Here is a 123,464-nt window from a genome sequence, read left to right on the forward strand (position 1 = left end):
AGCAAGAGGGCACTGACCCCCCACTCCCTCCTGCAGGTGGGTAGGGGGTGTCAACATGAGGCTGCCTCCTCCATCACCTCAGTCAAGTCCTGGGCTGCAGCCACAGGCCCTGGGTGTGGGGCTCCCTCCAGCCTCTCTGCCAGGCTTGGCAGTTTCTCCTCTGGCTCTTCAAGGACTGGGGTTCAGCTCCAAGCCACCCCACCTCGGTTCTATCTGCCCACAGCAGCTGGGCTGGCAGCTGGGCCCAGGGCCAGGCCAGGACTGTGGAAGGGACCCTCCGCAAGCCATTCCCAGCCCTGCCTGTGCCTCCGAGAACACCACCTCCATCCTGATTAATTAGTGCTCCCAGGCTGGGCCGTGGGATGCTGCTCCGCCTTCGTCCTCACGGCTCCAGCTAGGACGTGCTCCCAGACGCGCCACTCCTGGCTCTCCCCTGGAAAGACTGGGAGCGGGCCAGGAGGACACCAGAGCCCAGACAGAGGCCAGCAACTCAGGAGGAAGGCTGGAAGCTGCCGTCAGTCTGCATGCTCCGCCTGCCCACCTTCCCAGCAGTGGGCCTCCCGCATCCCGGGGACTTACAACACCTATTTACAAGGCTGCTGGCCAGGACATCAAGTGCAGCCAGGAGAGCATTTTGTGAAGCTGACCGGCCTAGGTAGCCTCGGAGCATAGCTTACACACACACACACACACACACACACACACACACACACACCTGAAAACAGCTCAAATGTCCGATGATGGATGACTGGCTAACCAAATTATGTATCCAGTCTGTGGAACACCATGTGGGCATGGGGGGTCAACACTGTGTTGACCTCTAATAACATCAGTAAGATAATGTCAAGTGGAGGAGCAAGTTGTACCCCAGTATAAAGCATATACCCATTTTTGTTTTTAAAAATAGATATTCTAGCCATGTTGATATAAATTTCCCCGTTTACACAGCCTTAGAACTTGACTGAGAAAGCACCGGAAATTGTTGACAGAGGTTAGGAGGTTGGTTGTCACACTGATGAGGCAGACCAGGAGGAAACAAATGCATCTTACTTTACATGGTCCACACAGAAAACTGATGACATCAGGGGTTATTTTTTCCTTCTCACAATAAATAACACAGGAAGAATTCAATATGGTGGGCACATTCATGCCCTTCAGACTCTCGCAACTACTGTGCCACAGTCGGGCTGCTGCAGAGTAAGTGCCAGTGTCCTGCCTCAGAGTAGTGTCCCTCTCCATGGCGTATCGGGCTCACCCTTGGCAATTGCTGGCCAGCGGGCATTGCGGCCAGGTGGCTCTGGGCTCCTTTGCAGAGTCACAGGACTGGTCTCTGCTCTGGGAAGATTCAGTCATTCATTCAACGATTGTGTCAGGCACCTCCTGTGTGCCCACCTCCCTCCCTGGATCCTTCTGTGACATTTCCATCCTGTTCCCTACGAGATCCATGCTGAAGAGGGACCTCTGACCTAGTCCTTGTAGGAGACTAAGGCCATGCCTTCTTCCAGCTTAGCAAGTCCCCAGTGTGTGCCAAGGCATTATGTTAGGTGAGTCACGGCTCCCTCTTGACATGGTTGTGAACTTCTCTGGGCAGAAGGATGGACAGGTATAGGAACAGCCAGGGGTGGGATAGACCAGTCTAATCTGGAAATGCACACACAACATGCCTGTTGTTTTTGCAATAACTGCACCAAGTCAGGTCAAGGCCATCTGGGCTGACAGGAGCCACAGAAGACAGAGGGGAGAGTGAGGGTGCACTTGAAAGGGCTGGAGGGACCGGTCCAGTCAATGTTTGGAGCTCACAGGACACCATCCAAGCTCACGGGACAGAATGAGGCAATAAATCTCCCAAGGGGAAGAAACCGAAGGGCAGAGAGAGCTGGTCCTTCTTTCGATGGGGAATTAACAAAGGAGGCACTAGTGGTGACGTGGGAGCCCATACATATGATATAAGGGGCCACAGATCCACGCTGGGTTGAACGTGGAGGCCACAGGAGCAGGCCCTGGGGCCTGGCTGAGCAATTCTCCAGGTGTTAATAGAGGCGGTTGCAGGTGTGTGCTGGGTTTGGCAAGTCCACCCTGCTGCCCTCCCAGAGGTCACCGTCTTCAAAGAATGACGAGATCCCACTGGGCAGATAGAACAACTGGAGGCCTGCAGAGGCGGGGCGGCCCGAGCTAGTCGATGCCGGGCGTTCTGGGTAAGCAGTGCCCTCTCTGGGTGAGCCTCTGCCTCCGGGAGCCCCGCCCCCGCCCCAGCTGCTCCTCTTCCTGTTCCTGGTCCAGCTTTCTGAAGAAGGGGAGCAAGGCTGCGTGGGGCCCCCGCCCACGGCAAGGCCTGGACAGCCCCAGAGAAGGAGTCAGAGAGGCACCGGCGTTAGGTCCTGGAGCGTGGGGCTGTATCCGCCTCGCGGCGCCCCTGGCCCGGCTCCAGGGGGGTGAGGGGCAGAGGCAGAGGAAGAGATCTGGGACAAGGGGAAGGTGGGTCTGGGTTCCATTTCTGCTGCCAACTTCCCACCTGGTGACAAATGGCCCTCACAGGCAGTAGGGACAGGAAATGAAAGTAAGGGACTCTCAGGGTGGGGTGCTCATTCCTGACACCCCTGCTGGTGGGGTCTGGGGCACAGGGTAGGACTTAGAGGTGTGGACAGGAGGGGAGGGCATCTTGGGGAGGAGCTGGCTGAAGGGACAGGAAGGTGGGGAACTGGGCCCACTGAGGAGAGGCTGCAGGTGACATTTAAGATGGCCGTCTGGATCCATGCTGGCCACCGCGGCGGCCACTGAGCACTTGAACTGTGGCTGGAGTGACTAAGGAACTGAGATTTTAGTTTTAATTTTTTTAATTTAAAACTAATACTTTTGGAAAACATTTTGGTATGTTTAGAACAACATGGGTACTTTTGTCCTGTAAATTTTATGATACATATTTCATCAAATTTACAGCAGAAACACTAAGTATTTCTGATGAAAACGTAGCATCCAAATTGAGACGTGCTTTAAATGTAAAATACACACCAGATTTTCAAGATTTAGTATTTTAAAAAGGAATGTAATAACTATTAATTTTTATACCAATTACATGTTGAAATAACATGTTGGGAATTTGAGTTAAGTAAAATATACCAAAATTAATTCCAATTTGTTAAGGTAGCTGCTAGAAAATTTTAAATTACATATGTGGCTGGTGTTATATTTCAACTGCACAGAGCTAACGGTTCTGAATGCTGGCCTACATTTAGCCCTAGAATATGCATTGTCCATGAAGTGACTCAGGTATCAGTGGCCCTGGGATCTGTGTTTCCAGAGTATTCTGTTTTCATCTCAACACTGAAAACAAAGCACTCAGCCCTGGCCGGTTTGGCTCAGTGGTTGGAGCATCGGCCTGCGCACCAGAGAGTCCTGGGTTCGGTTCCCGCTAGGGCCACGTACTAAAAAAAAAAAAAGAAAGAAAGAAAACAAAGCACTCTGACACTAAGAACATTATGAGTGCATTTTATTCAGGGTGCCCCGAGTCTGTGACTGCAGCGTGTGAGCTGGGGGCCTGGTTCTAGGCTCTGGTGTCCCTCACCATCCCCCTGAGCTGTCATTCCTAGAGGTCCTAAATCCAGTCAAGTGTGAAAAGCAGGCATCACCTACCCCTCCAACCTCCCTGCCTGTCACCTAATTGCAGCACAGGCAGGCCTGGGAACACATTATGAGCCCAGGCCCCTGCAGGCCTCCTGCGGCCGAGTGCCAGCCGGGGGCTTCCAGGGGACCAATCATGACACACGTCAGACCTGTTCGCTCTGACACTGTAGAAGGGATACCCAGGCCGCTGAAATACAACACCATTTCTTTTTGTGTTGTTTTTAAAGACTTTTTATTGATTTTTAGAGAGAAAGTAAAAAGGAGAGAGAGAAACATTGATGTGAGAAGGAAACGTTGATCAGCTGCCTCCAGCACAATCCCCACCAGGATCAACCCCACAATTTAGGCTTATACTCTGATTGGGAATTGAACCGGCAACCTTTCAGTGCATGGATGAGGCCCAACCAACTGAGCCACATCAGCCAGGGCTAACCACAGTTCTTGGTTCGTCATGTCTAGGCTTGGGCCACCAGCATGCAGGGCCACCCAGGGTCCCATGCCTGCCAGAAACTCCCTAGTTCAACACCGATCTGCCGGAGGGGGAGGAGGCTGGGGCCCGTCTTCCCCAGCCTGAAGGAGGAACCAGGCTGACTTGCCTGTCCTGTTACATTTCTCTCTATCCCTAGTTTCTCTGGACCCTTTGCATGAAGCAAGTTTTCACTCAATCCTTAAAATCACCTTTGACCTGGTCCTTGCCCCAGGGAGAGAATCTAGAAGTAAACATTTTGGACAAGGCAGTTTCTAGAGGCCGCAGCACTACACTGAAATTGCTGTGTGATCTTGGGAGAGTCACTTTGCCTCTCTGTGCCTGTTTTCCCGAGTGAGACGACTCTCCCAGAATCCCCTCTTATGTCCCACACCTGATGTAGACCAGACCTTCAAGGAGGAGAAAAGCTGGGGAAGAAGTCCTGCAAACGTGCACAGACAGGAGACCCACCACACCCGATACCCAACAGGAAGCAACTACCCTCCGAAGGGCTGGGTTTGCAGTCTCAATGGTAACTGAAAGCCCCAAACATCCGGCTTCCCATCTCTCTGCAAAGATGCCTCTCTCTCTCTCTCTGAACACTTCGGGCACCGCACCTGCCTCTCAACAGGAACAGGCCCACCTTGTTCATTTTTCCAGCCAACAAACACCAATTTAATATCTATTATGAACAAGGCCTGGCCCAATGCTGAAAACACACTAAAATGTGTTACTATTACAATCAACATCTTCTTCTATGCCAGGTGCTGACGTCCTCTTTCCCTGGAGAGCACGTGCTTCCTTGAGGACTGTCACCAACCAAACATTCTCTTCCTGCCCCCGCTGTCCCAGGGATGGTGCAGATGGAGCTGTGCAGCCTTGCGAAGGGGCAGCCTCCTGCCACTGACTTCCCGAAGTCTCCATCCACTCATGCCCCTTACCAACCAGGACCAGTGGTTTCTAGACAGGTTTCTTCCTCTTTTTTTCTTTGTTTTTTTTTGGGGGGGGTTTTTTTTTTTTGGTATATGCCCCTAGCGGGAACTGAACCCGGGACTCTCTGGTCCACAGGCTGACGCTCCAACCACTGAGCCAAACCGGCCAGGGCTTCTTTGTTTTTTTTAATCCTCACCCAAGGATATTTTTCCATTTACCTTCAGATAGAGTGGGAGGGAGGGGGAGAGAGAGAGAGACATAGATGTGAGAGAGACACATCGAGTGGTTGCCTCCCGCTGGACTCTGACCAGGGCTGGGGACTGAACCACAACCGAGGTCCGTGCCCTTGACAGGAATCAGACCCGTGACTCTTTGGTCCGTGGGCTGACACTCTATCCACTGAGCCAAACCAGCAGGACTAAACATGTTTCTTTTAGTAGTGGATCCTTTTCTTTACACAGACCCCCTAATGTGTAAACCAGCTACTCTTAAGGGGGGGCGGGATTGTGAAGTCCTACTCAGTAACCCTGCACCATCCCACTCGGTGGCGGCTTCCCCGCAGACCCTGGGACTCCCTGGAACACAGATGGAAGCCACTGAGCAGGAGAAAAGCCTGGAGTCAGGAGGATCGGGCTTTAGGCACAGGCCATTATCTTGTTATGTGACTTCAGGCAAGTTACGAGCCTCTCTGGGCTTCAGGTCGGTTTGGTTGAATGAGGAGGTGGGAATGGGGGAGGCTGAAGAGATGACCACCGTCTACAGTAAGGAGAACGCGGAGAGTTACTGTTAGCATGGGTGAGACCACTGCCCCACCCTTCCCGAGACCTGGGAGCAGCCCATCTCTCCAGGTGGCAGCACCCCCCGGAGTAAGTTCCTGCACGCCAGGAAGGCTTGGAGGTTTTGCTTAGTCACCAATTTCCCCAAAATATGTCTCCTCTGGTCTTTCACCATGTCTAAAATTCCACCATTAGCACTTCGTCCCTCTGGAGCCCCAATATTTTATGTTCCACTGAGATCTTGTGAAAATACAGCCAGCTGTATATGAGACCAAAACAGCTCATCAACTAAGACCTTGGCGACAGTGAGCTGGCATCTGGCAGAGCTGGGCTTGGGATGACAGTCAAGGGGTTCAGCCCAAGAACCAAAGACCAACTCCACCAATGTCATCATTTTCTGCAACTGATACTCAGGCAGCAAAACTTGAGATTCTAACCAACTGCAGGACCAACCCAGTGCAGCCAAGCTCCCTCTACAAACCCACCTCCCACCTCCCAGTCCATTCCTGCCTCTCAGCCCAGCCACCATGCTTTGCTGATTCCATTGCATCGACAGCCACTGCCCGAGCACCTGCTGTTCCCCAGGCACTGTGCTCTGTGCCAAGGATACAGCCGGGAGAGGACAGACAAAGACCCAGTCCTCATGGGAAGACACACAATAAACAAGTAAACAAGTAACAAAGCCCTGCAGACTGTGCAGTGGTATGATCTGGTTTATGCCTTCAAGGGTCACTGGCCGCTGGATGGAGAAGGGATTTTTAGGGGACAAGAATGAAGCCACTTGTCCACGAAGCTGGAAAGGGACTAATAACCATCTAGTCCAATCCCTCATTCACAACTGTGAAACTGGGACCCGGGAGAAGGAAGTAGCAGCAGTATGGTGTACTGGAAACAGCCCGGGCTGACTGGCCTCTTCTTAAACCCCAGCCTTGACATTATTCAGTGAGGGGCCTCACCTCTCACATCTGGGAGTGTCCCCACCCATCCCACCTCATAAGGGTCTATGAGCATGGATGACATCACTCCTGCAAAAGCCCAGAGCATAGCAGGTGCTCAGTAAACAGAGCCATGCCCAGCCAGTGTGGCTCAGTGGTTGAGCGTCGACCCCATACACCAAGAGGTCGCCGGTTCGCAATTCCAGGTCAGGGCACACGCCCAGGTTGTGGGCCAAATCCCCAGTGGGGGGCATGCAGGAGGCAGCCAGTCCATGTGCTCTCTCATCGATGTTTCTCTCTCCCTCTCCCTTCCTCTCTCTCTAAAAAAACAAACAAAACCAGAGCCATCATGATTGCCCTCAGCATCACGGTGAGTTGCCAAGGTCACATAGGGAGTGAGGGGACAAATCAGAACTGGACCTCAAGCCTCCAGCACCCATCAAGATCCAGTCAGCTATTAGCGTAGTTTCCAGGTCAGTTAATGGAGGATGAAAAAAAAATTAATAGGATGTTACGCAACTGACTAACATCAGGTTAAGTGATTTAAAAAAAAAAAAAAAAGAAGGAAGGAAAGTGCTTAAGAGAACTCACACAGGCTGCTACTCCGTTTCCTAGCATGTTTTCCTCTGAGGTAAGCTCAGTGGGAGACACAATAAATTACTGTTCAACAGGAAAAGACCATCCCAGCCCCGGGGAGCCCTCCCGCCCAACCAGCACCACCAGGAAGGAACTTGCTTCTGTAGCAAGCCTGAGACTGCAGGACTGTCCTCCAGCAGCAGGCCTGCGGGCCAGCCTCGTGGGAAACAGAGGCCCAGCGCGGGCCAGCCTGCGCAGGACAAAGAGGAAGGCTTTGGAGCACTAGAGTCTGACTCCTGCCATTCTGCTCGGGTGCCACCCTGCACTGGGCAGGTTAGCCAAGCGCTGTGAGCCTCAGTGTCGTCACATGTAACCACAGGCCTGGCGGCACCCTTCTTGTAAAGGGGGGCTGCAAGATCCCCAGGACCATGTACTACAGAGCTCAGAGCCTTGCTTGCTTCCTGTGGGTCCAGGTCCCCACTTTGGAGAGTGAGGGGAGGGGTGGTCTCTGGAAGATGAGAGCAGGGTGAGACTGGGGGCAAAAGAAAGGGCAGAACCAGTAGTTTCTTCTCCAGGTGGGGCAAGGGCAGTGGAGCTCCGGCGCCCCCACTAGGAGGGACTCAGAGGACGCAACTCTGATATCGAGGGAGCACGGGGGGTAGGGGGGATTGTACTTGGCTGTATGTAGGTCAACAGAGTAACACCCTCTAAAGGGGCATGAATTCTTTTCCTAGACCTGCCACAACCAAGTGCCACAACTGGGTGGCTTGAAACAACAAACATGTATCCTCCTGCAGTTCTAGAGGCTACAAGTCTGAGATCAGGGCCCTAGGGCTGCGCTCCCTCTGAGACTGGACAGAAACCCTCGGTGCCTCTTAGCTTCCCGGGTGGCTGTCTTGCACTGTCTCCCCAACCCTCCGTCTTCACGTGGCATTCTCCTGTGTGTCTTCATGTCACCTGCCCTCTGTCTGTGCCTGTGTCCAGATTTCTTCTTCTATAAGGCACCAGTCATATTGGATGAGGGCCCATCTAAAGGACCTCATCTTAACTTGATTAAATCTGCAAAGATTCTATTTCCAGATAATGTCACATTCTTAGGGTTAGGACTTCAATGTCCCTTTTCTTTTTCAAAAATTATTAAAGATTTTTATTTTATTTTATTGATGTTTAGAGAAAGAGGAAGGGAAAGAGAGAGAAAAACATTGATTTGAGAGCGAAACATCATTCGGCTCTCGCCTGCCTGCCTTCTGCTCGGGATCAAGTCTACAGCCCGGGCATGTGCCCTTGACCAGGATTCAAACCAGCAACCTCTCGGTGCACAGGAAGACACCCAGCCAACTGAGCCACCCCGGCCGGGGCAATGTGTATTTTCTTGAGAGGTGGACACAATTCAACCCATGACAGTCCTTGTAGACATACTTTCATATAAGCTTGATAAAAAGTGCCAATCATTCATATCAAGCAATATTATTTGGGGTGATAGCTTGAAGGAGTGGCAGGTAGCAATTGTAGGAGGACTAAAGCCCTTACAAGGTGCCCTTTGTTGTTGTCACTGATAAGATATGGGGCTAAAGCCACCCCTCCAGGAGAGGCGAGTACTCCGATTTCGGAGGACTGGAACAACACTGCAAAGGAGTTACTGTGTGTCAGGTACTCGACTGTTCACGTCACATGCTTCATCTCTTTTCTTCCCCGTCATAATCATAAGGTAGGCATCAAGCCCATCTCCAAGACAGGAAACTGAAGGTGAAACAGGCTACAGGTCTTGTTCAAAGCCATACAGCAGTCAAGGAGAGGAGCTCAGATCCCAGTGCGCGCAGTCTGACTCTCAGCCTCGGGATTTCACACTGAGCTACACAGCCTGCACAGCAGAGACAGAACCACGTGGCGCTAGGCCTTCTTCCAGCACTTTCATCCCAAGGTCCTGCCAGAATCGAATCCAAAGGCAAACCAAAGACCATCTGAAACTGCAGCCAAACCCTTTCCCAGCTCAATAACAAGATCAAAAAGCTGCTCGTTGCACTTGAGGTTGAGAATACAGTTAATCATAGGTGAATTCAATCTAATTAAAGCTGAAGCCCAACACCAATCAACTCAGCCTTGAAAGAAGCCGATCGATCTGTTCCTTACTGTAAGAGACGAGAGTGTTCATGCTCTCTACAAAAGACATAAGCATATAAAGCAAAATTATATTCCAGTCTTCACATTGTTGTCTAGATAGTAATCATAAACATTGAAATATTTTTTAATACACATAAGAAAGTAGAAGAATAGTCAGTGGTGTACTGGAGCCAGCACTGCTCATGAAAGTCAGTTGTGCACATCTTTTTATAATGCTGTGTTCAGTTATGTCATTATGTTATGTTGAGAAATTGAACTCGGCGATGGAATTGGCAAACACTACAAATCAGGGCTGCAGCTGCTGCTTCTGCTGTTTCTTTCCTCCTCCACTTCCTTCTCCCCTTTCTCCTCTTTCTCTTCCTCTCCCTCCTTCTCTTTCTTCAGAGAGTTGGTTGTTAAACATTTATAACACACCACTGGAAATATAATGCAAAAGCAAGAGAAAAAATATCTGCTAGAAGTTGATCTGTAGATGACCTAGTTATTGGAATGAGCAGAAAATGACTTTTAAAAATATCATAATTTTAAAAAATATATAGGGAAAGATGGACATAAAAGGTTAAGAGATGGAGGGTTACAGAAGAGAAATAGTAACTCTAAAATGAACTAAACATAAATAATAGAAAAGAAAAATCTATTATATGAAATAAAGAATTCATTTATGAACTTAGACACTGCAAAAAAAAAAAGGCATAAGTAAAACTAGAAGCTAGCTCAATACAATTGTTCAAACAAAAGCAGAAAAAGAAAAATTATTTTTAAAAAACAGCAACCTGTGGGATGATTATGCTGTTTGACATATATTTGGAGTCCCAGAAGGAAAGAATAGATAATGGGGGGAAATGTTTTGAACATAATAAGGATTAAATGATGAGAAATATTAACTCACAGATCTAAGATGCTCAATGAACCCTAAGCAAGTTAAGTAAGTCCAAAATAACAAAAACAAAAATTACCATTTTCAAATTGATGAAAATAAAAAATCAAGAGTATGATTTTACAACATATCTACAAATTATTTGATACCCATCCCATTAAGAGGTAATACCTAATTTCTCTCCCCTTGAGTGTAAGGTGGACTCTGACTCCCTTATACCAAAGAATATGGCAGAAGGGACTGTGTGAGTTAAGACTAGGTCATACAGAGGTGCTTCCTCTGTGCTCATTCTTGGATCACACACTGTAGGGGAAGTCAGATGCCATGTCTTGAGGAGACAAGCAGACCCATGGAAAGGTCCACATGGTGAGAAAATGGGACCTCCTGACAACAACCAGCAAGGAACTGATGCTTCCTGCCAGTGGCCGTGTGAATGAATGATCTTGGGAGTTCAAGCTTAGTCAAATCTTTAGATGATTGTGGTCCATATAAATGGAAACTAAAAGAGAGCAGGGGTAGCAATACTTATATCAGACAAAATAGACTTTAAGCCAAAAATGGTAACAAGAGACAAAGAATGTCATTACATAATAATAAATGGGTCAATTCATTAAGTAGATATAATAATCATGAATATATATGTACCCAACTTTGGAGTACCTAACTAAATTAAGCAAACACTAACATATCTGAAGGGAGAAATTGACAACAATACAATAATAGTAGGGGACCTCATTGCCCACTTTTAACAACAGCTCAATTAGCCAGACAGAACATCAACAAGGAAACATTGGACTTGAGTCAAACATTGGTCTTGAAAATACCTAACAAACTTATAAAGAAAACTCCATCCAACAGCAGCAGAATACACATTCTCCTCTATTGCACACAGATCATTCTCCAAAATAGCTCATATGATAGGTCACAAAACAAGTCTTAGAAAATCTAAGAAGATTGAAATCATCTTAAGTATTTTTGCTGACCACAATAGTAAGAAACAAGAAATTAGTAACAGGAGAAAAGATGGAAAATTTACAAATATGTGGAAATTAAACAACATACTCTCGATAACCAATGGATCAAAAAAGAAATAAAAAAGAAAATAAAAAATATTTTGACACAAACAAAAATGGAAATACAACATACCCAAACCTATGGGGTGCTGCAAAGGCAGTTCTAAGAGGGGAATGTATAGTAATAAACACCTAAGAAACATTAAGAAACTTCCAACAAAGAAAATACTAGTCCCAAGTTGCTTCACTGGTGAATTTTATCAAATATGTGAAAAAAGATGCCTTGGCTTGTGTGGCTCAGTTGGTTGGACATCATCCCATGCACCCAGTTCAATTCCCAATCAGAGCGCATGCCTGGGTTTCGGATTCAATCCCTGGTAGGGGGCATGCAGGAGGTAACCAATCCATGTTCACTCTCATACTGATGTTTCTCTCTTTCTGTCCCTCTCCCTTCCTCTCTCTCAAAAATAAATATATATATATATTTTTTAAAAGAAATAATATGGCTGGTCAAGTGTGGCTCAGTTGGTTGAGTGTTGTCCCATGCACCAAGAGGTTGCCAGTTCAATTATTGGTCAGGGCACATGCCCAGGTTGCAGGCTTGGTCCCCAGTAGGGGGCATACAGGAGGTGGCCGATCAATATTTCTCTCTCATTGATGTTTCTGTCTCTCTTTCCCTCTCCTTTCTTCTCTCTCTAAAGAGCAATAAAACCATATTTTAAAAAAAAGAAATAATACCAATCTTACACAAATTCCTTTCAAAACTAGAAAAGAAGGCAACATTTCCTTACTCATTTTATGATACCAGCATGACCCTACACCAAAACATCACAAAAATATTACAAAAAATAAAATTATAGACAAACATCTCTCATGACATTGATGCAAACGTCCTTAATGAATTATTAGCAAATAAAATCCAGAAATATAGAAAGAGAATGATATATCATGACTAAGCGTAGTTTATTCCAGAATGCAAGGTTAGTTCCATACTTGAAAATAAACATAATTCACCACAATAACAGAAAATATATATATATATGATCATCTCAGTAGATGCAGAAAAAGCTATTGACACGACCCAATACCCATTCATGATATTTTTTTAAATCTCAGCAAAGTAGAACTAGAAGAGAAGGGAGTTTCCTATGATAGCAGATGCTATGAAAATCCAACAGTTAACATCATACTTAATGGTGAAATATGAATGCTTTCTCCCTACGAGCCAGACAAGTGAAGAATGTTCAGGTGACCATTTATATTCAACATTGTACTATAAAGTTTTAATTTTTTAAATATATTTGTATTGAGAAACATCAGCTGTCTCCTGCACGCCCCCTACTGGGGATCAAGCCTGCAACCCGGGCATGTGCCCAGACCAGGAATTGAACTGGGACCTCTCAGTCCATAGGACAACACTCAATCCACTGAGCCACACCGGCCCAGGCTGTACTATAGATTTTTAGCCAGTACAGTAAGGGAAGAGAAATAAATACAATTCTGCCCTAGCTGGTTTGGCTCAGCGGTTAGAGCATCAGCCCGCAGACCAGAGAGTCTCGGGTTCGATTTCCGATAAGGGCACGTACCTCAGTTGCAGTTTGTCCCCGACCCTGGTTGGGGTCATGTGAGTGGCAACCATTCGATTTGTCTCTCTCACATCAATGTTTCTCTCTCTCTCTCTTCCTCCCTTTCTCCCTCCTGCTCTATCTATAGAAAAAAGAAATAAATACAGTTCATAACAACTGGAAAGGAATAAGTAAAAAAAAAAAAAGTTTTTTAATTTATAGATCATGTATGTATAGAATCCAAAGAAACTGAGAATAAAACAATTAGTACTAATAAGTGAATTTATTAAGTCTCAAGGTCAATATACAAAATCAATCACATTTTTATACAAACAATTAGAAAATTAGATAAAATTTTTGTTATGTTTGTATTGACTTTGGAGAGAGAGAGGAAGGGAGAGGGGGAGAGAGAGAGAAACATCGATGTGAGAGAGAAACATGAATTGGTTGCCTCCAACATGTACCCCAAACAGAAATCAAACCTGCAACCCAGGGATGTGCCCTGACCAGGAAAAGAACCGGTGACCTTTCGGTGCACAGGGCAATGCTCAACCAACTGAGCCGCACCAGCCAATGTGACATAAAATCATTTTAATAGCATAAAACCCATAATATATATATAGGAATAAATTTAATAAAAATGTACAAAGCCTCTACAGTGAAAACTATAAAAGAGTGCTAAAAGAAATTAAGAAAATTGAGAGGTATGCCTGTTTGTGGATTGGAAAACTCAATAAATAGTAAGATATCAATTCTCCTCAAATGGATCTATACATTCAATGCCATCTTATCAAAATCCCAAAGGATTTTTCTGGTAGAAATTAACAAGCTGAAAAAACAAAAAGAAATTAACAAGCTGATTCTAAAGGTAATGGAAATGCTAATGATCTAGAGGAGCCAAAATAATATTGAAAATGATGAATAAGGGTTAGAGGACTTAAAGATTAGCTATCAACCTATAGTATTAAAGATGGTGTGATATTGGGGTAAGGAGAGACAAACAGATTAATGAAACAGAATAGAGGATCCAGAAATAAATCCACACTTATGTAGTCCATTGATTTTCATCAAGGTGGCTAAAATAACTCAATGGAGTAAGAAAAGTATTTTCTTTTTTTTAAATTTTATTTCTCAATTAGAGTTCACATTCAATATTGTTTTGTATTAGTTTCAGATGTACCACATAGTGATTAGACAATCATATACTTTATAAAGTGATCCCCCCGATATCTCAAGTACCCATCTGGTACCATACATAGTTATTACAATATTATTGACTATATTCCCTATGCTGTACTTTACAACAGAATAGAGAGCCCAGAAATAAACCCAAGCCTATATGGTCAATTAATATATGACAAAGGAGGCAAGAACATGCAATGGGGTAAAGACAGACTATCAATAAATGCTGTTGGGAAAATTGGACAGATACATGAAGAAAAATGAAACTAGACCACCTTCTTATATCATATACAAAAATAAACTCAAAGTAGATTAAAGACTTAAATGTAAGACTTGAAACCATAAAACTCCTGAAAGAAAACATAGGCAGTAAAATCTCTGACATTTTTCTTAGCAATATTTTTTCTGACATATCTCCTCAGGCAAGGGAAACAAAAATAAATAAATAAACACATGGGACTACATCAAACTAAAAAGTTTTTGCGTAGCAAAGGAAACCATCAACAAAATGAAAAGACAATCTACTAAATGGGAGGAAGTTCTTTTTAAAAAGATGATGCTGGAACCCTGGTCAGTTTGGTTCAGCATTTACAGTGTAGGCCCTGCAGAGCAAAGGGTTCAATTCCCAGGGGTTCCAACCCCAGCCGGGATCCTGCAGGAGGCAATCAATGAATGTGTCTCTGTCACATGGATGTTTCTTTCCCCCTCTCTCTCCCTCCCTCCCTCCCTCCCTTCCATTCTCTCTAAAAGATCAATGGAAAAATATCCTCGGGTGAGTTTTAACAACAACAACAAAAAGATGATGCTGGAACAAATGGATAATCATGGGGGTAGAAAATGAATTTCAACTTCTACCTCACATTATACTTTAAAAATAGAGATGAATAGACCTATGGAAGTCAAGAGATACAAACTTTCAGCTATAAAATAAGTAAGTTCTGGAGAGGTAATGTATAGCATGGTGACTATAGTCTATAATACTGCATTGAATCGTTGAAAGTTGCTAAGAGAATAGATCTTCTTTAAAAAATATATTTTATCTTTATTGTTGAAAGTATTACAGATGTCCCTCCTTTTGTCCCCTCACTGACCACCTCCTCCCCTCTCCCGCCCACACCCCTGCCTTCACCACACTGTTGTCTGTGTCCACTGCTTTATCTCTTCCTGCCCCCCCACCCCATCCCCCTTCCCTCTGAAGTTCTCATCACAAGAAAAAGTATTGTAACTTTGTATGGTAACTAGACTGATAGTGGTGATCATTTTGCAGTGTGTACAAATATAGAATCATTACATTGTACACCTGAAATCAATATAATGTTAAATGTCAATTATACCTCAATTTAAAAAAAGATGGATAGACTTGAACACAAAAGCTAATTACCATAAAATGGGAAGAAACAGAAGAATATCTTTATGGCACAAAATGCAATAACCATAAAAGAAAAAAAATGTAGAATTGATTTTTATCAATTTAAAAATTAAAACATTAACTCTTAGAAACACACTGTTAACAACATGAAAAAACAAACTATAGCCAAGGAGAAAATATTTGCCACGCATGTCTGACAAAAAGGCATAATCAGAATGTTTAAGGAACGCCTACCAATCAATAAAACAAAGACAAACATCTCAATAAAAATTGGACAATTGGTTTGAACAGATTCTTCATAAAAGAAGATATACAAATAGCTACTAAGCATATGAAAAGGTGATTAGCATCACTAGTCATCAGGGAAGTGCCAATTTCAACTAAGTGGAGATACATTAATAAGACTGACAGTGTCAGGTGTGGGTGAGGATGTGGAACAACTGGAGTTCACATACACTGAAGGTGGGAATAGGAAATGTTATAGTAACTTTGGAAAAGTGGGCAGCTATCTGTAAAATTAAACATATACTTACCTGATGGCCCAGTAATTTCACCCCTAGATATTTACTACTGAGAAATTAAAATATATGCGCACGCACACACACACACACACACACACACACACACACACACACTCACCGTCTGTTCAAGAATATCCATGGCAACTTCATTCATTCTAGACTGAAATAGGAAACAGGACTTCCGGTCAAGATGGCGGCGTAGGTAAACGCAGTATCGCGTCCTCCCACAACCACATCAAAGTTATAACTAAACTACAGAACAACCATCAGTCAAAACCGCCTGAAATCAAGCTGAATGGAAGTCCTACAACTACGGAATTAAAGCAGCAGCCACATCGAGACTGGTAGGAGGGGCTGAGGCAGACAGGCTGGTCCCACACCCACATGTGGCGGATAAAAATCAGGAGGAACCTCGGCTGGGAAGGTCCTTCCTGAGGACTGAAGGGTCCCCGTCCCACACCAGGTCCCCCGCTCAGGGTTCCAGTGCCAGGAAGAGAAGTCCTCATAACTTCTGGCTGGAAAAACCAGCGGGAACTGAGGCTCAGGGAGGCTGAGGTGGCTGGAGCCCCAGGCAGCTCCTCTTAAAGGGCCCGCGCACGGACTTATCGGACTCTCTCCCTCTAAGCTTAGAGGGGAGGCAGCTCGAGGGGCGCCAGAGACATACAGGGAAGAACTGAGCTGTTTGTCATTGGAGTGAGGGCTGGAGAGGGGGCTTTCTCCGGAACAAACATGGTCAGAGGCCTTTGTTCCTTTGGTGAGCCCTTCCCTGGGGCGGCAGACAGCCGCCATATCTGGGACTCCAGCAACCTGGCTCACACTGGTAGCCCCACCCTGGTGACTCCCTGAGGCCCCGCCCCACCCAACTTTCAGGCCCACCCAAGCTGTTGCCAGTTGCTTCACCATAGGATTGGCCTGTCTTGGATCCTGCTTCAGGTTTTCCTAAATTCTTTCAAACAAGCAGCATCTGGTATCAGCTAGCCCCATACCTCCCATTAAGTAATACACAGAAACAAACACAGGGAAGTAGCCAAAATGAGGAGACAAAGAAACTGGTCCCAAATGAAAGAACAGAAAAAATCTCGAGGAAAAGAACTAAGCGATATGGAAATAAGCAACCTAACAGATGCTGAGTTCAAAATACTGCTTATAAAGATGTTCAATGAACTTAGTGAGAACCTCAGCGAACTTAGTGAGGGCCTCAAGAGCATTAAAAAGGACCAGTCAGAAATGAAGGAGGCACTAACTGAAATAAAGAATAATTTACATATATTCAATAGTAGAGTAGATAAAGCCAAGAAGCAAACCATTGATTTGGAATATAAGGAAGCAAAAAACACCCAATCAGAACAGCAAAAAGAAAAAAGAATCCCCCAAAATGAGGCTAGTGTAAGGAGCCTCTGGGACAACTTCTAGCGTGCCAACATTCACATCTTGGGGGTGCCGGAAGGAGAAGAGAGAGAACAAGAAGTCGAAAACCTATTTGAAACAATAATGGCAGAAAACTTCCCTAACTTGGTGAAGAAAACAGATATACAAGTCCAGGAAGCACAGAGAGTCCCAAACAAGATGAACCCCAAGAGGCCCACACTGAGACACATCATCATCAAAATGCAAAAGGTTCAAGACAAAGAGAGAATCTTAAAAGCAGCAAGAGAAAAGCAGTTCGTTAGCTACAACAGAGCTCCCATAAGACTGTCAGCTGATTTCTCAAAAGAAACTTTGCAAGCCAGAAGGGAGTGGCAAGAAATATTCATAGTGATGAAAAGCAAGAACCTACAACCAAGATTACTTTATCTTGCAAAGCTGTCATTTAGAATCGATGGCCATATAAAGAGTTTCCCAGACAAGAAAAAGTTAAAGGAATTCATCACCACCAAACCGTTATTATATGAAATGATGAAGGGTCTTTTTGAAGAAAAAGATAAAATATATGAACAAACAAAATGGCAATGAATACATATCTATCGACGATGGAATCTACAAACAAAATGAACAGGCAGAACAGAAACATTTTCATAGATACAGAGAACATTTTGTTAGTTGCCAGATGGAAGGGGGGTTGGGAGAATGGGTGAAAAAGGTGAAGGGATTAAAAAGAACAAATTCGTTGCTAGACTGACCTCAAAGGGAAGGGGGTTTGGGGGGTGGAAAGAAATAAACCAAAGAACTTATATGCATATATGCATAACCCATGGACACAGACAACAGTGTGGAAAAAGGCAGGAGTGGGGAGGAGGAGGGTCAATGGGGGAAAAATGAGGAACTTCTGTAATACATTCAACAATAAAGATAAAAAAAGTAAAAATAAAATGGGAAAGAATCCATATGTCTATTATAAGATAATGAATAAACAAATTATTGTGTGTTCAAATACTACCAATCAGTAATAACAAGGAATGAACTTCTAGTACCACAACACAACAACATGGAATGAATCTCAGTCACAACGCTGAGCTAAAGAAGCCAGTCACTGAAGACTGTATGTTACCTGATTGCATGTATGTAGCATTCAGGAATCAGCAAAACTAATCTATGGTGTTACAAACCACAACAGTGGTGGCCTCTGCAGGGGAAGAAGCAGGAGGGAATTTTCTGAGATGATGGATATGTTCATATCTTGGTTGGGGTCAGGGTTACTAGATGTTTTCACCTGTCAAATGTCATAGAACTTTAAGATCTGTACATTTCACCATAAGTAAATTACACCTCACTCAAATTTTAAAAATTGATTTTAGAGAGAGAAAGAGGAAGGGAGAGAGAGAGAAACATCCACTTGTTGTTTCACCCATTCGTGCATTCATTGGTTGAACCTTGTATGTGCCCTGACCGGGGATCGAACCCATAACTCTGGCACATGGGGATGATGCTCCAATCAACTGTGCTACCTGGCCAGGACTCAAATTATCAAAAAGAAAGAGAGAGCCCTGACCAGTGTGGCTCAGTTGGTTGGGCATTCGTTGCTGATTCAATTCCTGGTCAGGGCACATGCCCAGGTTGTGGGCTTGATCCCTGGTAGATGGTGTGCAAGAGGTAGCAGATCAATGTTTCTCTCTCTCTCCTCTCTCTTTATCTCTCAAAATCAATTAAAAATCTTACAGACAGAGAGAGAGAGAGAGAGAGAGAGAGAGAGGGAGAGAGAGAGAGAAGAGCAAGCATTGGGCAGGAACAAGGGTGTGCTAGTTCTTTACTCCTCCTTTTCCCAACCTGCACCTGGGCTCTCCAGGTTCCAGCAGGCGACACCAACCAGGCGACATCAGTCTAAGTCCTAATTTCTTCACATGTCCTTAGGTGATGATATTCTGGGCAGCAATCATTGGAATATTTTTTTTAGCTCTCTTAATTTAGAGCCGGAATTTTCACTTGTTTAAAAAGTGATCACCATACAACATACCAAAAACTTGAAAGAACAGGTGAATTTCTTGAAAAGTTTAGCTATGTTAAGAGAAAATACAAATCTATCTGTACCTTCAGCCTGACAGCCTCGGGTTCTGCAAAAAAGATGCCAGCAGTGATAGGGTCATCAGGAACAGCAGATCTAGAAGCAACCAATAAAAAGCTGAATACGTCCAACTTCATAGTTCAGGGTAGAATCGATTTATTACAAAAGAGCTGAATGGAGAGAAATCTAAATATTCAGAACTAGTGAATTGACTGCTGATGTTACAAGAAAGAGAGAGAAGATCTGACAAGGAGTGCTCCCCATCTGGCCCTTCATCAAGGAGTCAGTATTCACAAGACAGATTTTCACTATCCCCCCTACAGGCATCCACGCAAAAACTCTCTACTTTGCTATCGGGTTTCTTTCCTCTGCCTCTTCCTCCAATTAAGATCTTTGTTGCCAATCATCCCAAAAACCCTGCTACCGAAAGTGCAGACCTACAACAAGAAATGTAGGAATTCTTCCTTCCAAATTAATTCTAAATTCTCTCTCATTTTTGGTTTAAGGAACTGCTTTAACTTAAGTGGTAATACTTTTGCCCAGGTGAAAGTTTTGCAGGATTATAATTGATCAAGACAGTATTTTGTAAATAAAGTTGATTTAAATATGAGTCTCATTGAGTGAATTGTTCACATTACCTTGTACTCTCTGAATAGTACAAACATTGTGTTAATTTGATTAACAGTCTATTGCTACAAGACTGGAGCATCACATGAGCAACTCTGAAATTGGACATGTTCAAAATGGCAGACATTTATTGATATGCCATGATCTGTATTATAGTGTAAAGACAAATGTAAAGTACCTGGTGTTTTTATCAGACAAAGTGACTTGATGTTTACCTGAATAGATTTAAATGGAAATGTTTAAAACAATAAAATAACAGAAAGATTAAAAGGTCTTGCTGTTACTCTAAAGTTTAGAGTCTAAACCCTGTTAGACTGTTCTGTCTCCTCTTCCTCTTACCCCTGTACTGAGAATTCCCTGCTCCTAACTCCAGGCAGGGCCTGGAAGAGGCTGGGGTCATGGACTGGTCAGAAGAATGTGGGCTCAAAGCTGAGAGTCAGTACTTAACAGCTGTCTCTTTCCCTCTGGGAGCCTCAGTTTCCAATTTAACGAGTCCATGATTAGCATCTACTTCCAAGAACAATGGAGATGAACAATGGAAAAATGAGTCAAGATAAAAGAGTTAAGCACACCCAGGCTTTGGACCTGGCTTCTGTCTCTAGCTAAGCAGGGAAAGCTGAGGTACAGTTTTCCTGTTTTTCAAATGGTGATCATCATAGTATCCTCCTCATGGGTTAAATTGGAGGTGGAGGAGCTAATTCGTGAGCAGCTTCTGGTACAGTCTGGCTCGCTGCCATTGCTCAGTATACATTAGCTGGCCTCGTTATTTTTAAGACAGTGACCACTCCTCTAGCACTGGTCAGTCCTGTGTTCACAACCGTGTGCTGCGAAGTCCACAGCACCTCTAACCCACCGTGTCCAAACCAACACTCTCTACCTTCTCCCTAACCCACCCCTCCTCCTCATCTCACTGTTTCTCCCACTGCAATCCCCTTTCCTCTGTTCCCTTCCATTCCCCATCCCCAAAACCCCACTCTCAATGAGCCTCAAAGTCTAGAGACCTCTTGCTCTCTCCGAATCCCCAGGCACCACCACCTGAGGCCCTGGGCCAGGGTCTCTGGAGGCAGGAAGAAATCTCACTGGCCTCCCAGTCCCCTCCCCTGGCCCCACCCCCTCCACTCCCCCACCTCTCCCCTCTGAACTGTCCTCAGTCTCTCCACACCCAGCCTGAAACACGTTCCAGCAGCACAGCTCCCGTGAGGCCTCTCTCCAGCTCAGTCAGCACCCATGACTCCCATTTACCACGGAATCAATCTCTAGCACAGCAGTCGGTGCCCTTCCTGAGAGACTTCCCCTCCTGCCTTCTCCGCCATTTCATCCCCTGGTGGATATGCTGTTGGAGTGGAAGGACCAGGACCTGGCTGCCCCCTGACCACACCATCCACATTCCCAACCCTAGGCCTTTCTCGCACTGATCTGTGTTTAGGGCTTCCTTCTCTCCCCTCCCCTGGGTCTAGCTCCCAGCTCCCTCTTCAGAGCACGGAATACCCGCCCCCATGTGGAGGCGCGCGGGCTCCACCTGCCTTTCCTGTGCCCCATAATTTGTGGGACTTAGTGCAAAATTATTTTTAACAGGGCCTCTTGTTCAAAAGTTGTTAAGAACTTCAGGACAGCCCTGGCCGGTTTGGCTCAGTGGCTGGAGCACTGGCCTGCGGACCAGAGAGTCCCGGGTTCAGTTCCTGCTAAGGGCACGTACCAAAAAAAGAACTTCAGGACAGACAAATCCCACTTGAGGGACATTCTGCAAAGTAGCAAAATACCTGACCAATAATCCTCAGAACTGTGAAGATCACTAAAGTCTGAGAAGCTGTCAGAGCCAAGAGAAGCCCGGGGAGCCCTGACTATGTGCAACGTGGTGTCCCGGATGGGAGCCCGGAACAGCAAGAGGACACTGGATACGAACCAAGGAAATCGAATGAACTTTAGTACATAATAATATATGTACTCGTTTACTAATTGTAACAAATGCACCATACTAATGTAAGATATTAATCATGAGGACACTGGGTGAGGGGTAAATGGAAACTTTCTCTACTATATTTGCAGTTTTTCTGTAAATCTTAAACCGTCCTAAAATAAAAATTTTACTTTATTTTTCATTTATTTTTATTACTATTTTTTAAATCCTCACCCTAGGATATTTTTCCATTAGAGTGGGAGGGGGGGGAGAGAGAGAGTGAGAGAGACACATTGATTGGTTGCCTGCTGCATGACCCCAACTAGGGCTGGGTACCAAACCGCAACCAAGGTATGTGCCCTTGACTGGAGACTCTTTGGTCCATGGGCTGATGCTCTAACCACTGAATTAAACCAGCCAGGGCAAAATTTTATTTTATTTTACTTTATGATTTTAGAGAGAGAGGAAGGGAGGAGAGAGAACATCGATTGGCCACCCCCTGCATGCTCCCCACTGGGGATTTGGCCCACAACCTGGGCATGTGACCTGACTGGGAATCGAACTGGCAACCTCTAGGTGCATAGGTTGATGCTCAACCACTGAGCCACACCAGCTGGGCCAAAATTTTATTTTTTTGAATTAACAACAAAAATACTTTTTAAGAAGCGACAGTACAGTATAATGTCTAAGACACAGTCAGGATTTGAATCTGGATCTACATGACCCTAAGGCTCTTGAACTCTCCTGTAGGGAAGAGAAAACGTGTGTGTAGGAGTGGGGGATAGGAAGAGGATGATTGTCACTGTATTTAGTAGAGGTTGTGATTCCAAACTTGATGACCCAAGCCAGATAGTGTATGATTCCATTTATATGAAATTCACAGAATAAGAAAAGCCATAAAGACAGAAAGTAGCTTCTTTGTTGCCAGGGGCTGGGGGAGGGGAGAATGAGTAGTAACTTTAATGGTATGGGGTTTCTTTTTAAGGTGACACAATGTTTTCAAATTAGATAGTAGTGATGGTTGCATAACATCGTGAACATACTAAAAAACACTGAATTGTATACTTTAAAATACTTAAAATGGTAAATTTTATGTTACACACATTTTGTTTTCATTAAAACAAGAGCAGAAGCTTGAGATCCAGTCTGTCTGCATTTGAATCTCCACTGCACCATTTACTAGCTGTATGTGACCTTGGGCAATGACCTCTCCGTGCCTCAATTCCCTCATCTGGTAAATGAAAGTAATAACTGTACTTATCTCATAAGGTTGTTGTCAGCATACAAAGGACCAGGACAGTACCGGGAACATAGACAGCACTCGGCATTAGCTATAATGATATTATTACCAAGAGGTGGTAGAGCGTCAAGGATGGAGAGGGGGGTTGGGAGGGATTGTGAACTCATCCCCAAACCTTCCCACCCAAGATCCTGCAAACCCGGTCGTGTGAGGGGCTCCTCTCCATAACAATCCGGGGGCTGAGACCCACTCCAGGGAGGCCCCTAGTTGGAAGAGGGGGGCTCTCTTCTCTTCCGGACCCACAGCCTCAGGATGGAGGCTGAAGCAACCGCTGAGTTGTGAGCTGCAGCGCGCCGCCTAGTGGCACCTGTGAGCACACGGATACCGGCCGCAGAGGGAGACACCATACCAAGCCGCCAGCTGCGCTGCAGGGAACCAACAGCTACCTTTGCATCTTCATTGGTAGCTTGTATTCGGCCAAGGTGGGGGATTTCTGTATATTCTTTTAAAAAATATGTTTTTATTGATTTTATTGATTTGAGAGAGAGAGAGACAGAGAGATAACACACACAGAGAGAGAGAGAGATAACACAGAGAGAGAAACATTGATTGGCTGCTCTCCTTCACACCCGCTACTGGGGATGGTGCCCAGAACCGGAACATGTGCTCTGACCAAGTATCAAACTGGTGACCTTTCGGTTCATGGGATGATGCTCAGCCAACCAAGCCACTCCAGCTTGGCTCTGTATATTCTTTTTTTTTTAGAGAGAGAGAGAGAAGAAGGGAGAGATAGAAGCATTGCTGTGAGAGAGCAACATCCATTGGCTGCCTCCTGCACGCTCCCTATTGGGAATGGAACCCACAACTCGGGCATGTGCCCTGACTGAGAACCAGGACCTCTTAGTCCAAGGGATGATGCTCAATCCACTGAGCCACACAGGTCAAGCATGTATATTCTTTCTAATCCTTTGAGCTAGTGCAGGACATTGTCTTAGGTGCTGCTTATATAATGGTGAAAGAGGGGACCTCTGCCTCCAAGCAGCTCACTGCATCATCCTCTTTCTTAACTCACAGAACGACCCCTTGGCTGTGAGTTCAATGGCTCTGGGTTTGGGAACACGGTGGTGCAAGTCTTAATCCGGCTACTCCAATGTGTTGTCCCAGACGTGGGCCTTGTCTATTCTTCACCCATCCCAGGGAAAGGTGTGGGCTCAGGGCAACCTGTCTCTCTCTAAAGTCCTCTTCCTGGAGCCAGGAGATGCCCTGGCTCAGAGCAATCCCATCTTCAGTGGGTTGCTTGGCTGCAGGTGGCTGGGGAAGGGGCATTCTCCCAGACACTGGAACAGCTGGGAGGGGGTGCAGAAGAGTTACAGAGGGATGGTAAGCCCCCCACCCTGTTGCTGGAGTCCTGGAGGGAAATAGAGTCCAGGACCTCCTGTGGGCATATTTCAAGAACTGAAAGAGGTTTTAGGCTGGGGAGGGAAGTGAGGCAGGGATCTACAGGAGAGGGGGAAATGATCACTCTCCTTTTGCTTGCCCTCCCCCGCCACATTCCCTCATCTCTCCAGCCAGAAATTTTAAAAAGTCATGAAACCTGACACTTGGACTAGAGGCCTGTCTGGTGCAATTACTGCCAGAACAGGGCTGGAACTTTAAAAAAAAAAACTCCGATATCTCACTGGCCTTCTGAATGGTGGGTTGGGGGGTGGAAGGGAAGGATAGGGAAAGGATGCAGGGCAGGTTCCTGCATACTGTGTCTCTGCTGAGGTCCTGGCTGAGTTATCCAGTATAATATCCTTGACCATATGCTTACATCTAGGATGACAGGCAGATGTAGGTTTTGGTACCCATGTCTCTCTGTATATGATTCCTCGTGATAGTTAAGTATCTAAATATCTATTTGCCTTTAGGGTCTTCTGCCTCAGAGTGTATATGTGCTTTTGGATGCATGTGCCTGTGTATGTGTTTGTGTCTGTTTTGAAGTATATGTGTGTGCTTTTTTTGAGTCTTGTGTTTTAGGTATGCGGTTGTTTCTGCAGTTGGGTGCCTGTTTGCACATTGATATTTCTGGGGAAGTCATTTTGCACCTGTGAGTCTTTGTTGTATGTTTACTTGTGTGTACCATTGTAGGTGTGTATCAACCACTTGTGCCCTGTAATTGTGTCTAGGGGGTTGTGTGTCTAGAGAGTTGTGTGTGTATAGGTGCTTGTAGCTCTATGGATAGGTGGAGCTGACTAGGCACAATAAGTTGTTGACTTTCTCGTTCACTGCCCTTGCCTGGGCTGTCCTGGGCCAAGCTAACAACAATCCACCCACCTTTGCCCATAGGGACCTTTCTCAGTTGGCCAAAGTTCTTTCCTAGGGAGTCCCACTCTACCCACATCCACCCTCCTGACACTGGGTGCCCAGGGGAGGTGGACTGATTACATATACCCTCCCCTGAGTGTTCCAGACCCCCACCTATGGGGGAGTGTTATGAAGGGGAGTACTTGGAAGTCCTGCCTTTATCTCTCCTTTGGAAAAACAGCTGGGGCAAGCCCTTGTTTCTCTGCCACCACAAAGTCCCCTTCCAGCCTACAGGTCTGGCCCCAAGTCCTTTCTCCTCCAACCTAGGAAGCACCCCTGGGGACACTTGGCCTTATTCCAGCATACCCTCTACTGGCTCCTGGGCCTGCCAGGGCCTTCTCTGATTTCCTTCACCCCTTCCTGCAGCAGCCTGCTGCATCTATATTTGAGGAGTGATTCTAGACCCCAGCTTGGAAAAACCCTAAATAGTGAACAGATCAAGGCTAGGTGGAAGAGGCAGTCCAACTAGCTGCCAGCCCCTTCTCTTAGCCAAATCCAGCCCAGAGGAGGCGTGGGCCAATAACTTTACATCTCTGTGCCTCAGTTCCTTCATCTGTAAAATGGGAATACAAACAGTACTTACCTCAGAGAGTGGAGAGGATTCACGGAGGTAATGTGTGTAAAGTGCTTAACCCCATGCCTGGCACCTGGAAGGTCTCTGCTAATCCACCCTTTCTGAAGTCTCTGGGTTTCAATCTCAAGGCATCCATCCCCAAACCCCACCCAGCCCCACATGCCCCGTAGCCCACCCTTAGGTGGCCATGACTTACCCCCAGGAATCAGACTGGCTGGGAGAGAAGATCTTGGAGAGATTGCTGACATTTGTGCTGCAGTTTCCATACATATTTTTTTCATTCTATTCTACATCCCCTTGTGAAATAAATAGCTATTACAATTATTCTCCATTTTACAGATAGTGACAACAGGAGCATCAAAATGGTTAAGTAACTTGTTCAGGGTCACACAGCAGGTAAGAGGCAGAGCCCAAGTTTACACGGAGCCGAAAATGGCTGCCCTGTCCCCTCTGCCCCACTGTCTCTCAGGGGCCGGGTTTTGAACCTCCTGGGACCTGAGTGCTGCTGAAGGTTCAGAGGCCTGGTTAACAGTGCTGCCCAAGGTCATACAGACAAGTAGGGCCAACCAGGATAATCCAGATCTGTGCCTGGGTTCACACAGCTGTAAACCCCAGCTCAACCAGGACTTGGGTGTTAGAGATTTTCTCATGTATTAAGCCTTTCTGGAAAGACCCCCACATGTGGAAGGCAAAGAACTTAATACACACCGGAGAACCAAAAGTGAGAGTCCTGAGTTCAGAGAAGAAAGCTGACATAGCCAAGCCAAAGGAGAGCACAAAGGTACATTTTCTTAGTTTTGGAAAAGAAAATTGAGCAGACTCCGCTTCCAGCTACAATCCAGCGGCCGGGTTTTCCAACGCCTCGGGCACAGCGTTTCTCGAGGTCCCCCCTGAAGGGCCCCCAGGACTGCCAAGGCCTGGCCCAGGTGGCCGTCGGTTCCCCCCCGTCAAAGGCTCCCCGCCAGCTCCGCCCACTCCCGCCCAAGCCCCGCCCCGCGGCGCGCGGTACCCCTCCGCTCGCAGACTCACAAGGGCTAGCGAGCTGCGGCGCTCGGCATTGTGGCAGGCGGCGGGGACCCTGGAGGGCGCCGGAGCCGCGGGCGGCGGCGGGGCGCAGAGAGACGCACCACACCCGGGCTCGGACGGCGCGGCCCCGGCCGCTGCGGGCGCGGCCGAGCGCTCTCACCCTCGGCCGCCAACTTCGGAGCCAGGGGCGGGAGTCCGGAGAGCGCTCGGAGCCCGGGAGCCTGAGAAGCGCTGAGAGGGGCGCGCCGGAGCCTGGCTCGAGAGCGGGCGCCCAGCACCCTTCGCAGTCTGAGCTCCAGGCGTCCCCCCGTGCAGCGTGGCTGCCGCTACCCCCACGGAGGGCACGGGCTGGCGCGGCCGGGCGCCGGGAAGGACGGCGTGGAGGCGGCGGCGGCGGCGGCGGCGGCGGCGGCGAGGCTGGGGCCAGGGCGAGAGCCCCGGAGGAGAGGCGCCCGAGCCGGGCCACGGGAGCATGTGGGCCCAGAGCGGAGCGCGGGGCGCGCTGCTGCTCGCGCTGCTGCTCTGCTGGGACCCGAGGCTGAGCCAAGCAGGTGAGGAGCGATCGGGCGCGGGGCGGGGGCGCGGGCACCTCTGCTGCTCACTTTGGTTCCAAGTTGAAGGGGTCGGTCGCCGCGTAGGTGCGCACAGGGGAGGTGGCGAGGCGCCCAAGTTAGAAGGTAGATTTCTCTGCCCCACCAAAGTGGGCGGTGGCTCAGCCACCCGGTCGGGTGGGGTGGGGGTGGGCGCAAGCCACGGGTTCAAAGTCAGCGGGAAGCCGCCTGCTCGCACCTGGTAGGGGTCGCTTCTTCTGTTTGGGACGCGAGTCCGAATGGGGGGTCTGTGCCTCCGGGAGGGCCCGCGTCCAGAGGGACCCCTGGCTCTCCGCGCGCCCTGCGGTGCCGCCGCCTGGACCAGGTGTGCGCTCGCTTGCGTTTCGCTGGCAACTTCCTAGCCCGGGCCCGGGCTCACGCTGGCGAGAGGGAAGGGAGGGAGACCTGCGGAGCAGGGAGCGCCGGTCCGCTCCGCGAGCCGAGGACGCCGGCCTGAAGGGCTTTGGCTGAATCCTACGCGTACTGCTTCCCCCGAGATTGTGAGACCCGCAGGTCTGGAAGGATTTCTTTTTTTTTTCCTTTCTGGGTGGTGGTGGTATTTTGCGTCTGTGTGTGTGGGGGGGGGGGTGGAGGTGGGGGGACGGCGAGTAAGTAATGATCCTGCCGAGTTTCCTTTTAAATGGGTCATTGATATTCTCCCCGCCTCGGGAGCAGACAAGGTGCGCTCCTCGGTACAGCTCCTACTCTGGATCCAGCAAGATGCCTTAAGGGAGTTGGTGGGCTTCTGAAATAAAGTCCTTATTACACCCCACCCACCCACCCCCCGCGCCGCTGTGGAAAAGTACGCTCTTGCTCGTCTGTAGCTGGGCCCGGCGTCCCTGACTGGGCTGCATCTTCCCAGGGAGCTGGTGGATACCGGAACCAACCTCCTCGGTGCTGGGATCCAAGCGGGTGGGCTGGCTCCTGGGCCCGGGTGGGAGTGGGGATGGGGGCACCCTGCGCGGGGCCTTCCGAGTTGAAGCTGGGATGGGGGCAGGAAAACTGGTGCAAAAAGTGGATGAGATGACCAAGCCCTCCCTCCTCCACCTTCCTGCTGGGATGTTGACATTCCAACCCCCCTCCCCCAATAGACAGAGATTCCTTACTTTGGAATTAATTCCTCACTTTGGAATTAATGATTCCCACGGCCCAGGAGGAAGGGCTTGGTTTTAGTCCCCACCCCACCCCCAACACTTTTTTTCCAGACCTATGTTGTAAAGTTACAACACAATCATTTGATCCAAGTTAATTATGATTTGGGCAGACTCTGGTATTTAAAGCAGTGTTTTGAAGTTGGAAGGTAATGATGGAGGTGGGGAGCAGGCTGCTGAATGACCAACCTTGTTATAAAGAGTACAGTTGGATGTGGGAGGTGCTGGGCTGGGGTGTTGGTTTCTGGTTTGAGGGTGTTTGAGGGGAGGTGATTGAAGGGTAGGGCGAAGTCTCTGTAAATGGCACAGGGGCAGGGGTGGATCTTGGGAAGCTGTTTTTGTAGCAGCAGGGCAATGGGAGAGGGAATAAATCCTGTGGTTGCTGGGAATAGTAGGGGTTTCAGGGAAGGCAGGAGAAAGACAAGACTGGTTGGCCTACAGTTCTTGAGCTAGAGTAGTCTCAGCTGGGAGGCTGGGGGTGGACTGCCCTTTCTGCTTAAGGAAGCATCCAGCCCCCACCTTCCCCAGAAGAAACCCCAAGCCCAGAGCTTTGATGGATTTGGGCACAAATGGTGCCCAGTCAGAAATGGCCTCTAATACCAGGCTTTGATTTCTCGCTAGCTAGCAGAACTGGTGTTGGAATTGTGCTCATTACTTAGCACAGCAGGGGCTGCCTGCCCACCAGCCTGGAGAGTGGCCAACTGGTGGGGTTGGCCTGCAGCCTTCTCTCTGCCCAGAATGAGCAGCCCTGAGAAACCTGTCTTCAGGAGGAGAATGTGTCCCTTCCTTTTCGGCAACCACAGTGCCACAGGCACAGAGTATCTTTCAAAATGTTTTTTGGGTATTCCCAGTGAATTCCTCATGAGTCCCATTTCACTGATGAGGAAAACCAAGGCCAGAGTGTTGGCTTTCTTCAAATCTTGCCTTCACTTGCCCACAGGTTCGCATCGCATGCAGACTTGTATGCAGGGCTCCTGTCCAATAGCCAGGTTGATTCAGGCCACATTGGACTCTTCCTGGTGGCCCCACCCATTTCTTTGCCCTGAGCCTGAGATCAAGCTGAGGCAGAGAATGCTGTCCCCACAGAGAGGGCACTTCCCTTCCCCCAGCCCCATCCCCAGTGAATATGAGATATTTTTTTAAGGCATGAAGTTTGATGGTGCAGAAATCAAACCTGGAACCATAAAACTCCAAACCTTTAGAAATGTCAGCAAGTGACCAACCAGGAGAGGCCACTTCAAAGCCCGGTTGGCTCCAAGAGTCTCCTCCTACGCCACCTCTCAGCCTTTCTTGGAGCTTTTAATGAGCCTTTTCTCAGTCTCTGGCTGGGATAGTTGAGAAGGAACTGAGGTGTCACTTCTTTTTAAGGTGCAGTTAAAGTCGGAGTTTTCCTAGTGCCTCTGGTGTGTGTGTGTGTGTGTGTGAGATGGTGGTCATCCTTGGGGCTCTCAGCACTGGAGCAAACACCCATCTCACTTAAACAAGTGGAAAGTCAAGAATGTCTCAGTGGGTTTCTCAGTAAAGTAAAAGGAGCTCTGCAAGGGAAGAATTTCCGATGTAATATCTCTCCTCCCTTCTCTTCCCACCCTCAAACTGGGAATTCTGTAGGACAAAACAATTCCCCTTTTTCCAAACCACTTTTACCTACTGAAGCTGTGGGACAGGCCCTGACTTGCACAGGGTTACACTGGGGCCCAGGGAATGAGCTGGTGTTGGAACTCAGTCCTCACAGACTTCAGTCTAGTCCATCTGGCTCCTTCGTTCCTCCTGGGCAGCAGAGCGGCCACAGGGTCCTGGAATTGAGGTTCTTAAATCCAGTTACCACCTGAGAGAAGGTTGTTTAGCTGGTTAGATGGACTTGTATCAGGATGGGAGAAAGAGGGCAGTTGGGAGCATGATCCCTGGAGAGGTAGAACAAGGCAGGGCCAAAGGTCCGAGGTGAGGCCCTGAGACCAGGCAAGTGCTCAAAGGTAGCTCCATCCCTGGTCCCCCAGCACCCATCTTCTCAGCAATCGCCCCAACCTGCCCCAGGTAAGATAAACCACAGGCCAAGCTCTTTTGGGCCCATCCCCTCCCCACCCCACTTTGTTACTGAGTTTCTTTTGGACTGAAGGTACTTTGATCTTGTTCCTGTCGGGCCTAAGATAGGTGGGCCCCCCTTCTGTTCCCAGTGCTTAGAGAACAGGGTTGATGATTCTGAATGGCCCATCCTGGAGCCTCCCCAGGGCCTGCTGGCTGAACATATGGTCTTTCCTACCTCAGTGCTGGGGTTGGGGTAGCAAGGAGACACCTTGGAGACCACCAAGGCCTGTAGGAAAGGGTCATAGGTTGGGACTTGGACCTTGCCCACTGGGGCTGCCTAGGCTGGATGGCCTGGGGAGGGGGGGCGGGGGGGAGCAGGCGGACAGCAGAGGCCTGAGCCGGCTCTCCTGGCGGCCGGGCTGCCTCTTCCTCCTCCTCCTCCTCCTCCTCACCAGCTTCCACAAAAGGAGTCATAAAAGCTGTGAAGGCAAAATGAAACCAAACAAATGCACTCTGTTTTTCGACTTTTTTAAGGGAAAAATGTAAATTCTATAACTAGAATAACACAAGGAAGGGCAGTTTCTGGAGGCTGGAGGGACTCCGTACACTCCACCCTTTTGAAGTTGGGCTGGGGTGCCACCTCCTGCCCTCTTGGGGCCTGCATTCAGCCCATGTCCCTGGAAGCCTCTGGAATTTCTCGCTGACCTGTGCATTTCTGGTGAGCCTGAGCCCCTCTGGGCCTGTTGGGAGAAGTCTGGCATCCTGTCGCTGGTCTGGCCCCTCACTGTTAGTTGAGGGGCACATTGGATTGGAACTCTGTTCCAGCACCTCCTCATCCTGCACCCTCCCACCCCCCTGCAGGGCGCACAAGCTCTGGTGAGGTCAGTCCACAGGTCCCCGCTGCGCCCCTTTATCTCTGATCCTCAGCCTCAGAGATGCTAATGGCAGTGAAAACGTTTGCTAAAGTGCAGGCATAAATCTGCCGCCTCCCCACTGCCCCCCACCCCTACCCCTTTTGTTTCCTCTTCCTTCTTGCCAAAAGCACTGGGTTGCTGGGAGTCCCCAAATTCACCCTTGCTGCCCACCCAGCCACCTGATTAGCCTCTCTTAGCTCCTTCCCTGCTACGGAACTGCTGCACACCTCGCACACCTTAGTGCCACCCACTCCTCCTTCCCTTCCTCTCCTGTGTCCCCCGGCCCCTCCCCCTCTCCCCCCCTTGCTAAGGGAGATCTGGTAGCTGGAGCCCAGGGAGCCTGGAGTGAGCGCACTGTCTCCCTCTTTCTCACCCTCCAGAACAGGCCTCCCAGCGCCTCCCAGCTTCCCCGCGCTGCATGGGGAAGGCGGGCTGCAGGTGTGAGAGTGTGTGTGGAGTGTTGGGGGAGCTGAGGATATGTGTTAAGGAGGTGGATGGAGGTGGGGGTGTGCAGTGGGAGGGGAGGGGAGGTGTGCGGTTGCGAGGGGGTATTCAGTGTGTGGAGGTGATGTGTGCAGGAGGAGCAGTGTGTGTTGAGGAGGTTGTGTCTCGAATACAGTGTATGTGGTGTAGATGGCTGTGTGTGTGTGTTTGGGTGTGTGGGTTTGTGCGATGTGCACATGGCACAGCTGTGTTGTGTTTGTATAGAAATAGAAACAGGTGTGTGTAGTGAGGGGACAGTGAGTCACCACCAGGCAGGGGAAGCTCCATCCATTGTTTTCCCTGGTTGGGGATACCTGTTGGAGATGGGACCCAGGCTCTTTGCCCCTTCAGCACTGATGAGACCTCATTTTGCCCTGTGCTGTGGGCTGTGAGCAGGATTTGGTCCCATTGCCAGGTTCTAGCATTGGAAGGGCAGAGGTCAGCTTTCTCATCGAGGGCAGATGGGACAGGCCTGCCCAAGCATGTGTTTGTGCTGCTCCACGGAGAGGGAGGTTGGCTGTAGCTCAGCCCTGAAACCAGCCCAGGAGCTTGGGCAATGAACTGCCCGCAGGAGGACAGGGATCTGAGGCCTGGGGTCGGCTGCAGTGCACGTCCAGCCTACCCCGAGCATCGCCAGGGCTCATGCTTCAGCCCCCCAAGAGGATTTGCTGGGAAGAGTCAGGCAGAACTTGAATGAGTGGCATCCCTGACGAAGAGCCACCCACGCAGGCATGGCTGGGCTGGGACTCTTCGGGGAAGCCACGAAAGAGGACATGCTCACACTCACACACAGGACTCCACTGTCCTTGCCACCTCCTTGGTCACAGGGGTTCCTCTGCTTTCTAACTTCTGCCCAGTCTGAGGACTGCCTTCCTTCACTCTAGGATAAGATGTGCCCCGTGGAGCGGAGAGACCTGTAGGAAACGACAGCCCCACCAGTATGCATGTTGCTTTACAGTTTATCAAACCCTCTAATGGGCGGGACCTCACTTGGTCCCTGTAAGGACCCCATAAGGAGGTAGGTGCCCTCTTGGGAAGCTGACCTAGGTCCCAGGTCAGAGCCAGAGCATCCCTGACCCCAGCCCTCAAGGAGGTCCCTGTCTGTGCAGGATGTTGACGCCTACTCCAGAATAGTAAATGACGTTCAGAGAGTCTAGGATGCCAAGTGAAGGCAGCAACAGTGTATGCAGCGATGAGCACAGCTAAGAGTGAAACTGCTAAGCCTTGGGCTTCCTGGAGGAGGTGATAGGAGCCAGACCTTGCCTCTGCTTTTCTAAGAGCATGCCTAGAAGAGAAGATGGGATGGGGCTAGCTAGCTGCGGCACCTGGCCTCAGACTTCCCCCACTTTCCGGAAATTGGTCAGCATCTGCTCGGCCCCACCTTGGGCAGTACCAGCCCTTGGGGAGCCCCCCCGGCCCATGTTTCCAGCCCTGGGTCTGGCAGGCTCAACTGAAGGGGTGCAGCTTGGGGACCTGCTGCATCTGACTGCGAGCAGGGACCTGAGCAGAGCCCTGGGAGGAAAAGATGTCTTATTCTGTATTTTCTTTCTGTGGTCTTGAAGGTGGAGTGCACTCAGCACACACTTTCTAACAGTGACAGGGAGTAAGTTGGAGGTGGGGGCATGGGGAGGTCTACTGTTCCCATTGGAGACAGAGCGGGTGAGAATGAAGAGATGGAATCCTCGGCCCAGCCACTGCCACGAGCCAGAGAGAGAAGGCTCGGTGTCATCACCACCTGTAGGACCCCCAGCCCCTCTCTTCACCCCTCCTCACAGAAGCCTCTCCCAGGGCCTCATCTTCAGTGCAGATGGGGCATGGCAGGCCAGCTGGAATTTGGGGAGGTGAATATAGCCTCCCAGCACTGCCACTTACTAAGTAGGCCTTGGGCAGCTCACCGAGCTGCACTGTGCCTCGGTTTCCTCATCTGTAAATGAGGATAATGATGTCATCCTCACAGGGTTGTTTTGAGGATCACATGACCTGATGCAGAGAAAGCACTTAGCCTGGTGCCTGCACACGGTGAATGGCCCAGGGAGCCCCAGGGCCCAGCCTCCTCGGGAGAGAGCCCCGTGAGCCTGCGACTCTTCCTCCAGGGGAGCTGAGCGGGGTGGGGGAGAGCAGGAAGGCTCAGGGCCTGTGGGCCCAGCAGCTCCTGACCTGGGAGTTGGGAGACTGGCCCTTGCCTTTCTTCTGCTGTGTGACCTTGGGCAAGTGTCTTACCTCTGTGGTTCTGGTTGGTCTCCCCACCTGTAAGTTTGGGGTGAGTAGGGGAAGGTGGAAGGATTTCAAGGGGTCTGTTTGTTTTGTTTTTTGGTCTGGTTCCATCTGAAGAGGCCCCAGCAGCCAGCAAGAGACAGAGGTAGCCGAGGCCCAGAGCACGGTGCTTACAGAGGACCCTCTAGAAAGTCACGTCAATATATCGACAGGAATGCTCTTGTGAGCATTATGCGGCCCTGGGTGTGTCTGTCTGTGTCTGTCTGTCTGTCTGTCTGTCTCTCTCTGAAGCCATAAATCACCCTCTGGGACCTGAGTCCCTTTTTCCTGCCCCTTAAGCACCTGCTGTCTCAGCAAGTCCCAGATACCAAGCAGGGCCCAGGAGCAGAGGACCCCACCAGCGGAGGAGCCTGGACACGGGAGACAAGAGGCACTTGCTGCCTCCATCCTGCCAGCCTCACCGCTCAAGGGCCCTGGAGGATGGAGCAGGAACAGGTTGCCCAGACCTAGCCATGCCATTTACTGTGTCATTTCTCAGGGACGGGGGTGGCTGAACTTGGGGGTGGGGAATGAGTAGTCCTGTGCCCTCACGGGGTATTAGAATACCAGCCCAGCCCTAAACTTGACGCACATTCATCAGTCTAAGTACTAGGCTCTGAGGTGGGCAAAGCACAGGCTAGACCCTTGAATTGATGCCCTTTGTGTTGCTTTTGAAGCACGAGCCCTGCATCAGGCCTGTGGCGCTGGTGCCAGAGGAGTGTGTGATGGTGCACCAGAGAGGAGCCCCTTCAAGGACCAGCCAGCATGCGCATGTCCTGGGAGGGGTTTGTCGGGGTGCTTAGAGGCAGGCTGTGCAGCCAGACTGCTTGGGTTCAAACCTTGACTGTGCCACCATGTGCTTGTGTGTCGTACAGCAAGTTGCCTACCTTCTCTGAGCTTTGCTTTCTGTATTTGTAAAATGGGAGTAGTAGTAGCACAATCTGAGATCATGCTTTGCACATTCTAAAGTGCTCAGTAACATTCACTGTCATCATCACCATCATCATTATTGGTGCCAAATATTGGGTGACACGACAGGACACTGAAGCTGTTGAGAGAAAGCTCTTGTGGGCCTGGGTGAGTGGTCAGGGAAGGCTTCCTGGAGGAGGGAAGGGTGGTGTTTGGCCTTCGAAGGCCAAGCAGGGTTTGTTTAAGCAGATAGGGTGTTGCTGGTAGGAGATGTGTATGTGAAGGTTTGGGATAGAACTGCCTGGCACATCCACCCAGGAAACACATTCCAAATTCAGCCACTGACTCATATCTGATCATCTGGTAAAACAAGACTTCTGGGACCGGGGGTTCCGTGTTCGTGCAGAGGAAAGAGCCAAGGCTTTGGAATGAAAAGGATTGACTCTTACTGAGTGCCTGGGGCAGGAGGCGCAACCTCCCTGAAACTCGGTGTGCCCATCTGTGAGGTGGGGACAACCCGCCACCTTCACCGACAGTGACGTGATAGGAAGTAGCACGTGCCGACCTGGCACAGAGTAGCTTCCACCGATTTCCCCTGCCCTCCCTCCTGCCTGCCTGTCCCCTGCTTTCAGCCTGGCCCCCCTGGGTTGGACTGGCCCTGCTTCTCTCTGTACACCTCTGGGCAGGAGAGCAAGGGGACAGGGTCCCAGGTGGCAGCTTCCAGGCTGAGTGGAAAGCCAGGGAGAGGGGCAGGAAGAGGGGGACTGCTTTTTCTGGTCCCTGGTGCCCACCTGGGCCCGGTGGATACCTGGAGGCATCTCCAAGGCCTGGAAGGAAGGTCTTCTGCTGAGATCACATAGGAGCCTGCAAGCCCCAGAGGCCCCGAGGGTGTCTGGTGGTGTCACGGGCCAGGAGGCAGAGCTGAGGGAAACCAGCCCTGCAATGTGATCCGAGGTGCCTGCCCGCCCGGCCTGGGGCCTGGGCACCCTCCCCAAACCCAGCGTCGGTCATTCTCTGACATAGCAAGGCAGAGTGGAGCTCAGACAGCATGAGCAGTGACTTGGGGGGGGTTTATGTCCTTGGGGCAGCCTTTCACGGAGCCAGCGCCCTGGGGATGGGAAGGCAGGGTCAGTGGCTGGAAGCAGGATGGGGTTGAAACAACCAGCTGTGACATGGTGACAGGGAGACTGGGTCTGATTTGTCTGATTTTGCTCAGCACGTGTTGCGAGTGCCCAGCACAGTCTCTGGCACACAGCAGGTGCAATATAAATCTGTAGAATGGATGAATGAACTCATGGTCAGGCCGTATTCAGCCAAGAGGTTGCTGTGATTTAGTCCCCGTTGTGTTGGACTTGAGAATTAGGAGGTTCTCCCTGCTTTGCGCACGGCCTCCCTTCCTCTGCCTTTCTTCTCCCTTCGTTCCCTCCTCTGTTCTGTCCTCAAGCACTTCCTGTGTACCGGGCACGGGGGAAGTCAGAGCCAGGTCTTCAGTGGCCAGAGCCCCCAGGCAGGAAAGAATCGATTCAGTAAATCCAGTGGAGCCACAAAGAATTAATCAAGTACTACATTGAAGTGACCTTGGCCCCATGGTGTAGAGAAAGCAGACTGGCAGGCATGTGCTGATAACTACGTACCTGCAAGGCGGCCTTCACATGGCACAGCTGGGCCGGCCCCTTTAGTATGTTTCCTGCTTGTATTCCCAAGCCCACTGATTATTTCCCTCCACCTCACCTTCCTATGGCTCAAGAGAACACCTGTTGCATGGACACTGGCCTTGAGGCCTGGGAGCGGCGTGGGCTGAGAGGATCTATTTGAAGGCCCATAGGCAGGGTCTGACCACAGTCCTCAGCCTTCCGGAGCAACTCCACCAGCTTCTTGGTAGGAGGTGGGTTTGGTGCAGGGGAGCGGTTTTGGCTGCAGGGTCTGGCTGAGCCAGGCTCTCCCTGACCGTGCGTCCAGTGCTGACATTCAGGGAGCATCCCTGGGAGATTAATGCCCCTCCGCCCCCGTCTCAGGCCCTTGGCCGAGGCAGCAGTATGCCTGGCTCAGCTACCACCCTCACAGCTGGGCACCTGCTGGCCCTTGCCAGGAGCCCCCACCAGGCTGATCTGGAATTCCTGCCTGGCAGCCCAAGACAGCTGGGGCTACCGGGCACAGTGACCCCTGCTGCAAATGTGATCTGACCCACGTTTTCCTGTTGGTGCGCTCTGCTTCTGTAGACACATACACAGAGGAGACAGCAGCAAAAAAAGCCCTGAGCTGAGGCTTCGGAACGTAGATTCTAATTCCAGCCACACTGCTGTGTGGCATAGAGTTAGTCCCTTTCCCTCTCTGGACTTCAGTACCCTCGTCTGTCCAGATGACGAGAGTCCACCCCAGAATCAGAAAACTGAGTTGAGTCCTCGCTCTGTCACTAACTGCAGTTTCCTGAGCCTGCATCATGTTAAATAGGGGCCCGGATTGATTGATAGGGAGATCAGACCAGTGGGGCATCACACAAGACAGGGCATGATCAATAGAGGTCCGTTTCCTTTCCTCTCCACCTGGGAGGGAGGCAATCCACAAATCGATGGTTACACCTTTCTTCTTCCAATATTCCCTCTGGACATGGGGGCGATCAGAAACATCAGGCTGAGGATGGCCCCGGTGGCTTGGTGACCGCTGGGTTACAGTGAGCGGCGAGCCTGCGTCGCCACGTGCGTGGGGAAGGAGCGCTGGCTTAGGAGTGTCTGGGAGCTCCGGCTCTGAGGCTGACTCTGTGACAGCACATCACCAACCAGCGTCAAGTCTCAGTTTACCCATCAGCCAAAGGAATAAAAGCAGTTGAAGGCTTGGTAGGACTTAAGGAAAAACACCCAGAGAGGTGCTTTGGAAACTGTTCTCCAAACCCCAGGGGCCGCTGATCGGAGGCAGAAGGAGGTTGGCAGAGCAAGGTCTGCTGCCCCAGGGGCTGTGCAGTGTCCTGAGAGCTGTTTGCTGTGGGGCGGGAAGGGGAGGGCCCACACTTCCATTTCCCAGGCTGGAACCTCCCACTGGTATGTGGGCCCTGGCACCTCTCTTCATGGCCTGGCTGGCCATGGCTGTTGAGACAGATGACAGCAGTTTGGGTCACTTCCCATCCCTCTCCATGCTCCACACCCCAGAGCAGAGGAGGCCGGGGCGCCACGTCAGGGAAGGTTAGTGTCGGTGCTGGGTTTGACGTGTCCCAGCCAGCACACCATCTGCCATGCCCACCAGAAGTTACATAATCCCTCGGCCGGCTGCCCGTTCTTAGAAAACTGGGCAGGTGGGGCCAGCAGGGAGTGAGGGTGAGGCACTTTGCTCCCTTGAAGCCCACCACCACCCTAGATCAGTCTTCAGTCTCCCAGTCCACGGTGTGGAGCCGGAGACATACATGCCGAGACAGAGTGAGGCTGCGGTTAGGAGGGCACTGGGCAGGCCTGGAGGGCTGCTGCGGGCTTGCCTTGCGGACTCCGGGCACACCGCAGACCGCTCGCCAGCCGCACACCTGCAGGTGTGCCCCCAGCTCCGCACACCATTCTGCCAGCTCGTGCGGTGGGTCCAGGAGGCAGCTCAGGCTGCTGGGAAGTAGAGGTGGACCCTCCCTCCAGTTTCTGCAGAGATGTTCCCGTCCAACATCTTATGAAATAATAAGCATTGTTCAGTATATATAAATAACAGCCAAATGCCGCTACCCACACGTTACTGAGCGCCAAGATCCGGTCCTGTCTCTACTATTTGCTCATTGTGCGATGTTAGCCCCGCTACCTCTCCATTGTTAGTCTCGGTTTCCTCGTCGGTGAATAAAAGCCTCATTCACATAGTTGTCTTGAGGATTGAATCAGACAGTAACATATGTAGAGGACAGAGAAACTGTTCAATACATGGTAGCTGTCATCATTGGTATCCAATTCCATTCTTTCTCTTTTTTTAAAAAGAAGTAATACACAATGGTCATTTCTACTAAGATCAGTAATAAAGCATGGAAACGCATCATCTTTTATACTGTTCAACAGGGTGCTAGGAGTATTACCCAATGCGATCAATCAAGAGAAATCAATGAGAGGCATAAGAATGGGTAAAGAAGAAGTAAAACTATCCCTACCTGATAGTAAAACCCTATAACATCTCTATAATTAAGACAGTGTGGCCCGGCCGGTGTTGCTCAGTAGTTGAGCATTGACCCATGCTCCAAGAGGTCACCGGTTTGATTCCAGGTCAGGGCACGTGCCCAGGTTGTGGGTCAAATCCCTAGCAGGGGACATGCAGGAGGTGGCCAATCGAAGTTCTCTCTCATCGATGTTTCTATCTCCCTCTCCCTTCCTCTCTCTCTAAAATCAATAAAGAAAAAAAATTAAAAAAACAAAAACAGTGTGGAACTGGTGCATGGATTGGAAAATAGATTGGTTAAACCAACGGAAAGTCCAAAATCAGACTCAAATGAATGTGGAAATGTATACGACAAAGGTAGTATCTTGGATCACTGGGATAAAAACACTTTTTAACAAATGGCGCTGGGACAACTGCATAGCCATTTGAAAAAAGATAAAGTTTGCTTCATGTTTCACACCGTAGAGAAAAATCAACTCCAAATGGACTAGGGATCTAAGAGTAAACTTGATACCAGTAAGTACTCGATGAAAACCTGGGTGAATTGCTCTTTGCTGTTGGGTTAGGGAAAGCTGTCTAACTATGATTCAAAGCCCAGAGGCAATAAAATATAAAATTGATCATTTTTATTACATAACATTAAAAAAAATTTTTTTGGACAATAAAGCACCTTAAAGCCAAAAGACAAAATATTTGAGAAACTGGGAGAAAATATTAACAAATAACGGACATCCCTAAGTTTTAAAGCACTTGGTAATACCGAGGGACAAAGGACCAAAAACTTGACAAAAAGGTGGGAAAAAGACATGAACAGACAATTCGTAAAGTAAGATATAACCATGACCCTCAAACACATGGGAAAATGTTAACTCATAGAAATATGCCAATTAAAACAACTCTGAGATGTCACTTCTCACTTATAAGACTAGAAAAAACGTAAAGTTATGACCACACTGTTGAAGAGGCTGTGGGAAATAGGCACTTTCAGACATTGCTGGTGGAAATGCAAACTGGTACAGTCTTGTGTGCAATAGATACTTTGGCAATACTTAACAAAGCTGCATATATACTTTATTTTTTTGTCCCAACAATCTTCTAGAAATTTTCCCTTAGTTTATATTATCAATACAAAAATACATATGTACAAGGTGGTTTCATTGCAGCATTGTTTGCAGTTGCAGAATATTGGAAACAACCTGAATATCCTGATTGAGGAGTTGAATAAACTATAGTATACCTATACACTGGAGTACTATGCAGCTATGAAAAAGAACGATGAAGGTCTTCATGAACTGATATGAAGAGATTCCCAAGACTTACTGACAAGTCAAAGAAGTAAAGCATAAAATAGTATCTATAGGATGCTACCTGCCATGTAGGAAAGACGTGGGTGTAAGACTGGGTCAGATCCGGACCTCTCTTCATAGTCTTTCCATGACCTCTTGAACACCTTCTGCTTCCTCATCAAATGCCCCTCCCCACTCTGCTTACAGATGCAAGCAGTGAGCCCTTTGTGGAGTACACTTCCCTGCGCTGCCTCTAAATAAGATGGAGAGGGCAGGACCTATAAATGGCATCCCTGCCCAGGCTTGAAATGTGACTCTTAGCTCCTTGTGTTCCTGGGACTCAATTTCCTCTTCTGTAAAATTAGGAAGAATGAATCTCATACCCCTCACCTCTCAGAGAGGAAGTGGTGGGCGAAGTGCTTTGTATAATGTGGGATGTGATGTTATGTATCTACCTACAAGGTCTGCAGCTTGCTCCCTGGACCTCAGATAAGGCTTGGATCCTCCTTTTTCAGTCCCTGCAACACACACACACACACACACACACACACACACACACATCCTGCATTCTATACAGAGCTACAGAACTGTGGAAGATGCTGAGGTGGCTGCTTAATTTTCTGTCACCTTGACTTATGAGGGTCCCATGGACATACACTCCACCTGCATGCCAGGTATATAGCAGGTGCTCTGAGCCCCTGGCCTCCCTCTGACTCGGGGCCTGCTCGTGTGCCCACGTGGGCCAGTTTGCACACATTGTCTCATTTCCTCCTTGTAATGACCCTGGGGTGACGGTCTTAAAGAGGACCAAAATGGGGCTGGGGCAGTGAGGTGACCCCCCTAACCTCCCAGTTTTTCTGTCAGAGCCTAGTCTAGGTACAGTGCTAGTCTCTGGACTCCAGACTCAGTGCTTCTCCCAGGAGCCCACTCAGAGTCCACTCCCCAGGGCCAAGACCAGGTCTTCCTGGCGCTGTACCGCCCTGGATGTCCCGGTGAGTGTGGCTGCTCTGTGGTGACCTGTGGGGTGATCTCATGTGGGCGAACAGAAGAACTTCGAGCTTCTTTGTAAAACAGACTCTCCCACCAAAGAGATTCTGGTCTCAATTAAGAGCGAGTGGTTGACTGATGGACAGACTGGGCTTGTCCCACAGGCCTGTTTCAGCCGGCATCGGTCAGCCTGTTTCTCCCTGGCCTGTGCCATTTTAAGCACTGGTCCGAGAAGGTGTGTGTTTCCATCACTGCATGGAGAGGATCATTAGCAGTCCGGGGCCACCTTGGAGCGTCTGCACGCCTCAGGCCCCTGCAGGTCAGACTGGTCTAGGGGAAGGGCTGAGCTGGAGGTGGCCCTGGGCAAGGCAGTGGAGGGCAAAAGTGCCAAGAGGTTATGTTCCAAGGCCTGAGAACTCTGCTTACCAGTAAGTGAGTCATTTATTGATCCCTGACAGTCCTCCTTGCCACCCGCCCCCCCACAGGGTCCTATGCAACTTGCAGAGGGAAGGGCAGGGCCAGCTGCGGTCTGGCCTCCCAGGGAGAGGGGCCTCTGGAAGTCTGAAGTCCACCACCCTCCCTGCCTCACCATCGCAGCCCACCGGGACAGCGCCCGCCAGGCCCGGCCCTGACCTGCTGAAGAGAGCTGGCTAAACAGAAGTTCCCAGGTGCTTGGGCATCTCTGTCTCACTGCCTGGACTTCCTTCCCAAGGCTCCTTCTAGGGAATTGTAGTGCTGATGGAGGGAGTGTTTCAGGAGCTGCCCGACAGACCCCATGAAGGGGCACATGAGGGCCCAACCTGTCCCTCACCTGGATGAGAGCTGGTCATGAGAATCAGCCCTGTGCCTCTGGCTTCATGCCCGAGTGTCGGGTGGTGCCTGTTGCGCACAGGCGTGGAGCACTTCATGCAAAACGCCTTGACCTGTGAATCTGAGCTGCTCACAGCCCCGGAAGGGTGTCAGCGGAGTGTTTTTACACCCCTCTTCCACATGGGGTGGCCTGCCAGGTTGTCCCTGGGCTTGCTTTGTGGCTGCCTGCCTGTTCACCCTTACCAGCCCTTCCTTGCCCTTGGGTGGCTGAGAAAGATGAAGAAATGAAGCACCCTGGACTATTCTAGATGGCCTTCCAGGGCACCCAGCAGGAGCTGGGTAGGAACAGTCAGGGTGTTAGCTCTGATAGGTCAGAGAGGGTAGGTGTCCACCTGTTCAGGGGACAGGAACTCTTCCAGACTCTGTGTCCAGGGAAGTAAGTAAGCTCCAGATCCCAGAACACACAGCCCCTGGCCTCCAGGCCTCCCGGCCGCCCCATACTCAAAGGCAGAAATGAGGGCTGAGCTAGTGGCTACTTTCAGTGGTCTGTCCAGAGTGACCTAGTGACTCAGCTTGCCTCCCACCTTCGCTCTGCCCACTCTGCCCTCCCTGCCACATCAGACCTCCGACCCTGGGTACCTGGGCCACCCGTCCTCTCCCCAGAGTATGTCATACCCTCCCCGTGATGCTCATCATGGGTGGACAGCTGGGCCCAGCCTTCCCCAGAAGGGAAATTCCAGATCCTACTAAATTCCAAATTCCATGGCCTTATCTGGCACCATTCTGTCTGGCCTTTGATGGGCTTCCTGGTGTGGGAGGAAGGACCTCCCCACCCTCAGAGAGATTATGGGGGCCCCCACTTTCCCACCACCCAAGCTCCCTGGGTGTGTCAAGGGCTTGTACCATGGATGGAACACACAGGTTGTTTATACAGAGAGCAGAACACAGCAGGGTGTTTGGGGGAGGGGAGAGGGGTGTACAATAGGCCCGGCCAGAGCAAGCAGCTCCATAGTGGAGTCATTGTTCCATTCAACCCTTTCGTAGATGGGATGCTACCCCAAAGCAAATCGCTGCATCTCCCTGAGCCTCGGTTTCCCCACCTGTTAACTGAGGGGTCAGACTAGTGAGCTCTGAGGTCCCTTACAGCTCTGAGCTGTACATTTTCTGTACCACCACTGACATCTTCCCAGCATTTCCTGTCTAGCCGGGACCCTGTAAACAGGGCTGACCAGAGTGCGGGTCCCGCCGCTGACATGTCCGCGGTTTCCACACTAGTAAATGTGCCTCTCTACCGAGTGTTCTCCCCGCTGCACTTGGTGTGGCTGGCTCCCTCCTGTCATCCGGTGTCAGCCCTGATGTCCCTCAGAGAGCCCTCCCTGATCCCGTGCCTCTTACTTTTCTTCCAGCACCTATTAGCACCTGGGATTGTTTGTGCACATACTTGCGGTTTAGTGTCTGTCACCCCACTAGCATGTACACTCCATGAGCACAGGGCCCTGTTACTCAGTGCTGTGACCCCCAGCGCCCGGAACAGTGCCCGGCACAGAGTGGGTTCTTGATGCGCAGGCGCTGAGTGAATAATTAGGCTTGTACATAAGAACCTCGAGTTTTTTCAGAATCTGCATGCTTGACCTTCACCTCTATGGGTTCTGGATTAGAAAGTCTGGGCGTACGAACTTTGACAAAGCACTCCAGCTGGCTCACATCACACCTCTTATTCAAAAGGGCGAGCTCGCAGAGGTTCTCAACGCAGCCAATGGGGATCACGTCTGCCAAGGTCCCTCCAGAGATTCTGACTTCACTGGTCCTAGGGTCTGGCCCGGGCATTGGGAGCTTTAAGAGCAAGCCGGGTGGTTGTGTTGTGCCGCTAAGACAGGGGGCCCCAGGACCCCAGTCATCTCCAAGGCCTCTGGTGCAAAGTTCTGCTATTCTTGGAAAGCCCCACAGGGTTAAGCCCTCCTGTTCCCACACGACAAACTCAAACCTCCAAGGGGATCAGCTCTTTTCCTTACCCGCCTGCACAGATAACGCGATGCCCTCTTTGACCCTGTAGGTGAGTTGGGAGGGTTGCCCAGGGCTCTGCAGTCCCTCTCCAGTGACTTCCCAGGAACGGCTGGTGGCTCTCCGAACAGCCCCCCTGCACCTCCTTTTCCTGGCAAAACGACTGAGCTGTGTTGGAACCTGTCTCTCCCCCTCCCCTGGTAGCACACAGTTTTAAATAAGATCTTCATTTACCAGAAGTTCACACCACAGCTTATGTGTTATATGAGAACAGCAATCTCGTGTTCATGGGGGAAATGCTCTGAGACGCACGGGGGCTGCAGGAGAGGCCATGGCAGCGGGGCGGTGTGCGCGGGAGGAAGCCACGGAATCCGAGCTGGCGCCCGGCCCCAGCCCGGCCCTGGCAGTGCCATGTTCCTCTTGGCTCAGCGCGGGGCCCGTGGGGGAGGTGCCACCACGCTGCAAGCTGACCTCACGGCTGCTGGAAGGCTTGGAGCTGGGTGGGAGTGTGATATCACCACCAGCTCCGCCAACTGGCACCCCGGCGCTGCTGCGGGTCATTTCCATGTCTCCAGTTGGTTAAGATGCTGCTCTTGCTGTTGACCTGTTAGTTGCCTTCTGCCTTGCCTTGGAGGCTGTGATGAAGGAGGGGTTTGGTGGCTGTGGACAGACACCACTTCCCCCCACGGCCGTCCTGCCTTAATTCTTCTACCCCAGACTATGAAGCATCTAAAGCAGTAAACAAATCCCAGCTGTCCAGGACTTGCCCGTTACAGGGTCTTTCCATGCAGTCTTTCCAACTGCTCTGCGGGGTGGGTGCTTCCTTGCTGGTGCAGAGGAAGAAACTGAGGCTCAGGCACTCAGTGCCTCGGAAAAGACTCCTGTGGCAGAGCTGTGACCTTGTGCCAAGATTTCTATGGGCTCTGCCTGCACTTGGTGGAGGACTGAGGTCAGGCCACTGTCACATCTCTCAAATGTGGTCTGCGATATTTTTACTCCAGTGGCATTTGTCTGCGCTGGTGGCCTGAAAGCCAAGAGATCGAGGATGAAATATCACAGTGCATGTGACCTTGAGCGAGGCTGCTTCTCCCTCTGGGCCTCAGTTTCCCCAAAGGTAAACCAAGAGTTGGATTAGGTGGTCTCTTAGGCAGGTGCCACCCTTCAGCTCCTCTGCAGGTTTTCCGGTGGGCCCTGGCTGTGAGGAGATGGGGGAAGGGGGCAGCGGTGGCCCGTCGCGGGGTCCGCGGTACAAGGCTGATGCGCGTGTAATAAATACTGAGCTGACAGATGCTAAGCCGCATCCCCAGCCTCTGAATAAATAAAAAGTTGCCCAGAATAACAGCCTGGAAAATGCTGGGCCCTTCCCACTGGCCATGCCTCTGTGCCTCCTCCTCCCACTCCCTCCTGGCTCCTTCTCTGTCCCCTGTCCATCACTCACTCCGGCCCCAAAAGCGAGCCAGCGCTGTCCCAGACTGGCTTTAGTTCCCGGCTCTGCAGCCTGCTCCCCAGCCCCCCGCTGCCACAGCAGCTAATGAGGACCAGTCCCTGCAGATGACAGCTGGGGGACAGGCCAGCCTGGCCCTCATGGGGCTGGTGGGAGGGCACAGGGGAGCGTGTCTTTAATCCCCAGAAGTCTTTCTTTCTTTGTCAGGTACTCCCTGGCATTTCCGGCCAGTCCCTGGAAGATGGACTAGCCCAACTCCCACGGGAGGCTGTCCGCTCTGCCTGCTTCTGGCTGGGCCACCAGGAAATTAGGACCAGGGTGTGCATAGGTGGCCCCAGGATGCGCCCAGGTCACACTTAGTTCGATGTTTCTTTGATGTGTGTTTCCTGTCTCTTCAAGTTTTCAGGGACAGAGACCCAACTATTTGGTCAAGCGTAAAGTCACAGAATATTAGCGTGAAAAGACAGCTTGTCATTTTACAGATGAGGAAACTGAGGCCCCAGAATGGGGGTTGTGGGGAGGATACCTACCCAGGGTCACACAGCCAGAAAGTGGCAGAGTCTAGATTTGAACCCACTGTGCCCTTAACCCCCACTGCCAGTGCCCTCCTCCAGGAGCCTGTGCTGGGCGCACAGAGATGACCCTCGTGCTCAGGACAGCCCCAGCCCCGGAGAGATCCAGGCCAGGGAAAAGCTCCTGGGCTCCTTGGTTTATGGACCACCCTGCCACAATGCCTCGTCAGAAAACCTGCTTTCCACTCTGCAACGGGAAGGTAACACTGCCATGTTGTGGGGTTTCACTGAGTCGGGGGCCAGTCCAAGAAGTGAAGCCCCTCACAAGGCCTCGTTTGGGTTCCCAAGCTGTGTGAGAACCAGCCAGGGGGCTCCTGGCATGGGAGGCTCGGCACAGGCAGAACGCCCCCTTCGCGTGGCCCTTAGTGGTTTCCACATTACCTCCAGGGAGGATCCCAGTAGTTCTGTGCAAGAGGCAGGGGCATTTCAATCCCTAGTCTACAGGTGAGAGTGCTGAGGAATGGCTGGTCAGGGACCTTGACTAACCCCCGCCCCTGCTCCCCGCTGTCTTGTGGAGGTCCCAGGGCCGGTCTGAACATGGCCTGAGAGCTGGCCTGGGAGGGGAAGAGTCAGTATCTAGACTCCCTCCTGGGCAGGCCAGGTTGTCCAGAACAGATCACCTGGCCCGCTCCCTCCCCAGGCACCCAGGCCAGGCCCCTCCGCCCCTCCCCCTGCACACGCAGGGCCTGTTGCAGGGCTCCTGCCTCGGACATTCCACCCTGGGAGATAAGGATCCTGTCTGGCGCCTGAGTGCTTTTTTCCCTCCTTCTTTCCGAATCTGTTCCCTGATTATCTGTAGACAGCCCCTCACTAGGGGCCACCAGAGAGGGGTCCAGACCACAGAGAAGGGGGAGGGGGACCAAACTGGAGGCCTCCATCCACCAACAGGCCCTGCGGGCCAGACCCTCCTAGCTCCCCTCACCCATCTGGGGGCTTGATGGACATTTCCTAAGCCCCCACTGTAGCCTGAGCCCCCACTTCGCAGAAAGCTGAGGACTGGTTTCCTTGGGGGACTGACCCACTTCGTGGGGAGAAGGGGTATGTGGACTGGGGTCCGGGAGGGGGGCAGAGGGTGGGGTAACTTCCGTGGTCAGAGTTCCTCAGCCTTGGACCTGGACTGTGCTCAGTGGGGGATGTGGTCGAGGCTGCAGCCAGCCAGACGGCCACATCCTGTGGGAGATGCTGGCCCTTCCCAGGCCAGACGGAGGCTGAGGACACTTAGGGACGGGAAAGGGGGGGCAGTGCTTGAAGGCTCCCAGAGCCCAGCCTTTAGCTCTGGGGACTGGTCTCAGTGGATGGCCAGAGCTGGCATAGCCCTAGCCTGAAAAGGAGAGTGACTTCCCACCACCTGAACTTAGGACCTGGCCACATCGTAGAGCTGCAGCCTTGGTGTGCCAAGGCTGCCCCAGAGAGCGCGGTCACACTGAGGCAGTCACCCGGGAGACCGGTTCAAAACCGGAAGGGGTCAGGTCCTCTCACCCACTGCAGGTCAGATACTCCTGTCTTCCAGGGTCACGCCTCTCAGTCCCCACTGCTCTGGGAGCTGGGAGCCCTCGATTCAGGTCCATGCTTCACCCCTGACATGTTGTGTGACCTTGAGTAAGTTCCTTTCCCTCTCTGGGCCTTATACTCTTAAGCTGTAAACTGGGAGGCAACCAGTGTGGACTGAGGACTTAGCTCTCTCTCAGTGGCAGAGAGGAGGGAACAGGAGATACCTGAGCCCGCAGACATCACCTTCCCAAACCTTGTCAGGCTTCCCAGGGTCGTGGAGATTAAATGTGATGCTGGAGTTGATACCCTGGCTTGGAGGGGGTGCTGCAGGAGCATGGGCTGCTGAGCACCAGGAGGCCGAGGGGTCCACCATTGCCCTCCCGGTGTATTTGCTTCTGCTGTCCCCAAACTCCACCCACCATCCCCATCCCCATCCCCTCCCCCTCCAACCATTTGGGGGAAGGGAAGCAATGCAAGATCATTTTTTATGGCTTCCTGGCCCCGGAGCCAGAGGGCTGAGGGTCTGGTGGTGTGGGCTGGATTCCTGAGCCTCCCCCTCTGAGCCTTCAGCTCGTAAATATGAAGCCCAGGGCTGGGGGAGCTGGCCGTTAAACTGTCAGCGGAGCGCCCACTTAGAAAGTCGTAAAGCGTTTCTCGGAGCTCCTCGGAGCTGGGCCCAGGGCTCTCCCACTCCACGCCCACGGGCAGTGGCCTCCTCGCTAGTGGGTGCTGGGCTCCCTCTGCCTGAGTCCCTGCTCTAACCACCAGTCCCTCCTTCCTCTCGCTCTCGCCCTTAGCTGCCTGTGCCTTGGTTTCTCTATGCAAAGCAAGTCTGCTGTGCTGCTCCCGGGGGCGCGGCTCGGACCCGGAGCTCTCGGACAGCAGCGGACGCTTCACGTAGGCCATAGAGGGGGTCTGCTCCGGATTTCTCTTCCTCAGAACACTGTCGCCCCCAGTATTCCCTTCTCTGTGACTCGCCGAAGGGGACCTAGAACGTACCCCAAGGAGCTCACGGAATTGCGGTTAGAGAGAGGATGGGCGCCTATGAAGAAAGCTCACGTTTTCGCCAGCGCAGAGGAGGAGGGGTCGCTAAGGCCGGGGTGGAGGGAAGCTTCCTGGAGGAGGCTGGGATGTGGGGACGAGAGGCGGTGGCAGAGGACAGCTAGGAGCCCAGGGTGGCTTTGGAGAGGCAGAGGCCAAGGAGCTGTTCACACTCATTGTCCCCCAGCTCCGTGGGGGTCGTGGGAGCCGTGGAGCTTTGTGAACACTCCCCAGGCTCCCTCTCCCTCGGCCACCGACACTCATGCCACGTAGACAGGCTCTGGGCAGTAGAAGGAATTCAGATGCCACCTTCCCCACTCCTTAGTCATGTGTCCTCGGACAAGTTCGTTAGCCCATCTGAGACTCATCTTCAGGCCCAAGATGTAATTAATAGCAGCCTACCCCCATGAGGCCCGTCAGCACAGGTTTAAATGAGATTATGGAGAGGGGGGAATATTGCTCAGTGGTTGCAGGGTGTGGAGTCTGGCCACCAGAATCCAGCACAGTTCTGCCTCTTACTGACCAAGCGACGCGACCTTGGGTGATTATTTTGCCTCTCGAGGCCCCAGTTCCCCCATCTGTAAGATAGGGTGAGAGAAGTCAAGGATTCGGTGTCAGCTCCTGTTATGTGAAGTGCACGTGTAACCCTGGCCTGGCGCAGAGGAGGTGCCCAGCAAAACCTGCACCGGGAGCCGCCCGCCTCCTTCCCGAGCCTGCCGGTGAGCTCAGGAAGGGGCAGCTTTATTGGGGCAGGAGTGGTCTTTCCAGGGCTCCTTTTCTCTTTTCTGTTTTAAAAATGCATAACGCTTACCTTAAGGAAAGTAAAAACAGCAGAATGCCAGCCGGCCATTTCCTTCATTTGTGCTGAGCTGGGGGGTCGGGGGAGGAGGGCTGGTAACCTGAGCTGGGGGAAGGGCGAGGAAGGTGGGGAGAGGCCCCTGTAGGGCAGGTAATTGGGTATGGAGGGCCCCCTCTGTCTTTCCATGGTGGGGCTGCAGAGACAGGGCTTCCACGGTGTTGCCTCATTAACTTCACCACAAATAGCCCAACTGCCTGGAAGTCCCTTAGGCAGAAACCCGGGGGCCAGTCACAAACTAAATAAACAGGAGTGTGATCAGTAACAGTAAGCCGCCCCGGTGCACGCCCCCCACCCCAGTGGGAAACCTGCTCCCTAATGAAAACACCAGTTTGCCTACATTTGGAGCCCCTGCCCCTGCTGGGGGGACTTCTGGAGAGCCCGTGGCTACCAACACAGGCGTGAAAGTCAGACACCCCGCAGGCTTGGTCAGGGCCAGCCCTGGACTTGTCTCCACAGGTTCCCATGACCCCAGGCTTTGCTGTTCACGCTTGCTGTTGCCCCCCAGCTCCTCCCCATTTGCCTGGTAGACAGGGCCCTGTGCTGGCTGTTCATGCCCCTCCCCATGGCATCTGCTCTCCTGCCGGCTGCCCTCCAGCTCCGACTGAAGTGGAGGCCTGGTAACTCTTGCTTTTCCCTGCCCTGGAGCTGCCCTGGGTGGTGAATGGTGAGAGAAGGGGTGGGTTCATGTGTGAGTGGTCTTCCTCTAGCCACACTAACCCACCTTCTGCTCCTGGTGCCTGTGACCCCCGGCGGCTGACTCACCACCTCCTGTCACCTTGCAGGCAGTGGATGACTTTGGGCTAATGGGGTGGGTTTTATTTAGCATCAACCCTGGGAAGGGGAAATGTCTCCCACAATGCAAGGTCAACAGCGACCCCCTCCCTCAGGAGAACCTGGTAATGGGGAAGGGGTTTCTGAAGCATCAGGAGGCCCAGGCACAGGGGAGGACTGACGGCAGCCATCTCATTGGTGGGGAGTGGGACAGTCATCTCATTGGAGGGGTGGGTGGGACAGTCATCTCATTGGTGGGGGGTGGGACAGTCATCTCATTGGTGGGGTGGGTGGGACAGTCATCTCATTGGTGGGGGGGTGGGACAGTCATCTCGGTGGGGGGGTGGGACAGTCATCTCATTGGAGGGGGGGGACAGTCATCTCATTGGTGGGGTGGAACAGTCATCTCATTGGTGGGGTGGGTGGGACAGTCATCTCATTGGTGGGGGGGTGGGACAGTCATCTCATTGGAGGGGGGGACAGTCATCTCATTGGGGGGGGATAGTCATCTCATTGGAGGGGTGGGTGGGACAGCCATCTCATTGGGGGGGGTGGGACAGCCATCTCATTGGAGGGGCTGGTGGGACAGCCATCTCATTGGAGGGGCTGGTGGGACAGCCATCTCATTGGAGGGGGGGACAGTCATCTCATTGGAGGGGTTGGGGGGACAGCAGAATGGGCTGTGGTTCCCCATACTGCTGAGCTGTTAGGAGCCTCCACAGGTGTCATTGAGCCGATCACGCCACTTGTCCGCCCATTTCCCCGCCACTAGTGGTTCCTACCTTGTGGAAGGTCTGAGGCTCAGTTGGAGGATCCCCGAGAGTGCTCAGAAATGCACGTCTTGCCCCGCCCAATGCTAACGTTAGGATCTGCTGCTAAGCTGGACAGGGCCCAGACCAGGAAGCCGACTCCACACACCCACCACTGTTCTCTGCCCTGCAGTGCGAGAGCAGGTGTTCCCTGGTGGGCGCTGGGCAGCAGGCTCCCGGACCGTGTGTGGTAGCCGGTGCCTGGGTAAGCTGACGTCTAGATGCACAGGTCAGCGTCACAGTCCTCTCCCGCTTCTCCGTGTGTACCCTGTACACTTACATGGCTGGGCCTGCCCTCAGGAGCTGCTCCTTCCATGGGGGGCTGGCCCTGGGCTCCAGGAGAGAGAGGGTGGCACATTAGATGTGCCCCTGCTGAGCCAGATTCCTCTCCTGTTCCTACCTCCTGCCCCGTGGCCTCACCTGCCACCAGAAGCTCTGCCCCCAAAGAGCCCCAGACATTGTGCACTGTCTTCTCACGTGCCAGCCTCTGCACACCCCCCCCCTCCAAGCAGCATCCTCACTCCTGCCACGCGCCGTCTTCATCTTGGGGTGTGGGTATCGAGCCCAGTGTGCCTCCTCTGGCTTCTACCTCCCAGCCCTGGATCAGCCACTGCCCCTGAGGACACTGTCTTTCCTCTGCTGATGTAACCTCCTGAGCCCCAATTTCCCTACCCCTGGGACTCCAGTGTCCCCACTAAGGAAGGTAAGCTACTCTCAGGACGTGGGTGGTATCCCCGAGAACCCGCTGTGGAAGTGATGCGTGTGGCCTGCTCTGCCAGGCTCAGGAACGGGCAGAGGACCAGCAGAATGGGCATAGGTGGAGACCCTGGCAGGCCCAATCTCCGTCTTGTGTCTGCCTCTGCTCCTCCAGACTCTGGCCTCCCAAGGGACCCTCACAATGGCTTCCTGTTGGGGTCACGGCTACGCACAGGCCAGCAGCAATGACTTCCTCCCTGCCCAGCAGATGTCTGTCTCCTCTCTGACCAAGGCAGATGCCCCGCTTTTGCCCCTTCATGTACTCACCACCCTCGCTACCTCCCCCTGCGGTCTCATTGCTATGAGCCCGGGGAGGGCTGGGGGCAGGGGAAGCAGAGGCATGTCTGATATTTCTGGCCGTCCTGCTGTCTGGCCCAGGAACGCCTGTGGCTGAGACACCAGAAGGTTCCTTGCTAGCCCTTAAAAGTAGGAGGCAGGCTCCTTGGCACACTAGTCCCCAGGGGCCAAAGAAGATTTTGGTGGGATTGCTGTCCGGCAGGGAGTTTGGGAATGCTCGCTCAACTTCTTTTCATTTGAGCCCGTGATTCTATGAGTCTTTTCATTTCAGACTTGCTACTTCTAAGAGTCCATCGTCACGGTAGCCTCCACTTACACGCTGTACTTTTGTCAGCCGTGTTCGTCCTGAAAGCCCCCCGAGGCAGGAATCCACCCCCATCTTCTGCCGAGGCCGAGCAGCCGGCTGGGGTTGCACAGCGTGGCAGCAGCCGCAGCCGCCAGCCCGAGTCACTCTCCTCCGCCACACCTGGCTGCCTCCTCGGCTCAGAGCCTGCGTCGGAGCTGAGTTAGCAGTGATTGACTTCAGCTAGAGAAGTTGCTCAAGCCTCCCTGAGAAGTCTGGTGGGTCACAGACGCCCAAGGGCCCCCTAGAGAGCCTGTTACTGGGTGGCTAGAGAAGAGACCCCCCCACCCCCAGCCATCCTAAACAGAGCCTCAGCTTGTTGCAAAAGCCTTTGAAGGCCTCCTCAGATGCTCCGTGTGTACTATAGCTCACCCCCTGAAGTCACAGAACTGGCTTGTGTCATGAAACCCGGTGGCTGACCATGTCCAAGGTTAGTGCTGGCTCCAGTGGCCCTGCTCTGCTCAGGGGATGAGCCAGAGACCATGGTGAGCCCTGGGGCCAAGAGCTGCCCTTGGGAGCGGCCTCGTTGTCCTCCCCCATGCTGAGCACCACCCAGGTAGCCAGGGCTATCCGAGGTCCGGGAGGGAGGAAAATGCACTCATCAGGAATATCTAGCTTTGTTCCTGAGAGGAGGGGCCAGACTTGAACAATGATAGTAGGAACTGGCACCAAGACAGAGGGCCCGCCTTCTTGGCCTGGCGCCTCACCAGGAGATCCCTATCTCTAAATCACAGGCTCTCAGAGCTGAAGGAGCCTCCCATTACCATCGCCCAAGTTGAGGCCCACAGCCTCTAAGCTGCCCAGGGAAGTAAGATCATAGTGGTGTTTCCTGGGCCATTAACATGGGTTACGGCCGGGTTAATCCTAAGAGTAAACTTCGAGCAGTGGGGATAATGACAGCCCAGGCCACTGCCCCATCATCCTGCACCTCGCCTGGATGGGAGGACAGCGGGGAGGCCGGGGGGCTGGCCTGCAGCTGCAGGGCGGAGAGGAGAATCGCCCGGGCATCCCCGGCTCCTGGTGACGTGCTCACGCGTGGCTCCGTGTTCCCTGAGGGTGCAGAGAGGCGCACTGTGGTGACCTGCTTCACCGAAGTCGGAGGACCTTTCCCTGAGCTAACCTCGCACTGCGGAGGGGTGAGGGGAAGGGGGAGCGGGGCTCAGTCGGCCAGTTTGCTGGGGGCCTTCCCTCTGTCCCCCTTCCTGTGTAGATCCCCTGACCGTGTGCCAGGCACTGTGTTCACACACATGAGCTCCCCGACCCTGCCATGGGTGACAGGATCTCCTTTGTGCAAACTAGGAAGCTGAGGCTTGGGAGCCCAAAGGACAGGGCAGAGGGTAGTGCTGAGAGGTCCCCGAGCTGGTTCAGCCAGAAGAGGGAGCCCACGGAGGGAGAGGGGAGCTTGCACTGGGCTCCGTGCGGGCAGTGCCTTCACCTGGTCCCTTCAGCATCAGGCCAGGACTCCCCTCTTCTACCTGGGGTGGGGGTGAGAGCAGAGGGGCGACATCTGCCTCTCCAGTCCTCTGAGAGTGTCAGACACGGTGAGTGTGGGCACCAAGCTCCAGGAGGGATGCTTTGCAGCCGGACCGTGGTGGGTGTGCCACTGAGACCAGCCGCCCCCGAAGAGTTAGAGCGCCAGCCTGCAGGCCAGGTGTCTGCTGCCGCCTCCGCCACACCTGTTCCCGGCAGACCCCTGGGTCTGGGCTCTGTCAGGGCTCCCGGAACCTTGCACACATGCATGGGAAGAGTTAGAGCTCCAGCCTGCAGGCCAGGTGTCTGCTGCCGCCTCCGCCACACCTGTTCCCGGCAGACCCCTGGGTCTGGGCTCTGTCAGGGCTCCCGGAACCTTGCACACATGCATGGGAAGTACTTCAGTGAGGCCTGGGTGAGGGCGAGCCGGCCGTGTGTGCCATCCCTCTGTCCTGGACGTGGCCCTGCCGGCAGCACAGCATCAGGTAGGACCGTGGAACACCTGATGAGGACCCAGCCTCTCACTGAGGAGTCTGGGGCCGGCTTCAGGGCCAAGCAGAAGGAGTCTGGGCTTCAGGCCCAGTTTCTCCATCCGTGCGGGGCCGCCGCACCTCCTCCCCATCCGTGCAGGGTCACGGCGCCTTCTCCCCATCCGTGCAGGGTCACGGCACCTTCTCCCCATCCGTGCAGGGTCACGGCACCTTCTCCCCATCCGTGCAGGGTCACGGCGCCTTCTCCCCATCCGTGCAGGGTCACGGCACCTCCTCCCCATCCGTGCAGGGTCACGGCACCTCCTCCCATCCGTGCAGGGTCACGGCACCTCCTCCCCATCCGTGCGGGGTCACGGCACCTTCTCCCCATCCGTGCGGGGTCACGGCACCTCCTCCCCATCCGTGCGGGGTCACGGCACCTTCTCCCCATCCGTGCGGGGTCACGGCACCTTCTCCCCATCCGTGCGGGGTCACGGCACCTTCTCCCCATCCGTGCGGGGTCACGACGCCTTCTCCCCATCCGTGCAGGGTCACGACGCCTTCTCCCCATCCATGCAGGGTCACGGCACCTTCTCCCCATCCGTGCAGGGTCACGACGCCTTCTCCCCATCCATGCAGGGTCACGGCACCTTCTCCCCATCCGTGCGGGGTCACGGCACCTCCTCCCATCCGTTGAGGGTCACGGCACCTTCTCCCCATCCGTGCGGGGTCACGGCACCTTCTCCCCATCCGTGCAGGGTCACGACACCTTCTCCCCATCCGTGCAGGTGTCACGACGCCTTCTCCCCATCCATGCAGGGTCACGGCACCTTCTCCCCATCCGTGCAGGGTCACGACGCCTTCTCCCCATCCATGCAGGGTCACGGCACCTTCTCCCCATCCGTGCGGGGTCACGGCACCTCCTCCCATCCGTTGAGGGTCACGGCACCTTCTCCCCATCCGTGCGGGGTCACGGCACCTTCTCCCCATCCATGCAGGGTCACGGCACCTTCTCCCCATCCGTGTAGGGCCGCCACACCTTCTCCCCATCCGTGCGGGGTCACGGCACCTTCTCCCCATCCGTGCAGCGTCATGGCACCTCCTCCCCATCCGTGCAGGGTCATGGCACCTTGTCCCCATCTGTGCAGGTCACGGCACCTTCTCCCCATCCGTGCAGGGTCACGGCACCTTCTCCCCATCCGTGCAGGGTCACGGCACCTTCTCCCCATCTGTGCAGGTCATGGCACCTTCTCCCCATCCGTGCAGGTCATGGCACCTTCTCCCCATCCGTGCAGCGTCATGGCACCTTCTCCCCATCCGTGCAGGTCACGGCACCTTCTCCCCATCCGTGCAGGTCATGGCACCTTCTCCCCATCCGTGCAGCGTCATGGCACCTTCTCCCCATCTGTGCAGGGCCCTCGCACCTTCCTCTGCAGCAGCACTGCCCAGTGAACTCCCTGCGGGGCTGGGTTTCTCAAGCTTGCGGGCCAGTATGGCAGCGCTCCTGCATGTGTCTGTCGAGCAGTGGAGATTCGGCTGTACAACAAGGAACTGAATATTTCATGGTGATTAATTAAAGATTAAACAGCCACATGTGGCTAGTGGCAACCGTGTTGGATAGCAGAGCTCCACAGGTTCTGGAAAGGTGCCATCCACTGCGTGTCCAATACGGCGTGGGCAGTCAGCCAGGGTTAGTCCCCTCTGTGCGTCCCGGAGGGCTCCTCACGGACAGTCTCCCACCCCTGCCCCGGAATGGCCAAGCCAGGCAGCCGGAGCAGTGGGCTGGAGGGTGGCAGGCGGGAAGGCCCTCCCCTTGTTTCAGGAAGGCCTTCTGCAACACAGAGGAACGCAGCCACAGCGGTGGGGATCACATTTGACGGCAGCTGCTCTTAAACTCTCTGTGCTGTGTAATAACATTTACTGAGTTGCTAACCAAGCACCAGACAAGACACTGCGAAGGGCCCGGCATGCCATATGCCTCTGGAGCAAAGCCTGTTCTCCCCATTTTGTAGTTGAGGGCACCGAGGCCCAGAGAGGGAAGCAACTTGCTCGAAGTGACTTAGCCAGTGTGTGCCAGCACCAGACTGCCCCCAGGTGTGTCTGTCTCCAGGATCTGTGCCCTTTCCGCAGCCTCGTGTCTCGGCATTTATTTACTCTCCACCTATCCTGCTGTGGCTAGTACTGGACCGGCATCTGGGGATACAGAATTGCATAGGGCAAGGTCCCTGCCCTCCAGGTCTCCTTCCCACATCATTCCCTGTGCACCAGTGGTGCCCCGGGGCCCACTCAGCAGCGCCTGAACCCCAGCCTTCACAGGGTGCAGCAGGTACCTCCCTGCAGCCTGGGCCAAAGCCTGCAGGGAGAGGGTGGCTTCCCACCCTGGGACCACTCGGGCTTTATGGCTACACCCTAAACCGGGATGTTGAGGCTTGAGTTATAATTTCTTAAATGACCCCCAGCACCCAGCCGTTTCCTGGCACTGCAGAAGGCTCGCAGTAAACATCAGTTGAGAATATTCCCCAGTGTTCTCTCTCCAGTGAGCCAGGCAGGAGAATCACCTCTCCCTTTGCAGAGAAGGAAACTGAGGCCTGGAGGAGCCTCCCTCGAGACGTGCCCTGGGTCCTGCCCCTGCTCGGGTCAGAGCAGGATGGCCCAGCTCTCCTGCCACCTGCTCCAGGGTGTGTTCCACCTCCCGCGGCTGCTTTTCGAGGACAACCAGGGAGCAGTGGGAGGGAGACATTTCAGCTTGCGTACTCAGGCAAATCATAAATATTATAACATCCAAGAGGAAGAAAAGAGGGAGGAGGGGAGGCGGATGCTGACAACAAGGATGTCCGCTTCCGAGAACCCGTGTTCTCCAGCCCTGCTGCGAGCAGGGATCTGCCGGTCACTAGGACGCCCCCAGCGTGTGTGCGTGCCTGTTTGTCTGTTTGCCTGTCTGTGTGTTTCCAGCTGTGCCAGTGGGCGCAGTGCGTGCTGGCGTGGCCGTGTGTGTCCGTGGGTGACCATGGCACAGTCCATCTCCCACTGTGTCCGGCCCTCCCCAACTTACTTCCCAGTTTTCCGGCAGACAGATGTCTCCCAGATGTTTCTCACTTCCTGCCTGGCTCCGAGCAGTGCGTGTGTGTGTTTATTTTGGACAGCCCACTAAATAATAACCATTTTAAGAAAAGCTTTTCATAACCCCGTTCCCACGAGGAGTCAGAGTTCAGGAAATAATCCCAAGTCTATTCACTATTGTCCCCTGCCCTCTTCTCTCTGACCTCCACTCCCTCCACCCTCGGGACCACTTTTGAAGAGATTTCCTTTTATTCTGCATGACATGTCTTCTCTCTGCGACGCGGGCTCTCTGGGAAGCTGGAGCTGGATGTGTTTGAAGAGATGAGGCTGGAGCTCAGAGCAGAGGACCTGTTATCCAGCATGTGGTCCCAGCGCAGCCTCACCTGGCACCTTGTTGGAAATGGGAAGTATCAGTCCTAACCCAGACCTCCACAAGCAGTCAGTATTTCTGCAGGAGCCCAGGTGATTCATACCTACTTCATATTTGAGAAGTGCTGGTCTGGGCCCAGCTCTTGGTGAGATAATGGGGGTGACTCGAGGTGGAAGGCCCTGCCATCAGACCTTCCTTAGCAAAACCCAGGCAGGGTCTGGCGGTGCAGATGAGGAGGCCCTGAGCCCCGCTGGTTGGAGCCTGAGTGGGCTGGGAGAAGAGGCAGCGCAGCCAGACCCTGGTGGGTGGAGCTGAGGGGTGGATTCACCCTAAGGACGTTGTCCATCCCAGCCCTGGCAGCCAGCAGGGCAGCAGGCAAGTGCCATGCTGGCCTGACCACGAATTAAAGTGAAGAGGTTCGGACCAGCCTTGTCATCTGCTGCTTGGGCTCTTAGTCCCTGCCCTGCCCCCAGCTCTCCTCTGGAGCTTGGTCGGGCCCATTTATCCCCCGGAGAGCTGGGCGCTCAGGTGGGCTGCCACAGTGTGTGCTCTCTGTCCCTGTCTGATCTGGCTTGTGGGCCTGCATCCTGTGTAAACAGAGCAGATAGAGTGTCCGCTCTGCTCACTCCTAGGGGACTTCTTAGGAGCCTGAGGCTGTGACTGCTCCCCAAACTGTCAAACTCGACACATGCCCAGTGTTTACGCCCTCTCAGCGAGGGCTTGCGACAGACTTGCACACCCAGCTCGGGGTGGCTGACCCTGCCTTGGGCTTGACCCCCTGCAGCTGGTGGGCTAACTGGGAAGCGAGTCCTGCCCTTGGAAGGCTAAGGAAAGATCAAACCCCGTGCAGGAGACCACCAGCTGGCAAAGGCTTCCCCTCAAGTGAGGACAGAGCCGACAAGAGTTCTTTCACGGACAAGATGGGGTTGTGAGATGGGGTGCTGCAGGCTTGCAATGTTGAGATTCTAAGGGGAGTAGTCCTAGCAAGGTGGAGACCCCGGGGCAGAGGATCCCAGAGGTTCCCTGTGGAGGGCTGGCTTTGGCTCTGTGAGCCCAGGTAAAGGTGAGATCCTAATGGGATGGGGGTCAGGATGATGGGGAGCCCTCTCTAAGGGAGGTGGGGCTGAGGAAGGAAATGCTCTTGGGGTCACTCTGAGCTCCTGTGCTACGGAAGGTGACCAAGTCATATGTCAGAGTAGGGACACATTGAATACTTCATCAATAGCCAGTGGTGAATAATTAGGGGAGGGACTGGGTGGAGCGAGGAGAGGGGAGGGGAGGAGAGGGGAGGGAGGGACAAGTGCACGGATGGATGGACAGAAGGAAGGAAAGGAAGAGAGAAGGATGAGAGAAGGAAAACAACATTCTAACACTGCGTTTGTCAGAACCCTTTCACGGCCGCCACCCCCGGGCCCACACGTGCCCTGTGAGGGAGATGAAGCCGTAGTCTCCGGAGCCCTTCTTCATAGGACTGGTAAGACTAACCCTGGCCCAGGGAGGGGACGCCAGCAGGCAGCCAACCAGCCAGCGGCCTCCGGTGAAGAGGGCTTCTGTTCCCCTGCAGTGCGGGGGGCTTGGCACCGAGTCATCTGACCTGTCTCGCCCACTCCCTGCGTGACCAGGGACCCACCCTGCAGGCCGTCTGGACCCGCCGGATCACCTTGCTGCTTGGAGAACGCCGGCGCCGGAGCCTCCAGCCTTCCCCAGATTCCAGTACAACCCAAATGAGAAAGTCGATGGCCCTAATTGTCCATCGGAGGCATGTCCGGGCCCAGCCGGGTTGTCCAGGAAGCTCATCACTAAACATCTATTGAGCACCAGCTGTTTGGCAGCAGTTCCTTGAGACAATAGGATAGTAAAAGTCAGTTCCTGCTTTACAGGCGCTCGGTGTCTGAGAACAGAGAGGTCGCGGAGGGGTGACAGCCGCTCAGATTGTGGTGTGAACATCTCCAGCTCATGTGGAGGGTGTCTTGGAGCAGGTGCCCTTGGCACTGGGCCTGAAGAGAGGGTCAGGCCCATGTTCCATCTGTCCAGCCCCTCCAGCAGTTCCCACCGCCCCAGCCTGGTGACATGCCAGAGAGGAGAGGAATCAACAGGCCTGGCTTGTTTCTTTCTCTCCCACGGAGGGCTCCTGTCTTGGACAAGCTCCCAGACGTGGCAGACACTGTCAGCTGGTGGCCTCACCCTCTGTGAGCTCCAGACCTGACCCTCCGCATGGCTCCCCTGGTGCCCACTCCCCAGCCCAGCAGAGCTGGTTCAGGAACCTGACACGAGGCCTTCCCCACCTTCGGTCTCTAGCCCCTGGGCTCTGGTGAGGCTGTGAGACGTGACCACAGCCCCCAGCTGGAACCTGTGCGTAGTTGGGAGTTCCGTGCCATAGGGTCCATGAGAAGCCAGGCAGCAAGGGGCAGACAGCAGACAGAGCCTTAGGAATGAGATGCTTCCTTTTTTGGTTTGCCCTGGGGTCTGGTGCCAGGGTGAGTTAGGTTCCCTGGTGATTTGGGGTCTTACTGTGCCAGGAGACCCCTCCTAAGGAAAGGGGACAGGGAACCCACACTTGCCTTAGGTCGCTGCCAGTTCCCCTCCTCCTACATCCCTTTATCTTCTTCCCCTGCGGCTGCTGTGACCCCAGAGCACAGCCTTGCCAGGAGTGTGGCGTCTCAGGGAAGGAGATGCCGGCCTCACCCGGGAACCTGCCAGAGGCCCCTGGGCCCCCGGCCCAGCTCTCATCTCCTGGTGGCAGCGCCTCCAAGGAGCAGAAGACAGTTGGGCCCTGCACGCCCCCTGCCTGGCAGGCCGCCTTGCTGCTGGCCTCGTGCTCGCGTTGCCAAGCAGGCCTGCTCCGGGAGGCTGCGGCAGAAGGGAAGGGAGGGACAGAAGGAGGCAGTACCGACAGAGCCACGGAGAGAAGTCCTGGGGCCTGCGTCGACCTCCACCCGCGGGGCGGGCCAGTGCGAGGCCCGCCCTCCCCTCCTCTCCCTGAGTTGGCTCGCTTTTCTCTGGGTGTTAAACTCAGTTCTTCCTCCGTTTTTCTTTTATTCTTGACTGCCGATTAAATAATTTAAATATTTGGGCCTAAAGGGCTTCAATTATCCTTTAATTTACATTAGTAATTTATGTGTTAGGCAGAATGGACACACGGTTAGTGTAACAGCCCCCAGTAGATCAGCCAATATCTGCTACACCCCGTGTTCTGAAGAATCGCATCTTTTTCCTTTGCATCCCAAGGTCTTTGAAAAGCAGCTCCTGCACGTGCACGTTTGCACAGACTCGTGCGTTTGTCCATGTGTGTGCACAGGAGGACACCGGAACTCAGAGTGAACGTGGACATGTACCCACTTACATGCACACATAGGCAGGGGCACAGGTCTCTCACACACACACACACACACACACACACACACACACACACACACACACACAATACCTGCCTCGTTGACCTGCGCTCTCCACTCTCACCTGTACACACTTCCTTATTCCTGCAGGCAGTGGTGTACTCATGCACTTGTATTTGCATTGATGGGCCTGGTGGTCCCAAACATAGCTCTCTGACAGAGAGGCCAGTGGGCCCCAGATGACATTCCGGTGGCCGTTCTGTGTCCTGGTTTTCTGTCCCTCCTTGTGCAGCCCCACACAAGCACCTCACCGACTTTAGGGTTGAGAACATGACTGTGGCCACTTCTCCAGCCGGCTCGCATGCCACAGGCTGGCACCAGCTCCAGACTCCTGCACATTTCAGGCGTTCTGCCCACCCGCCCTGGCACCAGAGTCTTGCCGCCTGGGCACCAGCAGCCAGAGCTCTTGCCCTGACTCAGCCAGGCTGCCAACGAGAGCCCATTCAGAGCTGTCCTGGCTGCCCCTTGAATTCAGCCCCGGCTGTCCTAGCACAGCTTGCAAGGGCCGGGGCTTCCCAGGGAGTGGGAACAGTAGTAACAGAGCAGTGCTTCTGCATGTGAGAGTGTGTCCAAGCTCAGTGTCAGCTGAGAGGGGCCCCCAGCCCTGGGGGGACATACCTCGCAGCTCTGTGTTGAGACCTCGCTGTCCAGGCAGGCTCTTTGGAGCTGTCCCTGAGATGTGGCTTCCCAGCTGTCATCCCGAACTCCAGGGGAGCCCCCTGGCATGATTCCTAGCCCCTCCTCTTTTACTCTTCATCTCTCTCCCAAGGTCCCCAGAGCACAAGGTGGCGAGGAGGTGGGCAGCGGGCAGTGCAGGTGTCTAGTTGATAGGGGGATCGTCATGCAGAGGGAAAACCCAGGCTGCAGGAAGTTAGGACAGAGTACTCAGAGCTCTCTAGTAAAGTCCCTCACAGCCTACGGCACGTATCCCTTTGAGCCCAGATTTCTCTCTTCCCACTCCAGAGTTTAGGCTGTGGCCCTGCTGTCTTGGATGGGGTAGGGATGTGGTTCCCTTCGCTGAGCACATGTTCAAGGCAGCCAGATGGAAGGTGTGTGGGCAACAGGTGCCTGTCTCCCTGCTCCCTCGGGGCTGCTGAGGCACAGGCACCGTACCACTGCAGAGTAGGGCGGGGGCACTGGGAGCCCTTGATAAACCCACTGGGCCCTCTGGTTGCTGAAGGCCTTCTACCATGTGGGGACCCCAGGCCCGGCTCCCCAGGACCCCTTTCATGAGGAGACAGTGCCAGTGGCAGGTATTAGAGACCCTTCTATCTGGCCACCAGGGCTGACCCTGACCCTCCAGCTACTCAGCTGGATCCAAACAGGGTGCCACCTGCCTTGGCTGACACGCTCCGGTCCCAGGAACCCTCACCATTGCCCCTCACCCAGCCTTGGCCTCTCCCTCTTCCTCATCCGTCTGGTCTGGCTTGGGTGTTGGAGTGCTTACTCAAGCCCAGCTTCTCCCCTGCCTCTCCCTGATAACCCAGCCTCCCCAGGCCTGGGAGGCTGCGCCCAGAATCCAGGGCAGCAGTGGCAAACATGGTTTATCGCAAGCGGCCGTTTTGAAAGCCTGCAGGTGACTGCCTGGTGTGTTATGTTAAGAAGAATTCCAGGGCCACATCTGGACTCGTTAGTAAAGGTCAGCATCAGTTAGTAATGTCTGCTGTGGGCATGGGGTTGCCGTGCGGAGGCACCGATGCCAGGCCTTTGCCATCAAGATCCAGAGCCGAATCACAAAGTCACAAATTGTTCTAGTAGTTTCATGAAGGGCTATCCCCTACCTGATGCCCAGTGCCCCAGAATAGGTAACTTTTCTTGTGAGCAGAACATACTTTCCGTTTCCCACAGATTCAGGGTAGAGTAGAGACTGAAGGGGGGAATACACACAGCACCCAGAGATGGAAGGACCTCTCGAGACCATCGAGTTCAGGGATGGCAAATAGCTGTCCTCTTGCCCACTGGCTCTGAACAAGCAGTAATCACTTCCAGGAGCTGTGCCGACTCTGAGGCTAGGATTAGGCTCGGTCGGGAAGTGCCACAGTCGATTAGTAATGTCTGCCATGGGCTCAGCCGGGGCAGCAGTTGCACCATGGTGTTGCTGTCTCTGTTATTTCAGCCTTCCAAATATATGGACAGGGATACTAGGACCCTGAGAGGGGCATCCGTCAGAGGTCACCTCGGGGCCTGTGTGAACAGTTGGAGGACCCTCGCTCCTGCCCAGGGGGTCACGGCGGGAGGGGAGGAGCTCTTCCAGTACACGCCTGTGTTTTCCCTCGTGCTCACACACGCATGCTCTCGCGGGGACACGCACAGCACACGCACAAAACATACACACCCCACCTAGCCGTAGCCCTTGACAGACCTCATCCTTTCTCAGCTGGTCAGCGGGACGCGGGGACAGCTCAAGGAAGCTTGGACAGATGTGACTGCCTGCAGCAGGTCCCCACAGGTGCAGTCTTCATAAGTCTTCGTGCAGTTCTTAAACTTCTAAACTTTCACCTTTTACCCTTTAATATCGTAGGTGGTCAGTGTGATAGAAACACTCTGTAAATGGCATTTAAAGGCGAATTGGATTTTCTTCTGGCAGCTGCCCTGGACTTCAGACTCGCCGGCCGCCGAGCACACCTCCCTGTCTGCAGGAGCGATTTTCCATTTGCCCCGCGATGGGAAATGGGAATCCATCATGTGCCGCTGTGTCGCGGAGGTGGCCTGCACTTTAATAAGTTTGCTTTTCACCGCTGTCCGTCTCCCGAGGTTGTTTTGCTCAGGCCCGCAGACGTAGTGATTAAAGTTGTAGAGCGAAGACCCTGCGCTCCGTCCCCTCTGAACCCTCCGCCACACAGTCAGTCCTGGCAGATAAAGGAATGAATGAACCAAGAAATAACTCCTGTCCTGTGAAGCACAGGCAGGAAGAAGTGGGAATGAGATTTTTCTTTCAGTATTTTTTCTCTCTCTCTCTGAAAGAAAATCTACAGGCTGGGATGTATACTCCAAGCGAGTCATTTTATTTGCTCTCAAACTGACCTTATTTCTCTGGGACTTTGTGTCTTTAAGTGCACCGAGTGTGCCGGTTTTATAAGTAAATGAAGTGAGATATAGTGGGTCCCCCTCCAAAAAAAGGGACTTGAGATCTGAGTTAAAATAAGTATCCTGTATATCACAATGTTTTCTCAAATGTCTGCACTTTAAAAGGGGGTGGGGTAGGGAAACAATGCTTTCTTCCTTGGTGTCTGAATCTTGTTTTCTCTTTCCCAGTCCAGTTCCTTCAGGGTTGCTCACTCGCTGTGTGACTGTAGGCTGGTCTGTTGCTCTCTCTGGGGCTCAGTTTTTGCAGCTGTCAAATGGGACACCTTGGGCCTGGTTCAGCAGAGACCGTGATAGAGCACCAGGCTACAGCAGGTTCTCCCTTTGTGGCTCTGCCAGGGCAGGGTTTGACCTGCTGCCTACCAAGGGGCCTCGCCCGCTCTGTGTACATAGTGCATTCATCTCTCCAATCTCAGTCTCACAATAGCCTTGTGAGGGCGGGACTTGTATTGCATTGTACGAAAGAGGAAACTGAGGCTCGGAGAGGTTGCTAGTAATACTGGCAGTTTCCCAGCTTGGAGGGTGTGCCGGTGCTGTGCTGAGTCTGCATTCAAGTGCCTCGTTCCATCCTCAGAATACTTCAAGAGCTGGCATCGTTTCTCCCATTTTGGAGGGGAGAACCGGCTCAGAGAGAAGTGACTTCCCCAGGCCAGGCCCCTTCGTGGGACTTGCCTGGTCAGCCCCCAGGAGCTATAGGGGGAGTGCAGGCACTGGAGACCAGGGAGGGGGAGGGAGTGACTGAGGGAGCTTCCGAGATGCAGGCCTGAGTCAGCCCCTGGCAGTCTGTTCTCCTCGAGGAAGTTCAGGGCAGGTGGGGGAGGGCGGCAGAGGAGAGGGGGATGGGGATCGATCCCCTGGAGAACTCAAGGGGTGGGAGGAGGAGGCAGAGCACAGGCCCCAGGGTCCAGGGTAGTTTCCACCTTGTTCCTCTTAAGCTCTTTGCTTCCTTGCAGCTCCAACGTCTACCTCCTCCCCTACCCCATCCCTCATCAACTGTGGGCTCTGGGCTTGTCCCCTCTGCTTCCCATACTCGTAGACTGCAGCCTCAGGGGGACCCCCAAAGGCCCAGTTCTCCTCCCTCAGCATGGAGTAGCAGGAGTGCCACAGCCCTGCCATTACGCAGCCACAGCCTTTTCCCATGCCTGGCGCAGCCCTCCTAGCCGCCCCACTGCACACGCCCAGGTGCTGAGTAGACAGTTCCCTGAGTTTTGGCATCCTGCCCCTCCCCCAACGCCATGCCCCAGAGACCCTGACGCAAGGAGCAGCAATGACAGTGGCGGGACTCCCCAGGAATGAGGTTTTCTTCCCACGGCCTCCTTTCCATTGCCCAGGAAATACCTGCCGCAGGTGGGCAGCCTGCAGGTTGGGCCCAGGTGGCAGATGCTGGCCGTGGCGCTGCTTTGGTCCAGGCTCCAGTGGTGGCAGCATCCGTGGGGGTGGTGTGTGTGGTTGTGAGTGTGTGTGCCAGTCCGCTTAATCCCTGGACAGCCTGAGCTTTGCCTCCCTCTCCTTGGGGCCCCGGCAGGCTTCCTAGCACCTGGTCGAAAGCATTTCCAGGGTTTCAGAAGCTTCTGACTTCTCCAGGGCTGCCAAGGGGAGGAGGGGCAGGAGAGCTGGGCACAGGGCTCTGAGCACTCTCTCTCCAGGGACCCACACCACCTGGGGTGAGGTGAGTGCTGTAGTCCCAGGGATGTCTCCCCGGAGGCATTCAGGGAACACCTGTCCCAGGTGGGGGTCACCTGAGAGGGGAGGGGTCCCAGGGACCTCCTTCTTGTTCCGTGTGTGTGCTTATTCCTGCCCACCACATCATGCCAACCTGTAGACCAGCAGTCCAGTCCCCAGTTCAGCAGATGGGGAGACCAATGCCTAGAGAGGATAGAAGTTTGCTCAAGGTCACATCATGTTAGTAGTAATGTTGGGATCGTCCTCCAAGGTTTCTGGCTCTTGGTTCAATGGTCTTTCCACTCTAGCAGGTAGTTATGCAAATTGATGTAAATGATATATAAATATCCATGAATTTCTACACCTAGCATGGTGGGGGGGTGGGGAAGAGGAGTATATCCTAGGAGAGCTCACGGGGACCCCTTCTCTTCACTCTGTGAGATCCCATAAGGCCCTGGTCTCATCCACCGAAAGCCAGGCCGGAGGGGCTGTGGTGATAGGGCAGGAGGGCAGGCAGCTCTGGGACTGTGGGTGCCTGACGTCCTGCTGTGCAGGCCCGGGGCCGACAACGCCAGGAAACAGCCAGAGGAAGCCTCCAGGATGGGCCCCCAGAGTCTGCAAGGCAGCGTGGGCCCAGCATAGGGAAATTTTCTCACGCATCCTGGGAAGGCTGCTTGCTCTCTCCAGGCCCCCTGGGTCCCCATCAGTAAGCCCATCTGAATGGAGAGGCTGGGTTGGGGGGTGGCGGATTTATTTCCTGGCTTTGGAGCCAGGCATCCTCCGGCCAGAGAACAATGGGGCATCTCCAGACAGGCCTTCCTGGGGCAACAGGTGCACGGGGAGCAGAGTGGATGACCACTGGCCCTCAGGCTCCCAGCCCTGAGGCTGCCAGGCACCCTGAGGAGCCTAGACAGCCTTAGACTGTTCTCTCTGCTTCCAAAACAGCAGCCAGAGGCTCACGTGCTAGAATCCCTGGGACCCTTTGAAAAAACATCAGGCTCTGGCCCTTCCTTAGTACTTCTGGGTCCAAGAACTGTTTGTTTATACAATCCAGATAATGTTGCCATATTGCCCCCAATAATGGGAAATAACATTCTGAAAAATAATCAGCCATAATCTCACCACCCAGACCCAAGCACTACCTGCTTACTAGTCGGTCTTCTTTCAGGCTCCAGCGCAGGTTGGTTTTATGGTGTAATCGAGTGATGAATCCAATGTGTCACTGTACACTCGGGTTCCTCACTGAACAGGATTCCATGAACCTTTCTCTTGTGATCACATAGACTTCATATATGTAGCACTGTTAATGCCTGAGAACCATCGCGCTGGGGATAGACTTTAGTTTACTCAGTTTCCCCATTGTTGGGCATTTTACCCTGGTAAATTACCCTGCAGCGAACATCCATACACACAGCTTGGTTGAGCTCCTCGGGAGAGCTTCCCAGGGATGGAGCTCTAGGTGAGCAGACAGGCCCTCCTTGACGCGCGTGGCCATGTGTTTTATGGATTTGGAGCAAGAGTCAGCCCCAACTTGTCCTTCTCAGAAGTCTTAGCAGCTGTGCAAGGGCCCAGGAGATGGTCAAAAGTATTTCCCAGACAGCACAGACTTCCAGAATTCACCAGGCACCATGAATTCTGGGAGGGGAATGTGAACCGGAGACAGAGCAGCTCAGGGCTCTCCTTTGCAGAGTCCCTAACTTAGACGCACTGGGGCCCGGGGACCTGCTTTCCGAAGCAGGCCACTCCTTGTTGGTAATTAGCGCCATCAATCTGCAGTGAGATCTGGAACGAGCGGAAACCCTTTAAAGCAATTTGCTCTTTTAATATCACCCCTGTGATCTCATTTAATTTTCTCAACCAAAGTTTGCTTACTGAGGATGCCAAAGGCTCCTGTACCTACCAGTCCGGGCTGAATTCTCACCCTTTCCAAATAACAGGTCTGGCTCCGAGCGCTCCCGCGATCCGTTTCACCTGTGGTGGTTGGCGTCCCAAGCAGAGAGCGGTTCCTGTCCGGCTACAGAGGGGGCGAGCATAGTTGAAAAGATGTGGCTTTAAACGTAGGCCACCACCCCCTACTCAGCCCCAGGGGGAAGGCCAGCGCTGTTTACCAGGTCACACTCCGGCATTTAGTGTGTGTCGGGGCGTAGTCACCGGCAGTCCTCCCATGAACTGTGTGGGGTTGGTGTACGATCACCCCCATTTTATAGACCAGGCAACTGAGGCTTTGAGTCCCAACGACTTGCCAAGGTCCCTACAATGTCCCCTTCCTTGAATGACCAGCAGGTGACACTTTGTAGGGAGCTGGGGTACTGCTGTCACAGTGTCGTACCTCAGAGGTGATGGGGTAAGAGGCTGTGTGCCTACCACACCCTGTATCACTGCCCCCTGCACAGCCAGCCCTGCCTGGGCCCAGCTCCTCCGAGGAGGGAGCCAGCTGAGCTCCAGGCTGTCAGCAGCCAGGCTGCAGAGAGCAGGGATTTGTGTCACCTGGCTCCCAGCACCCCGCCTCGCCTGGTCTACTTACTGGCTAATGGAAGCCCAGCACAGAGGGAAATAATTCTGTCCGGACCTGGCTTCAGTGACAGGGGCAGCCACATTGCTCTGGGGCACAGGCGGAGTGGGGAACAGAGGGAATTCGGGCAGAGGCCAGAGACAGACTCGTTGACGGCCCTGAGGAAACAGACGGGACCCAAGCAGGGACTCCGGGGTGCAGAGTGGTGCCGCCTGGCAGCCCAGTCCCTGGACTGGCATCTCCAGGACCCAGTGGGGAGCCGAGAGGTGAGCCAGGAATCCAAGCTCCCAGGTGCCCACCAGCCTACCAGCCTGCACATTTGGTGTGGGTTTTGATATTCATAGAACATCAGAACTTCTCATCTAACCCTGCAGTAACAGATGGGCAAACGGGCCCAGAGAGGGTAAGGGGCTTGTCCAAGGTCATATAGCTTGTTGGTTACTGAGCTAAGACAAGAGCCAAAGGTCCCCTGCCTCCCTGGGATGTCACAAGAACCGTGCAGCCTAGTGGGGTGGAGGGGAAGACCACAAACACGGCAGAGTGTGGAGTTGCAGAGCGGGGCGGGGAGGGGGGGCAGTGGTTGGAGACCAGGGAGGAGGATGGGCACCGGGATTAAGGAAGTTTCCTAAGGAGGAGAGTTGGGACAGCCCCAATATCAGGAGGGGAAGGGAGCCCAGCAGCCAGTGTAGACCATCCTGGCAGAGCAAGTTAAGGGAAAGCCACACCCCAATGGATTCCCTCTATTAATCAGCAGGTGCTCCCTCATTCTTTGCCAAGGACTGAGGGGCAAGTGGGAGGAGAGTTAGCAGCACCCCAAATCTCACCTAGCTCCTCTCTACTGGTGTCCTCCTGCCAGCATGCCTGGCCTTGTGGTGACAGAAGAGTCCTGGGGTCAGACCCCAACTCCACCACCAGCTCAGCATCTGAGCCAGGCCTGCCAGCACTTCTGAGCCTATTTACTCATCTGTTAAATGGGACCATTCTGCCCAACTCCCACAAAGATGGTGAATCAGGAAGTTTGGCCTGGGAGGAAGCCTTGGTGAAGAGGAGGCTTCGGTCTCAGGTCAGGTGTCTAAGGACTCCTGATGCCTCTCTTGGACCCCCTCCCCCTCTAGACCTACCCAAACCAGTCACATCGGTGACTAATGCCTCAGAGATGTGTCCCATCTGTGAAATGGGCAGAACCAGGGCCGCCTCCCCCAGCTCTGGCTGGAAGGCATCCCCACTGGGCCATGAGCTCCCGCCTCCTCATGCCAGGTGCTGCGCGGAGGTGCTGCGTGGGTGTGAAAGGTGTTGCCCCTGGCTGGGGGCCCAGCAGCCATCTCAACTGGGAGAGCGAGAAACCGAGCCTGTTGCAGGGCAGAGGCCAGGCCCTGTCCCCTCCCTGGACCAGGTGGGCTGTGGCCAGGTGTGCGAGGAACTGTGCCAGGTCACCTGGCTTCCACAGCCTTGGTGGATGCTTCGAGTGCCTGCTGTGTGCCAGGCCTGTGGGATATCTTGGAGTTAATGTCCTGAGCACCCACTTTGCAGACAAGAAAACCGAGGCCCAGAGACTTGAAGCGATGTGTGCAAGGACAGCACTGCTTCCCCTGGAAACGGTTTTTGAGAGCTTTCCTTGAGCCAGGCACCAGACTCAGTATTCTACACACGATCACGTTTATTCCTCCCAGTCATCCTAGGCTAGGAACTGTGAGCAGCCCCGTTGACAGGTGAAGAAACCAAGGCCCAGAGAGGTAAAATAACCTGCCTAAAACCCTCAGCTGTTGACGCTGAGATTCTCCCCTGGGCTCTTTCCACTGAGAGCAAGGGCCCTCACCTTCCCGGTGAGACATGGGTACCCCCAGCTCTAGGTAGGGCCCCCGCCTCGGTCTAGGCTCGAGGAATCTAGGCATTGCCTTCTGCTTATTTCTGCTTGCCTGCTGGCCAAGCCCAGGCTGGGAGGAGAGGACTTGCAGACCAGGGACTCTGGGTGAAGCCCTGGTCATCTCATCCCGAGTGTCCAGGAAGGCACCCCACAGCTCTCCAAACTGAGCCTCGAGGCCCCTCCAGAACACCTCGCCTTTCCTAGAACCCTACCATCTCCCACATCCGAGAGCAGCAAGACAAGCCATGTGCTTGGGCAGCGTCCTTTTAGAAGAAGGGACTTGTCCAAGGTCACAGTTCTGAGGCATCCCCAGGAATCTTCCTGAGCTGCCTCCAGGAAAGGCCGGAGGAGCCACGGACAGGCTTTGCTCAGCGGGCCCTGCCCATGCCCGTCTTCCCCCGGGGCTCAGCTCCCAGCCCTGTGGCCACCCCCCCCCCCACACACACACACACACACTGCCTTTTCTCTTGGGTTTGATGGCACGCACAGAAAAGGACCCACCCTTCCCCCCAGAGAACTCAGCATCCAGAGACCCTTCTCCTCCTCCCTGCCCACGGACCCCAGTCACCTCCCTGTCAGGAGGCAGCTGGCAGGCAACAGGATAGGCTGAACCTCAGGGTGGGCAGCCGTGGGGGGGCCACATGAGCCAGATGTCACCAGCCTAGCAATGGTCCAGCCTCACCTCACGGGCGGGATGGAGGGAGGGCAAGTATAGCCTTTCATTAGGAAAATAGTACTGACTAACCTTGGACTCGGACAGCTCATACAGGTTATAAAGCCCTTTCATATCTGTAAGAAGGTGCTATTCACTTCGTGCAGAGACTAAGAAGCTGGGACTCGGAGAGGTGAAGGGGCTTGCCCAGGGGCTTGCCCAAGTTTTCTGAGTGCGCAGTCAGAGCCTGTGCAGATTACGCTCACATATGTGGCTGTTTAGCTGAACAGCAGGCCTGGAGAGTCATGTGGATCTCCCCACTTTCATGGAGGAGGAAATTAGGGCACAGGGAGGACTGTGGGGCACTGTCCTCAGCCACAGCCAAGCTCAAACAGACCGGTGGGCCTTGGCCCTCTGCCCTGCTCCTGACGTCAGGGGTGGGCAGCCCCTGGCAGCTCCAGCTCTGCCCATCCTGGATACGGGAGGACACTGTCTTCTGGGGAGGGCGCCTGGCACAGCGGGGCTCGGGTTTGAGCCAGAGCCTCTAGGAAACGGACCTCTGTGTCCCTTCTGGTGGAGCGGGTCAGGGGTGGAGGCTCTGGTAGCCATGGAAGGGCCACTGCTCCCCACCTCCTGCCCAGAGGGTGGCTTCTCCGGCTTGTCAGCCATCTCCAGCACCCTGTTCCATGCCTGAGACCCACAACTCGACTCAAGAAACCACACCTGAGACATCGAGTGCTCCTTCCCAGCCCCACCAGGGCGGCAGCAAGCAGGGATGCTAAGGACCTACGCTCCCCACAACCCCGTGGAGGAAGTGGCAGTAGGTGGAGGCGAGAGAACAGGCTGGGCCTGGGAGCTTAGAGGCCTCTGATGGCACTGGGCGTGGCTATAATCCCGCTGGCTGGCTGCCCTGTTCCCTAATTAAAGTGTCCTTTTGAAAATGCCCTCCGGTCCAGGACCGGCATTGCCAAGTGAAGCGGGCACCTCCCAGAAATCTCAGCGGCTTTTGTACCTTCCCTGGAAGGCCTCTGGACTCAGGGCCTTTGGTCATCGGGTGAGGCTGGGGGTTCCAGAAAAATGAGGACCTCGGGCGGTGCCGTCCTGTTGTGGGCACCGTCTTCCGAGACCCAGCTCGTCCACGCCCTGGCTGAAGGAGCAGCCGTCCTTGTGCAGGAGCCTGGAGAGCCCTGATCAAAGGCTCGGCTGAAGAGGCTTGTCAGAGCGGGGCACGCCAGGGGCAGGAGAAGGGGGGTGGGTAACAAGAAGACTGAGTCACCGCAGGCCAATTGCTGTGAGTGGGCAGTGGGTGGCTGGGGCCAGCTTTTCGGGCTGGGAGGAGGGCTCGGCCCAAAGGCCCCGGAAGGGCTGTGTGGGCAGCTCAGGGTGTGTGGAGAGATGGTCACTGTTGCACCAGGACACCCCGTGATGAGCAAGCTTGTTTCCCCGCAGTCCCTTAGGAAAGCCACCTCTGGTCAGGGCAGCCAGCTGGGTCAGGGCTGCTGGAGGTGCTGTCTTCCCCACGCAGGAGGCCCAGAGCCGCTCTTCCTGGGCAAGTCAACCCAACAGTCCGGGCCCCGTTTTCTCCTTGGGTCACCTGAAGGTGAGCAGGGCCTGATCAACTCAGGACCGGTGGAACCTTTTCTCCATTGCTTGACCGGTATGGCTGAGAGTAGTCCTGTGCTGAGGAGTCTGAGGCCCTGTCCCGGCATGCGTGATGGGTTGGTGATGCCTGCCACAGCCGTGGGCCGGACGAGGCTGCTGTGTGTTTGCCCTTGAACTAGATTTTCTCTCTAGCCCTTGCACTCTCGGACATCCTGAGACTCAGGGCACCGAGGCCTTCCCCGTCCGGGCTCTGCTTCTGGATCCCAGCGTGCCGGGGGAACTGTCTCCCTTTCTCATCTCTACAGGGGAGAGAAGGACTCAGTGGGACCTCCCAGGAGGCTTGACGTGAAAGAAACACATTTTTCTAGATTCACTGAGCCCTTCCTTTCCCCCTACCTTGTGCCCGGCGCAGTGAGGGGCTCGAAATGGTGTCCCTACGCTGCAGAACCTTCTCCCTGGGTGGGCCTGGCTGAGGCCCCGCACCTGCCTCTTAATGTGTGATGTGGGGCAAGTTAGCTACACACCGAACCGTGGTTACTGTGTCTGTGCCCGAGAAAGAACTGCGCAGGGCCGCGTGCCCCGCCCAGATGGGGCTCTGATGAGGAGTGGAGGGGCTGCCTCAGTTGGTTTCTTTGCCCATTCCTGACCTTGGCTTTGGATGGAACTTGGACAAGAGCGGGCAGCCAGTGGTGTGAGGACAGTTTCAAAGCAGCCCTGGCCCAGACCGTGAGCTCTCCACTCTCCCAAGACCGCAACCCAGCCCTAGCTGCCTTCTCCGTCAACTCCACACTCCCCCCTCTGCCCAGCCCCATAAAAAGAGAACGGGGCAGGAGGGGCAGGAAGGGCAGGAGAGAGTCCGGCTGCAGACTTTGTAATTTGGCTTGGAGGTGGCTCCTGTTCGTTTAAACCAGGCTGTAATTATGGCTGGCACCCGACACCCTTCATTACCGGAGCCTGGAAGGAGGACTCTAATTATAGCATGCTAGGTCCCCGGCTGTAGCGGTGGGGGGCCGGCAGAGCTAGGAGCTGTGAGGCGCACGCAGCCCTGAGGAGTGGGGCTGCCCTGGGCTTGGGCTATAGGTCCCTTTCCCAGGGCTCCTCGTTGCTCTTGCATCCAGAGCCCTCCCTGGAAAGGGGGGGGCATAGGCCCACCTAGGGGATCCCAGGAGGTTCATTCATTCATGCAAGAGGCACTTACTAAGCATCTACTGTGTGTCAGTCAGGCTCTGGGGTCCACAGTGAGCACACACGGGCCACCCAACCAGGGATGAGTGTTCAAGCAGAAAGCTCCCTGAAGGCCATGGTGCCGCTGAAAATATCTGAATAGCCCTGGCCAGTTTGGCTCAACGGTGAGAGCGTCGGCCTGCGGTCCAGAGACACCTGGTTCGGTTCCCGCTAAGGGCACGTAACTTGGTTGCAGTTTGTCCCCGGCCCTGATTGGGTTGTGCAGGTGGCAACCACTTGATGTGTCCCTTTCACATCAATGTTTCTCTCTCTCTCTTCCCCCCTCCCCCTCCCACTCTACCTGAACAAAAAAGTAGAAAAATGTCCTCGGGTGAGGATGAAAAAAAAAAAAAAAAAAAAGAAAATATCTGACTATATTACATCCACACTGGATGGCAAACAGCCACATCCCAAGCCTTGCGTGCCCCCGGTTGCCCAGTTAACCCCTGGGACCCCTCCGTCCCTCACTTGGCAAGAGCTCTAGGACTCTGCCGGAACCCACACTGATGGCTCAGTGTTGTTGCTGTCACCACGCATATACCCCCTGGAACCCCAGGGTCTGGTGGGAACCCAGACATTAAACGAGGAAATATAAGTGAGTATATAACGAGAAAAGGTGACCAGGGCCCCATGTCGTCGGGAGGGGCATAGTCAGAGCCAGGCTCTCTGGGGAGGTGACCTTTAGGGTGAGACCTGAAGACAGAGGGATTCAGCCAGGTGAGGGAGGGAGGGGGTGGCAGGGCAGCACTCCAGGGGTCTCCCTGGAGGCCAAGAGAATGGGCGGCTCACAGGCTGGGGTCTTGCACTCCGAGGTGTCCTCGCCCTGGGTGGGGGTGTGGAGCACGGTGGGGCTCCTCCTGCACATGGCCGAGAGCTCTGAACCGGGGTCTGTAGACTTGCAGTCCAGGCCCAGCTCTGCCCGAGTGCTGTGTGACCTGAGGCCAGGCACACCCTCTCTGGGCCTTGGCTTCCCCATCTGTCTACAGGGAGGCCCCTTCAGACCATAAGCCCTCCCTCTCTGCCCCCACCCCTGAGGATCTGAGGAGACTGTGACCAGTAAGTCCTATTTAAATGCTACTTTTGGGGATGCCTAATTCTGTGAAGTGAGGGGCCAGGCAGCCTGGGTGGGGGTGGGGCTGACAGCTCCAGGCTGTCCCATCCCCTTCACTGAGTTAGTGGAAGCCACCCGGAAGCAGACACAAAGGGAATTGTCCTGAGCTGGAGTCAGCGCCCAGCCCCTAGCTGAGAACAATTGGGGAGGAAAACCATGGCCATTTGTCCAGCTCAGAGTGCGGCGGTGACGGTGGCTGGGAAAATGCCGAGTGCTTCTCAGCTAAAATTAGCCACCTACTAAACCTTTACATCAAGGGCAACCCGAAGCCTCTATTGTTTTGAACTTGGGATCCCAGGGGATGTGGAGGTGGGGGTTCTCAAGAGAAGCAAGTGACCTTTCCCTTGCTTCCCTGTCCCTCTCCCCGGGGCTGGACCAAGCCGGTCCTTGAGCCTCAAGGATGCCCAGTAAGAAGGAGCAGGCCAGGGGACAGAGGGACAGACAGGGAGGGCAGGGGTCTGGCTGCCCAAGGTCAGTGAGTGTGGGTGGCTGACACAGTCTCTGGTTCCCTATTGGAGACAGTCTGCCCTGCTCGGTGACACTGATTGCAGGCTGGGCTAAGCCTGGGGGTCTAGAAGGAAGGGCAGGAAACATGAGAAAGAAAATAACCCTCCATCCTTTCCAGAGGACGTGGCCAGAGTGGGCATCTCCCTTTGCTCGTGGCAGACAGTTTCGACCACTGGGGTCCCAGACCTGGCTAACCATCCTTCCTCTGCCGCCTGGTGACTTTGGGCAAGTTACTTATCTCTCTGAGGTACTTTAGATAACCAGTGGAGGTGGGTATTGATACCAACCTCCCAGGGTTGTTGGGAAAGATAATGTAGGTGCTGTAGATAGTAACAGTGGCAATAATAACAGTAATGTAGCTTATAGATAAGCCTTTTGATGAGCCAAGCAGTCCTCTAAGCAATATGTGTGTATGTGTTTAATCCTTCCTAGAAATACTATTTACCCCCATTTTTCAGATAAGGAAACTGAGGCTCAGAGAGGCTAAGTACTTTGCAAGACGCAGGTACGGGATGGCTGTCAGTATGAGCATCAGGTGTGACCGCACGCCAGGGCCCGGTCGGGCTGCGGTAGCCCGCATGCTGCCGGGGAATTCCTTCGTGCCCTGTGAGGGGTCCCCAGCTGAGTCCCAGGTGTTCTCGGGGAAAGGAAGCTGGCCCGTGTTAAGCTCTGTGTGTTCTATTTCACATTCTATTGGGAGGCAAGAGAGTGCAGAGCAGCGGACCAGCCAGAGCCCCTGGGAGCGGGTAAGAAATGCAGGTTCTCAGGCCCCGCCCAGGCCTGCACAGGGGAAACGCCGCACTGGCCTCGCCAGCCCCCCGGCTGTCTGGGCGTGCTCTGCGGTTTGAGAGCCACTGGCAGAGAGGTTGGGAAGGGTGGGCTGGGGTTAGGGAGACCTGGATTCGAGTGCTGCCAGCCCTGTTCTGTGTCCTTGAGCAATTCCCTCCACCTTTCTGTGCCTCGGTTTCCGGACCCGCGAACGAGATTATCGTGAGTACCGGCCTGAAGGTTGTCGGGGGTTCAGCTGAATGATGCGGTGCTCTGAGCAGCGCCTGGGCGCGGGTTCGCCTGCAGCCGGTCCTGGTTCCCGCAGACCTCGGGGACACCAAGCTGTCCTGGAGGGAAGGGTGGGCCTTTGTGGCCCAGAAAGCGTGTGCTTCCCAACCCGAGCTCAGCTCCCCATCCAGAGCAACCCGGCAGAACCAAAGGCCCAGGTAGAAAAAGTAGCCCCACTCTACCCCCAACCCTGCCCCCCGGGGCTGAGAGGGACGGCTCCCCACCTGGAAGTTCCTGTTCAGGAACCTTCGATATCAACCAGAGAGACACAGGACCTAGTGAGGCACTTCTCCTACCCTTTCTCGGGGAAGGAGCAGAGTTGTCTCCTGGGAAACCAGCGTCAAGAATTACAGGCTGGAGACTGTGATCCCCAGACCCTGGGTTCTTGGGGTCGGGGCCTTGCAATGTCCAGGAGTGTGTCCTGGCTCTTGTCCGCACCCCGAGTGTTTTTGATGGCTCTTTGAAGGCCACTGGGGAACTGTGTGCTCTTCTTCCATGCCTTCCTCCCCAAGGGGAGGTTCCTGGGGCCAGGCCGGGCCAGGCAGAGAGCACAGCTGACAGCCCCCCCAGCCTCTGGGAGCCCCAGGCTCCCCGTGAGAATTCTCCCCACTGTCCCTAGCTCGCAGGAGCCATCCCCATGCTTTAGTGTCATGTTACGCTCTCACGCCTATGGTCCCAGCTGTCTCTGTGAAGTGGGATGCTGTGCCCATCTTACAGATAAACAAGCCGAGGCCCAGGAGGCGGGGCAGCTGGCCTGAAGTCACCCAGTGAGCTGGTGGCCAGGACTATTCTGGTATTTTCCTTCCACGGAGCCATGCTTCCATCCTTTTTCTTTTCCGCTCTCAGGCTTCCTTATTTGCCTTGAGAAGTCCATGGAGAGGGTGACAAGTTGAGTGCCTGTCGTGTACCAGGCTCAGGGACACGGGCCAGCTCCCCGAAGTGACGGTGGCAGCGCTGGGCTTGACCCAAGTCCTGCACACTCCAGGGCGCTTGCTCATTTCCTGCCGCTTTCCAGAGTCTGTCCTCCCTCTGTGGGGCCCAGTTGCCTCCCTGGAGAAGAGCCCTCTCGTGCTGCGTGCGGCTATGCACCTGCCCTCGAACCCTTCCTCTGGCCCTAGCGCGGAGGCTGAGCCCTGAGCCAAGGAGGCCCTTTGATTACATCAGCAGGTGCAAACAAGCCGGCAGGGGCAGGGCCACCGTCCCCCGGGAATGGGGGTGGAGCTCCATTTGCCCCACTCAAGTCTGTTTCATTCCCTCCTTCCAGCTTGCATCAGCCTTTTGCAGCTTCGAGTGGGCCTGGGAGCCGCTGGGAGGCTGGGGCAGGGTGGGAGTGGGGAGTGGCTCCTGGGTGGCACCTGGAGCTGGTGGTCAGGATGTCAGGTAGTGCCCCTGGCAGCCCCGGGAGCAGTAATCGGCAGTAGCAAGTGCACAGGGCTTCCTGGCTGGCAAAATGCTTTCACACTCTGACCTTAATGTTCCCAACAGCCCTGGGGGTAAAGCAAGTAAAAGTGACTCCATTTCCCAGAAGGGAAGATAGAGGCCCAAAGGGACGTGGTTTACCCAGGTTCACCTCATGAGCCAATGATAACACAAGTGTGTTTCAGCCCAAGAAATACCAGGGGTTATAGAAGCCTCGCGATGAGACATCCCTGCAGCAATGGTGGCGTAGTCAAGCCTGCTTCCTGGAGGGGTGGGCTTCCTGGAGGGGAGGGCTGGCTCCTTGGCTGAAAGGGAGGGAGCCACCGTCAAGCTGCAGATTCACGTCTGCACTGATGGTGGGCCAGCAGACAGGAATCATCCGTGGCTGCAGGGCTAGGCTGGAGGCACACTGAGCACCAGTCAAGATGTCTAGATCCTTAACTCTGAACCTTCGCTGTGAGCTTCCCACTGGTAGGACTGAAGCTTGGTCATGACTCGCCAGGCCCTACCACAGGCTTGATCAAAGGGAAGCACTCAGGAAATGCTTGGTTGAAGAATGGGGGTGAGTCTCTGCCCAGTACCCTGCCACCCTCCAGGTGCACCTGAGCAGCCATCCCGGTGGCCATGGCCGCCTGTCGCCTCCCATCTCCACCGTCAGCAACTCAGCTACTCCCACAAGCTCAGGGCCAGGGTCTTCCCCACCGTGGGAGCCAGAGAGAGGCAAAGGCAGAGCACTGGGCTGAGGGTCAGGATGCCCCTATTTCAGTCCTACTTTGCTTCCGACCTGCTCTGTGACCTGAGGCCATTTACTTCCCATCCCTGCTTCCCAGGGTATTCCTGAGAGCCTGCGTCCACAGGGCGGGCTGCCTGGCCTTGTGGGGGAGGCAGAGCCAGAGAGCGAAGGACGGCTGGAGATGGACGGCCACCTTCTCCCCCTGCCCCCAAGGCCTGAACAGGGAGCCACGCGGATTCCCGGCCAAGAACATACAGGGAGAAGCCCATACACAGCTTCACCCACCCCCATTGCTGGGGGCTCTCAGGTCTCTCTGTCCCTTTTCCCACGACTCCCATCTCTGCCTCTGTTCACCTCTCCCCATGTGCCCCATGCCCCTTTCACAGACTGGCAAAGGTCTGTCTGGGGATTCCTTTTTTTCTCTCTCTACTGTGATTGTCTTTATGCCAACATGATGCCAAGATACAAGGGTGCTGCAGCCACTGACTGGCTGTTTGATCGTAAACAAGTTATTGCCCCTTTCTGGTCCCAGGGTTCTCCTCTGCAAGTGAAGGGTTGGGTTCAGGTCTCGGGGCTCCATTTCCCAGGGGCCGAGCTGCTTCCTGGTGCCTGCCGGATGGCCCACAGCCAGATGGGGCAGGGTCTGGCCAAGCATGGTCACCGTGCTGATGGCAGTGGGCAAGGATCATAGTTTTTCCACTTTGCAATGTGTTGGCAGTTGTCTTTGCTTTGCAAGGAGGGGTTGTCCAGCCCTAGAGCACGATGCTGGGAAGGCAGAGGAAAAGTGTGCCTCGGACATGTGTGACCCTGGATTTTCCAGGGCGGCGTGGGGACACCTCGCCTGGAAGGGCAGCAGGCCGTCACCACTGCCCTGTCAGGCAGCCCCTGGGCCAGAGGCTACACCCACGTGCATTTTGACATTTTCGGGAGATAGACAGGACACTGGGCATCTTTCTGCCCAGTGCCCAAACGTGCAGAGCCAACCTGATGCCATTGGCCAGTGGCTCCCCACACATGCTCGGCGTCCTTCGGCTCCGCCAGCGACCTGAGATGCTGCACCAGGGAGGTGCCCAGCTGGCCTGTGCCCATCTGGTGTGTGTGTGACTGTGCTGAGAGAGAGAGATGCCTGGTGCATTTTGTTTAAGTTTGAAAGTCCTCTGAAAACAGCCTTGGAAGAAAAACAGAACACTCACCTGTACATAGTGAAGCCCCTTTAAACAATAAAATATGGGTGCATCTAAAAAAGGCAGGGAAGACCGATGTCCAGGGTTAATTCTGGTAAACTGGGGATGGAAACGAGTGATTTTTGTTTTCATCCTTTTCCCTAAATTGTAATCATAAAGTATCTTTATTAGAAAGAAAAGGTGATTTTTTAAAATAAAATTCCCCCTTTTCCCTGGGAGTCTAGAACCCAGTTTCTCTTACTGGCTCTGATGCTCAGGTGCTGTGTGACCCGAGGCCAGGCCACACCCTCTCTGGTCTCCATCCTGGAGGACAGTGACTAGATGGTCTCTGAGGTTCCATCAATTGGTGGCTCCTACAGGATGGAGTTTCCAAAGGGACTGGCTCCTATGGCCCAGGTCAGCCCACACTGCCCACCCCCCCTAGCTGCTCACTCCCGCCCCCACCTGCCACCCCAGGTATTTCCAGAGAGGCTGGGTGGTACAGCTAAAGAAAGTCCTGTATTAGGCCCAGATAAACAAGCAACCAGTTATTTCCAGGCCCTCAAGGAGCTTGCCTTCCAGAGAGCAGACCTGTTCAGACACAGGCAGTAAACAATCAAATGCAGGAAGATGGTAATTTCTAAAAGATGAGCACTGTCAAAGTGAAGAAACAAACAAAACAATCCACAGGACGATGCAGACAGCACCAGGGAAGGTTAGGGTGATGAATATGCGCTGAGTGGTCAAGCAAGGCCTCACTGGGGAGATGGCAGGTGGCACTTGAGCTGAGATATCAATGACAGAAAGTCAGCCGCATAGGGACAGGGTTGAGGGGTCTGTTGCAAAAGGAGAGAACAGCAAAGGCCCTGAGGTTGGAATAAGAAGGCAGGTTCCGTTCAAGGGGCAGGAAACTCCTGGGTGGCTCGGTGCACAGTGGGTGATAAACACCTGAAGTCTGAGGGTTCAGGAGGTTAGGGCTTCACCCCAGATGCAAATGGGAACTGTTGGAGGGTGGGAAGCAGGGGAGCGATGTATTTATATTTTACAAGATCACCTGGGCCACTCTGAGGAGAGTGGCTATGAGGGAGCAGGAAGGGAAGTAGGGAGCACAGTGAGGAGGGCTCTGGGTGGAAGGACGTGAGCTCGGAGACTGTGGGGGTGGGGGATGGTCATGCAGTTTGGGGCATGTCTTGAAGGTTTACCTGGCAGCATCTGGACCGAATTTGGGGAGGGAGAAGAGGCCTCCTGAGGTAGGACCCAAGCACCTGGGTGATTGGTGGAGTCTGAAATGGCAACTCAGACCTGCCCCGTCCCAACCCTGGATGGAGGAAAGATGACCAAATAAAATAACAGGTCCCCCACAGGGGGCTGTCACTGTTATTGTCCTCAAGTGTCAATATAGGCTGCCCTTAGAAAAGAGCCACTGTCCCAGCCAGGGGACATGGTTGTGGATCGTGACCTTGGGTGGGGTATGGGTGGGTCTGCTGGTGTGAGTGTGTGTGTCTGAGTGGGATTTCGTGGGGGGCTGCACCAGGCTAGCAGTGGGCCCCTCCCAGCCTAGGATGGATCTATTTGTCCGGAGCATCTCAAACAAGTCCAGCACTTGTCAGGCCCACAGAGAGAGCAAGGCCAAGCTGAGACACCCCCCCCCCCCATTCCCCAGCAAGCTAATGAACTCTGAGAGACTCCATTTGCTCAGCTGCAAAATGGGCAGAAAAAAGCCGCTCCCCACCATCCCTTAGGGGCATTGTTGGCCAAAGGAGGCCTTGTGGTTTAGCTGGAAGAGTTTTGGGTATCTTGGTAGCTATGAACCTGAGCATGTCTTTTCACTTCCGTGGGCCTCAGTTTTCTCATCTGTGAAATGGAACACCTGCTTCATAGGATTGCTGTATTGTTGATGATGTTGTCACATTGTGTGCTGGGTAAATGTTATTATCTGGAGTACAAGAGGAGAGGGCCTTGAGCTCCTTGTTTGAGAGAGGAAGGGGAGCAGAATGAATGCTCCCTCTTACAGCCTGGGCCTCCAGGCACAGTGACACCTGAGGCCTGGGACTTGGAAGGGGAATCAGAAATCAGCCCTAGAGGGACCCAGGCCCAGGCTGAGGGAGCCTAGTGACCAGAGGAAGAGACTGAAGGGAGGGTCCTGGTCCGTGGATGTGGAGTACAGCCTCCTCAGCTACCACTGCGAGCCCAAGGGTAGACCCGTGACACAGTAACCAGTGTCCCTCCCTGCTTTGTAAGTAGCGAGGCCCCTTTAGAATGAGGCCTACGCTGGGGCCTCATCCCCAGCTCCCATCAGCTCCTTCGCTTGCCCCTGAGTCCAGAAGAGAGATTTCAGGGTGAGCTGGACGCCCCCTGCAGGATGCAGGCTCCTGCCCTACCTTGTCGTCCGAGCCACTTCCTGCACGGGAAGTGATGTCATGGGCGTGGGCAGGTCTGCAGAGGGTATGGGAAAAGGGCCGTTCAAGGGGCCTCCTTTGTTAGGAATAACTCAGCCTCCCCCAAGCCCGCCAGCCCCCATTTGTCATCAGTAACGGCCATTGTAACCACCTCCGAGGGGGGCCCCGGCCTGAACCCCACAGCCGCCAGGAGCCAGGGCCAGATGGAAGAAGGGCTTTGTGTCCAGGGAGGAGTCCTTCCATGTGGAGTTTGTGTGTTTTTAAAACATAATAATAAATGGGCTCCCACCCCCCCACTTTCCCCGCTCCCCACTGAGCACATCAGCCTCCGAGTGAATGGAAGAGATTTTCCATGCGGTGGGAGGTCAAGTCTGGCGAGAGTTAGCCGGTGTCCAGGGGCTAGAGAAAGACTGGCTGCCGATGATAAATGTGCCCAGCGTGGGGCGCTTCTCTCCCTCACCTCCCGGCTGCCCCCTCTCTCCCTCCCAGTCCTCAGCGTGGGCCCCGCCTCATGCCAGCCAGCCCTGGAGACACGGCCGCTCGGCTGCAGATGCCTGCTCCCCAGTGCCGAGCCTGGTCACCCACCTGGGACAAACACCGGGGGGCAGGGGTGTCAGGACCCTCCCTACCAAACCCCTGACCGGAGGTGGACCCGGCCGAGACAGATGGGAGTGTTTCCTCCCAGGCCTGGGAAGGACAGAGCCCAAGCCTCTACCCACGGCCCTGCCGGGGCCCTGCCATCTCCGCTCCTCAGCCCCGAACCAGAAACTGGGCACTGGTCCAACTTGGCTGTTAATTTGCTGTGTAATGTCACGTTAGTTACTTCCCCTCTCTGGGCTTGTAGAATGGAGGGCTCCGGGTGCCTATGGGCCGCGGAACCTGCCAGTTAGGGGTTTCAGGGTTTCCCACACAGAGAAGGCCCCCTGCCTGGTGCCGCCCCCTGCTGCCCGGGACCACCCAGTCAGCAGAGCACAGTTACAACTGTTTTCTCACCTGACCTTCCCAACACCTCAAAGTTTGCAGGGCAGCACCTGTTATCCTCCTTTTCCTGGAGGGGGAACTAAGGCCCTGAGAAGTAAAACGACCCTCCCAAGGTCTCAGTGGCGGAATGAGGATGTAAGCCAGGTCTGGTGGCTCTCTGGCGTCCCCTAGCAGCTGGGACAGTCTCCCGTTCCGGGATGTCTGCTCGCTGTGGTTTTAGCCTCTCCCTCCTCTTGAGAAGCTCTGGGAAGTACTTTACCTTTGTCCTGAAGCCACTTTTTCCACCTCCAAGGCCCTGGCTCCTGCTCCTTCTGGTGGCTTAGATTCTAGCACTTCATACACAGCCTGGGCCTCAACTTCCTCCCATCAGGGCCTCTCACCTGCCAGGCGGCAGCCTGCATCTACACTGGGCACTGCCGAGGCCCAGCCCCTGGGAAGGAGCGTGCCTGGCATGAGCCCCGCTGCCAGTGGAGGCCGGGCCCAGGCTCCCCGCTCCGTCCTGTAGGCTCCACTGCCCTTCCTGGGAACAGGTGCCCTGTCCTGGACCCCGTGGGGACGCCGAAGGGTGTGGTGTGCTCCCTCCTCTAGGAGCAGCTAAGCAGGGAGGGGCCTGCCTTACTACCCCACCCCTCTCACCCCCTCCACAAATTGAACTTGTCCATGAAGAAGCCAGGTTGCTGGTGAGAAGATGCAAAAGTGTCTCGTGAATATTCAAAGGGAAGACGAGAAGGCCAGGGAGGGAGGGCGGGCTGGGCCTCCGGAGACTGGGAAGCTGTCATGGGGAGAGGAGTGCACCGTTGCGTGTCACCGCGGAGGTGAAGTCGAGCCAAGGCTGCAGCTTCAGACAGCGAGTCCAGCTGAAAGTGAGGAGGCTGTTCCGTTGGCTCTGTCCAAAGGCAGACCTGGCCGAGAAGGGCAGCGGGGAGCCCCCGTCCCAGGAGGTGTGGCGTCAAGGCTGGATAAGGAGCTGATGGGGGGTGTTGTACCATTTGGCTCTTGAAGTCACCTCTGTCCCTGTGAATCTGTGCCGCCAAGGGACGAGCTGACAAGAGACCTCATAGGCAGGTATAGGTGGAGGAGCGAGGGTTTTGCATGGTGCCCAGAGGAGGTCCCACCCAGAGGTGCTGGTGGTCCTTTTGATCTGAGGCCTGAGGTGGGTGGGCCGGGGCATGGAGAGAGCCCAGCAGCCCGTGGGTCCTCCTCCTCCCTCCCCGGGCTCTCCCCACACTGTGTCTTAGGACCACAGGATGTGCTGGTCTCTGAGCCATGAATAAAAAGGGCAAGAAAGGTGGGCCCGCTGTAAGCAGATTAACTTCCTGAAGAACACATGTACACAGCGGGACAGCATCGGACATCCACAGAGTCCCCATAAGGAATCTTCAGCTCTCAGAGTGTTAGAACTTGGGAGATTGACTCACCAACTTCCCGGGTGTTTTAGAGATGGGGTCTCCGGGGCCTGAGGGCAGTGCCAGCCCAGCCGCGGTGCCACCGCAGGGCTCCCGACTCAGCGTGTGTGAACTGTGATACGTCTGTGCGGGGACTCGTGCTCTCGCGCCTGTGTCTTGGGGTCGTTGGGGCATTTGTTTTGCGGCTTTAAAGACAGGTTGCAGTTTTGCAACCATGGGTTCAAATGAGTTCCACTGTTTGAAAGACACACTTCATGTGGGATGTTTTTCTGCCAGCAGGGAGGTCCCCTTCCAGGGGTGCCTTTCTCAGGTGTCCATGCCCTCTGGAAGGAAAGCGGTGGGGGGTGCTGTGGTGGAGCCAGGAGATGGCTGACCGAGAGCCCGGCTTCCTCGCACTGACCAGGCGACTCAGGCGACCCCCGTGGCGCTCCATGTCTCCCGTGAAATGGGAAGATAATCCCCGTCTTGAGAGTTGGGAGAAGTAACTTAGCTGAAATATTTGAAGCACCTGGCACAGAGTAGACCTAATGCCCGTTCCCAGGTCAGAAGTTAGATCCACGTGTCACCTGTTTGCTCTGCCTCAGTGTGCTGTCCAGTGTGCTGCTTGCTGGCGGTCTGGACCTGTGCCAGCCACGTCAGCTCTCTGGCCCACAGCTTTCTCATCTGTAGCGTGAGGATAATAGTAGCTAATGCACGGGGCTGTGGCCCCACTGTGTGCCAGGGCACCCCGGGTGCCACAGCGCGTCCACGGCGTGCTGTGAGATCATTTCAGTCTTCAAGGAGCACAGTCGTGCTGGACAGCTGCCAGCCGCAGCAACAACCACCAGCTCAAGGTAGCTTCTGGCGTCAGCGTTACGTCACACCTCTTTCCGTCGGGTGGCATCATGTCTGCGGAGCTGGGGTTTGGGCACCCGGGAGTACCCGAGACAAACAGCGTGGCAGCATCCCCTCCGATTCCGAGATCTGAGCACGTGGGCGGTGCCCAGGAGGCGTCCCTATCCCCATTAGTAAGTCACTGCAGCTGATTAGGAAGGGAATACAAATCCTTTTTCTTTCCATTTATGGGTATTATTTTTTTTTAAATGGCTACTGAGGTGTTAGGATGTACACACACACACACACACACACACACACAGACACTGTTTGGATCTAGCTACTTAATACACAGAACCGCTAGAAATTTCTTTTGGCCTTGCAGTAAAAATTACCCAGAAAAAATTACTGGGTAAAAGTAACCAAGACACTAAAGACCAAAAAAGGCTTGGGAACCTCGGCCCAGGGTTGGTGTGGGCTCAGGGAGTTTATATGACACACTTTCTGACAGCATCTGGCAGAGTAAGCACCCAGGGACCCCGGGACTCCATTTTTCTTTCCCTCTCAAGCTGGCTCCCACATATCAGGCTCAGGTGGCCCTCATTCAGGACCCCTGGGGAGCCTCCCTCAGCCACTAGAGCTGAGCCAGGGCCAAGGAGGAGGGGAAGCACCCAGCGGTTAGAGCAGGGGCCCAGCTCGGCTGCCACAGGCCCTGGCAGCCCCCTTTTATTTAATCTGCATTCACTGAGTACCTACGGCCTGCCAGCCCGCCTGCCTGTAGTCTGCCGGGCCCCTCTCGGGAGGGGTCTCAGGTGGGCCTGGTTCTTCCTTGTCTCCTGGCAGCATTTGCCTCCAGGACGCCTGGGGGGTGGGGACGTTGGCAAGGGGGCAGTAGTTACACGGAGAGCCACCGGCACTACCATGAAGGAGAGGCATTGATGAGGACACCCAACCATATTCCTGCCAAGGCCAGAGAGGAATCTTTGAGCCAGGGAGAGAGGCGGGGCGGGCGGGGCGGGCGGGGCTGCTGCACTAATGGATGTCTGATGTTGACTCTCCTCGGTCGCGTCTGAGCCTGCTATATAAATAAGCCGCATTAGGGTTATAAAGCTGTCATAAATACAGCCCACGGTGCCGCAGAGAGCCAGGGAAGCCATCCCCTGGGGGCCACGCGGTTAGAAGGTAGGGTGAGCATACAGCTGCACCCACGGGCTTCCACACATCTCTCGTGGTCCAGTCCCCCCACTTCACACATGAGGTGCCTGAGGCCAGTAAGGGCTGGTTCCTACCCTGGGGTGTCGGAGTCTGAAGCCTGAGCCCTACCTTACACCCCTCGGGCCAGAGACTGAACAGGAGGCTGGTGGTGGGAGGTGGGCATGGAGTCTGGCAGGTCTTCTGCTGCCCACATGCTCTCTCGACTCCAACCTGCTCTACCTAGAGCTGCCCAGTCTGGCAGAAAGGCCACAGCGTCCAGCTCCCTGGGCCCTGTGTCATCTCACCACCAATGGCCCGAGCTCCCAGGCCCTGGACACTACCCATTCACCTAGAGAAGGCATCTCCCTTCCTGGCAGAGGAAAGTGGGTGTTGGAGCCCTGGCCCAGCCTCAGGAGCCCTCGCTGCTACTCCCAGTTTAGTTGCCCACTAGCCAGCTGGCCTTGGGTCAGTCACTTGCCTCATTTGGATGATCTTCAGTTTCCTCGCTTTGAAACAGGAAGGATGCTGTTAGCCTCACCGGACCGGTGGTGAGAGAGCCCCCACAGCTGAGAGCCCCCACAGCTGAGAGTCCTGGCCAATATCAGAGTCTATTAGGATTCTCAGGGGACCCCCACAGCGCATGGAGCTACTCCAGTGACAGGCAGTGGGGTCCTGGGCAACATTCCAAACACTGAAGTCTGTTTCTTGGGTTCAGACCTTGGCTCTGCCTCTTGCTAGCTGTGTGCCCTTGGGTAAGTTGCTTAACCTCTCTGGCCTCAGTTTTCCCATCTATAACTGGGGACTGATATAACACCTTACAAGGTGGTGGCAGGAACTAAGCATGTTTTCAGTAAAGTATTGAAAGCATAGCACCTAATGAAATAGCATCAGCTGCTATTTGAATACAGTGACTTGCACCTACCGAGTGCTCAGCCCCTCCTAGGATCACCTCACATGACCCTGCCCTCTCAGAGACACGGAACTGGTTGGAGCTCAGGGCTCTCCCTGGGTCACCCAGAACATACTGGATGGAGCTGAAGTCACACCCCTTCTTGCTGGCTTTTCCTTCTCTCCCCCAGGGGTCTCTCTCTCTCTCTCTCTCTCTCTCACACACACACACACCCCCCAGCCTGGAGCCCGCCACAGCCCGTGCATTTTCTCAGAGACCCCGAGGCACCCAGCCTTAGCAGGAGCTGCTGGTACACAGACAGCGTGGTTTGGGCCAGTGCGTGATCCCAGACACTTCTTGGGCCTCCAGGACCCCAGCCCCAGTTGAGGCCCTGGAGCGCTGGGACAGGGACAGGGCCATAGCTGGCTGGTGAGGGCAGGGAAGACATGGGCACCCCTGCAGCTTAATTTGTTGCTTCCTCTGGAGCAGTTAGCAGAGGAGGGCACACCCCCACTGCTGGTCAATTTTCCGAAGTGGATTGTGAACCAATGGCCTGGCCCGGCATGGTCCCCCCCATCCTGGCACTGGGGTGGCTGGCTGCTCTCCTTTCCTGTTTGTCTCACCTCCTGAGGTGCTGTTCTTTCCAGGGAAGTGGGAGCCAGCGTTTTCTTTTGGCCCCTTCAGGGGAGATTGACAACCTCACTGTGTTCCCGGCCTCTGACGTTGCCTCGTCCTTAGGGCAGAGGTGGTGGATTTGGCTGGAGTGGGAAAGGCTAAGGGGTAGATCAGACCAGAGGAGGGAGACTCGGGGTGGAGGTTGCTGGGAAGGTGGTCTCCCCCTCCATGCTGCTACCTGCCGAGGACTTCCTGGAGGAGGAGGCCTGCCAGGCTACTCCGGGAGCCCCTGCCCCTGCGGATCTTGGCTCTTCCCCCCACTTCTATCAGCCTGACTGGCTGGGGCTGCAAAGTAGCTGTGGCTTCGGGGCAGAGCTGGTCAGATTTGAGCTCCAGCTTCAAGTGCACTATGGTATCACCAGGACACTGGAGGAAGGCCGGCCAGGACTAGTGCAGGGGGCACCGGGGAGGGCTGGAGGGCCACAGGGTGGCCTTGGTGGAGCACCTCCCCTCCCCAGGCCGCCCTGATTTCTCCATCTGTAAAATCACACCCAGCATGTAGAGCTGGGACTGGCTCCACAGAGAGCCTCCTCACAGCAGGGCAGGATAGGACACTGAGGCTGGGGGAGCCAGACCTTGCCCGGGTCACAGAGGGTGTTTCCAGCAGGTCTCCTCTTGCTGCCCCCCATCTGCCATGGGTCCCTGGGGATCAGTGGGTGCCTCTGGCCTCCCCAGCCGGCGGCCTCACGGAGCCCTCCCGCCCTGCCGCCCTCCACAGGCACTGACTCGGGCAGCGAGGTGCTCCCTGACTCCTTCCCATCGGCGCCGGCCGAGCCGCTGCCCCTCTTCCTCCAGGAGCCGCAAGACGCCTACATCGTGAAGAACAAGCCGGTGGAGCTGAGCTGCCGTGCCTTCCCTGCCACACAGATCTACTTCAAGTGCAACGGCGAGTGGGTCAGCCAGAACGACCACGTCATGCAGGAAGGCCGGGATGAGGCCACCGGTGAGCCACCCCACTGGCCTGGTCACCCCCGGGATACCGCAACACCCCAGGCCCAGAGCTGTCAGGGACACTGGGTCCTGGGCTTCACTCCACTCTAGACTCTGTGTGAAACTTCATGCATCCATGCCACCTCTCTGGGCCTCAGTTTCCCCTCTGGGGTTCCCTCTGGATCAGTATTTCCCCAAGGGTTGGCCGCATGTCCCAGCCTGACGCTGGGTGATCAAATAGCACCTAACCCTGGCTGAGCTGAGCGCTTGTTCCCTTTCCCCGTCTTTCCATTCTGCTTATATCAGGGAGCAAGTCCAGTCGGGGGCCAGGTTCCTCCAACAGCACCCAGCACCTGCTGTGCACCCTGTTTAAGAGGGAGCCGGCTGGGTCTGGCAGCCCTGGCCCGGCAGCACGGAAGCAGGATCCTGCGTTGGTTTCACAGGACCTCGTTGGTTTCACAGGTCGTCTCTTTGCGGGGGTGATACTGTTTCCATTCACGTGAGGACATAGTGTTTCCTTCCTAGAGATGAGTTGTGCTCGTTCAAAATGGTGAATAATATTAAGTAAATAATCATAGAGGTGGTGCTGGGACGCGACCCAACCCCAAGGGAGAGAAGGCGTGTCTGAGGCACGAGACCCCTTGCTTCTGAGGAGTGGGGAGCAGGAGGCAGAGCCCCAGCTGGGCTCCTCACATTCCCCAGAGCCTCAAGGCTGAGTGGGGGAGGGGGCTCGTCTGTCCCCAAACCCACCTACAGTATAGGAACGCTTAGGGGGGTAGCCACTGCTCGTCCCCTGCAGGCGGCAGTGCTGGGCAGCCCCGGGCCCAAGGCCCCGGGCCCAGCCAGCCTTGCCTCTTGTTTTTGCGTCTCTTCCTCGGTCCTTTTCTTCCTCCTGCTCTCTAGCCCCTCTTCATTCCGTCTGTGTCCTGTCTCTGCCTTTACCCCCGCCGCCCCCCCCCGCCCCCTCCCCCGCCTCTTTCGGTGTCTTTTCTCCTCCAGTTCTTTCCCCACTCCCCTCCCCCCCTCTCCCCCCCCCTCCACTCCCACTTCGGTTCTTTCTTGTTCTTCTTCTCTTGCTCAGCTCCACTCTCCCCCACCCCCCACCCCCGTTCTCCTCGGACTCCCCCCCCCATTCTCCTCGGACACTCTCCCCCCAGGTTCTCCTCGGACACTCTCCCCTCCCCCCCCCGTTCTCCTCGGACACTCTCCCCCCCCCGTTCTCCTCGGACACTCCCCCCCCCTCCCGGTTCTCCTCGGACACTCCCCCCCCCCCCCCCCGGTTCTCCTCGGACACTCTCCCCCCCGCCCCCGGTTCTCCTCGGACACTCTCCCTCCCCCCCGGTTCTCCTCGGACACTCTCCCCCCCGTTCTCCTTGGACACTCTCCCCCCCCGTTCTCCTTGGACACTCTCCCCCCCGGTTCTCCTCGGACTCTCCCCTTCGTTCTCCTTGGACACTCTCCCCCCCGGTTCTCCTCGGACACTTTCCCCCCCCCGGTTCTCCTCGGACTCTCCCCTCCGTTCTCCTCGGACACTCTCCCCCCCAGTTCTCCTCGGACACTCTCTCCTCCGTTCCCTTTGCCAGCTTCTGTTTTTCTGGGAAAAGCTCACACATTGCAGACCCACCTTGGCTTAAAACTATAGCCCATGATGTACTTAACACCACTGGACTAAAAATGGTTAAAATGCTAAGTCTTCTATCATGTATATTTTACCAAACTTTAAAAAGAACGTTTAAAAATAGACTTGGAGTTGCATTCTCACCCAAAATCTAAAAATAAAAAATGACTTCTTAAAAGGAAAAAACACCCCAGCTGCCCCCACTCTCTGGCTGAGTGATCCTGGGGAGGTCGCTCAGCCTCTCGGGGCTCATTCCTGTCTGTGACTGGGAGGCCGATAGGAGGCCCGGTGCGCAAGGAAGAAGCGGCCTGGCAGCTGAGCGCGGGCTGGTTCCCTGCAGGTGCTCGCGAACACCCAGCGCCCCGACCTCTCTCTGCCCGTTCTCGTCCTCTTTCTTTAAAAGCCTGGCGTTACTTCTCTGCCCTCCTGAGCCCCTCTGGCCTGTGGGAGAGGTCAGGGGACCGTGCACCCTGCCGGGGACCCTCACAGCCCCGCGATTATTAGTAATAGTAGCAGCGTGGCTCTTACACCCCCATACCAGGCACACAAGCCCCACCAGCTCTAGAAATTGGGGCGCTGTTGTCCCATCAGCTACAAAGAATGGACAGTGTTCCTGTGGGCAGCAGTGTGGCTGGTTCTGATCGAGCCTTCTGCTCCCCACCCTGGCCTTTCCTGGCACTGGCTGAGGCCCTGAAAACAGAGGATGACAGCTTTGGGCCAGGACAGGTGGCACTGGTGGCAACTCATGCCAGCTTGGGGCAGGCAGCCCAGTTCTGTGTCCTGGCCCAGGCACTGCCTGCCACGCTGCCATCATCCTGGGAGGACACCTGGTGCTGGGGCCTGCGTCTAGGAGACTGAAGGCCCATCACCCTCTCTGCCTGCTGGGACCATTACCACGGTGTGGTCCCTCTGTCCAGCTGGTGGGTGTTGCTGAAACTTCTGGATGGATGGTCTCCTCTAGAGGAAGCGCTCTTCCAGGCTCACCACCTGGAAGATAAGGGTCAGGGACCCTGCTCTCCTGCCCCTGGCCATGCAGCATCACCTGAAGGGCCAGCATGCCAGGCGGCCACTGTGAGCGGGCAGACCCCCACCCCACCCACTAAGCGGCCTCTCCCCTCCTGGTGTCCCTGACAGCAGACCCTAGCCCCTTCCCGTGGAGGTCCCTGGCCATCAGGAGAGGCTTCCCAGGGTAAGCCCCTCCCCCATGATGCAGGAGAGCTAAGGCAATGACTGTATTGGGAGAGGTCCAGAGAGCCGTCATGTGTCAGGGGACAGAGCGCGGCCTGGCAGGACATCGAGAGCTGATCTCAGCTCTGCTGGAAATGCTGTGGGCCTCTGGGCCCGCCACCTCCCCTTTCCGAGTCTCAGTTTCTCCAGATGTGAAAGGAAGGGGCTGGCTGAGAGCCCGTGACCAGGCAGAGTGTATTTGTGTCCAGCTCGAGCTGTGTGCTGCGGCGCAATGCTGTGGCTCATGTAGAGTTTACCCTGAGTGTCTTACTATGATGAGGGACCTGAGGCTCAGAGAGGCTAAGTCACATAGTGAAGGTCACACAGCTGGCGAGTGTGGGTGAGGCCAGGATTTAAACCTGTTCATTTGTCTAGCTTAACACGTAACCACCATGTCACAGTACCACATGTGTGCAGTCAACAGTCCTGCCCTCAAGGGGCTTATCATAACCCATGTGCAACCATAAAAGTGGGAGCTGGGGCACATCATGGCAAGAAGGAGCAGCCTTAGGAATTCTGAGACAGGGAGTCGGGGAGGGCTTCCTGGAAGAGGAGGCTTCAGTTTTCCCGCGAGCTTTGGGGAGGAGCTTCAGATGAACGGTCCAATCCAGGAGGGCTCACTTTTTCCCTGAGCGAAAAAGGCTTTGTCAAGAGAGTTGGCAGAAGAGTGAGTGACTCCCTCTCTGTGGGCTAGTGGATGCAGTGACCCAGGGAGGCCTCCAGGTCCTGGCAGGGAGCCAGTGAGGTCGGAGGTGCCGGGGAGAGGGTCCTCTTCTCAGCTCTAGCCCCAGAGGATCCTGAGCCATGACCAGGGAGAGGCCGCATGGCCTATTCAGGTATGTGATGAGCCTCTCTTCTAGGCCACAGCAGTAAATAGGCAAAGCCCCTCCTTGCTCCTGCAGGAGACAGTTAACACATAAACACATCAATAAATAATGCAGTTCCAGACGGTGGTCGGTGCGTGAGAAATCAGGCTGGGCAGGAATGGTGACGGCACAGACCAAGGTCCGGTGCAGTGGTGGGGCACTGAGCAGTACTTAGTGGGCATGGTCCAGGGTCAGGGGAGCCTCCCTCCAGGTGTGAGGCCCCGCACAGAGCTGACTGGGAGTCCACTGGACACCGAGAGGACAGAAGAGAGTTCCAGGCAGGGTCCTGGATGTGCAGAGACCTTGTGGCTGGAGGGGCCAGGGTAACATGAGGGACTGGACTGGAGGATGCCCAGTGAGGCTGTAGTGAGGAGATTGTGCAGGGCCTGGGGGCCAGGCGGAGGGTCTGGGTCTTCATGCTGGGACAGCTGGAAACAACCAGGGAAATGACACGCCATTTGTGTGTTTTGAAGAACACTGGCTGCAGGGTGGAAAGTGGATTGGATGGGAAAGGTGGCTTGTTCTGGCCATTGCAATGTCCAGGTGAGCTGCAGGGGTGGCTAGGCTCGATGGAAGCAGAAGAGATGAGAAAAATAGGTGGAAACGAGAGGCACTTGGCAGAAGAACCAAAAGGACTCAGGTGGGGGTGGGTAGAAAGGAGAGAGATGTTGCCTGGCTGGTGTGGCTCAATGGTTAAGCAACGACCCATGTACCAAGAGTTCACCCACTGAGTTCCCGGTCAGGGCACATGCCAGCTGATCATTGTTGATGTCTCCTCGTTGATGTTTCTCTCTCTCCCTTCCTCTCTCTCTAAAATCAATTTTTAAAAAACAGAAAGGAAAGAGAGACTATGGTATCGTGTCCCATGTGTTGTGTCCTCAGACCTGCCCCCACAGTGTCTCTCTCCTTCCAGGCCTGCGGGTACGAGAGGTGCAGATCGATGTGTCTCGACAGCAGGTGGAGGAGCTGTTTGGGTTGGAGGATTACTGGTGCCAGTGCGTGGCCTGGAGCTCTGCGGGCACCACCAAGAGTCGCCGGGCCTATGTCCGCATCGCATGTACGCTGCTCAGACCCCCCCCCCACCCCACCCCACCCCCACACACACACATACTCTCCGTTCCCTGGGCCCTTTCCTGTGGGTCCTGGAGGCGAATTCCACTATCTGACTGAAGATGCCCATCACAGGGGCATCGGGGCCCATGGACACCAGCTCAGAGAGGGCTTCTAGACCCAGAACCTGGGCCACCTCCACCACAGATTTGTAAAAGCCCATTTTCACCTACATCTATATAAGGAAGCTGCCGGCTTCCTCGCCATCCCCGGCCACCAGTCCTTAGAATCCCATAGCAAGGGAGGGAACCCTGTTTCCACAACTCCACATGGTAAGGCCACACTTCGGAGAAGAGGGTATTCCCAGGTAAAGGCCAGGTGGCCCCATGAACATTCTCTTGTGTGCACTGCCACCTTGTGGCTAGAATGGGGCACGTCAGCCTTCAGCTCTTGCTGCCGCTTCCTCCCTGACGGTGCCTTGCCCTCTCCCTCTTCCCAGACCTGCGCAAGAACTTCGACCAGGAGCCTCTGGGCAAGGAAGTGCCCCTGGACCATGAGGTTCTGCTGCAGTGCCGCCCCCCCGAGGGGGTGCCTGTGGCCGAGGTGAGTGGGGCGTGGGGAACGCTGGGCATGGGATTCACCACCAGCCATGGTGCCTCAGCCTCCCCGAGCCCTCCCCATTCCACAGAGGAAGGAACTGCAACCTCTGCAGAACTCAGCCCTGCCAGACCTGAGCTGGACCCTCTGAAGTCGTAACCCCTCGGGATGGGGTAGAGCCGGGGCGGGAACCCCCAGGGCTCCTTGGGTAGCCGCAGGCTCAGTCTCCTTCGAATACAGTAGCCATAAACGCCACCTTCCCCTGCCCCACCCGGAACCCAAGACCCAGCTTTATGGACACCAAAGGGTCTCATAATGCATGTCCTGAGGGCATTCACCCCATGAGCTGGCCGCCCCTTTCCCTTACCACATGGCCTGTGCATCCCTGGGCAGTGCCACCTCACCACCCCTGCTGTGTGCCAGACGTGCCCTGGCTCCCACTCCCTGCACTGGTGGCCCAGGAGTTAGAACAGGGCAGGGGGCCCGCTCAGCTTTGCTACCGGGGACGCCAGCAGATCGGGGATCGGGGACATGGGACCCTGTGTTGCTGGCTCAGGATCAGCCCATCTGGCTCCAGAACTTTGCTCTGACCACCTACTTTCCCCAGCCCATGCCCTCCTCTGCACAATGGGCTTGGACAAATGCCCTGTACGGTAGCTGTCTCACAGGGCTCCCATGTGTGTTGGGCACTTGGCATGTTGGTTTTCATGGCAGCCCTGCAAGGTAGATGTTGTCATCCCATTTTAGGGCTGGGACAATAGCGTTGGGAGGGGTGAAGTAGTCACCCAGGGTGACCTAGCTAGTGAGCGGCCGAGCTGGGATCTGGGCTCAGACAGGGACCATGGTCCTCATCACCTGCCGGGCCTCCCCTAGCAGCGGGAGTCGGTACGAGAGTGATGACGAAGGTGTGTGCTGCTAGCTAACGGTGGTTTCATACTGACTGTGAGCCAGGCACTGTCAGATGGATGCTGTTAGAGTCCATCTTGTGTTTGATGGCACCGAGGCCGAGTGTAAGTTCCTTCCCAAGGCCGCCAGCCTGCGGTGGTCTTCCTGACCGCTGTGCTCTGCAGTTTAGCTCAGTGCCTGCTGTGGGTGGACGTGGGTAAAACTGCTGTCCTGTTGATGGCAGGCCTCCTTCCGCGCCAGAGAGGGCCCACTTCCTGGCATGTGGGGAGCAGGCACTGGGTCCTCATGCCCCTCAACCCTGTTCCTGCAGGTAGAGTGGCTCAAGAATGAGGACATCATCGACCCCACCCAGGACACCAACTTCCTGCTCACCATCGACTACAACCTCATCATCCGCCAGGCCCGCCTGTCAGATACGGCCAACTATACCTGCGTGGCCAAGAACATCGTGGCCAAGCGCCGCAGCACCACTGCCACGATCATCGTCTACGGTGCGGGCCAGCGTGGGGGTCCGGCCTGGCCCAGGGAGGGGGAGAGCCCAGGCTAGGTGGCCACCTGCCCTGCCTAGGACACCGGCAGGACTCGGGAACAGGTGGGGAGGATCAGGCCCAGAGAGGAGAGGCTCCTCCACCAAAGTTACATAGCAAAGCCAGTGGTCAAGCGAGGCGCCCGAGTCCTAGCCAGGAACACTCATCCGTCCCAGACCCTTTGCCTCTCCCCGAAGGAGAAGACCCCGTGGTCTTGGAGTCAGAGCTGAGGCAAGGCCTGTCGCCATCCCCATCCCCAAGCCTATTGTCCTAGCAGAGTTAGGGTCTGCTGGCCAGGCCTGCAGGCTATTCCTTGCTGTCCCCTTGGGTGGGAGGGGAGGAGACACAGCTGAGATTTCTTGAGTGTTCTAGTCCCAGGTGCCCCATCACTCACAGGTGATCCTGGGTATCAGCCCTCTCTGGACTTTCACTTGACGCCGTACAATGGGGGCGGGCAATACACAATGACCTGTGGGTCCCCTCTGATGCTGACCGTTGCAGCCAGGTCTGCCTGCTGACACCTGAGTCCCTAATCCTGCAGGAGGAGGGGCGGGCCAGCCTCAGCAGAAGACTCACCAAGGTGGAGGGACAGGGCTTGGGGATCCATGGGGTCACAGAGCCAGGCCAGGGGGTGACACCTGCTGCCCCTACAGTGAATGGCGGATGGTCCAGCTGGGCAGAGTGGTCGCCCTGCTCCAACCGCTGTGGCCGTGGCTGGCAGAAGCGCACACGGACCTGCACCAACCCCACCCCGCTCAACGGAGGAGCCTTCTGTGAGGGTCAGGCCTTCCAGAAGACTTCCTGCACCACCGTGTGCCCAGGTAAGGCCTCTGGCCAGGTGACACCTGCCACGTCCTGGCCACGTCCAGTCCCTGGCCCTGTCTTCTGTGCTGTGGTGTTTGCCAGTCGGGACAGCCATTCTCCCCGCACCGAGGGGACAGCAGGTGTCTGTCCCAGGTCCCACAGCTGGCTGAAACAGCCGGACTAGACGCTACGACCTCTGACCTCTTGTTCTTCCCTGGGTGCTGGAGAGATGGAGGCAGAGGCTCTGAGCTGCGGCCTGAGGGCGGGCTCTTCTGCCCTCTAAGCCGAGGGTGTCAGCCCCCTGGCCAGGGTCCAAAGCTGCCCAGTTAGGGAGCCTGCACTCCTGCACTTGACTGTCAGGCACACCGTGTCTGCTGACCTACGCTTGTCCTTTTGTCTGACTGCATCTCCATCTGTGTCTGTCCCTGCTTGTCTGGCTGTGTGCTCTCTGGTTACGTTTGTGTGGTTGCTGTGGTGGCTCCTGGATTTGTGTCCGTGTGTATTTCTTGCCCACGCGTCCACTGGGCTCTCCGCCCACCTGGCGCCCCTGACTGAGCTTTGGTGCGGGGCTGGGTGCGGCGGCATTTCTCTGCATGGCCTGCGTGCGTGTTCCCATGCGCCGTGTGCTGTGCCCCTGCAGTGGATGGAGCGTGGACAGAGTGGAGCAAGTGGTCGGCCTGCAGCACCGAGTGTGCCCACTGGCGCAGTCGAGAGTGCATGGCGCCGCCGCCCCAGAACGGAGGCCGCGACTGCAGCGGAGCCCTGCTCGACTCCCAGAACTGCACCGACGGGCTGTGTGTGCAAAGTGAGTCCTCGGGGGGACGGGGCCCTGGAGCCAGATGAGGGCACCCCAGCCGCACCCCCTTGTCCAGCCTGCAGTGGAGCAGCCCCTCGGGGCCTCTGCCTACCCCGACATCCACCATCTCTTTGGTCCCTTGTCCGTCACCTTCTCCACCACCTTTCCCTGCCACCTGTGTCATTGTCTTTCCCTTTATTTCCCTTGACAGATAAGAAAACTCTAAGTGATCCCAAAAGCCACCGTAAGTCCCATTTCATGGCTGTCCTCTTTCCTTGGGGGTTCTCCTTGGCTTGCTTTCCCAGGGCGTGGGGGGCAGGGCAGGGGGAGTTGAAGGTGCCCCCCACCAGCCCTCCACAGGGTTCCCAGGACCTGGCACTGGGTGTCACAGCCTCCGATAGTGCAGAGAGGCAGACCTCAGCTGACAGCAAGGCCTGGCATCCTCCTGACCCTCCCATTACAGCAGAAAAGGCTGCGTCTCAAAGAGAAGGGCCTTATCTAGGGACCTGCCAGGGCTGGAACGGAACTGTTGTCCTGGCCCAGTCTCCTACTCCTAGCCCGTGCCCTTGGCCTTTCTCTCTGGGACAGCGCCAGTGGGCGGGCCCACACCTGCCCATCACTGCACCCCATCCTGCACCCCAGCAGCTGGGCCAAAGCCTCCCATGTCCCCTGGGCTGGACCCTGGGCTGCCTCCAGCCCCCAGAGGCTGCACTGCACTGACGCTAGAGCAGTAAAGCCTCCTGGGAGAGGGGCCTGTGGTGACTGAACCATGACTTCCATATCATTGTAGAAGGGTAAGGTCAGCACTGAGCCCCTGAGCCCAGCTCACTGGGCGCGAGCTGTTGACTGATTGGAGCGCGTAAATCTCTAGGCTGGTGGCCCCCAGCGGTTAGCAGGACATCAGGAGGCAGAGCCCAGCCCAGGAGTAGAAGCCCCCCAGAGAGGTGGGAGTCCAGCCCTGAGGGTACTGAGGCCCGTGGGGAGGGAGCAGAAGGTGCAGAAGTGGGCAGGCCTCCTCGGGGGCATGGGGTGTGCAGGGACCCAGGCAGGGAAGGCGGGCCCAGCTGCCCGGCGGCCCAGGGAGGCAGAGTGGCCAGATGCTGCCTGGCACGCCCACAGCAGCCGTCTTGCTTCTCCCCGTGCTGTCCACTGTGGTAGCCACTAGACACACGTGGCTATTAAAACTTACATTTACCTTAATTCAATTAAATGCATTTTAAAATTCAGTTCCTAAGTCTCCCCGGCTGCACTTCAGTTGTTCAGTGGCCACGTGCGGCTGGGGGCTGTCACGTGAACAGCACAGAGAATGTCTCCGCTCATGGAAAGTTCTGCTGCACAGCCCTACTTTAGACCCTGAGTCTTGACCCTGACCCCTTCCTGCCTGGCTGTGTGGAGTTATGTCCAGCCGTACAGCAGCCTGCCCTGCCCCCCATCAGAGCTGAGTGTCCTCCAGCCCAGGGGCCGGCCTGGGGGAGGGGAGTGTAGCCAAGGGTTGCCTCCCTGAGCCCCTTCCTTCCCCTCCACCTGCTCACCTCCTCTCCACCCCATTTCCCTGCATCTTATTTGCGTCTGCTCTCCCCCTCCTGCCCCTCCCCCTCCCGCCCCTCAACACAGACTGGGAGATGGTGGGTCAGAGCCGCCACTTGCAAACGTTGCTAGGAGCCCAGCCCTCTGTCCTCTGGAGACTGCCACAGGACTCTGGTTTTTTTTCCTTTTTTTTTTATCCTCACCTGAGGACATTTTTCCATTTTTGTTCAGATAGAGTGGGAGGAAGAGAGAGAGAAACATCGACGTGAAAGGGACACATTGAGCTGCCTCCTGCACAACCCCAACCAGGGCCGGGGACAAACTGCAACCGAGGCACGTGCCCTTAGCGGGAACCGAACGCGGGTCTCTCTGGACCACAGGCCAACGCTCTAACCGCTGAGCCAAACCAGCCAGGGCAGGACTCTGGTTTTGATCCCAGCTCTGACAGGACAAACTGTGGCCCTGGTGACTGAACCACAGACCCTGTCTCCTCTGCACTGAGCAGTGAGTTACTCTTGTGTGACCAAGAGTCACTTCGCCTCTCCTTGCTACACTGAGGGAACCGGGCAGAGGTTTGGAGACCGTTTGACTTATACAGACTGGTACTCAGAGAGGCTCAAGTCTTGCCTGAGGTCACCAGCCTGCCATGGCAGGGATCAGACTAGAACGCAGGCTCACCCCTCCCTGAGAAACCTGGGTCCCCTGGCTCCCCCAGGGCCTGGCTCTGCCCCTGCCCCTCACGCAGCCCTCCTGTCCCTGCAGTCCTGGAGTCCTCGGGGGATGTGGCACTGTATGCCAGCATCGTGGTGTCGATCCTCGTGGTGGTGGCCGTCCTCGTGGTGGTGGGGGTGGTGGTGTACCGCCGCAACTGCCGTGACTTGGACACTGACATCACCGATTCATCCGCTGCGCTTACTGGAGGCTTCCACCCAGTCAACTTCAAGACCGCAAGGCCCAGTAAGAACCTGGGTTGGCAGGTGGGGACAGGGCGCCAGGTTTTTCCAGACTTTGTAAGAGATGACTGTGGACTGGTTTGGATAGAGAGATGCAGAAATGGAGGGGCAGCCCAGGCTCGTGAGTCCCCGAAGCCTTTCGCACGTGGACATTTGGGTGGGGTTTTGCAACAGGAGGGTCTCGGCAGGAGCGGAATGTGGGATTGGGCCAGTGAGGCATGTCTGGGTCTGACTGTACCCCCACCCTTCCAGACCACCCGCAGCTCCTGCACCCTTCTGTGCCTCCGGACCTCACAGCCAGCGCCGGCATCTACCGCGGGCCCGTGTACGCCCTGCAGGACTCCGCCGACAAGATCCCCATGACCAACTCGCCCCTGCTGGACCCCCTGCCCAGCCTCAAGATCAAGGTCTACAGCTCCAGCACCACTGGCTCTGGGTCAGGCCTGCCAGACGGGGCTGACCTGCTGGGGGTCCTGCCGCCCGGTACATACCCTGGTGACTTCTCCCGGGACACACACTTCCTGCACCTTCGCAGTGCCAGCCTCGGCTCCCAGCAGCTCCTGGGCCTGCCCCGGGACCCAGGGAGCAGCGTCAGCGGCACCTTTGGCTGCCTGGGCGGCAGGCTCAGCATCCCCGGCACAGGTGGGTTCCTTTCTGCTCGCCTGTCAGCCTGGCCTTGGCACATCCCCTGGACAGCCCAGCACCATCCAGCAAAGACAGGCCTTTCCTGGTCCCATTTTACAGATGGGAAAGTGAGGCCCAGGGGAACATGTGACTGAAACAGAAGGTCCGGGGCAAGGCCTGTGTCTGCCTCACTAGGGCAGGAGGACTGTGGCCCAGCTACTCTCTATGCCTCAGTTTCTCAATCTGTTAAGTGGGGAGAATACCTCATGCCGTTCGGCAAACCTACAGTGCTCCCCTAGGTTTTGGCATCAGAAAGGGCAGAGGTGCCCTTAGGTTACAGAGCCAGCAGTTACTAGTTACCCAAGGCTGAGGGCAGCACTGGGACCATCAGACCCCAGGTCTTTGCCCCCTCTCTACACCCCATCGCAATGCCAGAGGCCCCTGTTACTGACAGGCCCTCTGTGGTCAGTGGCCTGGCCTCTCCTTGCACCCGGTCCCCAGCTGGTGACCACCTGTTCTAAGCTCCTGGACTCCCTTCAGCCCCTCCCTGCTGACCTCCCTCTTCCCCTAGGGGTCAGCCTGCTGGTGCCCAATGGAGCCATCCCCCAGGGCAAGTTCTACGAAATGTACCTCCTCATCAACAAAGCAGAAAACACCCTGTGAGTAGAGACCCCAGCCCTGGCCCGGGTTGCCCCCTCTCCCCGTCTCCCTGCTGCTTGCCTACCCTGGGCTCAGACATCACCTTCTCCCCTTCTAAGCCTGATCCTAAGGCCGGATGTGCTTATGTCCAAATCTAAGACTTGAAGAACCAACACAAAAAATCATATAACTTGAAAGGCAATTTATGAACTGGCTACAATATGACAAAAGGCTAATCTTACTATGTGAAGCGGTTTGAGAGGCCAATAAGTTGAACATCTCAGTACAAAAATGGGCAGAGGATATGAAAAAGTGATTTACACACACTCTCTGTTCTCACACACACACACACACAGTGGCCAGTAGGTTATGAGAAATCACTCAACCTAATTTGTAGTCAAATAGTAATTCAAACAGCCGTGAATTTTTTTGCTTCGTGAATTTGTAAAGATTTTTTCCAAATGATAATGCCCTCATGTTGCAAAGCGCGAGGCGCAGCCGTCCTGGCGTGCGGGGGCGCGGAGCCCAAGCCGCCGTCCCGAGGGCAGTGCGAGGGCAGTGCGGCAGCCTAGCAAAACATTCCAAGACGCAGAGTCTTTGAAAATGTGAGCAAAGGTTTGGCTGTGGGAAGGTCATAGTGTGAGAGCAAAAACCTGGAGACAGTCTGAAGGTCGGTGCCGTTTCTCTGCCTCCCCCAACGCCTGCCCTCTGGGAGCCCGGGGGGAGACCTGCCCTCCGTCACCCCAGGAGCAGTGGAGCAGCACATCTAAGCCTCCCCTCACGGCATCCCTCCTGTCTCCAGCCCACTTCTGGAAGGAACCCAGACAGTATTGAGCCCCTCGGTGACCTGTGGGCCCACAGGCCTCCTGCTGTGCCGCCCTGTCATCCTCACGGTGCCCCACTGTGCTGAAGTCAGTGCCAGCAACTGGATCTTCCAGCTCAAGACCCAGGCCCACCAGGGGCACTGGGAGGTGAGGAGCCAAAGCTGGGGGCCGTGCCCACTATCTGAACCTGCCTCCTTTCCCCCTGGCCCAACCTGGATGGACCCCTCCAGGGCCTCAGCTGTGACCTGTCTACCCTACCCCCCTCTCGCCATGCAGGAGGTGGTGACCCTAGACGAGGAGACCCTGGACACCCCTTGCTACTGCCAGCTGGAGGCCAGGTCCTGCCACATCCTGTTAGACCAGTTGGGCACCTATGTGTTCACGGGCGAGTCCTATTCCCACTCGGCGGTCAAGCGGCTCCAGCTGGCCATCTTTGCCCCAGCGCTCTGCACGTCGCTGGAGTACAGCCTCAGGGTCTACTGCCTGGAGGACACGCCCGTAGCATTGAAGGTAAGGCCGGGCCACCGGTACCCGCACAGCCTTGGCACACTGTAGGTGCCTCCTTGCCCAGCCAGCCAGCTGCATGGTGCCTTCTGGTATCCCCTTCCCCAAGATCGTGCTACCTCCCAGGCACCCCTCCACTGTCATCAGCCTCATTCATTCATTTGTTCACTCCTCACACATTGAAATGGCATCAGCCCTGGCCGGTTTGGCTCAGCGGTTAGAGTATCGACTTGCGGTCTGGAGAGACCCGGGTTCAGTTCCTGCTAAGGGCACGTACCTCGGTTGCAGTTTGTCCCCGGCCCTGGTTGGTCGTGCGGGTGGCAGCCACTCGATGTGTCCCTTTCACGTCGATGTTTCTCTCTCTCTCTCTGTTCCTCTCTCTCCCTCCCACTCTATCTGAACAAACAATGGAAAAATGTCCTCGGGTGAGGATAAAAAAAAAAAAAAAGAGCCCTGGCCGGTTTGGCTCAGCGGTTAGAGCGTCGGCCTGCGGTCCGGAGAGACCCGGGTTCGGTTCCCGCTAAGGGCACGTACCTCGGTTGCAGTGTGTCCCCGGCCCTGGTTGGTTGTGCGGGTGGCAGCCACTCGATGTGTCCCTTTCACATCGATGTTTCTCTCTCTCTCTCTGTTCCTCTCTCTCCCTCCCACTCTACCTGAACAAAAAATGGAAAAATGTCCTCGGGTGAGGATAAAAAAAAAAAAAAGAAAGAAATGGCATTATGCTCGAGGTACAGAGAGGAATCAGGCACAATCTCCAGGCTCGAGGTGAGACAGACAGGCGGTCCCTGACGGTGGCCTTCCAGAGGGTAAGGGAGCACCAGCCTGGAAAGGGCTTCAGGCTGGGGTGGGAGGGTCTGAGAAGGCTCCACAGCAGGACTGGCAGGCTCCAAAGGACAAGTAGGCATGCCGGACAGAGGGCGAAGGCATTCCGGGAGACGGCAGCTTACGCAGAGGCAGGTGTGTCTTTCCATGTGACCCAAGCGTGCAGGGGATGTGAGTGTGTGAGGGAGAAAGATGGGGATGGACAGACAGGCAGAGCTCCGCTTCCCAACACTCTTGGGGCCACGCCAAGGAATTTGGAACTTGTCCAGAGGGCAGAGGTACAGCCCTGGAGGACACCTGTTTACAGGTGCTCTTTTCCGGCTCCTTTGTCTCCCACCCAAGTGACTTGTCTCAAACTCCAAATTTGATGCAGCAGCGGTGAAAGGCCTCATGGGAGAAAGTGTCTCCTGCTGGGACCACACTGGCCTGAAACTCCAGGAGGCGCACAGTGGGCGGGGCCTCCTGGGAATGGCCTGGGGGCATGGGTCTCTGGCACTGGGCGTTGGCTAGACTCCAGCTTCACTCAGAACGGAGCGGAGATTGAGAGGGAAGTTGCCATGTTTGGGCACAATGGCGTTGTTTACTCAGTCCTGGTCCATCTGTCCGTCTCTCCAAACGTCCATCCATACATCCAACTTTCTGCCCATCTACCTATATACTCTTCCAGTCAGTAGTCCCTCTGTCCGTCCAGCCTTCACATATCCATCCACTTACCTTTCCTTTCATCTGTCTTTCTATTTCACATCCATCCATTTTCATATCTGCATCTCTGTCTCTGTCCATCTGTCTGTTCATTCATCCATCAGTCCATCTATCTACCCATTCATCTATAAATCCATTTATACATCCATCCCACTATTCCTCCTTTTGTCTATTCATGTTCAGTCTGTCTGTCCATCTGCACACCCACAAATAAGCCTCTACAAGCACTTACCAAGTGCCCAGCCCTGGGCTTAGGGGGTCTCTGCCCTCTATGTTACAGCCTGGCTCCCTCTCCCTGAATCTGTCTGACCCCAAGACTTACAATAGGAAAGGGCCCATTGGCCAAGTATGATGGGCTTCCCCTTCCTGCGCCCCTCCCTGGACCCACAGGAGGTGCTGGAGCTGGAGCGGACCCTGGGCGGGTACCTCGTGGAGGAGCCGAAACCCCTGCTGTTCAAGGACAGTTACCACAACCTGCGCCTGTCCCTCCACGACATGCCCCATGCCCACTGGAGGAGCAAGCTGCTGGCCAAGTACCAGGTGGGCCGCAGGAGGGGAGGGCTGGGCTGGCTGGGGCACACGTGGCGACCTGCCCAGGGAAGACCAGTTGCCCTCCTCGCTCTGCTCCACCCTGAGGCCTTGCCCCTCTCCCTCCGTCATCCTTAGGCACACCCCCACACTCAGTACCCCTGACAGCACTCGCCCACTCCCACCCCATCCACATTCCCATGCACAAATGTCTGTCCACGTTGTCTTCAAAGAGGCCTGTGCCTGCAGACTGCAAGCTTCCCCGTGACGACCAAATCCCTCCGCCCCAGCCATCTGTGACACCACCGAGTCCATTGGCCCCCCAGGCCCGGGCACGCATGCTCACTCACACTCACACATTCAGACTTGTGCCGACGGGCCCTTGACCAGCTCTTCCTCTGCCCATCTGGGTGGCCAGGCCTGAACTGCCCCCTTGAGAGGGCCCAGCCCCCCTGACACTGCCCCACGTCCTCAGGAGATCCCCTTCTGTCACATTTGGAGCGGCAGCCAGAAGGCCCTTCACTGCACCTTCGCCCTGGAGAGGCTCAGCCTGGCCTGCGCGGAGCTCTCCTGCAAGGTCTGCGTGCGGCAGGTGGAAGGGGAAGGCCAGATTTTCCAGCTGCGCGCCCCGCTGGCGGAGGTGAGGCCGGGGGCTGGGCTGCGGCCTGCGGACCCCGTGCGTGCCCCACATCGGAGTGGAGATGCCACCCCCAAGCTCCCACAAAGACATGTCCCCTCGCCCCCAAGTCTAGCTGGGACTTGGTTACTCTTCACTGACAGCTGCCATTTGTTGGGCGCCGACCCTGTGCTCGACACGTACTGTACCCAGCAACCTAGGTTACCTCCCTGCATCTTCACAGCCACCAGCGGGGCAAACCCAGTGATCCCGCCTGGGCGACCAAGTAGGTTCCGGGAGGGCAGGTGCCATCCACCTGTGCCCGGCCTTGCTTGGCCCGAGCCTGCAGCTCTCCACCACTGTGAATCTGGACTGAGCGCCACAAGAGCCAGGCCACCCAGGGGACACTCCTAGACCCTCCTGGCCGTGCAGTGTGACGAGCACTGGGGAAAGGCCTGGACCCAGCTCTGCCACCTGCTTGGCATGTGATCATGTGATCACGGGCAAGTCACCCCCATTCCAGACTTCGTTTCCCACGTTTCCCACACGTGAGGCTGAGGCCCTCGTGGCTTGTCACCTTGTGGCTGCAGTGGCACCCACCTGGGCAGTACACCGGCACGGTGCACCCCGAGGCGTGCGGCCCCGGCTCAGGAGCTGACCCTCCCGGGGAGAAGGTCTCTGACTAAGCAGCTGGGGCCTCCATGAGCTCATAGTTTCAAGGCAGGGAGGCTGGAGGGGCAGATGTCACCACCATTCTTTGGGGAACCCTCTGCCCCTCTCACACTTGCCCTCTGCCCTTCCAGACACCTGCTGGCTCCCTGGACGCCCTCTGCTCTGCCCCCAGCAGCACGCTCACCACCCAGCTGGGACCTTATGCCTTCAAGATCCCCCTGTCCATCCGCCAGAAGATATGCAACAGCCTGGACGCCCCCAACTCGCGGGGCAATGACTGGCGCCTGTTGGCGAAGAAGCTCTCCATGGACCGGTATGTGCGGGGGGACAGGCCTGGCCACCCACACTGCAGCCCGCTCCCACCTCCCTTCTGAGTGTGCTGAGTCTGAGACGCCCGTTGCTTGAGAAGCGTTGTGGACTGTGACAGTCCGCCGAGACCAGGCACCGCGAGGCACCACCCGCACCCAGTGTCCGGGACGGAGCAGGTGCTGGAAATGCCTGCTGGGGGACAGGAGACATCTTGGTGTGAGGACTTTTCTGGAGAACTTAAAATGCTGGGCCAGTGCAATAGTGGTCGTTATTATGATGTTACACTTACTGAGGAGCCATTGAATAAACCTGCAATAGCAGCCGCCGCTTTTAAGACATTGATTAGAAATAGATGGGATGTACCAGGCTCTCTTATTGAGGTGTCCGAGGCTCTCTTCCTGCGCTCGGGAGCACAGGGCGAGCTCGGGCAGGGAATGGGGGAGGAGAAAGAGAGGGGAGTGCTGGGCTTCGACAGCCTGTCCGGGGCCAGTGTCTTTCAGTGACAGTAGTGAAGTGATGAGTGATGATGAGCAAGACAGTTTCCATCTTAGAGCTGAGGAGACTAATGCTCGGAGCTGCAACGACTCACCCAGGGCCACACAGTCTACACACAGAGGGCTTGGGACTCACACCCAGGACTGGGGGACCCCAGAGCCCACAGTCTGCCCACCTCCCCATGCTCTGCCCACCTCCCCATGCTCTTCCCACACCCAGACATCTGGGAAGTGAGCTTTTGGGCAGCCAGTATCCTTCTTCCTCCCACCAGGTACCTGAACTACTTCGCCACCAAAGCAAGCCCCACGGGTGTGATCCTGGACCTCTGGGAAGCTCTGCAGCAGGATGATGGGGACCTCAACAGCCTGGCGAGTGCCTTGGAGGAGATGGGCAAGAGCGAGATGCTGGTGGCCATGGCCACCGACGGGGACTGCTGAGCTCCCCGGACTGCGGGCTGGTGGGGGCAGGCAGGTGCAGGGGGATCCCGGCAGCCTCCTGTGGTCAGTTTGGCCTCCGCTGCCCCTCAGCTCACAGCCGGAGCCGCCCCTCCTCGCTGCCCCAGACCACGACCAGCCTTAGGAATCCCGTGTACTCTGGTGCCCGGAGGACCTGTGAGCCTGCTCTCCCCCCGCTGTCTCTCCCGGCCTCCGACCTCCGTGCAGAAAGCAGAGCAGGGCTGAGGCCTCTGGAAGCAGTTAGGGAGCAGGGCGTGGCCCTCCCTCGGCCCCACCCTCTACCTGCAGCCCTGGGACCTCTGGGTGAAGTTTATTTTTGTTTTGTTCTTCATTTTCTTCCTCAGCTATTGATTCTCCCTTCTCCCTCAGCCCTGTCTCCCACCATTTTCCTCTTTGAAGAGTCAAGTACAGTTCAGAAACACCGCTTTCTCCTGTCCAAAAGCTGAAAGGAAAGAAAGAAAGTTTCAGACCGCTAGCAAGGCTCAAAGAAGCAGAAGAGGAACACCAAAACCACAAGGGAAAAGAAAAACCCAGTTTCTTAGGAAACGCAAATGATTTATTATCCAGATATTTGGATAAGTCCTTTTTAAGAAAAAAAGAAAAAGAAAAACAACACACAAAAAAACAGAAAACTCTTTTCTTGAGTGTGGATGAGCGTGGGCGTGCTCACGGGTGTCGCCGGGAGCGAGTGTGCGTGCGTGTGAATCAGGAGAGAGACTGAGCAGGGAGCACCTTGCTGCTGACGACCCATCTTAGCCTAAATTCTCACGTCTCCCCGTTGCACAGGCTCAGGTGGATTTTAGCCGTGGTACGTGTTTCCCTCTCAAATCTTAAGCAGACACTGAGTGCATAAAGCCAGGGAGCTCGGAGTCTGGAGTGGGGTTCTCCCTCCCTTCCACGTCCGCAGACAGATGCCCCGCAGGCTCCTCTGGGCCCTGGGATGGAGAAAGTGGGCTGCCCAGCCCGCTGTGCACCAGGTGACTGTCCAGCATTATGATCTGTGGCTCCTGAAGAGGGGATGGGGCCCAGCAGTGGGGCCCGAGTGGAGAAAGGAGTGGGGGATGAGAGTCCCCATGGACACTTCTCTACCTCACCCTGAGGTGGGGCCAGCCAGGACACCCCCTCCCAGCAGCCTCTAGCACAGGTAGGAGCAGCTTGGCATTCTCTTGAAACCAGGAGCCCGGGACGCGCCCTCCCCCAGCCTGTCTCCTGTACGACAAGGGGTGGACGAGAGGGCCTGTCTAGCAGCTGAGCCGGCTCTGGGCCTCGGGCTGGCTTCGGGGAACATGTTAGCAGCAGCCTGCTGCCTGGGAGGCTGGGAGCTGGGTGGCCTGCCTGTGCTTCCCGTGCCCTCCCACGGCCCAAGGAGGAAGGGTGGAGGGCAGTTTTCCCAGCTCTGATCTCGGCCACACCTCCCTGCCCCTCTTCCCGCCCTCCCTCCGTAGCCTGGGAGATCTTGAGGTAGGTAACCTTTGAACAGGAAGGGTTGCCAGAGTGGAGGAGCTGGCACCCGCACCAGCCTGTTCCTGGTGTCCTGAGGGGCCGGCAGGGTCCCTAATTGGGGAGGGATGTGATCCTGTCCCTTTTCAGCTGTCTGCCAGTGGCTGGGACCGGGCTCCTGCAGCTGGCACAGAGACCTCATCAAAGGCAGGCCTCTGCTTGGCACCAGGCAAAGCCAGTGCCAGCTTTCCTGACAGCTCCGGGCACTGACCGCGGGGCTGGCCCCAGCAGGCCCACCAGCAGCCGCTGGGACCAGCCCGGGCATATCCTGGCCTTTGAACGCCTGGGCTCCCGGGAGGCAGGCAGGTTAGAGGGCTGCAGCCCCAGCCAGCGTTCCCAGCCTGGCCTCCCGACCCGCAGCCCCACAGGGCGGGGCTCAGGTGGGCAGATGAGGTCCTGCTGGGGGTTTGAGAGGTGCCCTGTGTCAGCTCTGCTGCAGGGGACAGGCCTGCATCGGGTGGGCCCCCGCGGCTGGGGCCCCAGCTCCTTCCCCAGTGCCCAGTGGCTGCTGCCTCAGGCCTCAGGCAGTGAGCCTTCTTGTCCACGGTTCCTCTCGCTGGGGCTCGGCTCCCTGCTCACTCAAGCCCTCATCACGGCCTGTGTGGGCACGGAGCCGGGGGCAGTCGGACCTCGGAGCGCTGGGCTGTACCAGGGCCCTTCCCACAGAGCCGGCAGTCCCAAGACCAGCACTCAGCCCTCAGCTCTGCCGTTCCACTGTGTGGCCTCGGGCACACGGTTGCCTTCTCTGGGCCTCATTTCTGTATCCAGAAGGCCCCACGGCTGCCGTCTGAGGCCCTCTGGGTTCTGACATGCTGTCGTCCAGGAAACACCGTGGGTAGAAGTCACCGTGGTCTGCCTGTCTCGCCCTCAGAAGCTTGCTCGGTGCCTGGGACGAGAGCTCTTCGTGGGGGAGACCAGGCCAGCAGCCATTTCCAATCTGACTTCTAGAAATTGTGTACCAGGGCCTGGAGCACAGAACCAATGGGCTGGAACCTCCTGGGAAGGTTCACTGTCCAGCTTTATAAGAAAAGCCCAGAAAGGGTTCACTGGCTCCTTCCAGGTACCAAGGCTGCTGTGGCTACATCCCCACGCCTCAGGCTGGGCTCTGGGTTTCTCCAACTCAGGCCTGAGGCAGCCCCTCCCCCAGCCCGAGCCCGCCCACCTGGAGCCGCAGGGTGGAGCCGCTGCAGCGCCTGTCTGGCCCTTGCATGGTGTCTGTCTCTCTCATCTCCGGGGTGTGTGCTTGTGTGTGTGCCGTGCTCTGTATGTGTGTGCTTTTATCCACACACGGGCGTATCAGGGCTCCCCCCAGAAAACGTGTCCCCACTGTGTGAGAGTGTGCCTCCGCGAGTCCCAGGCGGGACATCCAGAGGCTGGCGAGCCTGTTTCCTGCCCTCTGAGTCCACAGGGTGTCGTGTACCTTCTACGTGCCTCTCCCTCTGCCTTCTCTGGGAGTACTCTGGGGTCCAGGGCCCAGGGCCGGGGTCCTGAGGGCAGGAGAACCCTCCCCATCTCCTGGATGATCCAGGGCCCTCGCGTCCCCTTTCCCAGCAACCAGGCAGCTGAGCCAGGTCCCTTAGCAGGTCCTCTGAGAGGAGGTGATTCAGGAGCTTGGGGTCAGGGAGCAGCTCTGCTGGGGGCAAAGGGCTGGACCCCCTGCCTGGGCCGTGGACATGGTTATGTGTCCCAGGGGTGCAGGGCTGCAGGAATAGCCCCAATCCCACCTCTGTTTATTCTGTAAACTACAACCTGTAAATAACATTTAGCATTCCTATTGTAACAAAATTAATTTTTATGAAATAAATTATATTTCCTAGTCTAATTAAAAACTCCAGGTTATATTCTGCTGTCTTCTGGACTGTCTTTCTATCAGGAATTGGGAATGAACTTCCCACTTTTCTCAAACTGTCAGGGGTTTGGGGGTGGGGCGGTCACCGTCGGTACCCTGAGCTCAACTCCGTGATTTTCCAGAAGGGAAAGCTGGCCCAGAGAGGGATCCGGACTGCCCCATGGTCACGCAGCAAGTTCAAGCCCGTGCTGGATCCAGGTCTCAGGCCCTGCTCCCCAGCCTGTGCTCTCGGTGCAGAAGCACTCGAGGGATGTGGCAGGGCTCTGTTCTCCTGGGACTCCACGGCCGCGGCCTCGTGTCCCTGCCTGCCTGTGAGGTGTGCAGAGGGTTACCTCACCTGGGGCTGAGACGGCTGAGCCAGGGCAGAGCAGAGCACACCTGGGACAAGCGGAGGTGCAGGAGAAGGGCTGGTGAGTGGGCTGGGGTCGGGTGACTGGCCCGAGGGCTGCCTTGCTGGTCGGGGAGGTTACACACGACAAGAGCACCTTAGAGAGGGAGAGGGTGGCGCCATCCCAAAGGGACTGCGGGTTTGTGTGTTTACCATGAGAAGATTCCAGCAGGTGGCAGGAACGGATCTCATTCTAATAGAATCATGTGGGTGTTCCTGTTCCCACCGACTGAAGTGTCTTGAGGGGGCTTTTATCGCTAATGTGCCATTTCAGCGGGTCCCCTGCCCTGTGTACCTCAGGTCTTTGTGAGTTGGGTCCGGTCCCAGCCTTTCCCGGCGTGCGCTGCCTGCTGGGTGCATGGATCGGGGTCTCCCCTCTGGCGGGAGCACCCGGCCCTGTCGGAGAGCCAGTGTTCGCTCGCTGCAGGCTGAGTCCCACCTGAAGCGGCTGGTTTCCTGATCCATACGGGCTGTCCAGATGTACGAGGCCATGGGACCCCTTTTTAACCTTTTCAGGCTCTGAAGTATGTGGTACCTCTGGGCCCTGCCAGCTCTGACTTTCTGGGACCTGTGTGTCAGGGGTGTGTACCAGGTAGCACCTGGCTGTCCCCTGGGGTAGGGAGTACCCGTGGGCTAGGTCGTCTAGGAACGTATGGCCTCGTGGGGCGAGCAAGACATTTGCACACACACACGGCCCAACCGCTCGGCCTGTCCTCACTCCTGCTGCCCAGCTGTCCCGCTCCAGCGGGTCAGTCATGCAGGGGAAGAGAAAGGGCACAGCCGTGCGTGCGTGTGCACATGTGTGCCTGCGCGTGTGTGGAGACGCGGGGGGATGTCGCCTGAGTTGGGAGCAGCAGCCCAGGTATTGGTGGCAGAGTCAGGGGTGGGGCAGTGGTTCTCTGCAGCAGCTCCCACGGGCAGGCAGTTGTCGGGTCCCAGGGGTGAAAGGTACCCATTCAAATGCCCTAACCCTCTGCCACTGGCTAAGCAGGAGGGCCCTTCCTTGTCACCTGCCCCTTGCTGGGCTTCAGAGAGTTCTGGCCTGGGAAGCAGGGGACCTGAGTTCTAGTTCTGACTCTGTGCGGGTCACCTTCCCTCAGCCTCAGTTCCCCCATACGTGAAGTATGGGCCTTAGACCTAAGCTCTGCAAGGGCCCTCTGGCTGGTGCTCTGGAATGTGGGGGGTCCTGGTTCGAGGCAGGGGTGTAACAGCCCCTCCTGTTGAGCCCTCCCCTGTCACAGTCCCAGAAGTGGATGAGAAAAACAAGTTTGAGCAAACAATGGTCTGGGTTCGATCCTGTGACCAAGTGGCTCCCCAGTGAGGTGCCCGAGCTGGCACACGTCCAGCCAACAACCCAGGCTACCAGCCGTTGTGAAGGGCTGCCGGGTGGGGCGGGCAGCCGCTGCCCCTCCTCCACTAGGGCCTTAGGAAGAGAAAACTCATTTCAACCCCAGTTTAAGGTCAGACACAGGAAAACCTCATCCCGTTCCGTGTAACAAAATTTTAAAAAACTTTCGCCCATTTTAATTGAAAATATAATACATGCTTATGGTATTAAAAAATTCAAAACGTACAAAAGAATAGAGGAAAAGTCGATCCCTTCTCTCCCTCCCTCCTGCCCCACCCTCCCCCACAGAGACATATACATCCTCTCAGGAAGATCTGGGCAGATACAAACATTTGTACATGTAAATATTTAAATATAATGGATTTGATCCAAGACTCTCAACCCCTCGAGGTATAGACATGAAATAGTTTATTTCTACAATAACTGTTCGGAGCTGCATTTCGCCGACCCGGACGCTCGCTTTCCCTGGGTGGCAGGCTCCCTTAACGATTCTCCGCGGAGCCTCTAGCTGTCCCCTCCCTTGCTGTTATTAAGGCTCCTTTCGGTTGCTAAGGCTCAACCCATCCGTCTTGAAACTCTGACCTCATCTCCAGCTAAAATCCTCGGAGCTCCCCACCAGGTCACTGGGGCGTGGTGGCGGCCTGCTCGCCACACGCCCCCCTGCCCCCTCTCGTCACAGACTCAGCCAACCGCTCCCCACTCCCAACAGCGGGACTCGCTCCCGACCCCCACTCTCACCACACTAAGGAGCAGCTGCCCTCAGACCCACCGCTCCTCCCTGCCTGGCCCCGGGTCACCCCAAGCCCTTGCGCGGGCCCGCGGAGAGCTGAGACTGTTCTCAGAGAGTGCTGTTTCTAACGGTCGCTGCCCTGGATACGACATTCCGGGCACAGGGGGACCTCGAAATGGGGAACTCCCAAGTCCTGGTTTTCACTCCCAAGTCCTGGTTTTCACTCCCAAGTCCTGGTTTTCGAAACAAACCAGCAGGGCAGGGAATGGGGTTCTTCATTCGCTGTCCAACAACTGACTTGGCACCTTGTGTCGGTCACTCCGTGGTACCAGGGCTGAGTACACACTGCCCTCAGAGCCCACGGTCTGGGGAGGAGACAGAAAAACATGAGCCGGGCTTGAGGAAGCTCAGGGGACCCCTCAGGTAACCTGGGGTCCAGCAATGCTTTCTAGAACAGACGCTATTTCAGAACATGAGTTGGTTTCCCTGAGACCTAGTTTCTCAATGTGTTTTGTGGGAGATGCTTTTCAGCAAAAATTTGCAGCAACAACTTTTATGAAATGTCTTGGTAAGAGAAGATGCTGATGTCCTTGTAGCAGATGATGGTCTAGATGTGAAGGCCGCTGTCTGCAGAGGTGCTGAGAGTCTGAGGGGGCCCTTTGGGGGTGTGGGGGGTGAGTTGCTGTTCTCTCGGTGACCCTGGGGGGGAGTCTGGGGGAGCGGCACTATTCTAGCAGCCACAAACTGGCCAGCCAGGCCTCACTGGGGGGCGGGGGAGGGGGGGTGCCTAAATCTGCTCATCCCAGTTCCTCAGCCTAAGAAGCTTCTCCCATGGAGAAGGTCTGGGATAACTGGAAATTCAGTCACTATTTAGTGATCCAGTCCATGGGTGGGCACAGCCCAGGGGCAGGGGCTTGCTCAGTCAGGCCTGCAGCCCACAGAGGAATACGTGAAATTCAGGACTGGTGTGCCAGGACCCAGAAGCAGCCAGCCCGAGTGGTACCAGCAGCACCAGGGCAGGAAGAAGGGAGCCCACCTCCAGGGTGGTAGCATTCCCGCAGGAGGGCTGGATCCAAGGGACCCCCGGGAGGCGGGAACAGCATGAGCACAGGTGTGGGGGTGAGGAACGCGGGTGGGCGGGGCCAGAGGCAGTGCCTCCCATGGGGTGTGGCTCCCTATGAGACCACCCACTCTGGAGTCACACAGACCCCTCCTCAGGGCTGGGACCGGCAGGGAAGGCCCCGTGCCAGGCCTCACGGCTTTGTCTGCGGGCCAGGGGTCAAGAACAAATGTCCCAGGTATCCCGCCTACCAGGCATGTGAAGGAGAGGCAGCCACATGGACATTTCCCAGGCCGGAGCGGCGCCCTCGGGGTTGTTTTCTGAAACCTGAGGCTGCCTCAGCACCTTGCTCACCCCCACTTCTGTTGGCAGCCTGGTCTGCTCTCAGTGAAGCAGGAGGACGAATGTTCTGTTGGTGGCGTCCCACAGTGCGCCTCCGTGCCACGGGGGGCGAGAGGGAGCTGTGGGGACTGCGGCTAAGGGCCGCTCAGCCCGCCAGGGGAAGGCCGGCACTGCCGGGCGGGAGGGAGTCCCAGGCCGCTCCATCCATCCGCTTTGAGAACTCAGAAGTCAGGATTAGAATGTATTTGTGAAATCATTGTGTTTGTTACTGTTGGCTTCATTCTTTGTAAACACTGTGTAGGCCAAACAAGACCCTCCCCGTCTGTGATCTGCTGAGCTGTGGAGAGCTGAAAAAAGGTTTTTAAGGAGGGGACGTCAGGCTCAGAGCTGCTCTGTTTCAGGGGTTCACTGGCTGCAACAGGGTCCCAAGGCCCTGGCCCCTCTCTATGGACTGCCAAGGGGTCCCTCCCTGGACACTTCTTTTTCTGGGTTACATCAGAGGGATAAGAGCGCTTGCACCAGCTCACCTGCCCCCTCCACAGGATGGTGACCTTAGCTGGTCCTCTTCCCAGGAGCCTCTCTTCTGCCTGATGAAACCCAGGGTAGGGCTTAGCTGCCAGGCCCTCGGGTCCCAGCAATTCCCCTACTGCCAGGTGCCCAGGGACAGATGCCCGACACTCACACCAGTAAATACTGTGATTACCCGAGGGGGTTACACTGGGCAGACGCTGCCCCTTCGCAGGGGTGTATCAGGATCTAGTCCATAGAATCTGAGGTGGCGGAGGTGGGGATGCTTGGCCACCATCCAGTCCGTCTTCACCCGATGCCAGAATTCCCTCCACAGTGACCCAGACGAGTGTGTACAGTATCCAGCAACGAGACACTTGCTACTCCAACAGTAATAACAGCTGGCATTCAGGGCTGACTCATTTCCACTGGAGGGGCCGATTTAATTCTCAGGAATCAGTAGGAACAAGCCCAAGTATTCCACTCCCTGACAGCTTTATAAAGATTTGAAAACAGCCTTTCTCATGGTCCACCTTGGAACCATTTTTCTTGCAGCTAAATACTCCCAGTGCTCACATGGCGTGGCTCAGCGTCCCTGTGCCCTTTGGTGTTCCCTCAGGTCCCTGGTGGCTGGCCTCTGTAGCCTCCACTCCCACAGCACAGAGCGTAGGAGGTATAAAGCCACCAACGTGTGGGAGGTGCTGGGCCCACGGCTCGGCACTGAGGATGCTCAGGAAATAGAACCGGCCATTATCTGTGGTCCCAGCTCAGCGCAGGTTTAAGGGAACAAACTTGGAGATCTGCCTAACCTGGGTTTGAACCCAGACTCCATCATCTGCTGACCATGTGACCTTGAGCAAATTGCTTGAACCCTTGGGGCCTCAGATTGAAACAACAAAATGGATGACAAGCCTTTCTTCATAGATTTACTGTGAGAATTAAATGAGATGGTAAGTATAAATATTAAAAAGTAATACATGTTAGTCCTTTTCCATTTTTTCAGCATCAACAGCAGTTAAAGGTGCGTAACTGAACGTTTACTTTCACCTCCCTTATTAGGAGCTTTATACATCTATTTATACAGCCCTAAGCCTGCCCTATTAGGCAAAGAGGAGAAGGAATAGCTCGTTGTGACTGCAGACACCTGAGATCACAAAGCTCTTTCAAGTATATTGTGGCAGTGGCACCCCATGTTTTTCTTTCTCATGTAGCCAGGAGGCCAGTGACTCCTGCCACAGCCCCACACACAGCTCAGCTGCAGCCCGCCTCCCCCACCCGCACCTCCCCTGGCACTGACATACCCTGTGGCCTTCCTGAAACACCTGCACACCAATCCCCTCCTGATCTCCAGAATCAACCCCACTACCACCACTCTGGAGATGGGCATCTCAGGGTCTCTCCTCCTAGCTTTATAGAGGGGGGAACACAGACCCAAGGGCACAGTCCTGGGCTGCTTCTTCCCCCTCTTCTCCTCCTGGTTTATCTAATCAACTACCACCCAGAGCTGACAGCACCCCAACTTAGGCCTCCAATCCCAGCCTCTCCCTTGAGCTTAGATGTCAACCTGGCATTGTCCCCTGGTGCCTCAAAGGTACCTCAAACAACATTCCAAGTCAGAACTCATAACCTGCCCCCAAATCTGGGCTCTGCTAGCATTTCCTGTCCCAGCAGAAACCCGATCATCTATCAGATGAGCAAAACCTTTGCCCTTCTACCTCGCTCTGCTCTGCCTCACTCATTTTTCATCTGTCTCCTCAACATCTTGGATCTTCCCAAGCACACCAGCTCCTGGTTGTTCGTGCATCCGGCCAGTCCCTCGGCAGTCCCTCGCTCTGTGCCGGGCAGAGTGCAGGCCCGGGGAGCAGAGGGGAGCCTCCACGCCCCGCTGTCCAGAGCTGGTGTGGACGGAGAGCCAGGGTCAGCCTCAGCCTGACACAATCCCAGTTACACAAGCAAGACTTTGCCTCTCTGCCGGTGGTGGCGGAAGACAGTTACAACCGGGGAGAGAGAAAAACGAGCGCTGATGAGATCAGATGTGATGCTGAGAAATTAGGATTTCCTCTCTGGTGGCTCCTGTTTTTTTTCTGTAAGTAGGAGGCAGGAGGCGAGGCCATCTGGGGGTGGGCGTGGCAGGGGTGGAGGCGAGAAGAGGAGGAAGGTAGCATCAGGTGTCATGGAGAGAGCAGGGAAGGCGCACGTAGGGACTGCCGGAATGCTGGAGCCCGTTGCAGGCTGGTCACGACTTGGCAGGGGAACCACCAGCCCGCTGGGGACTCTCTCCAGCAAGGCTCCATCATTCAGGTGTAGTTTGTTCACCCAGGGCCGTGCCACTAGGCGACGAGGGCAAGGGGAGTTTAGGGTATTGCTAAGATGTTACTGAAATGATGGACCATGGGTCTAGGCGGGCTCAGGGTGGAAGGAAAGATGCCTGATGCACGGAGAGGAGATGGAGAGGTGAAGGACTAGAGTCTCAGAAGGTCCAGAACTTTCCCAGAAGGAGCACTGGACACAAGGAGCAGTGGTTACAGTCAGAGTGGGGCTTTGATTAGTGATGTGGAAGCAGAGGCTATGGGTCACCGTGTATGGATGATTCCTTATCTCCCAGGATGCATGTGACCTGCCTGGAGGCCCAATAAACCCTGGGAAGCAGGAAATGCAGCCCCACTGAGCCAGCCCAGCCTGTGAGCATGGCAATGACAGGGCATCACCACAAGATGGTACCATCGTCCCACAAACCCCGCACCTCGGTGGCCTCAGCATCCACTGGGCTGACTTTCCGGAATATTCAGGCTCTTCCTAGTGCTTAATCACCTCCAGGTCAGCAGGCTTCCAGTGAGCTAAGGAGCTTGTGTGACCCCCACAACTAACCACCTTTGACGGAGCCCCTGACTGGGCTCTGGCGGCAGAAAAGGCATTGATTTGAATCTTGGCACTGCCACTTGCCAGCTGTTTGACTTGAGCCAGATACAGTGTACCCCAGATTCCTTGTATGCAAAATGAGGCTACCCAGAGTGCCCACCTCATGAGGTTGCTTGCTGGACTTAAGGAGACGGTTCCTGGTTGGGGGCAGACAGGCGGCCAGAGCAGGTCTGCAAACACTCCCTACTGCCAGCTATCAGTACTAGCTGGTCCCCTGTGCTGTCTTAGGGGAGGCTGTTAGGCTGGTGTTATCAGATGAGGAAACTGAGTCTCGACTCCCCAGGGCTGCAGAAACAGCGTTCAGGCCAGTCCTCTGGCTCCAGCTCTGGCCACCACACGGGTGGCCTCCCTGGCCAGCCCTTCACGTTGCCCTAGCTGGGCCAGGAGCAAGTCCCTTTGTACAGGGCTTCTGTCCAGCACTCAGAACCTTTGAGGTCATTTCCAAGCCAAGGAGTGACAGGATGCTTTTCTCAAAGGGCTGAGAGTTGAAAAATATCAACCCAGTGGAAAATGCTTTGGATGTCTTGAGTTTTCCTTCCTTCCTTCCTGCTCCTGTCTCCCCCTCCCCCACTCCCTCTTTCCTTCCTCTTCCCCTTCTTCCTCTCCCCCTCCCCTCCTTCTCTTACTTCTTATTCTCGCCTCCTCCTTCACCCCTTCCTTTTCTTCTTCATGTGCATTTCAGAACGAGGTGGCCAGTGGGACGCGTGGCAGCCATTTACAGGTACTCCCTGACATCCACGACAATGCCACACTCTCCGTGCCCACTCCAGATACAAAGTAGGGGACCCTGGAGGCAGAAACGCGTGGCCACTCTACTCCTAGGCATTTATCAAAAGGGGCCTGCCCATGACAACGTCAAGCCAGGGGACAGGAACCCAGCCAGTCACTGAGCTGCCACCAGCCCTCCATTGCCATCCCTTCCCTGGTCCTAGAATTGGTCCACAGTCTTGCAGAAACACCTGGATCTCTGTCTCCTCCCTTCCTTCCCCTTCCTGCCCCTGTCTCCCTCGTTTTTGATGATCGGTCAGGGGATGGTTTTATCACTGAAGTGTCCTCGGTGGGGAAGACTTGCTCCAGGTCAGTCAGCTGGTCAGAGGCGGGGCCCGGATCAGAGCCCAGGACTTCTGACCACCCCCTGTGCTCCTTCCCTCATTCCCCACAGCCTCGAACATCCCCTAAGGAGTGGAGTGTGCCCCAAGCTACCTGCCTCGGCTTGTTCCCAAGCTAGATACTGCTGCCGCCATCTGTCTGGATCCTGGAGGAGAAGACGAGTCCACACTGGCCGGGAAGCTGCCAGCAGATGCGTTAGCAACCGGTTTGCTCCAAGTCTTTCCGTCTTAACCATGGAGGCATCCCCAGCCTTCCGAGACCCAGTCCTCGCAACCAGCTCACCCCCAAGTAGCTGGCGCCTCCTGCACGTGGAGAAAGCCCCCCAGCCTCCGAGCACTAAAGGGGGCCCCTGATACCTCTGGTTCTCCCAGCAGGTGTCTGGAAACTGTCACGCCGCAAACACACATGCTCTCCAGAAGTAAAGCCGAGGACGACCGCACACCACTCAGGAGTGGCACGGAGAACAGCAGTCACGTGACAAAGCGCAGAAGCACCAAAGGGATGAAATCACGATTTGGGGGCTGGACTAGGAACAGCCCTGGGATCTGCTGCCCTCACAGGGCCCAAGGACTTTTGTCACCCATGCCGTCCCTTCCGTCCTCAGCCTTACCAACTGCTTGGCATGGAGCGTCCTGGCCCTGGGGCCTGCCACTGTATTGCTGCCAGCTACGTGCCCTGGGGAGCCTCTTTGGCCTCCCTTTCCTCATCTGTAAAATGGGGACAATGGTCCCATACCACTGGGTTGTGGGAATAACATGAGAGAAAGTTCATGAAAATGCTTTTTCAAATATAATGAAGACTAAAATTAAGGCGTGAGAACCCCCTCCAAAATAAACTCTCCTCTTTGGAAGTGAAGGAAATGTGCAGTGAGGGCCTGGCATCTGTGGCCTCATTTAATCCTCCCAACGGCCTCATGGGAACCCTCGGTTTCAGAGAGGTTTAGTAATTTTACCATAACCCCTCAGGTCACATGTCTGGAGCCAAGATTCAGATGAGGGACTTCAAGCCCCTTCCTCTCCTGGGCTGGGGACTTTCTGACAATTTAGGGAGCAGCAACCCAGGTGAGGGGCCCTAAAATCTGGGTGCATGTCAGAGCCTTTCATGACCCGGACAGTGTTTGGGGATGCTGGTTACGACAGCCTGGGGCAGGTGTGGGGGTGCTCTGAGAACCTATCCACACTACCCAGGGCATGGCCTCCAAGGGTCCTGAGGTGGCGACTCCAAGAACATGCCATCTATGGTTGCAGGACTTCAGGCCCTGCCAGATTCTCCAGGTCTCTGCTCTGAACTGGCCCACTGGGCGGGGGCGGGGGTCAGGAAGCTTCCTTGCTGGGAGCACCTCTGCCATCCTTACCGGCAGCAGGCTGAGGGCAGGTGTGAAGCCTGGAGTTCTGACTGGGCTTGTAGTCTCCAAGCCAAGAATGGGTCCCCTGAAACCATCTGCCCAGCCCTGGGAGGCAGGTTTAGCCTGGGCATGGGTCCTACTCCACCTCTAGACCTCGCTTGGCCTCCCTGAACTCCGGAGGGTATCTGTGGTGCTCCTTTAGGAAGCTGGAGGGAGCCCAGGATGGGGGCAGAGGCACCTTCCCAGATTGTCTGCAGCAAGAGGGATCTCCCTCCTCCGCCTCCCCACCAGGGCCAGCATCTGGGGACGGTCTTCAGTCTCTGCCACGCCCCCAGCTCCAAGCCTCCTCTTTGGGTTCTTGTCATTTCACTGTGGACGGTGACCATTTTCTCTATGGTCTGTGAAGAGTGGATAGGAGCACCTTGGAGAAATCTGGCTGATCGTGTGACTGCCTGTCACATAACCTAACCGGAAACAGCAAGCTTGCTGAGCAGATGTAGATTCAAAACACATCTTCTGCTTTCTCCGCAAGCACACGGTGGCCCCATATCTTCTGAAATAGCCCCCTGCAGCCCCCTCAGCGCCCTCCTCCCGCCCACTCCTTCCCCTGCTTCCAGGTAAGGTCCTGTGTCCGGGCTGGGGTGTTGCAGGTTGCACTGTCCCAGATTAGGGAGGCTGGAGTGGGATCCAGGATGGTGTCAGGTCTAAAAGGAATAAGATGGCAAATGAAAATTGCACATGTGGGCTTGCTTTCTCAGGCTGGACAAGCAAATCAGATCCTGTAGCCAAGGGGCACCAGCTAGTCCACCACACTGCCTGTGGTCACCATGGTCATCTCTCTAAAACCCTGGAGGGCCTGTTCTCCTCTGAAAACCCTTCTGGAATACCACCGCCTTCAGGCGATGTCCACATGAAGCAGTTAGCAAGAAGCTAGGAAAATTCCTTAGCAAGTGGAATGGGGAAACTGAGACAGATAGTTGAACCAACCAAGGACACTTAGGAGCGAAAGGTTTACACATTCCAGATCATGCTGTGGTGTGCGGTGGGGGGCGCACAGTGGGACTCGGTAGTGGTGGTCCCTCTTCAGTCACATTCTTTGAAGGTGAAACTGACCAGAGAATGACCCTGACCCCTCTATAGTGCTCATTTTGATGAATTCACATATTAAAGAACACACCTGGAATGCTGATGAATATTCTGCTGAGATCCTCCCCTGAGACCTCCCCTAAAATTCCCAACTTAGGAAAACAGATCAAACCCCTTGAGCGTGCTCATGCCTTCCCTCCTTCCTTCCTCTGGCATGTGTCTTTGCTCAGGGGAGCAGTGGGCAGCGGCAGCTGCTCTAAGGCTAACCCCCTGAACCTGTCTCCAAGGGCCTGCCTTTGCCTAACTTTTCAGTGAGCCAAAAAGCAGTTAGGCCCCGGGCTCACTCCTACGGCTGTGCTCTCACCTCTTCTATGTTAAGCCCTTCCTTTGTTTCACTGTCTCCAGCTTTAAAAAATATACTCTGAAAATCACCCGGACTCATCTTGTGAAATCTTTCCTGGACAAAGTCAAGAACCCACACACTCTAGATCATGCTGGGGCAGACCCGCCTCGGTAGCTGTCCCTTCCCGGGGGCGCAAAACCCATTCTCGCTCTCGGGCCATCCCTAGCCGGGCCCAGCCTGTTTGGCAGCCTCACCAAGTACGTATCAGCCTCCAAGGACATATCACCGTTCCCACCTCTGCCTTTGCTTCAGCCCTCTGCTCCTCCCAGAGCATCTCCCTGCTCTTCTCGACGGGTGACATGCATCCTGAAGATTCAGCTCCAAGGTCGCCCCTCCTGAAAAGTCCTTCTCCCTCCACCCTACCCTCCACTCCACCCACTTACTCCAGGCCCTTGGGGGAGCCATAGGGCGGAACAGAAAACAGGTGAAGACTTTAGAGTCACATCTAGGGGTAAATACAAGCTCCACCATCATGGGGCCTTGAGCCAGCTACTTAATTTTGTGAGCCTTGGACTTGTGCCCTGTAGAATAGGGCCAGCAAGGATGTGGGGCCTTAGCAAGGGTGGGCAGGTGCCCAGTCCTTGCTGACTCCCATCTCCTGCCCACCTGATGCCCCCCAGCACCCCCACTGTCCTGTTTGCCCCAGGGAGTGCACAAGCTCCTCTGAAACAAGACCCCAGCCCGTGGCACCTTTGGACCTCTGCCCTGTTTTTACTGTCAACACCACTGACATCAAATGGGTGGGTTTTTCCCACACCAACAACCAATTCTCCAACTCTCCGGACACAATTCAATTCCGATCTGACGCTATCTACCTGGAGCCAGCATCAGACCCCATAGGTTTAAGGGCTCAGTCCCACAAGACTGCCCACACTTAGGACACAGTCTCAAATATGGGGTACCCAGACTTCTATCCGACTTGGCTACAAAGTTAAGGGTTCCCACCCACCTTCTGTTTCAATAGTCTGCTGGAATGGCTTACAGAACTCAGGAAAATACTTAGAGTACGGCTGATTTCTTATGAAGGATACTTTGCCACCCGCCTACAGGGCATGTGACAGTGAATGAGACAGTGGGTGTGAAGGGCGCAGCCTGAGAGAGGGCTGGATACGGTGGGCGGCTTGGCCCCTAATTTAGACTGGAAGGTCTGTGGGCTCGCGGGAGGGCCTGGT

General features: G+C 55.1%; 1 protein-coding gene across 1 annotated transcript; it reads left to right on the forward strand.

The window, feature by feature from the left end:
* The first annotated feature begins 27,101 nt into the window (after positions 1–27,101).
* UNC5B (unc-5 netrin receptor B) lies at positions 27,102–108,322 on the forward strand. The gene is made up of 17 exons (XM_036265755.1): positions 27,102–27,655; positions 89,433–89,657; positions 94,269–94,412; positions 94,905–95,008; positions 96,219–96,399; positions 97,089–97,256; positions 97,880–98,044; positions 98,247–98,279; positions 100,325–100,519; positions 100,768–101,157; positions 101,711–101,798; positions 102,581–102,749; positions 102,879–103,112; positions 105,021–105,170; positions 105,634–105,798; positions 106,578–106,759; positions 107,522–108,322. Exons 1-17 carry the CDS (start codon positions 27,577–27,579, stop codon positions 107,685–107,687), a joined length of 2,838 nt encoding a protein of 945 aa, XP_036121648.1. The 5' UTR covers positions 27,102–27,576; the 3' UTR covers positions 107,688–108,322.
* Positions 108,323–123,464: the final 15,142 nt, after the last annotated feature.

Source organism: Molossus molossus, unplaced genomic scaffold (genome assembly GCF_014108415.1).
Source record: "Molossus molossus isolate mMolMol1 unplaced genomic scaffold, mMolMol1.p scaffold_m16_p_17, whole genome shotgun sequence".
In the NCBI taxonomy this organism is placed as follows: domain Eukaryota; kingdom Metazoa; phylum Chordata; class Mammalia; order Chiroptera; family Molossidae; genus Molossus; species Molossus molossus.

Bases quoted from the DNA above. Each gene is read 5' to 3' on its own strand.
- UNC5B (XM_036265755.1), top strand. From the start codon at position 27,577: ATGTGGGCCCAGAGCGGAGCGCGGGGCGCGCTGCTGCTCGCGCTGCTG. The intron at 96,400-97,088 runs GTGCGGGCCAGC...CTGCCCCTACAG, and splicing joins TGCCACGATCATCGTCTACG to TGAATGGCGGATGGTCCAGC. The intron at 105,171-105,633 runs GTGGGCCGCAGG...CCACGTCCTCAG, and splicing joins AGCTGCTGGCCAAGTACCAG to GAGATCCCCTTCTGTCACAT.